Source organism: Trachinotus anak, unplaced genomic scaffold (genome assembly GCF_046630095.1).
Source record: "Trachinotus anak isolate AG129_WGS33_773 ecotype Australia unplaced genomic scaffold, CSIRO_AGI_Tana_v1 ptg000016l, whole genome shotgun sequence".
Classification (NCBI taxonomy): Eukaryota; Metazoa; Chordata; class Actinopteri; order Carangiformes; family Carangidae; genus Trachinotus; species Trachinotus anak.
This window is the reverse complement of record NW_027273867.1, coordinates 16344083-16488261: the sequence shown is the minus strand read 5'-3', so window position 1 is coordinate 16488261 and position 144179 is coordinate 16344083. Positions and strand designations below refer to the sequence as shown.

The following is a 144179-nucleotide window of genomic DNA, read 5'->3' as shown; positions in this document are numbered from 1 at the left end:
CATGTGTGTATGTGTGTGTCTGCTTTGGGAGAATGGACTTCATTGGGATCTAAATTGCGTCTGAAATAGCTTGATAAATGCAAGTAGAAAAAAAAATAAATTACACTTGTCAGTTGCAATTTATTCAAACGGTAAAACCTCTATTGTTCTATCATCCATGTCATCTCATGTCATCTATCTGCCATTACCACATCCTACTGATTCATAAATTACCCCCCTGCAGACTTTTTTTTTTTCACTTTTCTGCACTGATGTGTTTAAATGAAATATAGCAAATATTACAAACAAAATGTACATATATACAGATTTTGTATGTGTGGTAATACAAAAAACTCTTCTCTGTCCGATCCCTGCTGCCTGTCAGTAAAATTTGGACACTAACATGAAAGCTCTTGCGACCCCTTTGACCTTTGTGTGAGGAACAGCCTGCAGCCAGACTTAACTCTTTGTCTGTCTGTCTGGAACAAAGTCAAATTTAAACAGAAACAAACATGTTGCCCTATATTTGAAAGATACTAAAGTCACATAAAGTCATGTATAAACAGCTTAGGGCATAAAAAAGTTGCTGGAGGAAGATGAGATTTAGCAACACTGTAAGTTGTGAAAAAAAAAAAAAAAAGATTTCCTCTAAGAAATTGAAGAGAACAAGCCATAAGACTGTCTGCCCTCCCAAGAAAATCAACAGCATTAGTAATTTCAGCAAATATCCCAAAACATGTTCACGTTCAGATGACTAAGACCTCCAGAAGCTCTTGTGTGTCCTGAGCAAAGGAGGAAATATTGTGACGTCATAATAGAGTCACAAAATCCGCAGATGAAAAAGGTTGGGGCAGTTTGAAACATCACACAAGAGACTGTGTGTTTCCAGCCAACAATCAGCATTGGTTTCCTTTAACAAGAATTGTTCTCTAACCTTAACCAAGTAGTTATTTCTTCAACTAAGACAATATAGTCATAAACAGTGATTTGTAGCTATTTTGGAAAGCACATATGTCATAAAAAGGGGCATCAGAGGTAATCACAAATAAATTACTTTGTCATCTCATCTGGCCGACTTGTTAGTGGACCATGAGCTGTTGGACTGAACATAGGCTGAACAGAGACAAACAAAAGCACTGAACAAGGAAAGGCTGAGGCAACACAAACAGATGTGAAGACTTTTAGCCATGATGTGTAGCACACTGCAAAGCCTCAAGCCACTTAGAAAATGAGAGTTTCTCCCTTTTTAAAATAAATGTAAAGATTTTATTCATCAATGACCAGAAAGTGCACAGACAAGGGAAAAAAAACAGCGACACAAATGTTTACTTTAAATGAGTTTGTCTGTGCTCAGAGCAGTTTTACAAGTGTCTAAAAGACTCTGGTGCAATATGCAAGGGTATGAGGAGAGTAAAAGTAGGTCCGTAGTGCTGCAATGCCTCTTAAAAAAAAAAGAAAAGCTGACAGAGCAGAAAAGGCAGCAGTCTGATCCATATTCATATTTCCATTTATTTTACCATGAACTCTCCACAACTGTTGATTTACTTTGAAGAATCACTTGTTCGTTTTCAGGAGTGTGTGCAGCTGGTTTCTTTTGCATAATTACACAGTTACTTCACAGGGTTTTCCTGTGGCTGTGTGAGAGTGTGGTTGGTGGATAAGCACACACGCGCAGGTGAGGAGTGTATCTGTACCATACTACACACACATGCTCCATAGCCTCCTGCAGAAATTACACATTCAGTTTAAGGGCCCATTTTTCATTAACCTTTATTTGTCTGGGTTAAGATGGCTGAGCAAACGTGCTGTTTTTCATTTCTTTCTGTTCAAACACATTCACACCAGTGAGTCTCACTCAGAGAAAATCTCAGACATATTTATTTCAAGCAACAGTTCATTTATCTTCAGGTTTAATTTTAGAGCGTCTAAAACACACCAGATTAGCTGAGGATGAATTTTGTGTCTTGGCAGATGAATTACAGTTCTAGTTTTTATTTGAAAGTACTGAAAGGATCCGCCTCTAACTCAATTTAGTCCTTTAAATACTGGCATTTTTAAACATCCAAGCAAAATGTGAGGAGCTAAAACTCTAAAAGTAAAGCCAATTATTGAGGCAACCAGGGCGTTGGGGATTTTCCCCACTTTCTCCTGGCCCTAGTGTGTTCATATGTGCATTCCTTGAAAACTTTGCACAGGCATTCTTAATGTACCAAAATAATATGAAAAGGCTCCTGTCCTCCATAATTAAAGAACAGCTCACTGGGGTCTCCCTTAGTTACTGTTGCTACACCTGTCAAGATATGAAGTTTACAATGATAACAGCAGCAGTTTCAGTGCTTGAAATTCTTAGTAATCTCTGAAACAATGAGGTCATTGAGTTCGGACAGAGATAGACCAAAGCAGGCTTCTCATTTCAAGCTGATAACTGTCAGCTAGATATGAGAAACTGGCAGATTTAATCAGCTGTAGCGAGCTAATTAAGCTAACGTTAGCATCAGGGGGTTAAAAACACCATCTGTGGTTGACAACATTTTCCAGCTGAATAAGAATTTTATATGAGATGTCTTGAACATGCACTTTATGGCTACATATATGAGTTGGATATAAAGTTGGCATCCAGTTATTTCATGTTACATTAGGCCTACCTGCCTAATGGCCTAAAGCTAGTAAGTCAAGTGTGATTGAAGAAATGTTGAATTCGACTTTTTGTTCTTGCATAACCATGATTGGCTGCTTAGCGTACGGACAGGTATATTTTCAGTTTTACGCCACAAGAGAAAAGGCTTTTAGAGCCAGACAGAGCTGCTAATGTTAGTCTAAACTCTGGTAGCATCCAGGTCCCAGCTTCCATGAACAGTCATGACCTATGAAGGCTTTTTTTAAATGTAACAGAAAACCAGAAATGACATAACTTGTTCCTTTGCCTTATAAGTAAATAGGTCACTGCTGTAGATAGTAAGGTAGTTAACTGAACTCGCTATTGCAAGTGCACCTCATACTGGAGCAGATAAATACATTGTTTATTTTTTAAGGTTTTGCTATTGTGGTTTTGGTATAGGTAAGGATAAAAAAAAGACACCACGGTACAATTTTTTTAGATGCTGAGAGATTGCTATTACACACGCAAACCACTTCAACATGTGGAAAAATGCAAAGCTTGACAGACTGGTATGTAGGGAAATATGTGACTTGAGCATTTTAAATGGTGTAAATGTGGCAAATATATGCCAGAAATATGCGATTCATGTACATATTCTTTCCTGAAGCTTATAGCCAAATAAAGTCCTGCTGACTCATCATGAATCAAAATGCTGTCCTGGCCTCCAAAGGAAACAGCAGCAGCAGTAACCTCAGAGCTTTTTCCTCTGAGCAGATCAATATCATGGTAATAGATTGCACTCAAACACACACAGGCATTTTTCATTATTTCCGCTCTGTGTTGCTTTTTGAAGTGTAACAGAGTCTACCAGAGAGCTAATTTAGCTACACTGATGAGAGGAAACCCCAACAACAAACATTTGTAAAGGGTGATCTCTACTGATTTGAGTCTGGGGTTGTGCAAGGTGAAAAGGAAAGAGTAGAAGAGGCTGAGGTGTGTATGGGTGTGTGAGAGAAAGTGTCTGTCATGTGCACAGTCAGCAAAGTGTGTATGCGCAGGTGTGTTCTCACAGGTGTGTGTGTGTGTGTGTGTGTGTGTGTATGTGTCAGAGGAGGCTTGAGGGGATGGAACAGCAGTTTCCTGCTTCTCTCCGTTGCTCCCTGAGAAATCATTTCCAGCTCCTGCAGAGCTTTTCTCTTCTCTTCTTCTCTCTTCTCTTTCGCCCAGTTTTTCTCCCCCCTCTCCTCTCTCTCATTTTTCTTCTTTCATCTGCAATGCTCTTCACTATCTCTTTCCTGTATATGAAAGATAAAGCCATAACAGTTAACATAACACAACCATAGCAGAAAAATAATCAAACATTACATTACATTTTTTTTCTGACAAAAAAAGAGCATCAGTTAACGTTTTAGCTATTGATCCCAAAAGAAACAGAGCAACAGGAAGCAGTGATTATGTGTATTGAACATGGCACTGATCATATCCACGCCTCAGGAAAACTACATATCTGGATGCAGTAGTTTTCTTTTGAAGGCTAGAAACACAGACTTGGAAGGTTTTTACCAGTTTTTGCAAACTGGGGGCACAGATTTATGAACAGCCATTTCTATTCAGATTTTTGTCATTAACCAGCTTGGGCTGCTGAACTGCACATTCAGATTCGTCAACATCAGTCATAATAATCCATGTGTTTAAGCCAAAAATTTACAAGAAGAGTTCGAAAAGACTTGGCAGGCTGGGAAAAGACATTTAACACATTGCTATTCAGATTTATGTCATTACCTTGATCAGACAGCAGGATCACGTCCAAATTTTTCCAGATTTCAATCGCAAAAATTTCAAAATGTTTAAACCAAAAACGCAGTAGATGGGTTTCAAAAGATGTGGCAGACAGGGTAAAGACACTTTTGAATATTGGATTCATAGATTTGTCATTGACCAGTTCAGACCATCCGTATTTTTAGACAGTCTATTTAGAATAAGTCAACGTGGCCAAATTGAAATCACAATCAGTCTTTACATAGCCTTCAACCATTTAACAGACTTTGTTCATAGAAGACTATGATACTTAGATCAGACTTTGTGACTAATAACTACAAGCAGCTGAGTAGATGATGATGAATTCACACTTAAGAATTGCAATACTAAAATTACAAGTAGAAGGAGCCCATAATGAAAGCAGAAATTAAATAAGTGGCTAACAGAAGGCAATATAAAGAGGTTAGTAAAGATAATAGAGAGTAATAAAAGAAGGAATGAAAACCTAAACCTGAACTCTCCCTTTAACCTCGGGTCTGTGTAATGATTTTTCAGCACAACGCTGTCCCTAAGCTCGCTAACAAACTGTTCCCAAGCCAACTAAGAAACTGTAACTCTGGCTTAACAGGCACAAAACAGCTGACACGACGACACACGCACACACACACACAAGCACAGTGCTATATTACCAGTCCACCAGGGAACTAAACTGCTTACAGGACACACTGGTAGGAGTCCTTAATGACCCAAGGTGTGTGTGTGTGTGTGTGTGTGTGTGTGTGTGTGTGTGTGTGTGCGTGGACCTGTATCTGCATTTCCACGTCACACACAATGTGTGTGTGTGTGTGTCTGTACACTTTGTTGCATGCAGGTGTTGTGTTTCTGAGCATAAATACATACCTGTGTGTGTGTGTGTGTGTGTGTGTGTGTGTGTGTGTGTGTGTGTGTGTGTGTGTGTGTTTCTGTGTGCATATGTGTGCGTGTGTGTGTCTGTGTGTGGATCAATAAAGCTATAGCTGTAATAAGCTAGCTAGGCTGTTGTGACAGTATTGCAGCTCTCTCTGGAGAACAGATATGAGAAAGTGTTTTGTAATTTACCTCCACAGCAAAATTCAGAAGTGCTTAATTTCCTAACATCTCACACAAAGCACATTGTCAATGGGGTAATGGATAGAAGGAATAAGCACAACATAATTAAGTTGTAATTACATGAAATGTTTTAAAATCTTGAGGTAATGACACACTAACAGTTGAAGTTATATTGAAACAACTTACCTAAAAAAACATGAATACATAAATGGTAAAATTAAATGGTGAATGGACTGTACTTCTGCAATGCCTTTTTACAAAGTTGCAAAGTGCTTTACAAGTTCACCTCTCATTCACAAACACACACACACACACACACACACACACACACACACACACACACACAGAGCTGCCATGTAAGGCTCTGGCCTGAACATCGTGAGTAGCTTAAGGCTCAGTGTCTTGCCCAAGGACACTTTGACAACGCGGACAGGAGGAGCTGGTGTGGAACCACCAACCCCAGAGATCAGTGAACGACCCACTGTACCACCTGAGTCACAGCCACCCCGGAAAATCTCCATAACGAATTAAGTTTTGAATTTGCTTCAGTTATAAGATGTTTGTTCTGATGCAGGTTTGCACTCGTCTTTTCTGCTAATTCTGTCCCTGTTTGGTCATTTTTTATGTTTTCTTCATTTTTCTCAGCAGTCTAATATCAGATACAAGGTGTCACTGGACTTTTTACAAGCCAAGAGCAGCAGTGATTGTTGACCAGGCCCGAGGATATCTAAGAAGACAAGAACATTTCTCCAAAAAACCTCAGGGCCAGAGGAAGAAAACTGGGAGAAACCTCCATCCTGAGACACAGTTCTCACTCCTTGCTGCAGGGAGGAAAATGGCAGTTTTCACTTAGTAAAGTGATATCTCACATTTATTAGAGTTAGGACAATATGTAAACATGTCTTCAATTAGAAAAAAATGATGTCACTATTTCACGCTCACACATGAACATTAATAAATGTCACAATAAATGTCATGTCAATGTCCAATCCTTCATGAGCAAGTTAATTAATCTGAAGAACCTTCCAATGGATTATCAGAGCACTTACCATCTGGAAAATAAAGGGATTTTTCACACCATGATGAACCAAAACTGGTTGTTATTAACCTCTAATAGCTCTATATAGTATTAGCAAATGATTTCAGTACCATTACTACTTATTAAACTGTTATAAAGGGTTCTTATTACAAAGATTTGTACCAAAGACTTGTAAAAAAAACCAAAAAAAACAGGGTGGACCAGAAAGGGTCCACCCTGTTTTTTTAAAATACACTTTTGTACAGTTATAGTTATAGACTCTCTCTTAACCTCCCTACACTCGTATTTAAATCTAATTCATTTACCAAAAAAGAGATAAAACACACAATAAACAAAGTTGAAGATGAATTCAACTGATAGCATTATTATGAGATTATTAGATATCGCAATAATTGCGTTATGGTGAATTCTTTTGGCTACGATAATTAGGTAGTGAAAAACCTACATTGTGACAGCCCTAATGTGAATATAGTTTAAGGGCAAATATAAAACAGGAGATAATAATTATAAGTTACACTCAAACTCAACAGTTCTTATTTGATTATTCTGTTATCTCTGTGGGGTCTTAAGCAGCTAATTTGTTAAGCCCCAGGCCGACTCTGGTTAAATAACAGTATAATGAGTGAATGAGTCAGGCTCAGCCACATTATATTTGCCCCAGACACCACAAATGATCCTCAGATCAGATTTCAGTTTAATCAAGGTCTGACACAGGCAGAAATAACTTGGTTTTTAATAAGTATTTGTCGGTTAAGAGAACAGCCAGAGCAGAACTTTTAAGTGAGTTTGCTGGCAAATCCTCTTGAGACACTGAAATATTAAAAATCAAATTCAAAACATAAATCCTCGCATTTTTATTCCATCCACTTGAATTTACTGTACTTCATGCAAGGTCAGTCCTCCCCTGCAGTGTGTGTATGTGCGTGTGATTGTGGTTTTCTTTTGCTCTGTGCATAAGTACATCTTTACTCTTGTTTATCTAGGTTCAGGAGCACCTTGTAAAGTTTAATTCAGGGTTAAACTTAAGCATGAGAGCAGGAGACAGAGAGAGACCACACACAGATGATCCACACATTGAATCCAGCTAATTGTTTTCCATTTAAATAAATGTTTCTGGGCAGCTGTTTAGCCTACGGCCCCTAATCAAATGGTGTTATTCCTTTCGTCATGCACAGTTATCTCTCCTCTTCATTGATAATTAATAACATGAAAACCATTAGCCTGCAGACAACATCATAAAACTTACACTTGCGGTGTGTGTCTGAGAGGGAAGGAAAGAAAACAAACAAACAAACAAACAAAAAGATCAGACAAACATGACCATGTATGATCGTGTATGATTAAATGGTTTGCTGACAACCTTTCATTGTCACAGTGTAACTAAAATGAATGAAGCAGCTGTTTATACATTTACCTACTAGGTTAGCTAAATGTTATTATCATGAAATGAAAGTTTTTGCATATACAACTATTATTTCAAGTGGAGCAGTTGTGTTAACACACTAGTTTGATTACTGAGATCTGGGATGCAAGAACACGTGCTGTTTCATTAAACCATATTAATTAAACTTGGAAATGAAAATGAAGGAGAAAATTAAAGTTATTACTCAAAGTGTAATCATCTACTTGAATTAAATGTCCATGAAAATTTATTTTCTGGCTCAACTTCAACCTACCACACTTCCCATACTTTCCTTTCCTTTTTTCTCCCCCATTGTTTGGGATTTGACTTGTGCACTTTAAATTACATCTTCTCGTTTCACCCCTCCAATAGTTTAATTGCACCCGACTCCTAATATTTGCATAACAGTTCACATTTTCTTTTCACAATTTTCTGGTAAATGTGTCAAAATTTGCACTAAATTAGGACGCTTGGCAACAGACTCGTGTTCATGCCCGGGAGACACTGAGAAAAAAGAGGCAAAACAACTACAGTGCATCCAACAAATAAAACAACACAAATTAATTTTTCCTTCCTCTTTCCATCAGTTACATATACACACGCAGGCACAGATGAAAATGTCCATGTTCATGAGTGTCTGTAAACAGAGATAGCACATGTGCAACATCTGCAACAGATACAGCACAAGAGAAATAACAAAAAACCCACATTTTACATTTTCCGGGACAGGTGATGGTCGGAGGGACGGGGAGGAGAAGGAAGGTAAGTAGGAAATAATGATGGGGTGTTAGAGGAGAGAAAGAGGGGAGAGAGATGTTAAGGTCGTATCAGAAACAGGTGTGAGCACAAACTGACACCTGTGAGGGGGGAAAAAAAAAAAGAATAAAAATGCTCACACACAGGCACGGAGAAATAATACACTTACATGTCAGCAAAAGAATAACATAGAGGGGGAGAGAGAGAGAGAGAGAGAGAGAGAGTAATGCACCCACAGACAGGTCCCTGGACAGGAAAGATGAATGATGTAAGGATATGAAATTACAGCTCATGGTGTCTGATGGTCTTTCCCACCTCTCCTCTCCTCTCCTCTCCTCTCCTTTACCCTCCTCTCCTCTCCTCTCCTCTCCTCTCCTCTCCTCTCCTCTCCTCTCCTCTCCTTTACCCTCCTCTCCTTTACCCTCCTCTCCTCTCCTCTCCTCTCCTCTCCTCTCCTCTCCTCTCCTCTGTTTAATGTTGTGTTTATCCTCAGGCTAATCTTAGTCATGGCTGTCTGTTTGCGTGTGAAGGCGAATCATCCGAGAGCGGTACAGTGGTTTATTAAAGAAAAACCATTAGCTGTCTGTTTGACTCCATGCTCCTCTCTCTCTTTCTCTCTGTGTGTGTCTCTCTCTCTGTCTCTCTCTCACACACAGACACACACAGACACACACAGCCCCCTCAGCTGGCCTACTGTTGCTCCCCTCAGCTTTTATCTCTCATAGAATATACATGATGTTACCATTAGTGGAGAAGAGAAGAGAAGAGAAGAGAAGAGAAGAGAAGAGAAGAGAAGAGAAGAGAGGAGAAGAGAAGAGAAGAGAAGAGCAGAGAAGAGAAGAGAAGAGAAGAGAAGAGAAGAGAAGAGAAGAGAAGAGAGGAGAAGAGAAACGAGTCATTGCTTGATTCGCTCATTTCCTAGAGCATGTGTGTTGGATTATGTGTTTGTGTGTGTGTTTGGGGGGGGGTTGTTTAAAACCATTCTGTGATGCCTTTACATGCTTTAAAACCCACATAAAACACCAACATATTGAGCTGCATACAGGACCTTACTTGTCAGCTTATACTTAAAGGTGCAGACTCTTTGCATCACCTTTTTGTGGAAAGAAGACAAATGAGCTTTTCCAGCGAAACCAACATTATTGTTCAGAGCGTATTCAGTCTGGATCGAGGATCAGTGAGATTCAGCCTTCATTTTATCTTTTATTCTCCAGGATCACAAACACACTGTGACAGTACAAGTCTCCACTCAAGTAATAATATGCTATCAGAAATACAATGTAAAGCATGTGGCACAAGGGTGTCCTTCACAGCTATCCCCCTGAGATCTCTCACCTTCTCACCTTCCTGTCTGTAGAGCTAACACCTCTGTGTGCAGTGACTTCAGTGCCGGCGGAGGCAGAAACATGAATGTGTCATGGTCACACAACTGTTGAATTACTGTAAAAATGGTTTATATTGAGAATGAAATAGCTGTTTTTCTAAGCTACATTTAATTACTGAAGTTACCGAATTACTCCAGTTCCATCTTAGTTAAATTAAACAAAACAAAGCACGAGGGATTTTTATTCCCCAAGTCAGTCAGCCACAAGGCCTGTGGCAGTGCGCCATGCTCGTCTCTCTCCTTGAAAACACATTTTTCCAACAGTGAGAGCACCTTCAGTCCCAGCAGCGAGGGTCACTTCACTGGAGACTGGGACACCTGCACCGTCAGCCTGTGATTCTTCTGTGTTTATCTCTCACTTCTCTTCTCTCTCATTTGACAGGAAAAGCAAACAAAGCTTTTTACATGCTGAGACTGAGCCTTCAGCATTAACCAGTGAAGTCTGGGAATTCAACAACTAGTCATTTAGTGGAAGATCTAAAAGGTAATTACACCCTCAGATTCTGCTAGAAGCCTCCTTCCCAGCATATCTAAAAAACAGAGGAATGAGGGAGTTGACTGTAAGAGGCAGGTCAATATATGTAATAGACCAAACTTTCACATCCGTGCTGACAGATAAGCGCTTTTTTTTTTCTTTTAAGCTATTTTTACACATAAAGTTTCCCCTGTAGTTTCTCCCATCACATCACATTGTCCTCACTATGTTGCAAACTAGTTTTATATAAATGTAATTTCTAGGGGACAGGGTTGATTTTTGGGTTTATTACTGTGTTGTACTTCTTATGTGGACTTAATGTTTATTCTTTACTAGCAATATCTTTAATGTGACAGGTAGTCAGTTTTGAGAAACCACTGTCCTTGTTACCATGCTAATTCATTTTTACATTACCTTCACATTCTGACGTTTATGCCGTTGTTAAACTTGTTACTACTGATAGCACCTCATCAGATGGACAGTTCAAGCCAAGCCTGAATACTTGAGCCCGCAGCACACAGTGAGGAAACAATGTGACAGCGAATGTGACAGTTTATCTCATTATGATAGATTCAAATGCAGATGTAGGTTTACTTTTTAGGTTTTCAGTAGGCAGGGATGTGTAACACTGTAGTGTTGGAGGTCTTCATTGTCCTGGCTGCACACACACACACACACACACACAGACTGCACATACACATACTCAGTGCAGAGCACAAGAGACTGTTGCTGTTAAAAAATGCACATCCTGCTCTGTTGCACAAGCTGCTGCTGCTGCTGCATGGCAGACAAAGTGGGTCAGCACACATATTCATTCACACACACACACACACACACACACACATAGGTGCACACAAACACATGCTAACGCACACACACATATACACACACAGAGGGATTTAGGGACATTCACACACTTGCATTGATATGTTCTCTCTTAAGAAGTCTCTCTCTTTCTTTCACTCTCTAACAAACACACACGTACACACCCAGCAACACCCTGATGAGGGCATTGCTCTTGCATTTGGTAATATTTGCAGTTCCAGCACTTAGAGCCTGTAGTGATGAAGACTATATGAGAGAGGAGAGGAGAGGAGAGGAGAGGAGAGGAGAGGAAAGGAGAGGAGACCAAAATAAGGAAAGGAAAGGAAAGGAAAGAGTGAAGATGAGAGAGAAGAGGAGAGCACAGACAAGGAAAAGAATAAGGAAGAGAACAAGTGGTGAGGAAAGGAAAAAAGAAGGAGAAAGAGAAATGAATGGATTGGAGGGAGGAGGACAAGAAAAAGGAGGAAAGGACAGTAGACCAGATGAGAGAAAATAACAACAGAGGAAAAACAGGGAAGAATAAAATAGATTCTATTTCTGCAATCTTGCCTGTGTTCAAAGGCAAACACTGATGATTTGCCAAATGAGCCTCTTGATTAACTTACCGTTGTGAAACGAAAAGAGCTGATGGCAGTTTCAGCGCTATGTGTCCAGTATTTAATTAGATCACAAAGATGCCTTTTAAAGCTTTAGCACTATACTGTTTATTGGACCATAAAACCAGTGTTGCATCATCTCAGAAGAACTAAATACACACACACATACACACACACACACTCACACACACACAAACACTTTTGTATGGCGATCAAAGAGTGTGTGCTAGAAAAGTCACTGTATGTCTCTGAGGTCCAGGAGGAGAAAGCGAAACAACTAATACACCAGCCTCCATCCTGAAAGACATAACTGGGTGATGTAGAGGCAGGTGTGATGACACCACACACACCAGCACTCTGTACACACACCGTGTCTCACACACACACACACACACACACACACACACAAACGCACACAGGAACGTGTAAACAAACCAGACATGAACACACTTCATCCTGACACATTCAGTCGCACATCACATCATCACTCTCATATCCCTGTTGCTTTCTCTCTCTCACTGTTCACTTTCAAACACACACACGTGTGCACACGTCTACATACACACACACACACACACACACACACACACACACACACACACGGACAGGAAAGCAGCATGAAAGCCAAAAGTCCCTTGTCCTTCCAGAGCCACCTGTCAGCAAACACCAAAACAATCTGGTTTCATATCAATCACAAAATGGATGTACACAAGTGTTTCCACACCTAGCAGGGGACCTAAACACACACACAAACACACACACACACACACACACACACACACACACACACATACACACACTAGTATTTCCCCTGTAAACATTTCTTGGCAGCAGCATTTAGACCTGAATGGTAAACGCCCAATACGACTGTGATTCCCTAACTAAACAGAGAGAAAGTTTCCATTGAAAACAGCACTGATGAAACTCTTCGAAACTCTTTTATGTTTTATAACACGGGTGTTTAGCCTGTGTAATAAACCGTCTATCCACTGAAACCAACACTAATGAAACTCCGTGGGCTGAGGGGAAAGTGTACAGCTGCACGCAGAGAGTCACAGATGCAGTGTAATACACTCATTTATTATAGATTCAGTGTCAGAATTTTCAAAATGCTGATTATCCATATTCACTTCAATAATAAAGTGACAGAGTTTTATGGTCATGCAGTAAACGCTCCAGCAAACCAAAAAGTAGCAATAATGATAATCTTATCCATGTGGGTTTTCCTGTGTCACTCATTGTAAAAATAATTTGTTTTTATGTCAAAATCCCACCTTTGTCTCTACTTGTAAAATGCAGTTATTTAAAAATTGGTTATGCCCTGGGTTGATCCATTAGGAAAAATGCTTCCAATAAAATTTGATCATAGATTTAGATTTTGGGAGCAACTAAAGCAGCCCCTTCCAGCAGATTAAACAAAACAAAAAAACAAAAAAAAACAAAAAAACAAATTCAGATGTCAAATAAAGTCAGTTTGTTGTATGCAAAAATGCTGATTGGTCAGAGGCACTTATACTAAGGAACTGAGCATTTACATCGAACAGAAGAAGCTCTGCACTTTGATGGAGCTCTGACAGATTAGGTGCAGCCACAACACACTGTCCTGCTTGTTAAGCAAGAACAGGAATCAAAAGGGCACCACTGACAACAGACAGCAGATCAGGTGCTCATGCAACATATTAAACTGCAAATGTCACTTCTGTCCACTTAGACGCTGGTGTAGTCTTTACGCTTCAATAACCATGAACAAAATAGTTTGATTGATCGGGTCTAGGGGCTATATTAATGCTGTGAAAGTATCAAAGCACTCACACAGCCCGTACTTAGAAACTGTACATTAAAATGAGCCATCAGGACTTCTGTAACTTTGTGATGTCACAACAAAGCAGCCCGGCCCTTCGCCACGCACCAAGCCCAGCCACGGTTCGGCCTTGCAGGATTTGGTTTCTCTGAGCATTCACCTGAAATTTGCTATGTTCTTATTTGATCACTCAGAAAACTAGAAATCTAGAGATAAGGCTGAAAGAGGAAGTGTAAAATTACACTGAGATGGTTTTTGGAACTTAAAACCACAAACATATCTTCTTATGGATCTCAAAACACCAGAAAACAAGTACCTACAAAATGGCAGAGCCAAAGAATTATTATCACTCCAGTTACTGGAAATGTAATGTCACACTTATTTTCATCAACATGTAGATTTCATCTGTGGTGGAGCTACATCCTGCCTGTGAAATACCTCTAACTGTGGTCAGACTCTTTCAAAATGTGATGACAGTTTCTCATGTTTTCAGTCTTTCGTTGTCCAGTAGGAGCCTCAGCAGACATTTAAATAGGCGCGTCACCATGACACAAGCGGCTTGTCTCAGTCTGAGAGGATCTCATGCCTGTGAGAGACGGTTGACTTGACCAGTCTGCTGTTAAAAATTTCCCTCTTTCTCTTTCTTTTCATGTCTTCAGAAAAGATGGCAACGTGACGTCCTGTCCTGAGTCCGAGCAGAGAAAGACTGACATTCCCAATTAGAGGCCACCAGTCTCTTCTTTTATCGCCTCAATTTCTTTATCTCCCTCTTTCTTCATTCTGTCACCTCCACACGTATTCTTCACGCCTTTTTACTTCCTTTTTTTATTTTTCTAGTTCCTTCGTCTCACACTCTCTTGGTTTTCTCTGTCTCTCCCTACACCCTGCCTGTCTGTCTCTTTCACCCCCATCACCACCCCTTTGTCATCTGATCAGTAGAATTAATGGCTTTATTTCCATCGAATCGCCATTGGTGATGAATCATGTCATTAATCATCATATCGCCGGGGTGACAGATCAGGTCATTAATCAGGATTTTTTTTTCTTTTTTTTTTTTCTGGGCTAAAGCAGCACGATAAAGAAAGCAAAACCACATGTTAGTGATTAGCAATTAACACAACTGCACACACACATGCACACACATACACACATGCACACACACACACGCCGGAGGCACCCTGCAGAGTTGGATCATAGCCAGGCAGCAGAGTGACTTCATCGCTGTTGGCTTAATCAAACTGTCACTGCTAAGATCAGAGCATACACACATGCACATAAGTCCGTGCTAAACACACACACACACACACACACACACACACAAACACAAACACATACAAAATGCAGATAGAGAGACTGACAGCGAGACTGAAAAAGAGGGCCAAACAATATCTAAGAATTAAATGAAGAGCAGTAATAAAAAGAGACATGTTTCTTTACAGTAAACTCTGGAACTGTTTGGCTCTTATTCTGACGGGCTATAACAACATTTTACTTATCAACAATTTCATCACTGAGATCTGACGATGTGACGTCTGACGCTGGTAGACACATTAAGGCATATTGATTAAGGCGGCATTTCCCAACCTGGTGGTCAGGACCCCCACAAGAAGCTGTGAGAGGAATTAAACATGCCACCAGATGATTTCTGAGTTTAGGGTATAAGGAAAAAGTAATTTTGCTACATAAAGTTGTGTTTCTCTAATATTCTATCAGCTCTCATGACACACTGTATAGTTTTACTTTTTCATGGTTCTACAACTATTTTAAATCAAACTGTTTAAAAGTGGATCCATAGTTATGTCTTACAGTACAGCTACACGGGGAGAAATAACAGCAGATGTGCACCTCCACAGCAGTTACAGAGATACCATATGAACAACATGCTAACTTGTTTGTGTTTCTGATACTAGCGTAGATTGTGAAAACAACATTAAGTGAGATGTATACTTTTTTTTCAGCAGCACATTTATCAAAGACACATTCACTCGTCTCCTAGCTCTATTTTTAGTCTCCAACAATTCCTAAATTCCTGAATGCTTCATATGTTCACTGGGTTTTCTGAGCTTTTTCACAGAAACTGCTGCTGCTGGAGCATTTTTGGCCTTTATTTCTTAGTCAGTAGAGGGAGGATGAGGAGTTTAAGAGGTGGCGATGATACAATGAAGGTCCTTGACCCACGCAAATCAGACACAAAGAACAAGACATGGTTGATACATTAACTCCTAGGCCACCAGGGTGCCTCACTGAAAACAAAACATAAGCTTAAAGACAATACAAAGCTCTATACCTTCATTACTACATGCAACCCCCTTCTCATAAAAGTCCTCAAAAACATTTTTTAAATAAAAAATATTCATTATGGCCCCTTCAGAGATGAAAACTACGCCTGTATCTCACCACAAACGTCTCATGAAAGATCTTACAAGACTCATCTGACTCAGGACAAGTGCCCGCTAGACAATGGGGCACATGGGGCTAATGTGGGATGGCTTATTTGGTTGACAGAGATGAGTTTTTTTAATTCACCTGTCAGCAGAGTAATTATGGAGTGTTGTTGCCCTCCTGCTGTGAGGAGGTTGACACAGCCGCCTTTAATTGCCCCTGACCTCATGTGGGATGTCCCGGTTGTTTTAGGACATGTTTGATGTTTGATGTTTTCATCAGAGGCCTTCTTATGTGAGGAGATGAGCAAGCAGAATTGTCACTCTGATCAACTTCAACAAGGAAATTAGGTTGGACAATGTGTGAGGAAATTATGTCTCTTGGGCAGCTTGGACTTGAGAGGTTTTCTCAGGCAAAGTCACAAAAAAGATGCTGACCTGTGGTGAGTGTTGACTCCACTGAGAGATGTTCATGTTACAACAGAATCCTTTTTTTTCCCCAAATTAAAGAGGCAAAGTCATATCATACCTGCCAGCAGACTGTCTCCCACCTTTCATCGTCTTTATCTTCCGTATCCTTTAATCCCATACTTGCTCCGTCATCCTCTCCAGCTTCTCGTGTCTCAACCAGTCTGACTGTCTCCCAGAGCTCTTCTCTAAAGGTGGGAATGGATGGGAAAAACTGCTATCACATCTAAATTGCTGATTAAAATCAAAACAACAATCTGTCTCACACACACACACACACACACACATACACACACGTATGTTTGACAATCACACACATACACACACAGGCGTTCTTTCCCCCAGTGATCTCAGATGAATTTCATCTGAGATCATTGCTTCATTAGTGAAGCTCTAGTTGCTCAGATTGATTTAATTATCAAATCATCTATGCAGCCTGCGTGTGTGTGTGTGTGTATGTGTGTTATAGAGTGAGAGAGAAAGATTATGCAGTGATCTTGGCTGACATTGATCAGCCTAGTCTAATTGGGAGCATCTAGCCGTGTAATTGATTCTGCTACACTTCACAACTAGATGAGTTTAGCAACATCAACAACACTGATTCACACTGATGAACAGAACTACAATGAACCAAAATGAACCAAACCGAACTGAACCGAGCTGAACCGAGCTGAACTGAGTGACAGAAATAAACAGAGCAACAGTCAGATAATGATGCTTTTTGTGTTTTTTGTTTTTTGTTTTTTTAACCTGTGTGACCATCCCATGCTAGTACAAAAGTATTTCACTCATACAATCTTAAATAAAAGACTTAAGGTGGTAAATTAGCAGCCACATGTCACAATCATAACTTTGTGATCTGCCTGGAGCCGAAGCCCTGTCCCTCATTTTAATATGTTAACTTCTGAGTGCTTTATTTTCACAATTGCTGCATTGAAGTCCATATATCTAATATCCATATCATATCATTGCCCTAGATGCAGATTCTGATTGGTCAGGGAAAGTGCATTATTGTCAGGTAGCTGCACGGCTCTGACATGTTGTCCTTAATCCAAGTCATTACACATAAGTGAAAGACTTCTCGTTTCAGCTGCTGTAGTAAATATGTGTCTTTAGTACTACAGAAGATACATACTGTATAAAGGTTGCCAACAAATAAGTTTCAATTTAAAGACCATATTGACCCTAAAATAAGAAAAATCAATAATGGTGATTACTGACCACAGGCCATGTGTAAATAGGGCAATCTCCAACCCCTGTGGTTATGAAAAATAATGCACTCTCTGGAAGCAAATAGCCTTGATATCACATTAATTCTGTTCATTGTAGATTATTTAGGAGTGTAGGGAAATTTACAGGAGTGCAGTATCCTACATTTTTCTCATTGACAAAAAACTCCACAAAAAGGCAAAAATCAACAGTGCATTGATCCATCTCCTTCTACTTCCCAAGCCTGTTTCTTCCTCCTGAAAATATAAATCTTTAAGAACAGATCAGGAAGTCATAGTTGTGTTGATTAAGAAGTACAAATAATTTCCTACAGCAGCTGGGGACAGACATTTTTAGCAAATTTTACTCAAACATGAGTAAATTGTGTAAATAAATAGTAACAAGGCCTTACGGAGATATCGCTTTCACAAGGCCAAAAACACGTTCTGTGATTTCACCGTGACCTTGACCTGTGACATTTGACCACAAAAGTCTAATCAGTTTGTCCTTGAGTTCAAATGAATGTTTGTGGCAAATTTGAAGTAGATCCATCAAAGTGTTAGTGAAATATTGTGTCCACGGGAATACAGACGGATGGACAACTCAAAAACAACATGCCTCCAGCTCTGGCTGTTGCCGCCGTGGAACAAGCAGGTTGCTTGACCTGCTTGGCTTTACTGACTGAACCCATGATGCAGTAGCTGGAATGATCATTCTGAAATACTTAGGCACGTCCTCAGTGATGAACCTGGGTTAATCATTTGACCCTCTCACCAGGGTGACCCAGCCAGGAGTGGTCAGCCCCTGCCAGATCCCCCCTCCGGATCCACATTCATCAAGGCCTTTTCAGCAGCCCATGCTTTTGGTGGCTTCTCTACACTGCAGTCCCAAGTGTTCGCTGTAGTGAAGGACCAGCAAACCCACAGCACCCAACTCCAACTGCCTCACAGTGCACTCTCCAGTCTTTGCCCCAACAATCTGACACAAGGTCAGTGTATTTAGCCCTTTTCTGCTCGTTGGCGTCTTCTAACCAGAGTAAGTTACAGCAGGACCACTTGCTTTGTACAGTCCTAAGCGGTGGGAAGAAGCCTTCCAGAAGAGCTGGGCTGATGTTGCCCCTTTTCCCCAGCTCTAATGAAGGTGATGGATCGTTTTGGGGCATGCTGATTCTTGCTGTATTGAACAGCTGTACTGATTGTATCCACCAATGACTTTAGGCCCTGATCATGACGCCAGCAATATCACCCATCCTCCAACGCCTTCAGGCAGCAGCTGAGGATATGCTCCAGGGTGCACTTCTTCTGGCACAGTTGGCGAGCAGGAGTGGTCTCCTGGCCTTTTATTTTCCACTATAGACTTGAGGTTACTCATGAGACAATATATGTATTATATATATTTCCAATATTTCCTTTAAGGTTGCTGTCAACAACATCAACCAACTAGCAAAAAGCAAAACAATAACAAAGTGTTTTTTGGGGAATTTGATAACTGATTCCATAAAAACTCAAAACTGGAATTTTTCAGAGTGCCAGCGTTCACATCTGCTTCGCACATTTGGACAAAATGCTGGAACTGCATCGTGGGGATGGGCAGGGAGGAGTGAAACTGCCTTTTCAAGAGGCTGCCATCTTCATGCACCTGGTCAATTTGAATGAAAAATTACCTGGGCAGGAGCTAAGTACACTGGCAGGTCAGCACATCGCCAGGAAACTGGTGTTTATGTGAGTGCCAACTTCAGCGTTTGTGTGTGTGTGTGTGTGTGTGTGTGTGTGTATGTGTGTGAGTGTTTGTGTGTGTTAATCTGTGTGTGTGTGTCCTGAAGATTAGTTATGCTCTCCTGCCTCTGCAGCACTGCCTACTTCCTGCCTCACATACAAACACACACACACACACACACACACACACACACACACACACACACACACACACACACACACACACACACACCTGCATCCATCTGGTCAGTCCCCTCTGATAGCAGAGGTGTGAAACAGAGAAAATCAGTCGACTGAGGGAAAGAGAGGAACAGAGGGATCGTAGGGGAGAAAGAGGAGGAAGTGGGAAGAAAGAAGGGACATTGAAGAGAGAGGAGGATTAATGGGTGGGGAGGAGGAGGAAAGGGTGAGAGAGGAGGGAGTGAAAGAGTGGGAGAGTGATATTAAACACCAGGGAGCTAACTGAGCAAATTCACCTGCCCACTCTTTGTTTTCCATTGTCTATCTCTCTCCCATTTCCCCCATTTTACCCCCTCATCTGCCCTTCTTTCCATCCTTCTTTCTTTCTGTCTCCCTCTCACATCTGCTTCTTCGCTCACCTCCTACTCCTCTAATTAGCTCCAAATCCTCTTACATCTCTTGCTCTGTTCATCTTCCTCCTCCTCTTCCTCACTGTCTCTCCCCACTCCTGCCAAAAAAAAATCAGGTTGACCTTAATGAACAGATGAAGAGAGGAGGGGAGCGACTGCATCGAGGGAGCCCAGGAAAGGCTGGATCAGCGCTTTCTGGATCAGCGTTTGTTTACTTAGGACTCCCCCATGTGAAGCTGTCAGAATGGGGTTTTTGCCATTTTCCCGTTCTGAAGCAAAACTATTAGGCTTTATTAGGATATTTTTAATCTTCCTCTGCTTTATGTGGAAGAAAGAGTGGGAGGGGAGTCGTTATAGTTTATGGTGTTTCCTCAGTGTTTGACAGCGAGCAGGAACGATGATAGAAGGTGAAGTAGAGATGACACACACATATTACACTTGATTTCTCAGTATATATTAAGAACTGTGAATTAAATACATCCAGCTGCAAGCGCTACTGAGACACTTCAATATAAATCACATTACTGCAGCAAAACACCTAAGAGCTTTCACTTTTACAGAAAATATTCACACACCTGTGCCCTAAATAAAAAGTGCTAATTTGATAGCAGATATTTTTCAAGCTACAGTATCTATTTCCTGAAATACACATCAAGTAAAATTTTGTTTTTTGGGGTTTTTTTTGTTTTTTTTACCCATTTGGAGGCAGCAGAAGCTGTAACACAGCAATTGCATCACATTATAAGTAGATATAACTAATTTCAGGTGTATTTATACATCTAGCAGACACAGAGCAACATTAACATTTATTTGAAGTTGTGACTCTGGCCACCTGATGAATTAAAGTCCAGTGTGTTCTCTGTTCTTAAAGATGTATGTAAATATCTGGCTCTTTAGCTGCTAAATACCTGCTGACTTTTGTCGTTTGGTGCTGGAGAAGCAGCTTGATCAGATTGTAGTATAAAATAATGATTATAATAGCTTCAAGGTTACATATTGCTCTCAGGGATGGCAACTCTAGTGCTCTCACTTTTGTTACAATTGCAATCTTCCAGTTTTTTCACAGTGATCTGAGAGCCCGACACAGGATCAGTCACTGGAGATGTTAATAGAAACTTTTCCATCTATTTTTTGTGATTACCTAAAAACATCATTATCACCCTGCAAATGTTTCATCCTTTTACGAATTTCTTCCCCGGCATGTTCCCCAGTGAATTATGTATGTTTGTAACTTTAAAGAAATTCATGTTGTTAAAGTTAAAAATTGAAAGGCAACTTCACCAGTCTGATGTTTTCTTCTGTTGGAGATGACGTTTTGACAGTTGCTGTTTAAAAATCTGGCAATTAGCTTTGACTTCTTCCCAAAAATTGCATGCAGCATAATATACATTTGACATAAGAAGTTACTTAAGAATTCAGAAAACAATCTACTATTGAATGGTATAATAATGGACACAGAGGAAATCCACCAGTATATCACAAAAAAAAACCAAAACCTCTAGTTAGTGAGTAAATCTCGCATTTTTTTTGTCCATTTTGTTCCCTAGACGCCTCTTTTTCTGCTTTTTGTGGACAGCTGCCTAAAGCTCATTTGACACAACATGGTTTTAATGGTCAAAACATTTTTCTATTTCTACTGCATCATCAGTAAACATGAAGTTTGTATCAGCTCCTCAGAATCAGAGAACAAAGATTTCTCTCTGGATTCAAGACTGTCACCAACATTCACCAATTACAGGGAGAAATCTGTTGCAGAACCAGCAGAAATAACCACATTTTGCCTAAAATAGACAAAACTCCAGAGCACTGACAGCTCGTATCTTTGTGGATCTGTCATCTCTGTAACATGCGAGGAACAACACAATGTGACAGAATTTTTGTACAGTAATTTGGGCAACCTATCTCATCACTCTTACTTTTCTTCGCTCAAAACATAAAGCCTTTCATGGCTAATGGGAGCAGCAGTCACTCGTTCACCCTTCCCTTCGCTAACACATACACACACAGAAATCTGGTTTTGTTCTTTCAAGTCTTTGTGGAAAGTCACTGACAGAGGTGGAAGTGGATGAGGCATGTTGACACCAATACAGGAAAATAAGAGACAAAATAATCCCTTCAGTGCACAGACCAATGATACAATAATTAATACAAGTATCCCAGGGTGGGTTATACCTTTATTACACACATTATTCTTTAGTTCATTGACAGAATCAGGGGAATTTAATTTCTACCACTCTCTTTTCTACAGTGTTTGAACTTAATGGAAATCTAATTTAGTTTGATACTTCAGGGTAGACTTTATGAAAAAGAGCCTAAACTTTGAAGTTAATATTTCACCAGTAGTGGATTGTTGAAGCTGAATGGCAGCATTTATCAACCCCTTCGGCTATGGTGCTGTGTATGTTGGTGATGTGACCGTTGTTCCTCTCATCAATGCACATCTTCTGCTTGGCATATCCTGTCATGATGCTTGGGACTGTTCTGCTTGACATACAGTATTTTTACAACTAGTGCCTCACCAGCCTGGCCGATCTCGAACGAGTTGGTTGTATTATGTCCAACCTCAGGGAGAATATGCAGGAGTTTGTTTGACATCGCCTTTCAAAATGATCACGATGATAACAACCATGAATTGAAGTAAATGATTGACAGATGTAACAGGCTTATTCTTCTAAGACTGTACGTGATAAGAATAAGCCTGTTGTATCATGTCATTGACCAAAAAAATGATTCAAACAAATAAGGATAATAAAAATAGTGTCTTTGTTTGTTTGAGTTTTTTACAGTGTCAGTCTGTTTTCTCTCTTCCCTTGTTCCTCTGTGTTTTATGGTGTAATCGACATTATTGATTATGTCTCCAAGGCCGCGTAGTAGCTGTGCTGTGAATGAACCACACTTCAGTAAAGTCAGGCGTTTGTGCTCTTGGGTCTTTGATGGTCAAATCCTTCTCTCAGAAACTGACAACATCAGGTTGTGGCTGCTTTAACCAAGTGACACCATCAGTTGTAAATTACCTGCTGACAACACAGTTTAACAGGCTTGTTATGTCGTCCATGAATTGTTTATCATGAATATGCATGGGCTCAGTAATTAATAAGTGCATTATGCATTAGGAGAATGCATTAATTAATACATGACAAATCATAAACTCGTGTGACTGTGAGGTAATGGTTTACTTCATAGTGAGTTTGGTAGCAAAATTGCATGCAATGCAATGAACACTTTAATTAATTTCTTAATTAGTGATCCTTAAGGGCTAATTTTATTATTATTATTATTTTAGAGTAAATCATTTGAAATTATGAAGTAATAGTGATGTCTTTTATTAAACTTAATCTAAAAAAAATGTCAGTGATAATTTGAATTAAAATTAAAAAATGCATTTGAATTGAAATGTCAGATTTTGCAGTAGTCATACACTGTAGTAAAATGAAATGAAATGTAGGCAGTAGCATTACAGACAGAACAGCAGGGACCAACCAAGAGACAAAAAGAAAAAAACTCAGCCCCACACCTTGTCAACACCTAGAAATGCTCCCGGTTTCTACTCCAGCCCTTTTTCATGACATGTTTACATAATTTTGTCTTGTCTTTATGTCAGTTTTTAGGATTTTTTTAAAACTCTCCCTGTCTCCTCTGAGTCATTGTGTAGAGTGACTGTACATCCTCCACCCTCAGTCACTCTGCGGAGTGACCTCGCTGGAGCCTGGTCGGTGAGATAAGCTCACACCTTTCTCTCCTGTCCAGCTCTCCCGCTCTGCTCTTCCTTCCCTCGTTCTTACCTCCTCTTCTTTCCTTCAGCCCACAATTTTTCTTGCTCTGTCTCTCTCTCCTCTGCATTTTGTGTTCAATTTTTCTCTCTCTCTCCACCCATCTCTGTCTTTCTTCCATCGTCTATTTTCTGACATTTTATCTTTCTTGCTCCCTCGTTCTCTATTTGTCTTTTTACGAGTATCCGTAATGAAGTTAACATATAGGATCACCAAAGGCAAACACACCACCAGGAGCTGTTTTTCTTTCCAGGTGTGTGTGTGTGTGTGTGTGTGCGTGTGTGTCAGAGGGGGGATTTGTGCTGACTCGTAAGGGTAAAAGATTCATGACCCAACAAAGCTTGTAAAGCTTGTCAGGGCCACACTCACAGACACGCACACACATACATACACACATATACACATATACACAACACACACTCAATTTTGAGACCAGGTGAGTCGGCAGATTTTGCTCTTGGGGAGAGACAAATGGAGGAAGACGTTTAAGGAAAATATAAGAAGGAGAAAATGTGAAAGATTCGTGAGCAACAGACCTGGGTAAACAAAAAGGTAAGAGGAGGAAGAGGAGGAGGAAGAAGAAACACGCAAGAAAAGGAGGCAGCGCATGAAGCAGAAAGGTCTTTCAACCATTAAATACGTGAGGGATTTCTTGGCTGTGATGACACATCAGAAGAAATAAACAGAGGAGAAAACGGACGGAGGAAGCACAGCAGCAGAAAAAGACTGACTCACCCCTCTAATCACGACTCTGTGCTCTGCTTTCAGCTGGTCAAATCTGGGAAATCCCAGGTTAATTTCAGAGCGAGTCCTGGTGGACTGATAGACTATCTGCAGTATCAAGGTCGGAGCAGGCATGTCAGTAACTTTCAACAACCAACAGACAGCACCACAGTGATAGTTTTGACATCTACCAGCCATACAGTTGGCTTTTATATAATGTTTGTTCATTTCTCTTCTGGGTTTTACTTGAGTTTGTGTCAGAAAAATACGTTATAACACAGTGTCTAGTTTGTCATATTTCTTAGATCATTTGCTCTGGACATTTTGGTCGGGCCCAATCAGGATGAGTCTGGCATTTTATGAAGCTTAGTGATAAAACTCACAAGAAGAAGGCAAGGTCACAATGTAAGAATGTAATTAATTCATTAAAAAGTCAATCAATTTCTGCTTTCAGAAACCTTTGAGTCCACAATCTTGTTCTGCCCCTTACCACAAGAAAACAAAACAAGAAAATTGTCTCTCAGTCTCAGTTTTTAGGTCTTTTGGTTAAGGTAGTAAGTGTCTTTCAGTGTAACTGTTGAGGTATGTTCATATTGAATGCAAAGTGAAAATTAGACACTGCAAATCCATAAAAAAGTCAATGGAAAGATGCAAATAGATGGAATTTGACTCAGATTCACCCAGCGTAAAGTAAAATGAGGCAAAAACGCTATCTATTTGAGATGAAAATAATTTAACTTGAAAGAGAAATCTTTGCACTTGACTTCTCTTCATGAATATACAAAGAAAAAAGAAGTCAGGAAGTCTGGAGTGAAATACCACTGCAGATTGAAGAAAATTCAGCAGAATAAAATGTAATTCAGCGGGGGCCTCCACCAGCTTCTATCTTTCTACATATATTAAAGAGGACACGGCAAGAAACATACAGTAACTAATTGAGCATCAGTATCTCTGATAGATCATAGCAGTCATTTGGGTCTTTTGTTGCTGTTTTTTAATGAGAAAATATGACTCTCACGTCTCCAGTGTTTTATCTGCTGCAGTGTGATAGACATGCAACAATGGCCCTGGGTACATTGTGGTTACAGACACCACCTCATTTTTTTTTAATTTTTGGAAAGTTTGCCCACTTTCAAGAGCGGGGATACAGCCGGGGAATCTTCAAGGATGAAAGAGCCATGCTGTCCTTCACAGCTGGATCTCATGAGTCCGTGTTCAGTGTAAATAGCGTTTGGTTTTTACACCTCAGCCAAATGTGAAAACTTTTTTTGCAATATTTTTGTCTTTTTATTCAAATTTCATGCGCAAATTAAAAATGTGAATTACAATAGGTGGATGGATGTGTGTTTGTCTCAATCAGAAATAAGCATTTTTTTGTGGCCAGAACTCCAGCACACCAGTTGCATGTTGTTGTGTTGGTGAGTGTAAAAGGTTGTTTGCTCCCTTGTACACCTGTGACTGTGTGTGTATGTACTGTATTTGAGATGCACATCCAGCCCTCCTCTGGTTCACCCGACGACAGCAACAGAGAAGCTCGGCGTACCGTGAGAGAGCAAAGCATTATTTTATCTAAATACATTCAACTCCCTCTCTGTCTCTCTGCTCCAACAGAATCAATAGTCATTACACTCAGAGCGAATTGATCTCTCAGTGCTGTTTGCTGATTCCTGGGACTAAACTAACACCAAATGAATCCCGGGTCCTCTGCACGGGCTGATAGTATCAGGTGAATGACTGTCGAATGCGAGGTGGGCGCTAGGGGAAGTGGGAGAGGAGCGGAGGTCACATGTAATCGGATCTGCTTCCTTTCGGGCCACAGCATCAGTTTACTGAGATCTTTATGTGTTTAACAGGTAAACCAGCACGTTGGAATCAGGTTGTACTAAACGACTGCTGGTTCACTCAGTGCTGTGTGGTAGTGATGGAGGAGTGAGTGGTGGGTCAGATAGGAAGAGCGCGGATACAGATGAAAGGGAATGAGACAGAGAGTAGGTGTGAGCGAGTGGGAGAGTGAATACGTATAATTGAGGACTTCAAAAGAAATCCTAGCATGGCACTTGAAAATGATCATAATATTTTCAAAAGTGTAGATTCTTGCTAATGCACAGAAGCTTCGCTTTAATGTCTTTAATGTGTTAGCACTTATTACTGCCTGTGTCTGTCTGTGTTTCCTTTACTTAATTTGAATAAATAAACCAGTAAGGTCCTCCATGAAGAAAAAAAATTATTTTATAGCAAATGTCTGTCTTTTTAATGTTAATTTTTGTCAGTGAAAAACTACTTCACACCCTCTTTTCTCCAATAAACTCCAATAAAACCAATACCGTCTTAAAAGAATGCTTTTTGGACTTGTTTCCGAGAGTTAGATAAGATGATCAGTGATTAGCTTAGCTTAGCATAAAGCCTGGTGGCACAGGGAAAGAGTTGGCCTGGCACTCTCCAAAGTAAACAAAATACCCACAATAATATTTCTAACGCTCATTTGTTTAATCCACAAAAGAAATGTACAAATAGAATTTTGTTGTTTTATGTGCCATAACTATTTCTGGATGAACATCATTTTATCCTCTTCTGAATAACTCAGCTATGGCCAGATACTGTGTAGTGTAGATGGTGAGTGCCAGGTTTAGAATATGTCTTTAAATGGTCAAGACGGTACCAAACCTGTAAACTCTACTGCGCCCAAACCCTACATGTTGGTGAGCATCGGAGGGCTTGGTAGATCAGATATGTGCACGTGCACTTCCCTGGTAGATTAAATACTGTATTTCTACCGTTTACCTCATCACCATCGGGACAGAAGATACAATAATTGTTACTGTGATATAAAACTTGTTATAAAACTGCTGTGTAAGTGTTTTGGCGTTTGATAAGCTTCTAAACATACTGATCTGTCCCGGCCCATATTTTTTTAACCTGTTTGTTCACATTCTTGAAAATTACCTCCACCACATTTGTTGCAGTTTTCAATTCATATTTACCCATGGGTGTGCTGTACCTTGTTTTCCGTGCATCTGTCCCTTTCACCTCACACAGTATCTTCAGCTCATGCCTCCCTCTGCGCCTCCCCTTCACTGAAATAGTCTGAAATATGGCTGAAACTTTCACAAGTGGAAACAGCCCTAATGGAACCAAAAGTAGCAGAAATTATAACAACCAACTAAACAGCCCCACCAATAGCCCCTTGCATTGTTTCAACACAAAAGCATGATTATGGTCTGGTATGATTATTCCTATGGTGATTAATAATTGATTTTTTTTTTTGTATGTTAGTTTAACAGTGTAGATGAAAGAAAGAAAATGTGACGGAAAAGAAGAGAAATTTAGATATAGTGGATCCAACCGTGTCCATAGGAGGAGGAAGGAAATAGGGAATTAACTGTGTGTGTGTGTGTGTGTGTGTGTGTGTGTGTGTGTGTGTGTGTGTGTGTGTGTGTGTGTGTGTGTTCCTGAGTTTCTGGCTTCCATCACGAGGATATTTTGTCAGTTCTCATTTTCACACAGCCGTAAACAGAAACATTTACATTTATGTTGGAAGGCAACTTAAGCTGATAGTCAATTCCAACTCTGAGAGGATCTACAGTGGGAGGAGATTGAAACAGGATTTCAAGTAATGTCACGTCCAAAGTTGTGACAGTGTAATCAAACATCGGCATGCACACGCTCAGCCACACTTATTTATAACATAATCTGTGGTCATGGATATAGGCTTATGGCTTTGGCTCTCACACACACACACACACACACACACACACACACACACATGCACACACAGTCCTGCTAGCACAATGATAACAGTGACTTCTTTGCATGTGAAGGATAATTTGCATTTTTCCTCATGGTGACCCGCCTGCTGCCTGTAAAAAGACCAGTCCGTGATAGATCTTATCCCTGCCTCCTCCTCTCTCGAGGTGGTTTAATGTCCTTTTATCCTCCACCATCTCCTGTCTGTTTTGTTGACAGGACTGACACTGAAAACTGGAGCTTTAAATTGCTCTTTGCAGCATGATTTCTGTTCTGCCAGACCTGCTGGTGCAGATGGGGGAAAAAAAGGACAAGACTCAACACATCCTGGTGTCATGCACCTACATGGCCAGTGTAGCATAACTACTGAAGCAAGGAATTAGATTACTCTCTCACAAAACACATTATTTGTTTTGCAGTCAAGCTGAATGTGGTTTGTAAAGGAGTAAATGTGCTGAAACTGGAAGCATTGAAGCACCCAAAGGCTTTTCAGGGCCATGCATAAAGGACTACAACCCTTTGTCTGGTAACCAAGGCAAGTGAATAATTCTGAGCTCTCAGCCTTGACATTATCTCCTCTTCATGTGTCTTTTGATAGATTCATTTTTAGCCCCGTGTCCTAAAGTGCTCCACCATGGTCATCCATTTGATGTGTAATGGAGTGTGGGCCTCATTTTAAAAGTTTAGGAAGTAGATCACAGCTCTTGTCTTCGCACTAGCAGTAAAGCTGTAATTTGTTCACCTTTTCTAGGGCTGTTTCCATGCTAACTAAACAGGGCTGTCCTTAAAAAGAGACTAAATCACTCAGAGAGTTGCTGAAAGCCGGGGGGGGTGCTTCAGTCAAGAGTCACCGCAGCAGAGCCGCCTACATGTAAGTTTCAGGCCACAGCAACAGCGTCACTCTACACCTGCTGTTTTTGTTTTTTCTTCACGGTTTTACTGCCAAAAAATTATTACAAAGTAGACTCATTTACCACTTGTGGTATCTAGCTGTTATTTGCCCTGGACTTGTGGGCATGACTAATGAAATTTAATTTACTATAATTTCATTATATTTGGGAGCAAACGTTAAAATCAAGAAACCCTAAAGGAGGATTGATAACACTCATTCAGAACCTGCTCATTTTTTGTTAAAATTTGTGTCTGTCTTAACAATCATCTAAGCAAGTCAGGATGTCACCAACTTATCATCCAACTCTGTCTGCAGCCATGTACTCATTCACTCACTCACTCACGACATGTGTTACTTAGCAGTGGCTCATTAATCTTGGACGATATAAGTGTCAAGCATGGTAGGACTAGCTCAGTTTTTTTGTGTATGTTGAAATTTCTAAACGCAAATGCATCCAGTATTTACAAAAAGACTCAATACCAGCATCTCAGTCCAAAAGAAAAAAATTGTAGGCGTCATCTCTCCAGCCACAAAACCCCCCCTTCCCTTTTAAGTTTTTGGCAAGGTGAAGCCCAGTGAAGGCAGCCACTAAACACACAAGAAGCACAACTGAAAATTGTTACCCTGTGTACGCGAGAGCCAACAAAAAACAGTCACAACCACTGGCCCACGCTAGCATCGCTGAACAAATTTATAATATCGTTAACAGCAAGTTAGCTAAGATTACCATGCCAACTGCAGATGGTCACTAATGAAAACAGACATCTAACATTATATATAATATGCACATGCACTAAAATGCACGTGGGTCTGGACCGGTTACCAAAACAAAGAACAGAGAAGTTTGGATTACAACACATCTGGAGGCAGTGGGACGCAACAGACACATTCACCTATTGCAGGAGAGGTGCCCATCATTTTTTCCTTGTGGTCTGATATTTCAAGGTTTAAAAACAAATCTGTTCCATGTGCACAACAAAGATCAATTCATATACTGCAGTAACCCTTTTCTGAAACGAGACAAGGCTCAAGGAAGTTGAGTTAAATGGGTTAGTTTGGAGGGATATACTCCTCCACACTTTTCAAGGTGATCCTCAGGCTGAAAGAAGAAAGTGACAATCGAGTCCATTCTGAATGAAGTTAAACTGCTACTACACTACTGCACTGCTTTGCTCTGTACTCTATTTAGCACAAACCACACACACACACTCTTTCAGCATGACAGTTGCATTAGAATGAATGAGAATCTCCAAACCAATCACTTTATGGCTTTATGGATCATCTGTCAGCCCAACCATTAGACTGCCAACTTCTTGACATTTACCAACAAATTCATATTTCTCACGCACACCCACGCTTGTATGCACGCACTCACTCAAACACACACAGAAAAAGACGCACACTCAGTCACCGTGTTGGTCCTCACTGTGGTAGAAGTACACTCACAAACACCCGCGCCGACACACACTGAACGCTTGTTGACATTTGCCAGCTCTACACATTTTTCTGCCAGGCATTTTCAAATGAAGGACATGAGATAGATCCCTGTGACTTAAGACAGATTGATCCGTTCCCGCCATAAAACTTGTTTCACAGCCTCCGTAGATGTGCCTCTCTGCCGCGTGCACACGCTTGACACAGACAGATCCAATTCGAGCGTAAAATTTACTCGCCGTCTCTTGTTAGCCTCTTCTGTACAGAGTGTGTGTGTGTGTAAATTAGATTATGTGAGGTTGATATAATGGATGGGGCTGAGCGGGCCTGAACCACTGAGAGCTAGTCTGTGAGATTAACAAGACATCACGACTTAGTTATGACACATCTTAAATTAGTCAGTGGAGAAAGGGGAAGAAACCTTTAACTAAATGCCAAACTGTGAAATTGGTCAGCAAAGATCAGCTGCTGTGAAACACCGTGAAACCACTTGAAAAATAACTTTTACACAACAGCCATTTTGAACCCTGAGGACAGGGAAATACCCTTGAGAGCGAAGGGAAGTGTTTCCTCAACATTAGTGAGGATCAGATGTATATTTCACTGGTGAATCTGTGAAACTTTTATAAGATGTTCATCAAACATGTAGGCAATTAAGGCCATAAAAGATAAATGCTTACATATGAATATTTGTGTATGTACACATTCAGTATAGATTCAGTAGTTCGTGTCTTTATTAATTAATTAAAGTGTCCTCATGTCATTTGTGAGTACAGTGCTTTGAAAATGGGACCAGAAGCTTGACCATACATGGTTTCTCTAACATTTCCTGTCCTTCCCTTAATCAAGCAGTCGTCCCCGGCTCCTCCTGCCATTCAACAATCATCTGGTCATCCCAGATTGCATCGCCCCAATCAGCCACCTGATTATATACTCATGCAAATGCATACACACACATATATATATATATATATATATATATATATATATACACAGGTTTTACTGTTAGGCGACCTTTTGGGAGTCAGGTGATGTAGGTTGGGTGTGAATGGATGGCTCAACAAATCTTTCTCACAGGAGACCACCGTTGATTTCCTGTACGAAACCGACAGTTGTTTCTTTTATCCATCACTGTTCCAAATTTTAACCTTGTGTGTTTATTATTGTTACCATGATGACAAAGGTCCTCTAATCTTAACAAAGCACATATTTCAACCCAAACCAATTTGACTTAACTCTGCATTAAGTGAAGGACTGGTGCTTATCTCACCTCATTTTTGGTTTTTGCTTGTCTGCCTATTCCCTTTTTAGACCTGTTCACTGACGGACTTGAACTAAGACAAAAAAAAAAAAAACTACTAAAGGCAACCAAAAATGACAGCAAAGAAGATCTGAGTGTAAAGTAGAAGCACATTTTTTTCATTTGTGCACCTGGCCTATCACTAAAAGGTGAGCATCATTGTCAGATTGTTGGTGATGGAAAGATAAATAAAACTATAGGTTAAAATTGGGTGACACGAGCCCCATTATCAGACATATTGGAAGGATTCTCCACCACTTTCAGACTGTTAGTGAGGCACAGCTAGAGGAGCACGTAAAAGCCCTCAAACACAAAACTATCTCAACCTGGTCAAAGAGACACAAGACTTGTTGGGGCACTTCCTAATTCCTCTGGTGTCCATGGAAACAGAGGTGAGGTCAATAGAGGTTGGGACCAGCGGGAGGGCGGGACCAGGAGGATGAGAGGTCATGTGTAAAAGGCTCAGGAGGTCAGGCTCAAGTGTCCACACAGACATACACCAAACGCACGTACAGAGTAATGAGTGTGAGGTATTAATAGAGCTATATGGACCAGGTCTGGTTGAAGCTAATGAGGCCCAAGGGTTATCAGAGATTCATAGTAATATGACACTTTCTTTGCTGTGTAAGGAGGTGAAAGCAATAAGACGTGTTCAAGCTTAAATACAAAAATGTACATATAAAGTTTCACTGTAGAATCACACCTGCTGGATGCTTCTGATACCTTTAATCCTTCTTTATTTTAACTTTGGTCTTACTTTTGTACTTTTGGCTACTCACGATGTATCTATACAGTATTTTGGTATTTATATTGTGATACTTTCATCATTAGTGGATTTGCTTGAATTGAATGGTTTTCTTTCTTGATGAATTACATTTTCTATAAATTCGGTATTCTAATATCTCAACAGCTAGTGCATGGATTGACATGAAATTTGGTACAAAACGCCATGGTCCTGAGACGATGAATCTCCAAGACTTTGGTATGTCTTCATATTTAACAATCTACCACAGTATTATGATATTTATATTTTGCTAACTTGTCTGATCATTTGACTGTTTACGTTTCTTGTCCCATCAGACTTTGTTGTAGAGTAGGGATGCTTACCAATCCAACCTTGTATCAGCCAGATGTGACACTTACACAATGAATATGTAACCCACCTGGAAAGAGAGTGCACACTGGAGAGGTATAATGGAGGTTCATCAAAGGGGTAATGAACCTGAAGTGGATGCAATTAGTAAACAGACAACTAGTAAACAGCACACAGCAGTAAGTTTAAAGCCAAGTGTACCAACATAATTTTACAAACCTTACTGGTATTCAATAACATCCAACTTTAAAATGTCTTTTATACTGGGTGCACCCTGAATAAAATAAAGATGTCCTGTTTTCACCAATCACAATTACTTATTCCATTTCGAACCAATAAGCTCACTTGTTTACAAGTTTCCTTTGAATAAAAACACCTACAAAATTAGACTTCTGAGCTAAAATGAAAGAATACATTTAAAAATAAAATAAGGAATATGGTTATTAACTAAAGAAAATGAATTCTCAATGAGGGCTGAGTAAGTCAATGAGGGGAAGCAATTCTAAGTGTTCTAGTAATAAAAAAGTGTTTTCACTATCATGACAGGCTGACAATTCAGTTTTTGTCTCACAGCAATGTGTGGCCTCCTGTCAACTTAAATAAAAATGATTTAAATGAGTTCCACACCTTTAATTTTTTAAAAAAGTGAGCTTTGCTATCAGATTGGTACTTGATATTAGCAGAAACTTTAAGATGAGGTTCCAGAAACAGTTTCAGAAGAGAAAAAGTTGGATTGGTACCATCTCTGTAGAGCTTGGGTTTTATTTTGGTGAGAACAATGTTATCATAAACACTAGAAATGAAGGCCTAAACTGCAAATAATAAGAGACAAGTCAGTAAACTGCAAAGGAGAATTGGTTGGAGATCATGATGCCAAAACTTTCATTACTGTTGCAGATCCAATAATCATGCTATATAGAAAGATTTATAATTCACTTTCTCAACATCCTGTTTTCTTATTATGCAGCATCTAAAAGCACTGCTTCATACATCTCATTTTCAAAGTTGTTTCAAAGTAACATCAGAGGTCATTCCATTTGAAGCACAACGTCAGAGAAGGTAGGACCACACTTCTTCTGGTGGACCTACACAAAGCCTGTGTAGTCACTGCTGAATGTTCACACGCGCACACACAAACATCAACAGTACAAGGTTGGAGCTGTAAAGTCACATGAGCGTGCAGGAACATGCTGCACGTGTGTTGCCTGTAAAGCACTTTGGGACATGTTCTCTGATCCATGACAGAGTGAAGGGCTGAGTGCAAGAGAGGGGGTAGAGCACGAAAAAGAGGTGCAGACAAAGAGAGTGTGTGTGTTGTGTGCATGTGTGTGTGTGTGTGTCTGACTGTGGCACCACATGGGGAAATCCAGCCAAATAAGCTTTTGTGACTTCAGTGTAAATTAAATGTGATGCGGGTCTGAATGTTTGACTGTATCAGAGTGCTGCCACCATTCGATTTTTTTGATCTGGTAAATGAAGATAAAAAACGTTCTCACGGTCAAAGTGGAATATTTATTCACAATAAAAAACAACCTTTACAAAATACTTAAAGCTCCGATAATCAATATTTTTAGATTTACAATGGATCGAATGACTACCTGCAATGTGAAAGGTGTCATTCATAGTGACAGGCCCACAGGGAATCAGCTCTCTATGGAGCGTTTTAGTGCCTTTCAGTTCATTGTTTTGGTTTTACAGCTCACAACTTTACTGTTTCAGGGCTTGTCAGCATGCAGACAGTTGTTTTAGTGAAAAAGCTCTGATAAACCCACTACACGTTAACAGGAAGAGTCAGCAACTGGGTGATGAACATAGCTGAACATTTAGCAGCTAAAGAGCCAGGTGTTTTTCTCAGGAGTTGGTGGAGACCAAAAACAGAGCTCAAAAGAAGAGTGAATATTGGCTTTACATTCATCAGGTTACCAGGAACTTGATTCCAAATGAATATTTTCGCTAAATAGGCAACATGGTTAACACATTAACCATTAAAGGTTATGACAATGATGTGACAGACTTTTTACAGATTGTTTCACCTGTTTAACAATATACTGCAAAAGACACTAACAATATATATCCAAATTAAATTGGAACTTGGAAGATAAACTGACACAAACAAACATGAACGTGTTTGTTTTCACCACTTCCATGTTATTAAGTGCTGAGGTGGATATATTGGAGCTTTCCATTCATCATTACAACTTGGCTGTTGATGTGAACGCTTGTTACAAGTCATAAAGTGATAATTATGATAATTTCAATATGACACAAAAACTGCATTAGAATAAATTATCACAGATATGTGTTACCAACATCAGAATTTAATCTCCCTGCTCAAGCTCTCTTTCTTGTCTGTTTTTTTATCTGCATCTGAGATGTTTATGTGATAAATTTCCGTTCATCACAGTCTAGCTTAAGGACATACTGTGATCATCCCAAATGTCACTTTTCTCATGGTAATTACTATTGATTTTCATGCATTTTTAAAAACATTAACATGTCACCAATTAATTAAAGGCTTGGCACGGTTCCAGGGTTACAAACCAGAGGGACAAGATCAGCTCAATCAATTCAAAACACAAAGAAAACAGGCAACATGGAGCTTATTTTGTTTTGCAATCAAGTCCAATGAATGAATTAAAATCAAAAAGTCATTTTGTTACGGATCAGTAGTGAAAGTCGAGGTGCTGCTGCTCCTTTTATTGGTGGCACTGAGGCTGTGTGAGTGCATGCATGTGTGTCTGTTGTGTCACCAGGGGAAAAAAAAAAAACATCAGACAGACCCCTGGAGCAGCTGCTGTCCCCAGCATGCCCAGTGTTTCACGCACACAAATATGTAGTTTTATTCTGCTTACATCCACGCACACATACACACAGCACCTACTTCCTTTACCAACCTCCATTCTGTTCCTTTGAGTTTTTCAATTGTGTGCTCTAAGCTAAACACGCCTGCAGTTTACAGACACACACAAACACACACACACACACACAGTTGCCAGGCTTATGAAACCTCACAGAAAGCCAGAAGTAAAGCTTGCAAGAGGATCAGATGTAAAAGTCTTAAGTGTTGTTTAGTGTGAGCATCTACAATCAGACATGGAGGTTCAGAGAAAAGTGTGTAACAGTGTGAGACAGTGTGTGTGTGTGTGTGTGTGTGTGTGTGTTTAGGGATCTTGGTCATCATATAGTGTTGAAATTAGGGCCATAACACCTCCAGACGGCTTTGAGTATAAATTCAATCCATCCCTCTCCACATCTGCTCTCAACTCTGATCAGACCCAGGCTCAGCTCCACTCCAGCTCATTAGAAATCCTCAAGAGACTGCTTTTAAATACACGTTCACGAAGACCTCGGCTACCTCGAACACGTCCACCAGATGTCTTTTTCTACAGTATTAATCTTTCCTCTTTCTCATCCCTTGCTGCTCTTTAACCGTTGCCTTTCTGCCTCACCTCATGTCTCTGATTTGCTCTCTAACTCTAGTCGTCTCCCTGGGGGTCAGATGGACAGATGCGCAACCCTGTCCTTCATACACACACATACACACACATACACATTTCTGACCTCATTTCTCCAAGGAGGCCAGTTTAACAGCCTATGAAAAGACAACAGCTGTACAATACAAACACACCCACAAAGGAAAGGGGGCGGGGGATCCTACTTTCTTCTGTAAAACTGCACAAACATGCTAACAGCTGTTGGATTCTTCAGATCACTCTACATGCTGAGTTCTAGTTGAATATTGTTCTGTTATCCAAAGCATGGTAAGAGTTAAACTGAAAAGACTGGTTAAAAATTGTCACGATGATTAAAAAGGTAAAATAGAGTCATAAAAGTAATGGTAAGTGAACACTGGGTCATTTTCTTCTGTCAACTACTACGAATGAACTTACACTGTAGCCAGAAGTGTTTCTTTTGTCATTTATTCATGGTTCTACTTCATAGACAGAATAGGGCATCATCTATAGACAAAACACACATTTCAATACAACACGAGCAAGGTGCAAAGATCCTGATATGTTCAAAGATACAGTTTGTACCTCTTAGTAACCAGAAATGTGCACTGAAATGCCCTCAGAAATACACACATACCTACAGGCTTGAATTTGCACCTGCATCTGTAAAAAGCATTTGGTGTGATCGAGTCTTTTGGGAAATTTAGGACCTGAGGGGAGAACAGAGCATCATCAGAGGCTCAACACAAGCTCACTGGGAGTTCAACATCAGGCTCTTCATCACATCACAATGAATTCATAATTTGGCATGAAATCCAGGAATTTTCATGATTTGCAAAAAATATCGTTTTTTAATCTTTTAAATGAAACACATGGCATAAATTACACACACTTGCTTTGAGAGGTCAGCTTAAATAATTCCTGGAAGTTTCTAATATTGATTCAACAGCTGCTAATTTCAGTTTTAAAAAGATACACCTCTCATTTCATATTCAACATAAAAACTGATCAGATCTGATCAAATTGCTAAAATGTTTTGCAATGAATAATTGAAGGGATTTTGTTTGTTTTGGCTAATTAATTTAATAGAATCGTTAGAGGGTTGAGTACAAAATAGCTTCAAAAACTTTGCAGATGTGAATTGATATATAGTGAGACAAACCAGATAATAAAATGCTAAAAAAAATGAAAATATGTACGTTCTTTTTTACTATGATTACTTTCTCTAGAATAAAGTTTACACAGTGTGTTTCATTTGAATTTATGGCGTTGAAACTTGCAATAAATATTTTTGAGCCAGCTTTGGAAATGCAATCAACACCTGCAATAACATTTACATTTTGCACTGGTTTCACTCAAACTCATGCTTCAATCATTTTTCATCTAAGGCATCTGCCAGACTGAGACTGGTGCAGGTGTTGGTGTAGGTGTTTGAGTGTGAATGTGAGGGGGGAAAAAAACAAGGAGAAAGTGTCTTAAGCACGCCAAGAGCCAGCGGCAGGAATTAATCCTCATTAGGATCTGGCACCAACACCCCTCTTTCCCTGTATAAGCGTGTGTGTGTGTGTGTGTGTTTATGAGTAAGATTACATGGCACAGATACAACTACACAACAGCATCTAGATTTATGTTTGAAGATCACAGACCCTGGTCAAAGGGTTTTTCCCTGCACATTTATGAATTAGGCTGACAATCAAGTGTAAACAAAAACCATGCAAAATGCCTGCTAATGATAAAGCAGTTTATATGAATCACCTGTAACCAAGCAGCATAGATGCACAGCGGTGACAGAATTAACTTCACTGCAGAATGAGCCATTCGTGTAACAGAGCAGGGAACACATCAATGCCAACCATGCAACATAAAACAATAAATGTTCCCTTTGCAAAGTAATTTGTGTATTATTTTAAACCACTGGCACACCAACCAAACATTTAAAGGAGCACTTCAGTAGCAGGAAATATCGTCTTCAACGGTGGTATCAATCTTCTCATCCAATTCTCTGCAAGACAGCAAATATGTGCATTTCCCAGAAACTTATTCCTTTGACTTCTAGTCTGATTCTGAATGACTGACCAGATACTGTATATCACATGCAAAATCACCTTTAAAGCTAGAAATCCTCAGATTTCTGATAATTACAAACCACACGAATCTGTGTGCAATTATTTCAATTACACATTCATACATTCCAATTAATATTTACTCAGTAAATAAATAGCCAATCAGATTGTTGCTCTTGAAATAAATAGTTTGACTTTTGACAGTTAATAAAGAGGCACAGAGAGCACCAACATGATAAATAAACACAAACATAGAAGATGCCCAGAAAGCAAATAAAGAAAAAAAAGAGGCTTATGACTAAAGCTAACCGTTCCATTTCTCTCTCTCTCTCTCTCTCTCTCTCTCTCTCTCTCACACACACACACACACAGCATTTAATCACCGTGCACAAACACACAAATTATTTAATGTGGTGTACAGCTTGTTAGACTGTAGCAGAGGTCATTAACTGGATGTTGAATTCTTCACTTATTCACCAGCCAACTGGTTTACAGGCCGGCCGATCACCTGAGTTGCAGGCCATTGATTGATTTATTGACTGTCTAATGAAATGACTGACTGATTATCACCAATCAACTTCACACAAATCGACAGTCTCTCAAGTGCTCCTGACAGACTGACTGACAGGCTTGTTAACTACTCAGCTCTGCAATCCTCCGCAGATGTTGCTAAAAAACACACTTTTCTGGAGCTCTCTAGTCATAAAATGTATTTTCAGTTTACCTGAACTGCTAAAAAGTCTTGAGAATTCTCGTCTTTTTTTTCCCCGTTGTTTGCTGTTGATCTACTGCTCCTTCTGTATCCTGTAATTTTGTGCACAACAGACTATGTACCAGTTGAATTCATTTGCTGTGTAGCCACTAAAATCAACAGGGCAGACTGTACATCCAGCTGTGTGGAGACGTGACACAATTATATCTGATAACAGAGGAAGTGCAGGAAGGAGAGTGTGGTGGCCCCAGTGAACTTGTGTTAATAGATGCAGCAGTTTGGCTACATGCTAGTAAAAGCTGATAAATATTTCAGATCATAAGTCGACAACCAGAGCGTGCATTGCTGTTTGGAGAAACCCCTGTGCTCTGTAGATGTGTATGAACCTCAGGTGGAAACAGCCTGTATTATTAATATTCACTTTTCAGGTTATGAAACTCTGTGATTGCATTTGGTCAATCATTATCTACAGTGGCTGTAAGACGCATGGAGTTAACTTCTTCCACTAAGAAAAAAAAAGAAAAAAACAAACAAACACAATTCTGTCACATATGTTAAAAATCACTCACACTGTCCTCAAATTGTAGCTGTACAATAACTTTTAAGCACAGTGGTAAATCTTTGAAGAGAAATATGATGTTGAAGATGAACTGAGTCCATGTACTGTAGCTCTGTTGATGGCTGTTCAGGGTGGATGTTGGCGCAAACCTGCTAAATATTTTAAGAATCTAAAAGTACTGGTGTGTTCCCCATATTCTTTCAGCAGTAATGGCCCAGAAAGCTATAAAACCACTACAGCAAAATATAAAAATAACATTAAAAATATGAATTTAAATACCCCCTGCAAAAGGCCCGCTGCTTGTATTTGGTGCTGCAAGCTAACTGTGTGTGATGTTCCCATTTTTGGGCAAGAACCGCTTGTTTTGTGTGTCAAACACTGCTGTTAATGTAACTCACTGGCATGTGGAGTACAGCAACTAATAAAAGGCTCACAGGCAAAAATCTCTCCCTTCATCACTACCTCTTTCTCTCCCGCTCTCCGTCTTTGCTCATAACTGGAAGCTTTCAGCAGAAAACGCTGCTCTTTAATAATTTGCATTCATGTGTCATCGTGCTGGCGACCGGCACTATTGGCTCTCAGCCATGGCTGCTGATCAAACAAGCGCACAATAACACTTTCAATGGAAAACCAAAGAGTCAAGCGCGATAGTCTAAAAACAAGTGATCAGCAAAAACAGTCAGCTAACAGGAAACGCACAGAGACACACAGTGTAAAATGGTTCGACAATGGTGGTATGTGAGCAACAGCCTGAAAGAGCAAGATGTGTTAGTGTCTCACATGCATGGACGGATTATGGGACAATGGGCTCCTGGGAGTAACACTCCACCATGTGTCTCTCTGTGGTCATTTTGCATCTCTTTGAGGTTGTTTTGTGCCTCTGAGGTTATTTTGCATCTTTTATAGTCATTTAGTGTCTTTTGGTAGTTGTTTTGTTTCTTCTTGTAGTTGTCTGTTTCTTTTGGTAGTTGTAGTTGTTTGTGTCTTTAAGTTGTTTCTCTGCAGTTCTTTTGCATCCCTTTGTTGCAATTTTGTATCTCTTTTTGGTTGTTTTGCATCTCTGAGGTCTTTTTTGTGTCTTTTTGTGGTCTTTTTATGTCTTTTTGTGTTGTCTTATGGTCGCTTTGTGTCTCTCTGTACACATTTTGCATCACTTTGTGGTTGTTTTGCATCTCTTGGTAGTCATTTTGTGTTCTTTGGTAATGTTACTCCTTCTTTTGGTGGTTGTTGGAATGATTTTCCATCAAGAAATGTTAACAGTCACATCCAACAGAGGCTCTGGCCCTGGAGCCTGTTTACCACTTGGACTCCTGGGCCTATGCCCAAAAGGTCCATCATCACCCACGATGACATGTGGTATGAGGTCTGGCATACATGCTTGAAAACATGTAACACACATACACTCTCTCACACACATGCACGCAAGCACATCCTGAGGCTGACGAGTGGTTAACATATGTTCATTGTGGCTGAGTAGCAACAACCTGTTTGGCACCAAGATAACTGACCTCCTGCTTTTCTCTACCGTACCCTCTGAGCACAGGCCGAGCTTCGAGTCTTCAAAGTCTGTGTTTGTGTATGCATGTTTGTATATTGTTGATCCGTCACAAGAGCAGATGTGTGTCTGCTGTCACCTTGTGTCTGTGTGTGTGTGTGTAACAGTCTTTATCCCCACCGCCACGTCAGAACAGTTGTAGTAACACCTCAGGTCCCCAGTCCATGGCCGTCTGAGCGACAGCGAACACAGCCGCCCCGAGTGTTGCAGACAGCCCCCACACTGCCATCTTCACCATCCTGTTCCCCTTCCCCCACAACTGGCCGCGGTCCCGGGGCAAAGCTGCTTCCAGGCCTGAGTGTTGAGAGGCTACGAGCACACAACATGGAGGAGGGGTCAGACAGCGAGGACCAGAGACATGAAGGGGTCAAGAGGTTTCATAATGCTCAAAGCTCAACCAAAGGAGTAGCAAGCTGCATTTTGTTAGTGGGACTGAAAACCAAAAGGGGTTCAAGAATGTCAATACACTTGGAGAAGAGATGGGGGGGGGGTCAAAATATCACAATCAATTAGGTATACAACAACCAATCCTGCACCATGAACGTTGCTTAATAACAGCAGTACTCTCAGATTTATTAACTTAAAGGCCAATTGGGTAATACAGCTGTAATGTTCAGTTTTGGTTGAGAGTCATTTATATCAATGAAGGAGATTAAATATCAAACACACCTCTAAGTAGAAGCAAACACATGACTGAATGATCATACAGTTACATCAACACCTCTCTAAAACAGTTTAACCAACAACTGATCATTACAATCTTTATGGAAGTGGGATTAACTGCAGAGCTGCTGTATTAGACAACATTGGTTTAAGCCACATGGACAAATAAGTAATATAGTCCTCAAGTTTTCAGCCCTGCTTCATTTGGTGAAACCTAATAGGAAATTATGACAGTGAGTGCAGCAAACACGTCTTAAATTACTCTGTCAATAAATCATCAGAAGAAGAGCTTGTGTATTTGTTTACAGCCCAGCCAAACAAACCGCTGGCTGAGAGGCTTCATCAGGTCATGTTGCTTTAAAGAGGAACTTAATATCACTGCCCTCTACGGCTGAAAGCTTCAAGTGTTTCAAATTTCTGACAGAACAGCTAGAAGTGTTATAAGACGAATGCTATGTTGGACCTGGAGCCACACCTAACGGTGATGTCACAGTGTGCTGACACAGCTCAACGTCACTGCTGCAAGGTGATGGGTTAAACTAGTGGAGGTCAAAAAACTTTTTCAGCTGCTGCAGAGTTGCTCTTTAATAAAGTATTAAGTCTGCATCACTTAAGTATGTGCATGCGTCACTTTCTGTTAAACCGGTTTGAGAATGTGAAACAGTAAAGAACAACTCTCTGCCAGTAACAGGGAAATGTACTTTGACAAAACAGTCTTAAGTAAAGATTCATTTGTTTTCCAAATATTTGGACTGCATCTCAGAGCCATCAACAGCAAATTGTCAAACTATTATTCCCAAGCTCAATAATGAACTTTAACACTCAATAAATACTATTATACTACATTACACACATTCCCTGAACAGCTACTGCTGGAAAAATGCAAACCATCTGGAATGGGGTTTAATATAATGGAAATCTTAAGGATTATCTTTTTAAAGTCCACTAGTCAGTCAATATTTATCTCTGGTTTAAGATTTACACACCAGCTTATCTCTCAGGCTTGCTGACTCCAATCCATTGTCAGCTACAGTGAAATCAGGAGGTGCTATAGATCGGCCCTCTGTCTGTCCGCTATGAATTTTGTCTCGGATGCTGCTAATTGAATTTTGATGAAACTGCAGGGAATGGTGTGCATTCATTTTTATAATACACTGTTTGGCCTGAGGGGAATACTAGAACATATTTTTGATTGCCTGTACATCACAGACAATATGTCAGAGACCGATGATCAGACTTTCACAAAACCCACGGGAATAATGCATCTCTTTGTTCTGTTCTGGCACATTTAAATTTGCACTTGATTGGTCTGATGGGGGTGCTACAACATTTGTTTACCTGTTATTGATTGGCCCAAAGGGGGGCAGTGTTTGTGGGGGATGACATATTTACTGTTGCCTTATTTTGAAGAATTGCGCTCCCATGTAGAGCACAAAAAAAGAGCAAAGAAGTGTGGATCCATCAAACGATTCTGTTTGGGTAGAAACGTTTGTTCTTAAAATCTCACAGTCGATCAGTTCATCTTTTCCCAAACCTCAAAGAGCATCCAACACCATTTCTTCACTCATCTACAGAAGTGCCTGTACTGTCTGTATGTGTGGAGTCTTTCTTCAGAGCCAGTAATAAGATTACAGTTACTATTTTTACCATGTCTGGAGGTGGTGGAGCCCTGGGCCTTGGTGAGGCGTTGAAGAACAGAGTCTGGCCTCTGGTGGAGGGTGGAGAGCTGAAACGCCTGGAAGGTGCTGATGGACAGACTGGGGAAAGAAAAAAGGGGAAGAAAAACATGAATCATGAGTCAAGTCTGAGGTGAAGCATGATGGATGGATGGATGGATGGATGGATGGATGGATGGATGGATGGATGGAGACAGGGAGGCAGGTGAGAGTTATTGATGATTTGAGAAAACTGCTAACTCAGTAGTTCCTGTGTATAGGAAGCTGTGCATTATGGGACATCAGCATCTTTTAGTATCAGTCAGTCAAGGCCTCATGTCAATGATGTCACTTCCTGCCCTGAACAATGACTGTAGGTAATACTGAAGGTCACTGACAGGGAGAGAGAGACAGTGATGGACTATGGGTACACAGAGAGAGAGAAAGTAACTGTCTCTTCTGTTTCTTCCTCAGTAATAAAAAATGTGGAAAAATGCACATGGTCTCTCTCTCTCTCACACACATACACACACAAAATGAGTCTTCAAATGTTTTTCTAGCACCCCCTCTTGGTTACTGAGGAAATTTCATCATACAGTCAGACGTATTCTGATTAAATGATTGAGCACGAATAAGTGAAAGCTGACTGACAGAACACTAATAGATGACAATTTTTATAACTGATTAATCGTTTCAATTACCAAGCAAAAATGTCCTCCGCTTCCAGGTTCTCAAATGTAAATATTTGCTGCTATTCTCTGTTCATTATCTTTGTGAATTTAATATAATTGGATTTTTGATTGTTGGTCAGGCAAAACATCCGACTAGGGCTCTGAGATATTCTGGCATTTTGCAGACCAATTGGTTAATCGATTAGCCAACTGGCAGATTCATAGTCGTAGTTGCTGCCCTAGAGGTGCAGCAGTTGCTCAGCAAACTATGAAGGCAAAAATGCCATGCAGGTGGAAAAAATGCTGACACTACACTTTGTATTTTGTCCACTTGCTTGGGTGGTTTGATGTTAAGTCGAATGTAACATGTAAATTTTATTTATACAGCCAAAATCTTTACAGTCTGCTTAACACAAGTCACCTTCTATGTCAGTTTTCTCTGAGTTTGGAGAAGAAAAAAGTCTCACATAGTCTCACATTCCCATCTCATTCATCTCTTATGAATGCATACTGTGTCAGCAATAAGAAAAAAATAACATTGAAACTAAAGATACATGTTTGTGTTCAATTAACCCCCTTCAGTACAGTGTTTTTAAGCCTGGAGTCATTGCATGGTGCCCGATGCGTTTACTTAGCAGTATCACCATTATGATTCACCATTTTCACTTCACTTTTTGTCTCCTCACCTCTTGCGAGACTGCAGTGCTGCCTGCTTGGCCAGTAATGATGGAGGGTACTGGTTGAACAGGTCCTGGGACTGAGCGATCAGAAGTTCATATGGGAGGTCCTGAGGGATGCGGGAGAGGAGGTGGTGGACCATGGCCATGTCACACTCTGTCTGCTTCACATCCTTCTCTCTGTGCAGCACAATCTGAGGAGGAGAGGTGGAGGGGTAAGTTTATCACGGAGGTGAAATATCACTTAAGATTCTACATTTCAGTTCTACTTGTGAGGCAGAATGAGCACACAGCAGCGGAACAGGCAGATGAAGAGTTAACCCCCCCATGCTGTGCGTTGTACTCAGCCTTGGAGGAAACATGAACTACATTCTGCTTTGTTGTTTCACACACTTCAAACAGAGCTCTCCCTCTGCCCAGCCCTTACACACACACACACGCACACACACACACAATCACTAACTACAAACAGTCAAAATGTGCACAATTGTACAAAATAATAACTGTGCACAAAACCCTTCAGTTAAAAAAAGGCCTCTTAACATACAAATAAGCAACAAAAAAAAAAAAAAAACACACACAAAAAGATACATGTACGCACACAAAAAATGAATTGTTTCCACCAACACACATGCAAACATGCATGTTCCAGCAGGAAGCATTTGTGCCAAGCACTGATTGTGAAAGCAGTCAGAAGACTGAAGAGGCTACTCCACAGTGGAACAACTGCAAAAAGTCAGAAACATAAAAAATGCTTTCCCTTTGTAATCTGTCTCTCTCCCTCCTTCTCCGTCAAACATCAGTCAGCTTTCCTCATCATTCTGTATCCTGATACAGCCCTCATCCTTTATCTTCTCCTTCCCCTTTGTATCTCTCCCTCTGTCCCTCCTTTCTCTCCTTCTTTCACTCTCTCACCTCTGTTTATTCGGAGGTATCTAATTAACTAGTCCAGTGACTTCACAGTGCTCTGCCTCACTGTGTGAATGAGTGCCTGTACGTGCGTGTGTGTGAGTGTGTGTGTGTGTGTGAGCCTATATTCATGTGTGAGCATCCTGGATTACGGGCAAAACAAAGTCACAGCCTCCTGCTCATTTCCTGTCAGCTTCACCGTCCTCTCACCGTGGCAGCAAGGTAGATGGGCATCAGTGGGTGTGAAGCCAGGAAGAAGTCGTAGAGTCTGAGGGTGTATTTGAACTCTGACAGGACGTGACCGTACCATGTGATGAGCCAGGACAGCGCAAAGATGGTTCCCACCTCCGCTCTAAAAAAAAAAAAATATCAAGATCAATACAAACAAACTAAAGAACACATAGGCAACTAATGCTTAAAAGACAGTCAGTCAGTTTTTGCTTTATGTTGTTTATTTTATCCCACTATATTCTTTTAAAAACCTTTTTAAATATGGTCTTGTGTTTCTTTTATATCTTGCTTTCATTATTATCTAACCTTTATTTAAGGTTAGATAAAGCCTCAAGTCCCTTCTAAGTGTGCTGTGGCCTAGATAGACAGTGTTGGCACTGAGATAACATAAAACAGAAAGTAAATACATAAAGGTGGCAATAAAAACCATATAAAAATAAATGGGTGCACTAGACTGATTTCCCACCTTGCAGGCAGCCAGTGGTTTAACACTGGTATGAAATGACCTTGCAAAACCTAAAAACTTGCTTGAGACAGGTAACCCATCGGGGGGGAATTTGTCTGCAAACTGGATTTCATGCTGTAGTGAAGTTAGTAAAAACCAATAGTTGACTGGAAGGCAAAGGATTGTTCTTAAAACTAATCGTGCACTTGGAAAAGCAGCGAAATAAATTTATAGTCAGTTGGACAAAAAGTGAAAAACCATCAGCATGATCCTTAAACCTTTAACCAAATAACACACTATTGCTGTTTGTTTTTGTAACTAGAAGGAGGCAAAGTCATTGATCAGGAGGTGGTGGACAACCAGAGAAAGGTCAAAGAGGATATTCACATCCAATGCCACAGTCCATATCTCTGAACTGAGACAGGAGTTACAATCTCTCTCCATGTACCAAGCCTGGAAAAAGCCCAAAAAAGATGATTCTCACCCCCTTTAATAGTTTGGCTTAATCCCAGGGTGATGACACATTGGGGCGACAAGATTGTTTCATTAACCCTCCAACTTCTAAAGTACTTGGAAAAATACATTTCCTTTACCTTCACATACTGTTTCTAACCCTTCCTTCAGTTGGGTGCTTACATAAACAGGTAGTTATTTTAGACAGATTCTAAAGCAAATTGAAGACTGAGAGGTTGTTGATAAATATTAGATAAGAGCATTCAGGGAGGAAGAGGGGAAGGGAGGGACAAGTAAAAAGATGTCAGTGGGAGTGATGGACAGAGGGAGGGGTAAAGAGAAAGAGCAAAGGGCAAGGAGTGTGTGTGATGGGAGGGACGGAGCGATAAACTGCAGTGGAAGAGAGAGAAAACAAAGGAAAAGGCAGCAGGATAAGGGGAAAGAATAAAAGAGGCAGAGATAGGAAGGAAGGTAAGGGGAAGAGGAACTGTGCACTAAAAAGAGCGTCCCAGGCTTTGAAGTGCACTGTTGTTTATCCTGCCGTTTTTCTCCAAGTGCACTGTCTTGTTTTTTTGTGCTTTTTGTGTTTGTGCGGGCTCGTATGTGAGTCGACGGCTGGATTGCAAGTATGAAGGTTGCCAGCACAGCATCAATTATGAACAGGCAACAAGACAGCAAAGGTACTGTCGATGCAGGAGTACACACACTAGCACACACCAACACACAAGCACACATGTTAAAATAGCTTAAAGGACAATTCATTGATTTGCAACAGTTCCAAACTCCGTCCTCAGGACACACCCCAACATTAACCTACAGTAACTGGCTGTATCTTAAAATGCTTTTGTCTCTGTTGTTTCAATGCCCTGCAAATGGATCATGTATCATTTTTGGCTAATTACACTGCAGGACATCACAAATAAAGGTGATGGCGCACACCTTGGTGGGACTTTAAGGCCTCTGAAACAGTTGTTGGACCATCTGACACCAGAACTCCCCAATGAGACGGATGCGTTTTTCAATTTTTGCAAAAACAGTCAGCACTTTGTCTCGCTGAGAAGCGCTCAGGTGAAAGTCAACAATTTGGTGCCCTCTAGTGGAGGCTACTTACATTACAGCACCTTCATTTGGCACAGGTGCGTCAAAGTGACGTACAGTTAACTTGACAGGAACAAGAAGTAGTTGCCATGAAAAAAATGATAGTGCATCGCTCTTAAACAAACAACTAAAAGTGTGTTCAGTGCTACAGTAAAAGTGTTTGGGGTTTTTTGTTTTAACAAATGAGACATATTCAAGTGCTAGTATCCAAGTTGAGGGTGTGTGTTTACCTGATCATGAAGTCATGTAACTCTGTATCAACTTGCTCCAGTATGGGCATCAGGTAGTTTAAAATGTGTTTAGTGCTGTCCATGGTAGGATCCATGAAATCCCTGCAAACAGAGATTATATAAATATTACAGCTAAATAATTTGGAATAAGCTGATTAAAAGTACATTAACATTAAATTCTAGATCAGTGGATATATATATATATATATATATATATATATATATATATATATATATATATATATATATATATATATATATATATATATATATATATATATACACAACCTGAGGTGATAATTGGAGAGTTTGTCCAACATGGCGATGGCCATTCGCTCCCCCACTACCAGCAGCAGAGTGACGGCCACATCATGGTAGCCCTGGTAGTAATGGAGCTGAGGGTTGCGTTTCAAAATCTCCAGTATGATGTCAATGAGTTGCTCCTGCAGCACGGCTCTCTCTGTAGCTGGCATACCTGAGGGAGAGAGCAAAGGATCAGCACATTCAACCACACGCAAAGCTGTTAAACATGGAGACACCAGAGACTTTGATAAAGGCCTGAGCAGCATGGAAACACACTAAGTAACTGTGCCATTACAGTATTGTCCTATTCATGTTCTATTGATCCAATCTGGCTGCTTATAGCCAGGGTTTTTTACAGTTGTGGTATAAAACATGACTTCTTGTTTCAGCATGTCCATAAATATCCATCATAAATATATTCTGCATCTTCAGATTTGTTGAGGAGCTTAGTATACAGACAGATGTCAAAGAGTTGAGCTTTCCCTTGTTCCTTGCTTCCTCTTTTTTTAGTTAGTTTTTCTGAAAATGTTTAATTTGTTGCTTCCTCTGGGCAGAGAACTTTATGACTAGGATTAAATTTACTTCCTCTCAGTTAGATAACACCCTTTTGTGATTTTGCCTGACAGCGCAAAGACACAATAAGTTTTCCTTGGTGCAGCTTTTAGTTCATTAATTATTAAGCCGTGCCAGATATCTGCATATAGCTGTAAGTACATGGGTACAGTTTAATAAATGGCACTGTGAGCTATGCTGCTATCTTTAGAGATAATAAACACACACACACACACACACACACACACACACACACACACACACACACACACCTTTAGGAAACCGCTTCATGGACCTCCTGACATCCAGGAGTACCTGGTTATAGTCCTTGTGGTTCTCCCTCACATCTCGACCTGCAACAGAGAAAATGTTATTACAACTGTTATTGGTATCAGCAATGATAATAGTATTATACAGTATTCTTACAACAAGTAAATACTAATATCAATATACCACTAACCAGGTTTATATGGTAGATCATATACATTGATGTTCAGTAATTTGGGCCAGACTTTCCTCCTCAGTTCATCAGTGAGCAGTCCTCCTTTACTGGCTGCTGCTCTCCTCAGGGTCTCAATGTCCACCGGATCACTGTGCATAGAAAAGCCAGAATTGGACAATGTTCATTGCTTTAAAGTCTACCCAAACAGCAAAAAAACAAAACAAGTGAAAATCAGCTAGTGACTAAATAATATCAACTGTGTCTCTTACAAATGAACTTACTTCAGGAATAAAGAGCCATTTTCTTGATTCTAATCGTGATGACAATCTCATACGGGACATCATGTGAACACATAAATCTTGTTTAATTCTGCATTCCTGTGTCATTTAAAATCTGGTCCCAAATGCTCCCTGACAGCAAACTCCTCATGATCATCGTCAGACTATTCCTCTGGGCACATGTGAGTAACCTTCATGTGTGAAATTAGCTCAGCAAGGACTGATGAAGGTCAGTGTCTGTGGATAAATGCATGCCATCTAATTGCGGAACTACGTATTGGATGAGCAGAGGGAGAGGGAGAGGCATTCCCATGTGCCCTGGTGCTAATGGAAATATGAAAACTTTTCAGGATTTTAGAAACACGAGTTTTGGGGATGATTTTATGGGAAAAGTTATTGAGCGGTGAGAACATGGTATCAGCTGGGTAAATCTTAATATAGTGTCAAAGGAATCATTTCACCACTATAACACCATACTTAAAATTTATGGATCGGCACTTCAGTGTAACTAAATCATTCAATGTCAAAAATCAGAAAATCAATGTAGTTTTCAATGAGAAAAGTAATATGTCTTCCTAGACGCCACTGAGGGCAGAATAAAAAGCATGCGTAACAGGTAGACTGTAAATGATTATATAATTCTAACCTGATCAGGGCCTGATGGATCTCAGCCAACTTCTGTTTCCTCCCACAATCTGGATCTGTAAAGGAAGGATGGAGATGAGAGGATGACAGAATGAGTGAGAGTGAGTGAGAGATTGGAAGGATGGGTAAGAAAGAAAGAAAGAAAGAAAGAAACAATAGAGGGATGAAAGAAAGAGAGAAGACAGTGGGAGGGAGATGCAGAGGAGAAAAACAGGAAAGGATAAGGGTGGTGGAGAGGGACAGAAAGATGTGGGAAGAGAAGGATGAAAGAGATGAAAGACATTGGGAGGTCGTGATTATAGAGATTATGTGATTATGAAGAGCGGTTAAACACAGACACAGTGAAAAATAGGACTGCAACTAAGATCATTTTCACTGTCCATTCTTTCATTGATCCCTGAATGATTATATTTATTCTTTATTCATTGCAATGAATCACTGATCATATGGAGTTACAAATATGGCCATAGATTTTGGATGAAATTCAAAATGTGATCAATCTTAAGTGTCTGAATGGCTCGGATGGTTGAACAAAAATCCAGTGTTGAACAATGAGAATGAGAATAAATGGATCATTTCCATCTCCTCTCTGCCTGGCTGTCAGCGGCAAGTTTCCTCCCTGTCCGCTGTGGCTGACAGGCCGCCACGCAAGCACCACTTGTACATATGTCACCACAGTTTACCCCCACAGAAGCCGTGTAAACAAAAAGACAGAAGGCAGGTTAGACGTAGGTTAGAAAACGGCCTACAATTTGTCGCAGGTGTTTTACATCTTGTGTCAGCAGGCTGCGGTTACAGAGGTAAACTCTCTTACATATTTCAGAGGGATTCCTCGGCTGGTTCAGGGTCTGTCTGTTCGCACAGTTGTTCGTTATAAGGAAATACTGAACCGGGTTTAAACACAAGAACTGGGTTTGTGTGACTAGTGTGGATCTGTGTTTACTGTACGGTTATTTAACACTAGTTAGCTACTGTACCTGTGGTTGACTCACCTCTTGTGAGCGATCCATTCTCCCTAACTCCGGCGTTTTGTTTCTTCCTCTTGAGCCGTTTCATCCCCTTTAAAAGCTGACTACCGAATAACGAAGTGTGTGTTGTGCCATAGGGAAGCTAAAAAAATAAAAAAGCCTGTCACTAAACAGGTAAAAATGCTGATAATACCGGACACAACGACAACGTCTCTCACAACAGCTGTCGGGTTACAGTGACGCAACCTACCTTGAAATTCTCCTGCTGCGCTGCAATTGGTCAGAAATGACATGTGACACTGCGCAGGAATACTATTGGCTTTCCTTCGACTTGCACCGCAAACAGACTTTACTGTAGTTTTTTGTAGTTCTATGGGCAATGTTTGTTTTGCTTTGTATTAGAAATGGATACGCTCGGTTGAAATGTGGTTAGTGTCAAGGTTACTGTTATTATTTAAGTTTTCAGGCCCTTCATATTAAATGTAAGAGAAATTATAAGATTATTAGGCTATAATGGACAAGTCTGTGGCCTTTTAAGTGTGCACTAGTTTATTTATTTATTTACCACAATACTAGTTGAAATATAGAATATCAATATATATAAGGAATTTAAACATGCATTTAGTATTGCTGAATAAGTGGGTTCATTTTCATTAACTTAACTCAGATAAATCTATTTAAGTGTAGAGAGATCTGAAGGTGTAATTGTAATTGCATAAAAACTACATTAAAACCATATAAATAGAGCCACCGGTTTGCCTCTACTAACTGGTTCCCTGAGTGTTAGGTGAAGGTTCAGTTTAGGACACACGGTAGGCGAAACAAAAATCGCGTTGCCCTAAGTTTTGCCCCTCAGGCAAACAAATAGCTAATGGTGGTAAATCCAAAGCCCAGCTATGGCCCTGAGCCCAGCAAACACTCTTCTTCAGGCTGCAAAATGACCAAGACTTGACTGAGTGTTATCCTATAGGGAACACATATTGCAAAAGTATTTCTTAAGAGTAGGACAGGGTAGGCTTGCTGCCTGAAAGGCTAAATGCAGGGCAATTTACCATAATAACCCACTTCTCCAAATCTATATAATGCGAACTCTGTACATATGTGTATTAAAATTGTTACGTTGGTTAATGAATGATGTGATCGACAAATTATAATAATAAAAAAAGATAAATAAGATGAACAATTAGTATATAAATATACAATAGCTCAGGTATATTAACCCCCATTGTAGCCTGTTAAATGATTATAGGTGGTTGATCAAGGTTAATAAAATGATGTCTTTACCTTCTGTAGCTGTGTCATAACAAAAAGTTATGATTTTACCATCGTATCTATGCCAATTTAACTAGGAAATTGTCAGGAAACCCCAGTATTAGGTTACTAATCCGGAAATGGGTTGGTACTTCGGTTCGATAGGGGGATGTCAGCTGAAAACACCGACCTGGCAACCCTACTGTCAATGTACCTTGAGCCGTAGCGGCGCTTGCTCCAGTACCAGCGCTGACACCTCTCGGGACATTATTCATCCAGTGCTTATTTAAAGCCGCGGAGAGAAACGGAAAGAAGCCGGCGGTGTCAGCTTGACCGGCGATGGCAACCAGGTAAAAACGCTGCACGACTGAAGCCACTGAAATGAGCGACAGGGCCGAGATGAGAGGGCCCGTAACCCGCCGAAGGAGGACGACCATCTCCGGCGGTGGCGGAGCGGTCAGCGTGAAGCAAGCCAACGGCAGCAAGTGGCACGACGCAGGGGAGAAACCTCCACAGTATCCCGCTAAAGGCAGAGCAGAGGAGGAGGTGCACAGGCATGCAAGTAACAACGGGAAGGTGGGCAGAGAGACGGGGATGTCAGGGCGGCAGCAGCAGCAGCAGCACACAAACAATCCGAGGAAACAGAAGAGTGCAGTGGAAGATATCAATGAGAGACTCAGGTAACCAATGAATAAAATAATAATATTAATAGGCTAATAATACAACGCCGAGCTTATCTCCCAATGTGCCACAAATCTGAAAACAGTTTTCAAAACAGGCTTTAGCTTCTCTGGGTTAAGGTGGTGCAGACATAACAAGTCTAGGGGTGATGGTTTTTGAGCTAGACTAGTATGATGTGATCTAGATGTGGACCAAGCAGTAAAAGTCCCTGTTCTTTTCATAAATAGAGGAGAAATTTCACATGTGATTTTCCTTGGTAATCTAGTCCAGATTGGACACACCTTAGTATGGTGTGGGTTTTGATCTAGTCCTGATCTAATGTATGAACTGGATGGTGTTCTCACAGTAAAGGTTTGACAAGCTGAAACCATATTTGAGACTGTCTTTAGCTTCGGTGGGTTAATGTGGTCCAGATTTCATAAATCTTGGTACAGTGCATTCAGAAAGTGTTCAGACCCCTTCACTTTTCTTGTATTTTGTTATGTTGCAGCCTTATGGTAGAATAAAAAAAAACAACACTCAATACTCCATCATGACAAAACAAAAGCAGAATTTTACTTTCATCCCAAAGTCAAATCTGAAATATCACATTGATATAAGGATTGAGACCGTTTGCTCTGACACTGTGACACACTTGACATTTAGCTCAGGTGCCTCACATTTCTTCTCGATCACATTTTCCTCCATATATTTTATTTTACACCTTGATTAGAGTCCACCTGTAGTAAATTCAATTGAATGGACATGGTTTGAAAAGGCACACACCTGTCTATATGAGGTCTCACAGCTTACAATGCACATCAGAGCAAAAACAAAACCATGAGGCAGACAGAACCGCCTGTAGAGCTCAGAGACAGGGCTGTGTCGAGGCGCAGATGTGGGGAAGAGCACAGTGGGAGAAGGGTCTCGGTAAGGGAGATGACCAAGAACACACTGGTCGCTCTGGCTGAGCTCCAGAGATCCTGTGTCTGTGGAGATTTGCTGCCTTACTCACGTTTATATCATCTTAAATTGAATACATTTGGTTTTGGACCATTGTTTGGACCACAAACATACAACATAAGCAGTTAGAGGATGTCACCTTGGGCTGTAGGAAACTGATTGCTGGTTTTCACTGTTGCCTGACCTTTTAGAGACCAAACAATCAATCAGTTAATTAACAAAACAATCAACTGATTAATTGGTAATCCAAACATTCTACCTAATTTAGACTTAATTAGTTGAATCAAGAATTTGAGTACTTTAGCATACAGTTATATACAGAGTAAGACAGGTGTCATGTAGGAGCCTTTCTCGACAAGACACATTTTACTCACTGAGACACACTTTTGAAACACACATTTCTATAGGTTTGAGGCCTCCTCTCAAGAGCCTGACAGGGATTCCCACATCCCTTGACTTCAACTAAAAGAAGTAAAGAGCGACATCCTTAAAATGCTGAAATAAAGACACTGTAGTACTTTTGCTGGAGTCTTGCCAGCTAGATGAGGTGTGTGACGTACATGTGCAGTGTCACTTTGCTGTATTACAGCAGCTGAGGAACAACAATGGCATGTGCTTTTGCAATACTGTGCCTACCTCTCTGTCTGCACGTTCTTCTGCTGGTCTGGTCTTGCCACATTGAGGAACCTTTCAACTCTTTCCTCAAATGCTCCTTCCAACCCCACTTTTACTGACTTTCCCTTATTCCTTCATCTCCTGTCCTCTTCTTTTCAAATTCTCCCTCCTCCTTTCGATATCTTCCTTCTTCGTCATGTCCTCTCTGCTGACTCTCTGCCACATAGAGTTGTGTAAAAATTCTTGGTTAATGTAATGTAACCTTAGTTTTCACAACAATAACTTTTAGCCTAAATTTTCTCAACTTTTTCCTTGTCTGTTGCAGTTGTAGGAACAAAACACAATTCATTCATTCAAAAGAGAAAGTATGTTGTTTTGTTTTTTTTGTTTGTTTTTTTTAATCCTATCTTCCAGATCATAATCTGGATCTCACAAACATGTGGATTTGTCTGGTCTTGGCGGAGGTATGCTGAGTGCTATTGTAGTTGGAAAAGCTGCAAAATTACCACATGCTTGACAGTCAAGAAAGTAAAAGTAAATGAATCAAATAAAAAAAATCAGAAGTTTGAGTTAAAAGTTAAAAATAGTAGAAACACTTAAGTATTTTTACATAAGTGTTAATATGTGCAGGAGTGGTGGGCCCTCAACGCTGACATGTCTAATGTGTAAAATGTTTTTTTAAGGATTTTTACCATTTTGGGTTGACTTACTATGAGTCACCAGTTCTGTGTAAGATTTGAATCATGCAGCCTTCATCAAACCAAAAAAACATGAATACAGTGTTCAGTTCAGTGTGTCTTAACTGAGGCTTGAGAGTGACCAAGAGGTGCTTGCACAACAATTTAATCTCTGAGTTCATCATTATGCCAAAGGCAGGAAAGATGGCAAAGATCTTAACCAGACAAATTGTTGGCTCCATGTTTCTTGCAGCTGCCACGTCTTCCAAGAGTCTCTCTTGAGCTCAGACAGCGGTTACAGCAACTACAGAGGAATCCTCAACTGGTGTGTGGTTATGCTGGTGAGTAAAACACATGTGCATTTAGAAGTGAAAATATACTGAGCTGTGTTTTCCGAAACTGTGTACCATATACCACCATATTTGAATGTTTGTGAGTATAAAAATGACTCATAAAGTTTGAATGAAAACATGACAAGAGCACAAGCAGTGCTCAGACTTTGTCTCCTATTTCTTCACAGTGCCTCAAAGTGTTAGGCCAAAAAGGCCAAGTGTCTTTGGCCTTTTTGGTGTGTCAGCACATCTGTTGTTCTACAAACTGTCAGAAATTACAGTAACTGTTATATCTCCCTCTCTTTGTCTCTCACTCAATCTCACTCTCTCTCTGTCTCACACACGCAGTCTATTAGTGCTACAAACTTTTGACAATTGCTTTTAACAACAAAAGCAGAAGTGTCAGCCCACATCTGCATACTACACATCCTCCTGCCACTTGGACCTGTTACAGTAACTTTCTGTGACGCATAAAAATTGTTGTGTGTCTGTGGGTGTTGTCTGTGAGCAGTCTTGATAAGTTGCTTTTTTATGTTATCTCTGTTAACACCAGTAGATTAACCACACATATGCATGCAAATAGGGTCAACAGCCGGTTCATTTCCTGTGCCATTTCATCTCTACAACTTAGATTAAGGGGTTGATTTGTGAGTTTTAAAATTTTTCTTTGTAAGTTAAAAAGTTCCTCTCATGAGAGGATGACTGGATTTGAGTTGATTCTGATTCTGAAATTCTAAATCATTAAACATTAAACTCAAAGGCAAATCTTTCTGCGGGGGCAATTTTAATTATAACCCTGAAAAGCATGCTTCACTGCAGTTCATGCTCACAAATCTTTCTCTGCTAGTACAAGCTCAGAGGAATCACTTGAAAGCAGCATTGGATATGAGATAAGTACTCTAAATGACAAGAAAATAACCTAGCAGCTGAAAGGCTGTGCTACAGCGTGTGTGCACATACCACACACATACGCAGCCACTCTTTTGCACACTGCTGAAGACGCTGTGTGGAAAAAGGTCAGTTTCAGGATGGACTGTGGTTGCCATGATGCAAGATGTCAGAGATTCTGGCTGTGGCCGTTTAAAATCCTGACCCCTAACCAAATACCTACATGAACATCATAAAACATGAAAAGAGCTCGACTATATTGCCTTCCCAAACCTGCCTGGCAACACTGTCGTACAATAGATATTAGATTACTGAATTATTCATTTTGTGTTAGACACAGCACCGCACAGTCTCATTGCATTACTGATCAAAGTTGTGTCACAGTTAATTATGTCCCCCTGGGTTAAGGCCACTTAAGGACAACAAGGCCCTCTTCAGAGAAATGAACCTTCTGCCCCGTTCCAATGGCTGAATTTAAGTGTGTGTGCATGCGTGTGTGCGTGTGTGTGTGCGTGTGCGTGTGCGTGTGTGCGTGTGTGTGCGTGTGTGCGCGTGCATCTCTAGAGAGACCCTGCAGTACCCCTGGAGATCCAGTCAGTGTTAGTATTTTGATTTGGCATCCTAATGAAAATTAAATGGACCCACACTATAAACAGAGCATCGAACATGGGAGCAAGTGTGTATGCACATGTCCCTGCATTCATGTACCATATGTGTGAGCGCCTGTGGAGATTTGTGCACATAGGCTACTGTGTGTTAGCAGTGTATTTTTGTGGGTTTTTCTAAATCAGGCCTAATTTTGCAGCTCCCTGACAGAATTAATCCCAGCTTTGAAAGTTTATATTGCTGTGACGACCATGTCCTCCACTTTGTGGTCACCAGGGACAGCTGAGGCCTTTGGGCTTAGGCTGTAAGAGCGTGAGGTGGAACCACTGAGTCTTGTCTATGTGTCTGTGTGTGCGTGAACATTTAGCTTAGTTGTGTAATTCGTCCTCGATAAGGACAAAAATGTCACCCCCTTGGATTTCATGTTTCTCCAGATGAGAGATTAGATGTGTGATTTTTACCTCATCTTTAAACTCTGAATGCTGAAGCCAAGTGTTTACAGATATTACTTAGGTTTGCAATTAATATGCAACCCTAAAGTGTAGGTGGTGGACAAAATAACAGAAAGCCCTGCTTTGTGCCTCTGTGATGTTTCCAGCTGGGAATCCAAGAAAAGTGACTTAATCCTGATCTGATTTTAATGAATGATTGAACACTTTTTAAGCTGGTTTTGTAAAATGGCATCATATTTTCTGGTTGTAACATAATGAATTATTATCCTATGTAATGACTCTCAAGATATAGTTACCCATTCCAATATAGATCCATCAGATGGCAAACAGCTTCCAAGGTGTCCTTTGACCCCAAGCATTCCCAGTTCATTTTTAATGAAAGATTTAAAACTCTCACTAACAAGACATTCAGGCAACGTTGAGTAGATGCAGAATTAGTGCTACTACATCTGAGCTTGTGAACCAACAAAAAGATCAGTACTTCAAGATACTGTCCATTGCTCAGTTAGCCTATATAAGAAGATATTTGGTATAAGACACAGTGTTAATCCTTGACAAGCAAAAATCATCCCAGGATGTGGTGCAAGTAACTGATGCTTCAGCTGGTTCATATCATCGTTTGCTCTGATGTGCAGCCAACTAGACCATGTGAATAGCTGAAATGACCACAGGCTGACAAGGTCAGTGCGAAGCAAAGCACAACTTAATGCTGTCAGCTGCGAATCTGTGTCAGAGCATAAATCAAGACTGTTCAAACAGTGTGAAAACGAATGGTTAGTTTGTTTTATTGGTGTTTTTTGGATCATGAAAAGCAATGGCTGACTCATTATGCAGGTGGAGAAATGACTTATCATGACTGTTTTATATGATAATAAAGAGAATTAGACAAGAAAATGTGTTTAAATAAGATTATGAATATCCCAGTATTTGGACTCTTTAAGATGTGACTCAAATAATTTTTTTTTTTTTTAAACCCTGCATTCTTATTTTTGAAATAATTCATGGATGATGTGGACTAGAGATCTTGATGTTGAGATTTGACCCAAAACAACTTAAGCACGCAGGTCACAGTTGTCTCTGTGCATGTTAAGTTTATATCCGTGGAGACAAATGAAACTATGTAAACAGCTGTCCTGAGTTTAATGTATGTTACTGACTAACAGTCATGGAACAGGTTGCATGAAACCTTCTTAACTGCAATTACTGGTGTACCAAAAAAACAGAAAAGTTGTCTTAAGTGGGCAGCCTGGGTTCAGTTAACTTACCCCCTGCTGAAGTATCTTTGAGCAAGAAGCTAAATTCCTGCCAGCTCCCAGGGTATTGCTCTATTTTTAACTTTGAACATTGACCTTTGTGTGGACAGGGATGACAGAAAAGACACAATTGCACAGTAAAATATTGCAAAATCAGATTTTGCAATGCCCTCTCTACATGCTCTGAACAACCACCGTCCCATTTATTCTGTAGGTGATGGTGCTCTTTGCCCATGCTGAAGGTTAGTAAGGCAAAGGTCAGTGCTGTGGACAAAACGCATAGTTGAATCAAAACCACATTGCTCCAGGGTCGTGGCAGGCCAGTGGGCTGAGGTGCAACATGCCACATAATCTCTGTAGCTTGACCTTATCATGTATCAAACCCTGTCCACTGTCCTCATTATCTTAACTGTCTCTCTAACTCGCATACTGATCTTTAGTGCCATAAAAGTTATCTAAAAAGTGCATATATACTATACATATGCAGTGTTGCCTCTTTGTGTGTTGAGTGGGTGGTTAGATTTATGTCAGAGAAGCTCAGATAACTTATGACTGAGATAAACCTGAGCTCAGTCCTTGAACTTTAATACATAATATAATAATAAACAGGTGCGTATACCTGTTTAACCGTCATGAAGTCATGAGCATGAACATGAACAAGCACATTTCAATCTGCAGACTAATCATGAGCCAAGCTGTGCGCAAAGAAAATAATAAGCCAGATTTACAGCTAAGCATTTTCAGCTTATAAACAAAGATTTACTGATATAAAACAACCTCAAACTCTGGAGCGTCTTAAAATATTTCTTTTGGGTGATTCTTGTTGATTCTGTGAATGGTACTCATTATCATCTGTGGGCTCTTTCGTCCTCTCTGTCAGGTGTTGAGTAATGCACGTCTCTTCTTGGAGAACATCATAAAGTGAGTACGCACCTACACATACTGCACTAACTTACATTGACAGTGTGTAGTACAAGCAGGTGCTGTTGCAGCTCATTCCTGACCTCCTTCGCTCATCCCACACTTCACCACCACCCCCTTCTCCTGCAGGACAACTTGACACAAGTATGAAATGAGACATGCCAAAAGAGTGTTCTTTAAAAAAAAAAAAAAAAAAAAAAAAAAAGTCCAGATTTTATGTTACATTAAAAACTGTACCATCAACACAGTATAGACAGGTACTTTCTTTGCTGACAGTCCTGTGGTCTTTCTTCTCCAAGTTTTCCCTTTGTTATGTACAACACTGGAGTTAAAGGCCGAGACTTGGCCAACATTCTTATCATGGCCACACTAAACCTTTACCTGACTCCACCAATCTCTAGCCTCCAACCTGCACATAACAAATCCATTTCTGGCCATGTACTTTCATCTGAACCTCCCAAGGCTTAAAGTGCACCTAATCATAACCATTTTTAAATGATGCCGGGTGGGATCAATAATTTCACTTCTCTCTTTTCTCATCTAGGTATGGTATCTTGGTAGACCCTATCCAAGTGGTGTCTCTCTTCTTAAAGGACCCCTATAGCTGGCCAGCAGCTTGCCTTATTATTGGTATGGAGTCTTTATCTTACTGACTTCTAGCCCTTTGTCCACCTGTGACCTTAGGACTGACGTTCATGTTGAACTGAGCAAACAACTACCTGTATTACCTGTATTAACATCAGGTTCATCGGGTCACCATAGTCTCTGTAACAAGTGTTATTGTTGACTGCAATGAAACAGGATCTACAGTAGATTCAATAGGCCAGATGCTAAGATAGCTAACAGAGGCATAGTTGGTGTCAAGTTAACTTTCAACATTGTCTCTTTTCTGTCAACAACCAGATTCATCAAGGCAACAAAACAGTCAGAGTAAAATTATACTGTTCAGGTACAACTATTATTATACCTGAAACTTGCTCAGCAAAATCAACATAGAGTTAAACTGCTATGGTTCATGTCTACACTGCGTGTTGCTGTAGCTGATTCATCTTTTTCTCTGTTGTGTGTTTCAGTGTCTAATGTGTTCATCTTAGCAGCCTTGTACACAGAGAGACGTTTAGCTGTGGTGAGTTTTCACAATGATTTGCATACTTTTTCCTAGACAACAGAAATTTTCGTTTACATCTCGTGACTCTAATTTCAACTATGGCAGACACTGCAAATTTTTCTTCAACTCAGTTCAATTGATCTGCTTTTTGAGCTTTGCTGATAAATTGCTGAAACCTTTGATTCCACCTTCGTTGGGCTCCCAAACACCTCACGTTGACGTTATCAGAATGATTGCTGCACTATTAGATGATTTGTAAGTGTAGTGAGTGTATGTTTGCTTCTGAATTTATCATTCAGGTATCTCCCATCAAGGATGTTTGCTTGAGTTAGTTACTTCCTGAAGTCGGCACAGTAAATTAAACATCACAGCCGCTCCCTCTTTATACCTGCTCTCACCTCTGATAAGAACACTTCTGATCCAGATTAGACTATATATGATCCAAAACACTCCTGTTCATGTATATTTATTTGTAAAAGGCACATAAGTTCTTATGTTGCATTGTTTTTCACTTTAAGGAAAAAATAGTGACAGATGTTTCACAGTGACCAGACTCCTTTCTGTTTTTCTTTTCATCTATGTAGGGTACCATTTCCAGAACTACAGGACTGATTCTTCACATTCTTAACCTGACATCCATGTTGATTTTTCCTTCAGCCACAGTACTTACTGTGACCTCCATTACCCCAGGTACATGTAAATTCCTACAATGTACATGTAATAATAGCGTGACACATACACTTAAAGCATCATGAATGAGAAGAGTTCATTCATGTGTATATTTTGATGCTTTACACAAAAATATAAAGATAAAAAATATTTTATTGATCCCTATATTGAAATTCAAAGGATCATATGGATCAGTTGCTTCAGAAATTACAATAAAATGATGTCAATAATTATAATGTGAAAATGAGCCAATAAAATGTTTTTTTATGAGTTTATATATTTATGTACACACACACACACCAGCCCATTCATCTGTCATATTGCTCCTAGTCAATATCTGTGTGTGTGCGTGTGTGCGTGTGTGTGTGTGTCTGTGTCTGTCAGTGGGTGGTGTGCTCTCCCTAGGTGTCTACACAGTGCTGTTTCTCAAGCTGTACTCCTACCAAGATACCAACAGGTGGTGCAGAGAAATCAGACAAGCCAAAGCCAAAAGAATGACACGATCATACTCATGTAAGCGTGCACACACACACACACACGCACACAGAGAAACTGTTGAATCATCTCAGTCAAAGCCAACAAACTGCTCACAATTCTGTGAATGAATTAAATAATGGATTCACACACACAAATATCCCTGCACACTAAACAGGATTATGATTATAATTTATTGCTATACTGCTACTACCATCTAGTGGTGGCATAGTAAACTGAACACACACTTTCTCACACACAGACACACACACAACCGACATAGATCATAGTTATTTATCTTTTAGCATCTTTAGCACCGTGTGGTTTGGAGCTATTTTAATACTGAATTCTGACTATGATGATTTTCTTTCAGACCGACTGAGTAACACACTTAGTAATCCTTAATATTTAACAGGCTGATTGTTTTGCTTAGAAAAACAGGGGTTGAGGGTTGATAGAAAATAATCTTATGAGACTGAAGTTACCAATTACTCACACACACTCAACACATTCTATGTGTTTTTCAGGTCCGTCTGTGGCCCAGTCCAATGGTTCAGCAGTTCACACTCATGTGTCCTACCCAGGCAACCTCACCTACAGAGGTAACCATGATGCCTGTATAGAGATGAGCCACACTGTTTAAAATATAATATTCTAACCATGAATATTGTTGTGTTGTTTCTTTGTTTGTCTTTAGACATGTACTACTTTGTCTTTGCCCCCACTCTCTGCTACCAGCTCAACTTCCCACGGTCACCTCGAATTCGTAAAAGCTTCCTACTGAGAAGACTTTTTGAAATGGTGAGAGGGATTACACACACACACACACACACACACACACACAGTGTGAAAGTTAACAGTGTTATTTAGATGACACGGACGTGTCTTGTTTTAATCATAACTTGCCCTTTCTCGCAGCTTTTCTTCATGCAGCTGCTGGTGGGATTAATACAGCAGGTATGTAGAATATTTATATGACACACAACACAGACAAGCCTCCAGACACACACACACACACACACACACACATTAAAATATACGGTTCAACAGACTCATTTGTTGTAGAAATATTCAGGCTTTTCACTATTCAACTGCCACAAAATGAAGTAATTCAAATGTGTGTCTTTCAGTGGATGGTTCCCACTATACAGAACTCAATGAAACCATTCCAGGTGCGTATACTGTATATATACACACACACACACACACACACACACACACACACACACACACACACACACACTCTATGTGCTCTCTATATACCACAGCTTCACTAACAACTTCTGCTCTAAATTGAATTCATATAATCTTAAGGCAGTAGCATTAGTAGTATGTAATAGTAGTATGTCTACAGGAAATAAACACAGAAGGCTTTTTGGCAGAGCAAGTGGCAAGAAACTGTGGACTGTGGTGTTTTCCTAAAGATAAAACATAACAAAACCTTATCATTTTATTCCTTGTGTCTCTCACAGGAAATGGACTTTTCTAGGATGGTGGAGCGCCTGTTGAAACTAGCTGTGAGTATCATGACAGAGCTACGCAGGATGCACAACAATGACCTTTCATAACTTTGTTACAGCAAACAAATGTTGAAGTAAATAAAAATACTCCACTTTCACCACTTGACCTTTCATATTGAACCCTGAGGTTGTCTCCAGGTCTGATTACTGTCTCTCATGTGTATTAGGACATTGTATATTAGATAAAGAGTAACACCATGGAAAACATGGTGTAATCTTACCAACCCAGACACCTTTCCTCAACTCCTCCCTTGATCCTCTCCTCTCCTCTCCACTCCACTCCTCTCCTCTCCTCTCCTCTCCCAGGTCCCTAACCATCTGATATGGTTAATATTCTTTTACTGGTTTTTCCACTCCTCTCTGAACTTTGTGGCAGAGCTGCTGCAGTTTGGAGACAGAGAGTTCTACAGGGACTGGTGGTGAGTACAGAGATCATACAATAGAGGTATTAGTAGTACATTTAAAGACACTCTGACATGTACACACTTATACATGCTCAGTGTAGCCCATTTACCGTAATCTCCCTGGTAATTTGGTAGATTTTTCCGTCAAGCTAATATATCACATATTTTCAGCTGTTATGCATTTTACTAACACCATCATTTAGAGAACAGTGCTCTTGAGGTCAGACTCTCATCTGTGAAATTTTTGTTCATTTCAGGAACTCTGAGACTGTCACCTATTTCTGGGCCAACTGGAATATCCCAGTGCACAAGTGGTGCCTCAGGTGAGCACCAAAGTTTCTGTAATGAGCTCTGTCAGTTTTTCTTTTCAGCATTGACACTGTAGCTTCATATTCTCATTGTTCTCTGTATGAAATTAAATCTAAAGGAATAATAATAGAATATAATAGAAATCAAGGTGTGAACTCCCATATCTTTGGGGGTATTTTCAGCCAGATTTGAGAGATACAGATCAGTGTAATTTCAGTATCTGTGCCATTTATTCATGTGTCTTTGTGTGTTACAGACACTTCTACAAGCCAATGCTGAGGAGGGGGGTCAACAAGTTTCTGGCTCAGACTGCTGTCTTTCTGGTGTCTGCCTTCTTCCACGAGGTGAACCACCAGCATTCAGTCTTCCTCTGTAACATCAAAAAACACTACTACTGTCCACATATTTGATCATTCAACTTCAAAACGTATTGATTTTCTTATACTTAATATTCATTAAACATGCATGTTTGGGACAGGTGTTTTAGTCACACTTGACAACAACAACTGAAGGAGAAGGCATACTTATTGACTCCTCCAGCTTAAAAGGAAAACCACTAGTCTGCAGATTTTCTCCTCTTTGAATTTTCACATTTTTGAACACATTTGAAAAAAGAAAATCTGTGTCAAATTTATTGTTTTGCTGCCTCTTTCTTCTTCAGTACCTGGTGAGCGTCCCTCTGAAGATGTTCAGACTCTGGGCCTTTATGGGGATGATGGCTCAGGTGAGGCACATCGAACTGTCCATCTCTTTCCCTCTATCACAAATGACTGTCTCCCACGGCAGCTGTTTTTGATCCCCCTCTCCCTCGCGCCACACTTTCGTATAAACCTGTACACAAGCACATTTTGACTTTCAACTTTTACCTCTGCAGGTTCCTCTGGCTTGGTTTGTGGGTCGCTTCCTGAATGGAAACTACGGAAACGCTGCAGTGTGGATCTCGCTCATCATTGGCCAGCCTGTCGCTGTGTTGATGTATGTCCATGACTACTATGTCATCCATTACGGGAGCACCACATAGTACTAGACGAATGAACACATGCTCCTACACTACACTCGCATGCACACAGACACACACACCAGCCTGCAGTGTGAATGTAGAGGAAGTTAAGGCATCAATAATGGAAAACCCTGTTAATATGAAGCTGCCATCAAACCACAGCAACAGCAGGAAAGTTGTCTTGACTTTTTCTTTTTTGCACTTGAGAAATGGACCACAGTATGTCAGGAACTTATTCTAACAATGTGAGAAGTGCTTGATTCAAAGCAATGTTCCACTTTGGTATGACATACACCTTAGTGGTCTGCCATCAGTATTAGAAAACCTCGGGAGCCACCATCACTACCAGCTCTCATCATCTGTGTCTAGTGCAGGATGTTTAAACTGTAAACATTGATAGAGCTTAATAGCACTTGGATTTCTGTTATTGGAATTGATCCCTCACTTTGCTAGAAGTATGTTTTTTTTGTTTTTTTATTATCAAAAACAAAACAAATTTGTGGTGCTAGGGTTTCCCAGACTGGCTGATATTGGTGGTCAACGATCCATATAGAGGTTAGGTGCCCTGATTGAAACCGTCCTGCTTAAGCTTTACCAATTTCTTGAACTTCAAAAGCACTCCAATGCATTCAAAAGTGGAAACGCAGCTTCCAACCAAGCACTCCTCCCTGTGGATATTCGAAAATGCACACACCGTCCTGTGCAGCAAATACGAGCCACTGCCGAGTGAGCACAAGCCAGAGCAGGATCCTGCCTCCACAGAGCCAATATGAAAATGTTGTTTCTTTATCCGTGGCTAAGAAGTTGCTCTTTTCTTGAATTCAAAGGCAACAGAGAAATGTGTTTGTTTGTTTTTGCAAGCTAGGATTTAAAAATTCTAATAGCCCATTCAAGATGTCTCCAGGTCCTCAAATTGACCACAGTGACACTTTTTACATGTCTTCTGTGTTCCCGTTCAAGTGAATGGGGAAAGTGGTCTCAGACTTCTTCACCCCCTGTACATATCCTGTATTCCCCTCCCTTTAATGCAATGTAAATGTCAAGTATCACAGATGTTTATATTAAAGGATTTGTAAAAAATAAATAAATAAATAAACAAAAATAAGTGAAGAAAGGACCCCTCTCCAAAAACAGGAGAACAGGTGAAAGGATATTTTTGTGACTGCACAGTCGTGGACCTGCAGGCAGCCTCCTGTCTCCTGTTTCTCAACTACAAACATCAATGCAAGCTCTTAGTGTAACAGTACATGCTCCATGTGTGTTATTTGCCTTGGCTTTATCAGCTTTTTTTTGTGTTGCACTGGAGTTATCAGATGGTTTATTTGTATCATTTTATTTGTTAATATGACTGCAGTTATGTTGTGCCATCTTGAAGTTATTATTTATGTTGGATTTTATGTTCAATGAATGATTTAATGCAGAAGTTGATTTACTGATCTGAACCAATGAATGTTTTTTTGCACTTTAAAGAGATGCATGCTGTTAAAGCAATAGATTTCTATGAATGTATTCTTTAAGCTGTATCAATAGTGTGAGGAAAATGTGTTGTTGAAATAATTTCTATGTTCTGTAATTTCCTCATTGACATTTTCTTGTATTTGGTTTGCTCAATTTGAGTTTTTCTTCTAGAGTAAAACAGCAGATGCAGCAGGAATACTTGGAGTTTCAAACTGCCTTTTCATGCCAGGGGTTTTTTCAGTATTGAAATCATGAGGAGAGTCTTTTTCTTGATTTGATTTGAAGTTGTTAGAGCCCAACACTGTTGCCAATATGGATATTGCCATATAAAAGTTAATATAGGAAGATATTTTTTTATTTTACATTATGTTTTAATCTATTTTCTAAATACCCAATGAGAGCTGAGTGAACATGTTAAATTGGAGCCTGTTGATTTTTAAAAACGTGTCCCGTATTAGCTCCTCACTGATCACTTTTCAGGGAAAACACTGTTGTTAAGTAATAACATCAGTTATCAAAACCACTACGTGTTCACATTCCTTGTTGAAAGAAGTGCCTGCTGTAAAAATATGCTTAAACCTCCAAATGTAAAAAAAAAAAATAGTGAGGCCAAATACTTGCAAAGGAAAGACATTTCCTCAACCCTTTTCTCTGTAGCCATTAGATTCACTGTGTATTTATATTGTGGTGTGTTGGAAGTATTTTGGAACCTTCAGTAAAACTTTGGTTCGAATTCTTGTCCAAATGTAACCCAACTCTACGTTTTCTTTACAACAACAGCTGATGGAGAGTTTTATTTAAGAGCCATGCATAAATCTTATCACATTATTGGTATTTCAGCACACAAATGACAGCTTTAATAGCTATTAGTCTGGCCCTCTTTTATCAACGCATGGCCTGGTCTGTGAGCAACATGATATCTGATCAGTCCTTATTAACAACTCAATGCCGGGAGCTGCTGTCTGGGAAGCTTCTTTCTAAAATCAAAACTGAACGGTTCAGTGCATTATTGTTAGTTATGTGAAAAGACTAAAACATTAAACACTGAAGTCATTCAATGTCAAAAGAGGTTTGCAAATGACTGACAACTCCGAAATGGAACTTTACTTGAAATTTAACCAATAAGTTGACATTCATTGATAAATAGGATTCAATGAAATCAAACAGTGTGGACAGAAATTTAAAATAAATGATTATTTTTTTAAATTTGCATGACCTTCATATGAAAAATGTATTTCCCAAACCAAGTTCTTTACTTTAAATTTTTTTATTTTTTGTGTGAAAATTGCAAAGCATGAAGTGACAGGATGCTGACCTCTGAGTGTGAAATAAATGTCTTGAGATGGGGTTATCAAAAGTCTTCTGAGAATGTTTCATCTGCATTTTGCCTTTTTGTTATCTGTCTGAAACCCACCACTTCCTGTTTCTCCAGTAGTACTCCACCGAGTGTGCTTTTAAAAAAGTTTAGAATGCTGAAGATGCAGCTTTAAGTTGAACTGTCTTTCAAGGGTTGATTTTGCCATTAAATTATTGTATGATGCAACATGTAACATGCATATTGCTAATTTGTTGATACAAATGTAAACTGAAATCCAAAGTGAAACAGATATGTTTTGGGAATGAAAATAATTTTCATAGCCTTTCACTTGAAATGAATTGTGTTGTTTGATAAAGATTGTTTATATTTGAATGGTCTCATCTGTTTCTTTGTATTTTTAAAAACAAGCACTTGGTCTTCAGTCTAGTGGCAGGTAACAGTGGATTACCAGAGACTTTCTGGTTGTTCATCCACACACAGAATATGGAAGCTGTAGAATCTGTATTTATGTGGAACTCTTGTAAATTGCAGAAATATCATGTGACAGTCGATATGATCAGTCCTTATAAAACTTTATTGTGCAGAGAGCAACACAAGACGCCACTCAAGACTCAAAGTTCCAAAATTACAATATTACAAAGTTTTTAAAGTTCATATGTCTACACACAGAAAATCTTACAGCTAAATGTCACATCAGGTCGGGGGTAAAGGTGCAGGTTGAGAAGCTCTACTGCTGCAAGAGACAAACACAAGAACGACTGTTAAACAAATATTATCCATTGTCTGTGTAATTATTGTATTATATGTACTGTGTGATCAAGTCAATGCAGAATTGTCTGTGTGTGGAGGCGTATGTGTCACCTTGGCTTTCTGATTCTGTACGGGCAGATAGAGTTTAAACTCTGCTGGGAGCTCATCCTCAGAGTACAGTCTGTCTGAGAAATACACCCTCCTTATTCGACAGTTAGCGTGGATCTGAGGGAAAAACAGATTAGACTATCAAGCTTAGAGTCATACTTGTGGAAGAAGTGTCTCAAGACAGCTGGTTCTTAGTCTGTCTCTGTGCACTGACCTGTACGCGCAGAGTCTCAATATAATTAGTTCCATAGGCCCTCCTGGTGAAGTCCGACAGATTGAACTGAATCTGGTTCCATCCGTCATCCAGCCTCATTGGCATGGTGCAGATGAACGGCTTCACTCGTGTTGTGCTCTGATAGTTACTTGCCCGAAACCGTCGCCGAACATTTTTATCATCTAACACCTGAGTTGCAAAGATAGCATGAGTGACCATGAATCCCAACATTACAAGGAACAAAGCCCAACACAGAACATCATTCCTGAGTCTAAGCTCGTCAGGAGCATATATTAGACTATGTTGAGCCACTGAGACAAGACGCCAAGAGCAAGTGCCTTCCCCACCTGGACTTCAAAGGTGAAATACTTCTTTAGGTTCTTGATGATCATGACCAGAAAAGGAAGCTTGATGCCCAATGTCTTCTTGGGGTCTGCAGGACATGTTATATAGGTGGTGCTGTAAGAGTCAGGGGAAAGAAGGTGAGAAGGGTGAATAATGAGTGTGTTTGCACAAGTTGACCCAAGCTGAAGAATGAGTTAAACACACACAAACTCACCTGACATTTGTCCCCTCAACCTCCAACACCAATGAGTGGATGTCATTGTCTGTGATCCTCTTGATATGGCCATTCCTCACCTGTGAACACAGAATAATATTAAAGTTTCTTGTTTAATGGATAAATTACCTGTTTCTCTCTGGTAAAGAAACACAATCACCATCATTCAACTTAACAGATATTAGTTTGTTGCAAATACATTATTTGTATTTGTGTATATGAAAAAAACAAGAAGCTGCAGGACAGAAATGGCAGGGATTTGTTTGAGAGGTAATCAAGAAAGAGTGTCACAGTCAGATAGTTTTCAAGCCATATACACAGTACATATCTTTGTCTATAAAAACTATTAAATATGTAATTTATAGTAATGTCACAAAGAACCATCAGCTGATCATATTTTTAATCCCTTAAGTCTGAATTTAAGTATTAGCCTATGAAATCCTCCATCAGTTGTGCTATAATGCAGACGCTGATGTGCGAGTAGTCAGACCGGAGCTCACTGAATGCTGTCCAGACCTTTTACATCTTTAAAGTGTTGTAATTTAACCTCACACAGTCGTAAACACATGACATCGTCATTGTTTTTATTAAGAGCTGTTGCTTAGCTACGGGGCCTTCTGGCCCACCTTGTACCCTGCCAATCTCACATTTACTAATTAGTGAGAACAGGGGCCTTTTGAATTCAACATTTGATTCAAATAAACAACATCGTTAGGTCAGAATTCCTTAATATACTTACCCCACAAGTTCCCGCAATTCATACAGTCAACTGTGTTTAGTTTCAAAATGTCAACAACGGGAAATACCAAGTGGAGAGAAATCGGAATGCGTTATGTTGAAATAGTTCAATCAGGGAATTCATTCATACTTTTGTTCTTTAATGGAGCAGAATAGCCCCCACTTGAAAACGGCAGCCATTTTGAACTTTATAGCTTGTCGGCTGTCATTAGTCAGCTGTCTGACACTGGATCCAAAGCATTTTACACCAGAGATTAAAACTGACAATATTATCAAGCGTTAAGAGCAAGACACGCATCGCTAGTTAGCTTTAGCACGACTAGCTAAGGAAGTTCGGGGTAGGTTCAAGGCGTTCACTCTGAATCGCTGCTTACCTTTTTATCCCATATCTGAAGAGGTTTGCTGCCGATGCTGTATAAGATAGACAAAAATCCGCTCTGGAATGTGTTTTTAAACATCTTCCGCGTTTAGCTCGCTGTCGTTTCGCACATGCGTTTGGATTTACCACAACTGTTGCTAACAAGCGATACGTTTGTTTACAGATCTGGTTTCCGTTCCCAACGCTACCGCTTCCGTGGGGTACCAGATAATCCGTTCCGCCACTAAAAATTGAAAAAAAAAAAAATCCAGCACAGTAAATTTCAAAAAATGGTTTGAGTCTGTATTAAGATGCCCACACATTTCTCTTTTAGGGAGGCATAAAAAGAAAGGAGAGGAGCTCTCACCTTTTTATTATTTTGGTGTTGCTAAGGAACAGAATCGCGTGGCCTTGTTTACGCCGGCTCTTAAACGGTGACGCATGTTGGTCACCATGGCAACAGAATGCTGGAGTGTGGACAGTGGCCACTCGTGTTATTGCAGCGAAAAATCCCCCTGCGGCCCAAAAAGCATTCATCATTTAAATTAAATCTTTATAAAAAATAATTTTGATATATTTTTTCAAATTTTCAAATCAAATATCTGTGAAACAGAACAGTGAAAAGTAGAAAGAGCAATGACAGGACAGCACTGCACAGTTTTGGTTGTTTTTGTTTTTTAAAGAAGGCATGCCGTATAAATATGCTTCTCAATGAGAGAAAGTAAACGTAATAACTTTATCTGATGAGTTGTAGTTATCTGTCACATGCAGCATCAACAAAATCCATAAACCTAAGCAGAGAGTGAAGGAATGCTCAATGTTCATAAGCTGCAGCAGCAGGTGAAGGTAAACTGCAAGTAAAAGTCCAACTATGCTCAAAGTTGAAGTTAGTCATAAACAATATTCATAAAGGTACAGTTCATTCATTTGAAACATTTTGATTGAATAAATGTCTTAAATGTAACTTATATTATTCCTGTGCCTAAGGACAGTTAAGTCTGTATAATCCTAAAGCTAGAAATCACATACAGTGCATCCGGAAAGTATTCACAGCGCTTTGCTTTTTCCACATTTTGTTTTGTTACAGCCTTATTCCAGAATGGATGAAATTCATTTTTTACCTCAAAATTCTACACACAATGCCCCATAATGACAAAGTGAAAAGAGTTTGCTTGAAACTTTTGCAAATTTATTAGAAATAAGAAACAAAAATATAACATGTACATAAGTATTCACAGCCCTTGCTCAGTACTTTGTTGAAGCACCTTTGGCAGCAATTACAGCCTCAAGTCTTTTTGAGTATGATGCTACAAGCTCGGCACACCTATGTTTGGGCAGGTTCTCCCATTCTTCTCTGCAGAACCTCTCAAGCTCCATCAGGTTGGATGGGGAGCGTCGGTGCACAGCCACAGTCCACAGGTTCCATTTGAAAGTATTTCATCTTTTGCTTGCAGTCAGTCAGGTGTGAGTAGTTAGTTTACTGGTTATATTTCTACAGATTAAGAAAGCGTAGGCTACATACAGGAGATTAGATTAACTACTTAACAACAAAATAAACATGACTCCAGGAAACATAATGAACTGAACTACTCACTCGACACACTCAGGAACAAAGGTGAAATGATGGAGAGAAGCAGCTCAATTTAAGACAGAACACAGAGAATGAGCTCAGGACACAGAACAAAGAAAACTCAAGGCGAGCTGCCCAGTCACCTGCCCAGCACACCTGTGCTGCTCTTCGGCCCAGTGGTCATGTGACCTCACTTCCCACAGTGTGTGTCATTTAAGTAAAAGAATTTAAATTTAGTCCTTCTTGTGACTGGTGACCTGTCCAAGGTGTAGCCCCCCTCACCCAGTGTCAGTTGGGATTGGCTCTAGCCCCTCTGTGGCCCTAAAAGGATAAATGGTATAGCTAATGAATCATTTAATCCTGGTCATGCTTAATAAAATATTTACACATTCATACACGTTCAAAGACAAAAACATTTTGCTTAGAATCACAGTTTGTGTCAGATCTTATGTTTTCCCACCAAAAGGTTTTGTATAATTAATAATCTCATTAATTTAATAACTAACATTTAATAAAATACTGTGTCATAACTTGACAGAGGTGAGAAAGTTTGACTCGGAGCTGGAAAGTTAGTCAACTTTATTTCTAGAGCTCATTTAAACGCAGTCTGAGCTGAAACCAAAGTGCTGTACAAAGGACAATTAAAATATGAGGATAATGATTATTAAGGTAATTCACAGCCCGACCCCCAGGGGGCCCTGCGCCCAGCCATTGGGCTCGTTCAGCCTCGCGCGAGGCTTGACTTTCTCATACAGATTCATTTCTCAGGTTTACAAAGGTTGATTTACAACTACAAACGGTGGAATTATTTGTGAACATCACTTCACAAGTTCAAAATCATTTGGACCCTAATTTGAGCCTATATTGGTATGGGGTGGAGTCATGAATATGACTCACCATTTTAGCTGGTTGTGGAGGATGACAAGGTGTGGTATTGGCCCCAGTTGGATTCCGGCAACCCTATGAAAACATACAATGGTACTGTATTAAATAAAATGACTTTCCATTGCAGGGCAAAGTTGTAGATAAAGTGATATTTTACACCTTGTAGAGTCTTGGTCAGTAAAGTGATAAATCAAACAGAGTTGATACCCAGTAGTTCCTCATTAATTCATCATCATATCATCAAATAAGTTCCTTAACAACTAATCAGACACAGCAAGTTTCCAAACAAGTATATTAATTGTCATCACTAATTTATCAAAAAACCAACATGGATGTGATTACAAATATGAATACTTGTGTTGAAACTTGCTGTCTCTATTCGTTGTGAAGTCATTCATTGTGATATAATGACGAAGTAATGAGGAGCTACTCTGTAACAACTCTGTTTGATGCATCACCAAAGCTATGCAAGCTCTAAAAAAAAAAAAGAAAAAGAAAAAGTTCCCTTTAGTTTACAACATAGTTCTGTTCTAATGTGTTGTAAATTACCCTCTAAGAACATAATTCTAGTTTTGTCTAATTTGATACCAAGTACAGCTTGTTATGTCTTATTAGTGTACAGTGAAAAGTGCAAATAAGATTTGCATTTGTAAAAAGAAAAACTGAACTGAAAAATAAAAACTGAGCAACTGATATCAGTGGTGAGGTAACGCAAAGACACTGTGGAAGACGGTGCTTTTGCCAAATCTGTGAACAGATACAGAGCAACAACTTGATGCTCAAAATGCCTACACAGTGTACGGCCTTGAGGTTACAAGTACAATTTTGACTCCATCCTTACACTTTAAAAATGATTGGACAAAGACAAAGTCCAATCACAAAGCAGATTCCACTCAGAGGGCAGGTGGTTCTGTTGCCTTCATCTGTCGCAGATCCTGAACGGTGTAGTAGATATTAAAGCCAGCGCTGTCGTCCATCTTGAAAATCTACCACATCTTTCAGGATGTGCGACAGAGATGAAGATACCAGAACCTCTAATTGGACTCTGCTTTGTGATTGGACTGTCTTTGTCCAATCATTTTAAGGTGTAAGGATGGCGTCAAAAGTGTGCTTGTAAATTCAGTGTCACACACTGTGTAGGAACTTTGAACACCAAGTTTTATACAGTTGTCTGCTTTGTATCTATACACAGACATTGACAAAAGCTCGAGTGACAGGACTGAAGTATTGCTCTGTGTCTGAACGATGTTCAACACTCAGAGGAAGAAAACAAGAAAACAAGACAAGGTTCCTACTATTTAAACATGTGTTTTCTTGAAGACCATGTACTCGAATATTAAACCATAACAACCATATAATTTGAATAGGTTTGTTTGGTGTGTGTGTGTGTTTGGGGATTTTTGCTGCTAAAGCTGAGTAATCTTGCGCCAGAAACCTGCTAACTGCTGTTGATTTTCATACGATTTTTAAAAAATATTAAGATGAGTGAGATTTTTTTTCCACAGGTGACCCACAAACACAAACTCCAGACTAACTGAGCCTCCTTCAAAATAAAGAAAAGCCTCTGCAGCAAACTGAAAACAGCAGCTGTGGTCGTCCTGGATTTCAGTGGTGTCCAGTTTACAATTTGAACCTCATCTGACACGTTGCACCAATCAAGACTTGATTGTTTGGTCATAAAATCTGAGTGTGAAGTGAACACAACACAACTGCCAACATTTGAATCTCAAGTGAGTAACTAATCCAGCTCACCAAGGAGATGAGATGTTCAACAGGATAAACATGACTTGAGGAAATATAATGAAATAAACTCCTCACTCTACACACTCAGGAACAAAGGTGGAAAGACGGAGGGAAGCAGCTCAGCTGAAGGCCAATCAGAGAATGAGCTCAGGACACAGAACAAAGAAAACTCAAGACACCTGTTTGAGCTGCCCAGTCAGCACACCTGTCCTGCTCAGGCCAGCAGTCATGTGACCCCACATCCCACAGTACACACCATTTAATCAAAAAGAAAATGCAGCAATCCAATTAGCATTTTCATTTCCACACACTCATGTGGGCGTCCTATGACCATATAAAGTGAAAATTGAAAAGTGGCAATATTCAAATACAAAATGTACATTTACAAGTCACTACACTCTGTAGGGGTCAAAATGAAAATTCAGTCTGTCGGTCAGCTCATCAGTGAGGACGTCACTTCCTTGTCTCTCGTCACTTTGTCTGGGGCAGTGGCAGCAGCTTGTTTTACCCTGTGTCTTATATCAATACAACTCAATGGAAATGACCAGACATATGATTTAAAGAATTTAAATGTATCACAATAAGTGATTCGAAGCTGAGAGACAGGAGTCTGGTCATTATTCTGACCATTCTGTCAAGTAGGCTAATTAAGTTGATTTGAGGTTGAAGGTTAATTCTTGACCTTGGACACAGTGGTTTACGATAGAATCTAACCATGAGGTTCAATTAGTAGAGATTGTTTGAGAAAATCAATGACTGCATCACATCATTGCTGCTGATCGGCTGCACATTTATGATGTTAATCCTCCGTTCCTCCACATCCCAAAAGTGTCCTGTTGGAGTCAGATTTGGAGACTGAGGAGGCCACAGAAGTTCACTGACCTCAGTGTCATGTTTGTGAGACCAGTTAGAGATGAATTTTGCTTTGTTACATGATGCATTATATATAATGACCACACAGTATTAACTGACCACACAGTCTGCATCACTCTTCCTCATTTTAAAAAAGCCTCCCACTGTAATAACATTAGGAGGAAAAGAGACTTATGCTTTCCCAGCTGTTCTCACCTATAGGTTAGATGCAGCTTATTGAAAATCATGAAGAGTGAATTTCACTCTTCTGTCTGAAAATGTTAGGATTTGCTGAGTCAGGGTTTGGCTTAATGGAAGCTATGGATTTGATAGTTTATATGATCCAATCTTCATACTCAAATGTGAATCCAGGCTCCAGGCAATCATGTAGTGGCACACTTACATTCATAAATTCTTTGCAGGTTTATTGTTTATTTTCCCCATTTAGCATGTGCCATAAATTGCTACTGTTCCTGGCATGCACATGGTCAGCAACAACACTCAAACTGGCTGTGGCATTCAAACCATGACTGATTGAGGAGCCAAATGTTAAGTGTTCCAAGCAAATATTCCCCACACCATCACACCACCAGCAGCAGCATGGACTGTTGACACAAGGCAGGTTCGGTCCATGGATTCATGCTGCTATCCACGTGCTTTCCTGTTCTCTGCGCTGCCACTTTGCTGCTGTAACACTGTGAATTTCCCCACTGTGGGGACTAATAAAGGCGATCTTATCTTATCTTATCTTATTTTGTACACTCTGATGATTTTCTGATCACCACAGTTGTAAGGACTGGTTATCTGATGTACTATTAGCCTTTATGTCAGCCCCAACCAGTCTGCCATTTTTCTCTGTCCTCCCTCATCAACAAGCTATTTCTGTCTGCAGAACTGCCACTCCCTGTTTTTTTGTTGTTTTTTTCGCATCATGTTACGACTTTAGAAACTCCTCCACATCCACATATGAAATTACACAACTGATTCAGGCCCTGTAGCACTCCATGTGCACCATGAGTGGTCTCTAGAAATAGATTTCCCACACAGAACTATATCTCCGCACTTCTTTCACCCACTAAATCCCACCAAAGTGTCTAGTGGGACATCCTTCCTCTCCATCCCCTGCACTTTAAACAAACTGGGCCGGGATAGATCTGACAATGGTTTCAAATATTTGAACAAGCCGAGAAACATTTAATCAAACATTAGCCAGGCACTTTACACCATGACATCATTAATGGGGGAAATTAAATCAAAACTCCACTATTTGTTTAGTTCATAAGGACTGATACTGAATTGTTTGACATTTTAACATGTACTGTACATAGACACAAACACACAAATGCACCTGGACATACATTAAAACACACACACACATTGTTGAGTGGCGGCCCCCTCTCCAACTGTTTATGTTACAGTGGTTTACGAGGTGCTGCTTCTCTCTGAACGGTATATCTGTGTCTGAATGAATGTAAAAGACCTTTGCATTTTCCTCTCCACCAATGTGCTCTTTCTTTCTCTTTCAGTCCCTAGAAGTCTGTGTAAATTTAGTGTAACTGGTTCACAGGCTGGCAGCTTCGTAAAAACATCTACAGAAACAGTTTACACTTCTTTGTGTGTTTCTCGCTATTATCCCCCCTCCCTTCTCTAACTGAGCCAAGTATTAGAGCAGAAACCAACAGAGACCCTTGCAGTGCTGGACCACCCCAGAGACAGCTTTAAATAAACTTTATTAAAATCCTCTTGAGCAAAATAGTCCATTTTGGTATCTCTTTCTTTTGCCTCACAAAGATAGTCTTTTTGTGACATAGCATCATCCAGCTCTTCATTTTTGCACATTTTTCCTTTGTCTGTATTGTCTCCCAGTCACTTATCACATCTCATTTCAGATCCTGTTATTCCCAATTCAACTAGCAGGTGCCTTCAGTGGACAAATCCTATCCTGATATACCTGTTGATTTCCAAGTTCACACTTTCCCTCCATCTTTTCCAAATCCCTATTTTAGATATTTCAGAGGGAGACTGAGAAAGAACACAAGCTCAGGGGAAGGCCTGGATAATAAGGCAAAAAGGAAAGGGGAGTCAGAATGAGGGGAAGACAGATTAAGCAGAGGTGAGCGGGAGAGGAGAAAGAGTATGAGGACGAAAGGAATCAAAAGAGGAGAAATTATTTTCCAGATTTTTTTCTACAATATGTGACATGGGAGAGAAATGAGGAGGAGGTCCAGAGAGGAATCGTCCCGCCTCAGAGAGGTTCTCATCCAAATTCTCAACTCGTTCTCTCTTGTCTTTCCACTGCCCGACTGCAGAAAGAAGACACCAGAATAGAAGAAGAAATAAAAGGGGAAGACTTACAACAACTTTAATATACAGACAAACATCTCAACTTTAAGACACCGTGGGTGGATTTAGTGTACAAGGACTTTTTCACCTTTCCTTGTCTTCACCAGGTATGTTTCAGAAAGGTTTTAATTTAACTGTTGAGTTTCATTGTTTGTTGTGTTTTTTTGTGGGGGGGGGTTTTTTTGTGTTTTTGTGGGGGGGGGGGGGGGGGGGGGGGGGGGGGGTTCCTCATTTGAAAATCATGAAGAGTGAATTTCACTCTTCTGTCTGAAAATGTAAGGATTTCCTGAGTCAAGGTTTGGCTTAAGGGAAGCTATGGATTTGATAGTTTATATGATCCAATCTTCATACTCAAATGTGAATCCAGGCTCCAGGCAATCATGTAGTGGCACACTTACATTCATAAATTCTTTGCAGGTTTATTGTTTATTTTGCTGGATCCCCATTAGCATGTGCCATAAATTGCTACTGTTCCTGGAGTCCACACATTAAAAGATGTCCAAATAAAACATTATTACAATCATGAGGGCAAGGTCCAAGGTGTTGGGTAACAATAAGCTGCACAGAAAGACTGAAAGAGACCCACACACTGATATCTTGCTCTCAATTTTTTGGTTATTTCTACATGTGTATAAAATAATAAAGAATAAAAACATAATTGGTAAAGAGATAGCAGCGTGCAGGTATTTTTCTGTCCTTTAATCCAGGCCCCCAGCCATGTTTTATCCAACTGTCTGTACGATGATGAAGAGTGGAAAGACCTTCCTCGGCAGGACGTGTTAACAGATAGGAACTCATCCGTCTCTGGTCTTTATAAGGAAAGTAAAGACATTTTTGGCCATAACCAGTGGTTCTGTCAAGTAACTTTTAACAATAAGCTGTGAAATCCATTTGGTTTTCTGTCTTGGTTTTCAATGAGAAACAACTTTCCCAGTCTGGTTTAAGAATGTTGAAAAAAAAAAAAAAAAAAAAGGTTCACTCAGGTATCAAGCTTGTAAAAATTCATTTATACAACTTTGATGCAGTTACAAATTGTACAACATGGCTTTGCATCAGAACCTCAGATTTAATATAGTATTCATCTCCTAATGGGGAATTTTTTTTTATGTTTTCATAAGACAAATGATAGTCACATGCACACTTTATATGATGGAAACAATACAAAATATATTGTAAGACACACTCTCCTTTTGAAAACAGTAAAATATTATTTCAAAAGTCAAGAATGAACTTTAATGCTAAAAGCTCCAAAGAACTACTTGTTTTTAAATACTACATATTTTTCTAGAAATTCAATTTTCAAATAGCCAGGACCAAATAAGCAACATTTGATTTGACCGACAACAAGTAACAAAACAAAACAAGTAACAAAAAAAAAAAACTGTTAGGTTCTGATTTTAGTGTTCTTAAATCCTAAGTGGTACACTTCTCACCAGCGCAAAGAGCACAGAGAAAAACACAAATACAAACATCTTTAATTTGAAATAACTAAAACTTATTGAGAAAATAAAATTTCAGAGCCTTTAACTTCTAAAACAACACAGACATGACGTCCTAAAAGTGCTCTGGTTAAAATTTTGGCAGCCACAGCACTAGCATACCAACAGATTGATCTCCATAACAAGTAAGCTGTGATGGAGACTTGCTCCGGTCACTGATGAAGACCACATGATGAATTTGAGAGCTCCAGTAAGAACTGCTGTGTAATATGTTTGGGCATTGCATCTTAAAGGTTAAAGAACAAATTTGCCAACACATTGTGGCATGGGCTGTCAGGTTTTGTTTTAATAAGCCAAACCAGAGTTTCCCTAAATGTCTATACTTAGCATATTGTATGGTTATGTTTATCTGAGACCTGAGGATTTTAAGGCCTCCACTCCTTTATACAGGATGTGCCACATTCATCAAATTTATGTGACTCCTTCAAGACAAACGTATATCTTGTGCTCGACACAAAATGTGTCAACAGTGCGTTAAATTGCAGCACACACTGACATAGTTCATATTAATACCATACACTGTGTTTAAAGTAACATGCAAGGTCATGTACTTAACTTTGCTGAGAGTGTCACATCCTATTAGAAAGCATATGAAGATGGATTCAGTCATCTCCACGGTATGAGAGGACGTTGTTTATAAGAGGAGTCTCTCTCTGGATTAACTTCTGCAGATGTTGACCACTTTTCATCCCTTGAAGTCATTACTCTTTGACTTTTTAGTATGTGTGTGTGTGTCTTCGCTCTAAGCCTGGGCTATTGAGTTGTTTTAAACTAAATGGAGAACTCCCCATCACTTTGGATTGGAGCTGCAGGGTAAAAGGTTGAGGCATTTGTCTCCAGCAAACATTACGGGAGTCATTAGTCAAAATTCCTGCCGGGAGTGTGTACAACAGAAGCCAAAATATTATAGTATCATTTGAGCAAAAATGGTTCAAAGTAGTCAACAATAGCACAAATTTGGAAACAAACCTGGAAACACGCTTTTACCCTTTAAACTAAAACCACTGATTCAAAAGAAATTTTATTGCTTTAATGACTTCCATAGCTGCGTGACTAGAAAAGCTAATACTGACATTAATGACCACAACAGAACACATAATTGCCTTGTATGCAGATGTTATTGTTATTGTTATTGTTCTTACAGCAGACCCCCCGCCCCCCCAAAAAATAAATATATATGTATATACTCTGTACAGCCTTATGTTTCCACTGGTATCTAATTTTCCCATCATACACATGCGAAAGCACATGTCAGAACAAGTAATTAGTAATGTCCAATTCTGCACCAAGCGGGTTGAATTTTAAATATTTTTGCACAAAGAAAAAAAATAATAATAATGATGCTGCTTATTTCTCTTCTTACCTCTCGATTTCCACTCTGCCACCCAGACACCAGCCCACTATTCATTCATCCTTTTCAACCAATGGAGAGTCTTCCTGCAAACATCAGCTCCACTCCCTCCACTGAGCCCCTCCTGCCCCTCCTGACTCCAGATGCGACTAACTGCAGCACCTGGGACCAGCGGTGGGGGACACCGCACTTGCACAGGTTAGCCCACCTGGATGTGCAGCTGTACCAAGACTTCTACGCTGTGTGGGTCTCTCTTATGGTGAGATAAACATACCAGCCCATTTTGGTTATTTCCACTTAAACTATGTTAGATCAGTTGATTGGGATTGTTATTGTGGATAAAAGCTAGTTTTTAAAATATTTATGTCAGTGAACTTTGGTATATTGTTTATCAAGGGAAAAAAATGTAGCCCTCTCTAAGAATTGTTGTAACAAATGTCATGGCATTTATAAGTCCATTTTCTGCACTTACTGGTTATCGGATGATTCGACGGGGCAGAACAAATAAATACAAAAAGAAAGGTGAAATGAAGAAAAAAAAACAGTATCATGACTTAATAGTGGTTTGAAATCAAGAAACACTGGCAGGAATAAAACGTGCTCTGGAGACTTGCTCTCCAGACAAGGTAGAAAATCACAATCCTCCCCCTCACTGCCCCTTGAGCAAGGCACTAAACCTTCAGATACTCCATTCCTCCCTGCAGGTGTGTAACTGTCTGATGCTGGTGGTCGGTGTGGTCCTCAACAGTTTGGCCCTCTATGTCTTCTGCGGGGCCTCCACCCACTCCTCGGCCTCTGTAGTCTACACCATCAACCTGGCTGTCGCTGACCTGCTGGTGGCGCTGTCCCTGCCCGCTCGCATTGCCCTGTACCACAGTGGAGGGAGCTGTGTGGCCTGCTCCTACGTTCACACCTTCAGCTACTTTGTCAACATGTACTGCAGCATCCTGTTTCTGACCAGGTGGGCCGGGTCGTACCATCACTTAGCATTTAAGATGAATGAACACTGACAAAATGTTTTGCACCTCTTCTTTTCTCCGTGACTTTCCTTCTTCCCCTCCTCTCAGTATCTGTATAGATCGGTACCTTGCTGTCGTCCATGTGTCCAGCACTCTCCATCGATGGAGGACCACAGGGGCAGCCAGGTGTGTCAGCGCCACAGTGTGGTTCATTGCAGTTGTGGTCACCTACTCTTTCCAGGTGAGGATACGCTACATACACTACAAACTTTTCGAATTCCAGTGGACACCAACAGAAACAAATTAAAAACCAGAAATCAAAGTCTCGTGAAAACTCTATCAGAATAATGGAAGGTGAAACGAATCATCTCAGAAAGAAAAGTCATTATTTGGTTTAACTACTCACAACCTCCGTCCACATTAAGGATATAATCTGTGAGGGTCACAAGTAGACATTGCTTAATATTATGGGCTCACAAAAATGACAGAAAAGATTGAATCCCTGTATATGACCAATATTTTAGTCACAGACCTTAAAAACACCATGAACACCTGAAACAAATCTGAATGAGACAAATATATATTCAAATCGAAAGGCGTTGCAAGACAAAATGCTCAGGAACAACTTAAATCCTTGTTATGTTATGTTAGATGAATAATCAATTTAAAGGAGAAGAGGCACTTTAAGACTTGATGTGTTGGCATCTCTGTCTACCCTCTTTGTGTCCTTCTCTCTCCAGACCACAGCGTTGGAGTTCAGCTCATCCTGCGTGCTCCTCCCTGCCCTCTTCTACCTCACCATCCTGGAGTTCCTCCTCCCCCTCCTTGCTGTGGTGGGCTTCACGCTGCGCGTTGCCTGCTTTCTCTCCTCCAGCCACGGCCTGATGCCCCAGCAGAGCAGGGCGAGGAGGGCTCGTGCCATCAGGCTTTTGGCCACAGTCCTGGTAGTCTTCACTGTTTGTTTCACACCCTTCCACATCCGCCAGGTGCTGGTTTACTTCCGGGTCAAAGTCGGAGGGGAGGGGCTGGGCCAGGGGGCGGGGCACGTGCTCGCCTACCACATCACAGTGACCCTGAGCAGCCTCAACAGCTGCCTGGATCCAGTGGTTTACTGCTTTGTGACGGACAGCTTCAAGAGAGTGTGGAGGACGAGGAGGAGTGGAGGGAGGGAGGGGGACGGGGAGGCCGGGCATACGAGTGGGGGAGAAGGGGAGAGGAACTCCATGAATAAATGTTCAGGTACAGCGCTGGCAATAGTTCACAGTGTGGCCACTCTCACTCTCACCAGCACCCCCCTCACTGCAGCCAGCATGGACCAGTCCGCTTAGACAGGCGGCCTCCCCTCCACACCTGTGGATGGAACAGTCCAGAGAGAAACTGATGGCTATCTGGATGAACAGATACAGAGAAAAGATTGCAAATTTCTCTTCTAGATAAACAAAACTACACTTCAGTGGCTGCATCCATCCTCATCCCTTTATTACTCCATCTCTTTCCTTCCTTCTGACCTTGTTTGGATGTTGTCCTCAGACTGGTTTGAACAAACACTGAGCCGCAAAGGGATGGTTTCGATGTGAAAACGATGAACTGACACTAATGGAGATATCACGTGAGGGGCCCCTGTGCCTTAGGGGTTAAAACAGCGACCATGACCTGCAACATCCCAGGTTGGGGACCTTTGTTGCTTATCCTTCTCCACCTCTCTCTCTCCCTCATTTCCTGTCATTTCTAATTAAATAATTATGGCATGAAATGTCAAATAAATAAATAAATACAAATGTGAAAAAAAAACGAGACAGTGGTCAAAAGTATCAACAGATCTTGAATCCAATACAACTTTTCAGTATAATGCAGTCCTCCACTAACAATGACCTCAGTAATAAATGTATAGTTGATTGAACTCCTCTCAGAACAGCATCACACTTGAGTTGACTGCTGAAGTACAGTAGTTTTCAGGTCTTGTCTCATTTGAAGTACTGTAAAAGTCTTGGGCTTTTTAAAATAACTTAGAAGAAATTCACCTTAACCAAAGCTGCACCATGTCACCATAAAACTGAAACCATCCCCAGTTCAGTCTTCCCTGGGCTTCCTGTCTGTACCTTCACCGTCATCCATCTGATGAAGGTGAAAAAGTGTTTTCAATAATCTTGTGGCCAAACTATGATGCTTTAAATGGAAATACTCTGTTGTCTGCTCTCCTACCTTTTCTGCTACTGTATTCAACCAGCGTTGCTGTGTGAAACCAAAGTGGAAGTTAAAAACCTTTGGGAAAGATGACGTCAGCAACTTTAAAATGCCAAATGACATAAAGAAAGTTAGAGAGCATCACAATGGGACACAGTCTCGAGTCAACACATTAAATAAGCTGGAGGCAAAGCTCTCTTGAGAGGTATAAACACTTGTAACGGTGTCTCAAGTACATAGCGCTTTGTGTATTATTTTAAGTGTCTAAATGGACGAGTGTCGTCAGCATTGGATAGAAAACTTACATCAACAAGTTTAAAGGAAATCATGAAAAAAACCAAACCACAATTTTAGTTTCTAATAATGTGTTCTTTTTGATTTTTCCAACATTTTAGAGGAGATTATGTTTTATACCACATAACCATGAAACTCAAACATTCCCCAGTTCAGCTGTTTATGATGCTTCCTAAACATCATAAAACATCTGGGATACAGGGACATACAGTATACAGTTATGATATCTAAAGTGCTTCCTGGACTGCTTTCTCCTGCTTTCTGCTTTCCACGTGTTATTTTAGAAAGTTTAGGAATTATGCTCATTTGTTATTTTTTAATTCATAGGGAGTACTGAACTGAATCAAAAGACTGAAAAACAACACAATGACTACAGACAGTTTGGTTGATACTATACATGTATATGGGTTATTAAAGGTCAACTATATCCTCAACACTGCTTGTTTGTAGCTTAGCATTCCTTGATGATTTATTCTATTTTTTGTTTTTGTTTGAGTTGATGTTGTACTTGTACTGTTAAAAGTAAAAGTCTCTAAAAATCCATGTACATAAACATATTCTTATTCTTTGTAGTAGCAAAAGTGTTTCTGCAGCTGCTGTTGATGACCTATAAAACCATATTTCCTACACTTCAATTCAAAAACACACAATTACTTTAAATTATGGGATCAGTCACTTGTCAGATCAATGAAAACATGCATGCATGCAAAAAAAAAAAAGTCTTTCAGTCATCAGAGTCACTTTGGTTTGCTCCAGCAGAGGACAGTGTCTGACCACAGCAGCAGGCTGTGTTGACTGGAATACGCTGATTCACAATGAACAGCAGCAGGTTGGGTAATTGAAAACAGACAGCGATAACAAACCAGATGATAATTACATAATATCATCTGGCAGGCACGTAAATATTTTGTCTCTACTCTGTAAAACTTCAAAACTTTCAACCAAACCATCTCATCAAAATGTAATTCACAGTTTCAGCTGCAGTCCCTTAAAATAAAACGTGGTAAATCTGTTGAGATTTGCCACTCACTCTCAACATGGTTTTGTTTTTACAGAATACAATTTAGAGAAGAGCTGTTCAGATTGTCAGTGTCAGTTCCTGCAGGCATGTGAGTCAAATTCAGCAGAATTTCCATTTAATCCCTGCAGGGTTGCAGCAGGTCACTATAGTTCATATAACGTATATGTTCTGGGCCTTTAAGGTTACACACACACACACACACACACACACACACACACATAAATATATATATATATACTTACCATTAGCTGGTTATGCTGTCACATGATGAGACTAGATAACACACACACACACACACACACACACACACACGTACCAGTTTCAGGTTCCTCCTCTGGTTTCTCTGTATGGAAAGAGAGAGGGGCTGTGACCCCGTGTGTGAGACAGAAATCTGATTCTGCATTCTGATCTTCCTCTCCTCTCTCCACAGTCTGAACTCCAGCATCATGGGAAACCAGTCCGCTGGTCTGACGATGCTGAACTAAGTTGTTTTGTCCAGGAAAAAAAAAGGCAGTTTTGAAACTGCAGACCTACGGGCTATTTCATCAGCAGTCACGTAGATAATGACATGTCACACACTTTTTCTCCTTAGCTACGATCTGATGCGCTGTAAAGTTCACAGCAGATTATTGTTAATTTTACTTAACAAAAGTTTATCTTTTCTTATAAGGAGAGACAATATGAAAAAAAACCTGCCTACATGACGTATGTCACACAGAGTACTTACTGACTTTGTTTCGCAAATGAATGTGAACTACCATTAAAAAAAAGACCTTTTCTGATTATTATCATCTAGTTTCACAATGCAGCAATATATGTGGAGCTTGTGGTCACTTGATCTGAGTTTCCTATGTAAGACTTGTGATCTGTTGTCTGTAGAAGCAGAAATAACACTCTCCTTCCACCAACAGACAATATTTCAATAAATACCAAAAGGTTTTAATTTGGTCTGGTCTTTGCAGAGTTTTTGTTGTTATGGTGCAGTAAGACCCTTTCCATTTTGGATAATTCTCATATTGAAATATGTTAAATAATGAAATGAGACAATGTTGGTTAAGTTCTGAACAGATTTTAAAGGTGCGTTCCATACAGTGTTCATCCAGAGTCCTACATATGAAGGCTCAAGCATATTTACAGAACACAGAGATATATACAGTCTTTATATAGAAAACAAAACTACTAACAAAAATAATCATCTTTTTTATAGCAGCAAAAAAGAAGAAACTAAAAGAGAAATATGTATATTTACACTTTTTTCAAATATCAAGGCATGTCATATATAGTACACTGCACATACTTGCTTTCCCATTCTTTTAGCATTTTTCTTGATTTAATCTCTGTGAAGATCAAAGTATATAGGCATCTCTCTCCTCCGTCATTCACACAGTTTACTAGAGGCAGAGCCACACACACACAAAGTTCGGCCAGGTTGGACTAACTGCATGGCTGCCACGCTGCCACCACAGACAGCTGCTGGCTGGAAGTACGAAACGCCATCACCACATCGCCACATTCATACAGTCATCAGGATGGTGGAGCCAACATGGCTGCCACTGAAAAAGTGCAAAGGCCAAACTATTGTGTGTGGCCCTGCCTAAAAGTCAAAGAACAGATTAAAAAAAAAAAAGAGACATTTTCTAGTTGAGTTAAAAACACCAGAACAGAAACAAAAAGACTGGTAAATAGCCTCCGGTATTGCAGCCATCAACTCCAGAGTTAAGTGTAAACCAAGTGATTGCAAAGAACAGAGAACAAGAACCAAAATACAAACACTGAGATGACATTTTTTAACACACTCTTGCCTTTTGCTTAAAATGTGAGCAGCTGTGAGACGACTGCTCACAAACACACACACAGAATCTAGTCTGTTTCTGTAACATCTCCCACAAACAGAGCAAATAGAATAACTTTAATTTACTCTTTTGGAAACTAGGTGAAAAGTGTCATTTATAGACAAGAAAACTCAAAAAATAAATATCCACAGTTATTTTTTTTCTTCTGCAACACAGTTCTACTGTTTTTGTATTCTCTTTTTAACTTATCATGTGCAAGTTCTGTGCAATGTCAGACCCCAACCCCCACCCCCGGCTTGTCAACCAAAACAAAAATGATTTTGGCTGAAATCAACTCACATTCATCTACTTTTTTTCAAACATTTAAGTCACCAGATGGAATCAAAAGTAAGAACTCAATCTCCCAGCAGGCCGAGTGAGTGGCCGAGCTGTCTGAACATTCCAGAGTCAACGGTAAAAAGGCTTGGGACATTAAAAACAACACCCCCTCCTCCATCCAAAAAAAAAAAAAATCAAAGACTTTCCACTGCATTGGAACAGAAACACTCATGTTGCACTTCAAGTATTCACGGCTTGGAGTTTCACGCCTACACTTTTAACAAGGAGTGTTGCCCGGGACGACACACATCTGGTCTTTTTACACATTTCAACACCTTCCATCCACATGTGTTGTGTTGAAAAGCGACAAGATGAGCGCTGTCTGACACTTTACTCATTTAATGTGCAAAAATGTAAAAAGTCACATGCTTGTTAAGAGTGTACTGACCCAGAATGAGCACAATGCTTCAGCATAAAGAGTACATGTTTTTTTTTTTTAAACACATTTAAGTTTAAACAAAAAGACACAAACATCCAGCCATGCATTAGAAAATACATCCCTGACCTATTAGGACAATAAAGAAAAGAGCTTGAGTGATTTGTACAGAGTCATACTTTGGTGTTCCACACATGCGTTATTGCATGCAAACCTCCCAAACCCAAAGTTTTTTTTTAATCTTCATGTTTGTCCTTAAACTGAAGTTGTGTGTCCATTTTTTTATCCAGAATATTTTATTGCCCTAGTGGTTACAGAAGCCGTGCAAAACTCTGGCACCTGTACCTCCTCGTCTTTTGTCATCGTCCCGTCCCTGCTATTTTTTTGTTTTTGTCCCAGCACCACAGCCAGAGCAGGGTCAACCCAGGAAGCTAAATACTCCTCCTCCTCTCTGCTCTGCTCTGGGACTGACTGAATGTACCTGAAATTATGGAAGGAATCTAATTTGTTAAAAAAAAACAGGGTTAAACTCTGCAACGACACCCACCCAAGTGAAAAAAAAGAACAACCACAACATCAGTGAGTAAATTCTCCTCTAAAATCCAAAAAATTAAAATAAGCTTCTGCACTAAATTCTTTAATACACGCTCTTTCATTCATAAATGAACCCACTGCAATTTCCATTTCGATTCCTTTCAATTTGCATGTTTCAGCTGATTGAGCTGAAAGGAAAACTGACCTAAATCCACGGCCTTTCGCCCTGACAGACGGCAGGAAAAACACCTGGAACAAACAACCCTGCTCTGCCCGCACAAACCTCTCACAGTCCTCCCACCCAGCTGATTAACCAAGGCCGTTATTGCAACAAACAATCGAATTTGTCAGAAAACAAACAACAATAAAATCTTTGACTTTGCCCTTCTAACTTCAAGTTTGTTTTTACACGTCCAGCCAAGGAAACATTCCAAAGATTAAGATTATTTAAGTCCACACTCAATATCAATAAGTACTATTAAGAGATTAATTTTACATAATTTGCCTTTATCCCCTCTGTGTTTTTAATCAGATATATTTTCACCACTGTGTATGGATGTTAACAGTGTCGAAGTAAAGCTACACTCAGCAGTTTTACTTCCTCCTCCACCACCATGCCTTCATTAAACAGCAGATGAAGCCACTTTTGCAAAAGCCATTTTAACTGTTAAATTGGAGTTTTGGCTCCAAAATCAATCAGAACCCTCTTCAATAAATAAGGATTCTCTCATTAAGAGTAAATTTTGTAAATTATTCTTGGTATGAAAAATTAAGACATACATTTCCAAATTCAAATCTTGCTTAAGTTCGAACGTTTAAAGCAGAAGTTTTGTGTTTTGGGATATACACTCATTTTTTTTCTTGACCAGATAAGAGGACTGGAATCACTCTCACGTCTCATGACTACAATAAATATGTGACTACAATCAGCAGCTGACTAGTTTAGCTTGGCATAAAAACTGAAAACTGAGCCTGGCTCTGTCCAAAGGTGACAAAATCCACCTACCAGCACCTCCAACACCCATTAATTAACAGGTAATCATATTCTATTTAATCTGCACAAAAACAAAATAGGTGCTTGTATGCGGACTCTGTTACCTTTGATCAGAGGAAGCTAAGCTAACCAGCTGCTGACTGTAGCTTCATATTTACCGTAAAAAGACGAGAATGGTATCAATCTTCTCATCTAACTCAACAACAAAGCAAATATGAACATGTCATAAGATGTTGAACTTCTTTTTTTTTTTTTCTTCATGAAAACATTTCTCCAGTCCTCCTCTAATCTTGCTCCTATTCATGCCACACACACAAGTAATTAGCAGCTAAAATGCTATTTTCTGCTTCTCTCTACTGATTATATATTTGGCCCATTAGAGGGATTTATTTTGTTTTTCTCTCTTACATCACATGGGCCCCTGAAACCTTTTTTTTTTTTTCAGATTTACCAGGATCTGCTCTAATATGCCTGTGTCCCATTCCAGACACTGGTGATTACTGGTACAGTCACTGGATCCACAGGAATAAAAGAGTGCCAGGAAGCTCCGTCCTGCTGGTAACCTAAGACAAACAAATCCAACACCCCAAAAGCCTCAGAGAGGATTTCAAAACAACACTTTTCTAACTAAAAGCTGCATCACTCTTTTCAACAGTGGCTCAGCTAATGTGCAGTTAGTGACAAACATGGTGTTAACAGCATTTTCTAAAAAAAATAAACAGGCAAAAAAAGGAGAGAGAAAGAATAACTCTGCATCTCTCTTCTCTTCTCCTCTGCCGTTTGGTTTGTCTCTTCTCCACTCCTCTAACATGCAGCATGTAGGTTAGTCTTATTATTCAAAACAAACAACATCATCATCATCATCATCATTTTCTCTGGGTCCTCAATAAATCATGAAAATAGTATTTTGGATTGTAATGCCCTGTATGCTGCACATATTGCATCTTTGCTCTTTCTTTTCTGGAATTTCACTCGATAAACATCTGTCCTGTTTTTCACTCTCATTATTAACAGGCAACTTCACACTCATGCTCTATATTTCAGGGCAGAGCTTTTAAATATTGTCACCTTTGCCCTGGCGTGCAAGCTAAATCAAAGATTTCAGCACTTCTGCCATGTAACGGAAGGCAAAAACAAAACACTCACAACCAATTCAGGGGCCTTAAGATCAATCATATCCCCCAGGAACCAGGCTTCGGGCTCTTAGTTTCAGAAATGCCACTTCCAAAAGTCTCTAGAGTCTTAAAGCTACTGTCGCAGAGCGCTGCAAAAGTCCCGCAAAGCTCAGAGTGTTAATTTTGGTGAACACTGTGCCTCCAATGGAGACGCCAAGTCAGCAGACACACAGACACTCTCATCGATCAGCGTCCACATCACGGAGCAAAGATTGATCAAGCTGATTCCACAGCGAGGAAGAACGATTTTCAGCATTTTTTTTTTTTTTTTAAATGATTGCAGCTTTGAGGACTAATGTTCAACAGAGTTCATTATTCAGGTGTTCATTCGATTCAGATGAAGAGGTGTGTGTGCGTGTGTGGGTAAGGTTTTTTATGTATGAATGTGAATCCCCTGAAGTTTCCTGTCCAGGCAGCTTCTCAGTAGAACCTCCTAGAGGCCCTGAGAGACAGAGACGACCTCTCCTTAAAACCATGACCTGTGAATTACTCATTTCTGGACAACCCTGACGGATCAGTCAAATGTCCGTGAGGGTGAAGTGGAAGGAATTTCGGTGATGGCTGAAACAGCCCTGGGACCAGAATGATTTTTTGTAGGATAACTCGGCCTGGTATGACACTGGTCCCATATCAAATTAAGTTGTTTTCTGCAGCAAATCAAGATACACCGAATCAGAAAAAGCAAGAGCAGACTCAGAGAGTGCACCAGCTGCCCTCCTCTCTCTTCTTTACGTCTGTAAGCTCCAGCACGAAGAGGACGGTGGAACATCCTTAAGTCTTTTCCAACAGCATTGATGATAAAGGTGAATTTAGTTGTGTCTGCGGCAACATGGCTGTCAATTTAGCCAGCCAATCACAGTGCAGACTCATTCTCTGTGTGACAGGAAGTGGTGGTTGTGGTGGCCTTTCCCTCCTTGTTGAGTTTCAGGAAGCTGGGTTTCTCTATCACCACGGTTACAGCTGCTTCGTTGCTGTTGGGATTTTCCAGCGTCGTCAAGGCCCGTTTTTCCGAAGCTTTGGCTGATTCCCCCTCTCTGGAGATCACAAATAAAATCATAACTGTTAGGACTGGATTTGAGGCTTAAAGGAAAACTGGCTTTTGGCTGTAGTTTCATATTTCACAAACAAACCTGAGAGTGGTATCAATCTTCTCATCTGACTCTCAGCAACAAAGCAAATAAGCATATTTCCTAACATGTCAAACTATTCCTGTCATAACAGCAAGAGACTAAGACCAGGTGGTTTTCTCACCCGTTGTTTGGAGTCGGGTAAATGACTAAAAAGCAGGCAGTGAAGAATCCAAGGAGGGAGCCTCCAGAGGCCACCAGGGGAATGACACGGACACTGCCAACAGCTTCCACCACTGCTCCCAGAGCTGAGGCCACCAAGATCTGACTGATGTACACCTGCAATTAGGATTAGGATTGTATAATAACACAACCGGTTAGGGTACTACAACATACAGTGCATACAAGACTATGCCACATAGATTTTATAAAGACTACGTGAATACACACCTGGCACGATAAGATAGCACAGTCGATGCCAAAGCCTCTCCGGGAGTTACCAGGACTGTGCTGGATGTACTGCAGCAAACAGACAAAGTTACAGTAATGAGGGCAAAGCAAAGAAACAAGTCATTTACAAGGAGAACAAAGGTATAAAAAAAAGAATTTGTTTGAAGATCAGGTTTTAAATTATAAGTCTGTCATTATCCAATATTTTCTTTTCTGTCAGCAAACCCTAAGACCAAAACCAACAGTCTGTCACTTAACATGCATCACCTCTCACCTCTTGGTTTCAACTGAAGTCACAAATATATACTTTCATGTAAAAAATGATAACTATTTTCCTAAAAATGCAAAAGTACAATGACTGTGTCCAAGGGAATGTCTCCAACAATGTGACTTATTTACACATTCTGAAAAGTTTGTTAACAATGCAGGGTTTGCACTAAAATACAGTACAAAAGGCTTTGGCTATGAAGATAATACTGCTGGTTTCGATCTTTTAATGGGATTTGTTGACATATATAGAAAGATGACATCCATCCATCCATCCATCCATCCATCTATATATCTGGAACCATATGCATTAATTACATCTTTGTGATATAAAGCCAAAACAAAGTGCTCCCTGGTCAGGTCAAAACAAACAAGGGAAAGTCTGTACCTCTTTCATTTCATGATACTGTCCAAGCAGAGCATAAGGACAGTAGGAGATACTCATGGAGATGACGCCCATGCTGCTGATCATCACCATGGAGACATACACATTAGGGAAGATTGCCATGATGGCAGTTCCTGTGGAGGCAGAAAAAAAAGACAAGAGAAAAGATAAATTCTAAAGTTACTTATTAGCTGCTCACATGTATTTTGTTCTGTCCGATCCCTGCACTGTGGTTCATACCTATGGAGAATCCAAGTGTCCCCAGGATGTAGATGACCTTAATGCTCAGGTCAAAGTTGTCAAGGTATTTCTGAAGAACAGCTGCAAAAGGAAGATTAGTTTATTTTTTTAGTCCAGAGTTTAATGTCCAGACATGCACATTACAGGTTATAAACAGTATGGGACTTTGTTTTCTTGAAAACAGTTGCATGTGATGTTGATGTGAGAAGTGTGCTCGTGCGTGGTTACCTGAGCATGTAGCAGCAGTCATGGCATATATAACCAGTCCCCAACATCCCATCTGAACTCCTCTGTGATAATTATCCAGCAAAGTCGAGTTAACAGGAGCCTGTGAGAGAGAAAAACAAACAATGTTTCTATCTGAGCTGTGAGGTGGCCAAAACAAAGAGTCCGTCCTGCACACACACAATCTTTGAAGCCATTTTGTTGTTTTTCCAAAAGAATCACGAGACAAACGTCATCAGATGATTCTGGATTTATTCTAAGCAGACACACAAACACAGTCAGGCAGCTGATTAGGAATAAAATTCATCCAGAGATCAACATATGAGTTTATTCTCTCCCTGTTGTTTCTGATCTATGAAGTTTCTTTTTTTCCTGTGTTCCTCCAGTGTAGGAGAAGTGCAGTTATTTCTTCTTGTAGGCACAAATACATTTACAGATGCATACTGGATATTAAAATGTTAAATATGATGGCATGATATGATCTCTTACTGGCTTTTAAATAATTTGGTTATACTCATATTTTCAACTATTAAACCACTTTCCATTCATTTAAATGTTGAGGGATTACTGCAGAGTACATTCACACTACACTACTCTAGTCAAATAATACATGATCCCTCTATGTTATTTATTCATATTTGTCCCTCTCTGAAATGCCATCACTTTGGTAATGTTAGTTTTGATAAATGGTTGTGTGTGCAAGCTGCTACTGCTCGTACGGTGGGATCTCCGTGGTAGATGACTTGTCCCATGAAGTCGGTGAAAAAGACGGCCTCGGCGATGATGGAGAACCAGGTGAGCAGGTGACAGGCGCACAGGCGCAGCAGCTCCGGAGGCATCTTCAGCATGGAGAGCCACAGCAGACGCACGGTGGTCTCAACCTGAAGAGAGCAGGAGAGCAGAGTTACCACAACATTACACAATATATTACCAAAAAGAGACTCTTAACATAGTGGAGAGAAATGACAGGATGGTCTTGTTGCCATGGTTACAGATTCGCAGCAAAAAATAACCCTTGAAAATGACTCAGCTGCTTGGATTTGTATTTTCCCAGTGTCCCTTATGATCTGCGCTGCTTGCCTACCAGTGCATCAGACATAGCAGTAGTAGTATTAATAGTATCACAGCTATTTGACTTGTAAATTCCTCCGCCCACTCCTCACCTCGCCCTCCTCGCTCTCCGTATCTCCACTGGAAGAGTTGGTGTTTCCACTTCGGTGTCTGTTTCTCTGTCTGTTCCTCCTCCTGTGTCTGGCCTCCACTTCGTACAGGTCGTTCATGCTGCGTGACGGCTTGATGAGAAGAGCGGCGTTGGCCCGGCGGTAGCGGTAACGGTGGCTGCCCACTCGGCCGTAGTAGGAGAAGGTGCAGGACGGCTGGCGGTAGAAGGTGTGACGGTGACGTGACTGCCTCATGGGAGCTCCGGTACTGGCAGCTGGAATAAGAGACAGATTACTATGGTAACAGTTTATTCTTCTCCTATGTTTAGACACCACAAAGATAATAATAATCAGTTTCTTCATTTTATTTTTATGTTTTTATGTATTCTACAATTACAGAGGGTTTAATATGACATGAAGATACTGACCTTTGACCATTCCAGCACGGTGGGCCTGTCCTTTAGAGCTCAGTCTGTTACTGTTACCTCTATCGGCATTAGTTACACTGGCTAACAGCCGCCCGTTCAGTGTCCGCTGCTCATTGAGCTGGTTGTTAAGCAGCGCCTCCTGTCCGTCATCGTTTTCCATTTCTTGCAAGAAAGCAGAGAGGCGGGATATCCTGGGAGCGGGAGCATTTGCTTGGTGGGTGTTGTTTTGGGGGCGGAGCAGGTCTTGGCTGCCTGTGCTGCTGCTGCGTCTGATGTTGGCGAGCCGGGTAGGGGGAGTGCCGTGACTGGGGTTGAAGAGGGAAGAGGTGGTAGGTGGCGAGCTGTGATAGGGCGAGAGGCGGTCAGCGAAGATGGATGGCTCTATGTGGCACAAGAACAATGCATCATGCTCCAGGTGGTCGAGGGTGCTGTCTGCCATGGCAAGAACGCTGTCACTTTTACCTGAAGACAGACAAGGAGAGAGTTCATCAGTTTAGTGAGGAATTCAGCCTTCAGATTTTATGAGACATGGTTGGGAACCACAAATTTAGTTTTTCTATCATACCACTAATATTGTCTTGTTATTAGGGGCAGAGGGGAAACAGATACAAGATAAAGCTCTTATGTTTTTGCTTGATTAGGAAACTGATTAATCACCAAGGTCTCAAACTTAAATGACCTGTAAGTAGTGATTGTGAAAACACAGGACTACATATTCCCATCACACGGTTGATTTTCCCTCCCAAGTTTCTTTGTATTTGACGAGGAAAAGATGTCATTTGGATTAGACGTACTTCTCACAAGCTCCACCTCTAGAAAGTCCATGTCCATATCTCCACGCTCTGACTGGTCGTCCCCATAAGGGTCGTAGAGGTCATAGCTGTCCATTGTTTCATCCTCTCCAATCATTTCCAACTTGGGAGCGAGAAGTCCATTCCTACCATTGGCCGATGGTTGTGGGTTGGTGGGATCCGGACTCTCCTGGTGAGAAAACAATGAGAGGACGTGTAATGGAAAACTGAGCTATTTAGGGTTTTTGTTCCTTTTTATTAAAATTGATTTTACAGTCCAGGTCATACCTGGTCCAGCCTGTCATGTTGGGGCGAGTACTGCTGCTCCTCGATGCTGAAGAGATGTAACACCACAGAGACAGAGAAGAGGATGGCAGCAAAGAAGAACAGGATCTGCTCCTGAGACTTGAAGACTACTCCAAGGAAGGTGTGTGTCCAGTCTAAACCTCCGAGAGCGTAGCCGACTGCACCGCCAAGACCTGCACACACGCAATTTTTAAAAAAAAATCAGTCTCTACATGCCTGTGAAAGGTATGGTGTGTGTGTATGTGTTTAAGACATCAGCTGTACCTGCTGAGGCAGCATGGATGTTGAGCGCCATGTCTTGTTCCTCTGTGTCTGCCACATCTAGCAAGTACGCTCTGATTGGTCCCTCGGTGGCATCCGCACAAAAGTCCAACACCACGACTCCCAGCACAGTCAGAACGATGCCTATCGGTTGTCTCCCCTGCTCGTCACCTAGCGACAGACCTGATGGAGACAGATGGTATCAAACAAAGTCAGCTCCAAGAAATTCAATAACCTTATTCTTCACCAGGAGGACAATTGAATAGTGTAGGAAACAGAACACACAAGAACAAATAATACAATAAATAGAAATAAAAATAAACTACTAAAATCATATATTTATGAGATACTTTTTATAACATTACATTTTATATTGCATTTTTTTATTGCTTCATTGCCATTTCTCCATCTTATAATAGATGGAGAAATAGGAATTTTGCACAGTGAATTATTAAATTGATGGTAGAGTTAAACCTAAGGTGAAAACGTGGATTTAAAGTATGTTTAACTTAAGGCCCGTAAAAATCAAAAGAAAATAAATGACCAGTAACAACACAAAAAGTGTTTCTCGTGTTGTAATGCTACTGTAACTCTGGTCAGAGCTGCGCATATGATCAATAGCTGATTGTTGAGTTACAACTGCTGTCACACACAGGTCACTGCACATTTTCCATACTGCTTTACGCGATGTGTGTGACCTTGTGTGTCTCATTACATTTGTGACTCAGTCTTCCCCTCGAGCTGCTCAGTGTGTGTTTGTGTCTGCACGCCTGAGTAAATGTATCAGACTATGAGAACAACACAGAGTGACATGGGAAAGCTTTAGTAACCTGTATATAAAAAAAGTGTGTGTGTGTGTGAGAGAGAAAGAGAAATAGCAGAGGCAGCGTGACGCAGCATGACTTCACAAACTGAGATCCATTAATGTCGGGGAAACAAAAACGTTAATAGAAGGTAAAGTGTGTAAGTGTGTAAGTGTGTAAGTGTGTGTGTGTGTGTGTGTGTGTGTGTGTATGTGTGTGTATGTGTGGGACAATGGAGTCACACTACTCACTAGCCAGGCAGGCAGACAGGAAGTGAATTGTGATTGGTAGAAAGGGAGAAGCAAACAGGAAGCATTTCCCTGTGAACTGCCTGCTTCTGTGTTCCCATGTCAACACACATACACACACACACACACACACACACACAAACACACACACAAACGCTAATATACAGATTACTACAGTTTTCCCATGTCACCCTGTGTTGTTCACACACATTAATATATACACAACCATGGAAACGTACACTTTCTTTTATTCTCTCATACAGATACAGGTCAACGGTCTCTCTCTCTCACACACACACACACACACACACATACACACACAAACACACACACACACACCCTCCCTGGTGCCCTAAAGCGACCTGAGTGCCAACCTCTGGGCAGAAGAATGGAGGCAGAACAGAGCAGAATTGAATAGAACTGAATAGAGTCTGCTAACAGAAAACAGTTCACACAGCTCTAGTTCTGGTTATTTATAACTCCTTTGATGATTTATTTCACTTTGTTCTATTTAGAGACATTTAAAAGGTCTGCTATTGTTGTACTGTACATTTTTCACCCATCTGCTCCACATTTGAATATGAAGCATGTACACTCTATTATTTAATGTGGGCAACAGCTCAAAATCAGTGGAGATGCCCCAGTATGAAGTTGAAATTGAGGACAACAGTAATAAAATAATCAGTCAGGCCTGTAACTAACATCTCTTTTAATTATACATTAATCTGCCGATTACTCTTTCAATTAATTGATTAACTGTTTAGACCATGAACCCACAAGAGCTTACAGAGCTGAAGGTGACGCCTTATTAATTTGGTTTTAAATCATTTAGGACAAAGAAAAGCAGCAAAAGAGCCTGAAATCTGCAAATCTTTGGCATTACGTCACTATTTTTTCTTGAGAAATGACTGGAACGATTAATTGATTATATGATAAAACAGCTGCAGATTATTTTTCTGTCGATCATCTTATCAATTCATTGACTAATTGTTTCAGTTACTAATCACTGAAAAAAAATAACAGAGCAATCGTTGGACTTCTCTTTTTTTGTAACTTATTAAGGATCTTTGTTATAAATTTACCCCAACTTAAAGCTGGTTTGGGACTAATCTCGTCTCCATATTCTCTGTTGAATGTCCTTAAAGCCCAACAGGATTATTGTTTTATGTGAACCAAATTCACCACAAGTAACAAACAGGATCTTCAGAAATTATGATTAATGAATGAATTGAAGATTGTTGAAGACAGCATTCAGTATCTGATGGTTTAACTTCAGAGCTTTCTCACAAAATGACGCTTTGGAGGTTCAGGGTTTTCTCTCTCTTTTATGTCTTACAACTTGGTCTTATTGATCCAACATCACAAGCTATTTCTGTTAAATACAAATAGCTATCGCCAGAGTATGTGTACAGGAAGGCTGTGATGATACAAAGAGGAAAAACAGCTGGAGACTGTAACACCGCTTATCTTAAACGTTTGTTCTTCAGCATTAGTAAATTCAACAATCACTGATTACACAAACCTCACACCCCTGTCCCCTCTCAGTGTGTGTGCACGTTTACATGTGAGCAGCCACAATATATATTGGTTAACGACATTGAAACCAGAGCAATGCTGATATAGTTAGCCCGAGATCAATATCTGTGTGGTATGATTGACAGCTGATCAATTAGTTTGATTGGATTGGATGAATATGACCTTGTGATGACATTAGAGTGATGTAATAAGCGAAGGGCTCGACTGAGGACAACAGCACTACAGGGACATGACTCTCAGCCGGCGAAGCTTTCGGCAAGTGATGCCATGATGCAAGAGGTCCTGTTTTTCTTTTATTTCCTGCGGGACACGTGCATGCTGGGTATAGTGACAGCGCTGCTCTCATGGTCGGTTTTCCCACGGGGGGCCATGGTACTCTCAGGTGGTTTAGATAACAGCGTTGTTAGATAACAACATTCAGCAGATGGCGCAGAGTAAACTTGTGTAATTTCAGGCCAACATGTAACAACAGCATGTGCGGAATCAGCATCATGGCTTTCTATTTGTTATTTTATAAAAACCAACTGTTCTGTTCTGAGATGTGTTAACTGTAGCTGCAATAATTAGGCGGTTAGTCAATTATAAGAAAATGTAACTATTTCAATAATCAATCAAGTTATTTCTCAAGCAAAATATTTCCTCGTTCCGGCTTCTCAAATTTGAGGATTTGCTGTTAGTCTTTAGCCTTTGGGGGCTGGAAAGTTACAATGGATGTTTCTGCTTGACTCTTTGTCACATTTCATTGACTAAATTACTCATTTTGATGGTTCCACATTGCTTTTCTTTGTCATGCATTTTTGCAAAATGAAATTATTTTTGGGTTTGGGACAAAACAAAACAATTAATGATGTCGTCTTATGCTCTAGGATATTTGATGGGTAGTAGTTTCCTGAACTTTTTTAGATTAAACAATTAATTGATTAATTAAGAAAATGATCGTCAGATGAATCATTCATGAAAAAATGATAATTGCAAAAGTGGACACTGGAAAAAAGGAGCACTAATGTGAAAACTTAATGTGGTTTCACACTTAACCTGCAATTTCAATACGATATTCACCTACATAAAATGACTGTGCTGTTTGCAGCAATATATATATATATATATATATATATATATATATATATATATATATATATATTCATAAGATATAAACTTGTGCATTTTATAATACAACAAGTGCTTCTGTATGTCGAATGTGTGCAAATGAAGTGTATCGGTTATTGGATATTCATTTACTTTTCTCCCTGAAAACAGTAACTTTACTTGACAAGCAAAACTTTAGCAGCTGAGGGCAGAGAAAAACAGAAATGAGCCAGCATGAGAACAAATACAGGTTTATATCCGTTTTTTTTTTCAAAAGCACTGCTGGATTTTTTCCAACTTATTTTTACAAGAGTGATTTATTAAAGGCTGTGATTATTAAACTGTGATAAAGTGCAGCTGAGGTTTAACACTGTCCAGGGCATTGTGCAGCAACTAACAGGCAGAACAATCATCTATACAAAAACTGTGTGGCACTCACTCACCTATCAGCGATCCATTCAGAAACAGAGCCACTCCTATCAGCGTTCCTATACAAAGAGCCAGGATGAAGGGCCTCCTGCGGCCCCATCGCAGAGTGCAGCGGTCGCTGGCCGAGCCGATCAGAGGAGTGAACATGAGGCCGAGGACCGGACTGAGGAACCACGTCAGACTGTAGTACTGCTCTGGAAGACCTGGGGGCACACAGACCAAGGACAAATATGAGTTAAAGACAGATGCAGACAGGTAGAGAGAAGAGTGAAAAGCTTTTTAGGAGAGAGATGTCAAAAGATAAACAACTGAGACCATGAAGTTTTTCTGCCAACCACCAGGGGGTGCAAGTAACATCCTAACTGTAGGAGTGAGAGACATCATTTTTATTTTATTAGCTTGAATTAAACAGAATATTTTTCAACCAAAATCAGCCTTGAAGACAAGGATTAGGGTATGATGTAGATTTCTGCAATTAAGTAACTTTATTTTATTCTGCACCATATGTAAAAGACAAATTTGGCGATGGTGATATAAAGGAGGACACTACTTTGAAATATAACTTTATCTATAGGATAAGATAATTCATTATCCCCTTGGGCTCAGCATCACTGCATCAATGAGCACTGAACTCAATAGGATCCAATAAAATCAGGTAAACCACAGTATTGCATGAGTATTGTACCTTAATATTGCAGGTTCAACAATCAAATCAACAGCTAGAGTATTACACATACCAATGTAGACTACTACCTACTAGTGCTGTGTCACATTGCTGCTATTATACCTGCTTTAAATCTGCCTGGTAAACTGAAATAAAATGACTATGACTTGTCAGCATTTAACTGACTGGTGGAAACACACAGAAATGTTCATTATCATTAAAATTCAGTTCATAATATTGTAATGTTATAATGCTAATTAGTACATAGAGGATATTATAATGTGATAAAACATTTTTTTTTCCTAATGCATGTGGTACTAGTGTTGCTCCAGTCACAGGTGAAGCCATTGTGTTTGTGTTGCCACCTCCGTTACCTAAGAGTTGACCTGCAGCGGACCTTTTCAACACCTTCTGTTAAAACCAACACAAAGGGAAAAGGAGGAAAAGGCCATGGCAGCCGTACACGACAGGAGGATTTATCTCGGGTCTATTGAGTGGCTCTGTGTGAATGTTCGCCCCCGGATTATCACACAAAGGGCTGCAGCATCAACTCCTGTGTGCTGGTTAATGCAGAGAAAATAAGCAGGAGAGTGGAGACTTAGTGATCAAGTTTCTCAGGCTTTTGTGAGTAACACACGCACAACAGAAACACCACAAAGAGAATCTATCTTCCAGGAATATTGTAATTATGTGCGCATACATGGATGAAAGACGTACCTTTGTGTTTCTTCTGTTTAAAAGTACAAAAGCCAAAAAGTGTTGCCGTCATTATCCTGTCATTTTTGACGACTGGTAAATGAATAAACTTCAAATCAAATTCCAGAACCTGAAAGCAGGAGCTTATAAAAGAAATAAGAAATCACTGTAAGTGATGCAGGCTAATAGAAAAAACAGACTTTTCTCCTGATGCAAAGTCTTTCTTGCGTAGGTCATGTATATTAAAGTTTGAGAGAATATCCATTTTTAATGTGTCATTGTCACTTAAGCCATATCAAAATATTTTGTGCCTGATCTTTCCACTGCCGAAAACCAGGTGAGGATTACAAACACATGCTGCACGACAGGGTCTCAGATTAGCATCAGTCAATGGAAATAACTAATAACTAAACAGACACGCACACAGGATGCAGCAGCATAATGGAAACACGTACTGCACCCTGTACATTACACATCCTTTCACTACCTTTGAATAATACCGGACCACACCTTGTAAACTCATCACAAACACACACACACACACACACTTCATCACGAACAAAAGTGGATCTTAATTAACTCCTCCTAAAACTTCATAAAAGTGTCCGAACAAAGGGACACACCATTTCAATGGACATACTGTACATGGAGACCTGAGATTACATCTGAAGTTAACTGTACTATTTTTTTAAAGACTGTATTTGGTTTTTTAAAAAAAAGTGTTATATGGCCTCAAGAGAAAAAAAGAGGATTTAATACTTTGCATTAAGATTATCAGAAATAAAAACAGAGATGGAAGGTCGAGCACATATCAACAGAATCTACTAATATCAGGCAGCTTTGCCTAATTTTAATGTAAAAAGCAAGTGTTGTTGACCAGTCAGAGTCCAGTATTGTTGCTGTAACTGTAAGGAGTAACACCTGTTCCTTACACAAAGCAAGTGGTTGGATAAGAGGTGAATCATCATGCCGGTGAGTAAATTTACAGCACGAAACAAAGCTGGAAAACCTGGACCAAATGTAGCTGACAGGAGCTTTGGTTTAAACCGAAACCTGCTAAATCCTGATCCTTGGCGTGTGAGAGCAAAGTAAGTCAGTGGCATCAACTGAAGGGCATAATTCATGAACTTTCTGACAAGACTAATTGGCAAGGCTACGTTTTTGGCACATCAGCAGCATTAGACTAGGATCAGGGGGATCAGATAAGGATGTTAGTCTTTCAATCCATTAAACTCATTAAATGTTTAACTACTTTTATTTGTGAATCACCACAAAGACAATTATAATGAACCTGTTTTAAAACCGAGATTATGAAACGTCTCTCCCATTGAATTCATGATTAAATCATTACTCACAATCAAACATTTCTATGATTTGTTACTCAGAGTTGTCTAATCTCACTGCGTTGACAACTGAATCAAATCAATCACCACACAGTGAAGTCTGTTATCACTGAGTCCTCACACACCCAGGCATTATCAGTGCCACAAAACAAAACAACATCCGATCACACTCCTTAGACACAGACTGAGCTGCCGCGAGGAAGAGGAGGTGGATGAGGAGGAGGAGGAGGCAGACTTTCAACCAAGTGAAGTCAGTTGAATCACAAATAATTAAATCAGAACCTCACCATTATATCTCTGTCAAACTGTTACATAATCCAGCTCAGTGAAAATACATTAATTACCATTTGGCTGCCACACAGTCGTTTCAATAAGGAGACAGGAGACTGAGATGGGAGGCGAGACAGACACTAAAATGTCGACTCATGGCGTCTCCCCCACTCTTTTTAATGCCTCTGCTTGGAGTTTGACGGTGTGCCAGCCTAAGTTGGCTAAAATAATGACCAATGGCTCTTCTTAACGTTTGGGAAATACACCTCAGAAGCAGGCATACTTCAAAACACATGCATCTGAAACCAGGCACCTTTCAAATATCAGAATCTGGCAGGGGTGCAGCACTAATTCATTCATTTACCAGTTTTACTCTCAGAGAAGTAAGACTACATATTTCTTATTTTATTCAAGAAGAACAATGCAAAATGTATGTCTTGCACCAGACAGAGCTACAGGCCAGTCTGGGAGGAGGCCACCAGTAACATTGCCAGCTGAAGCAGTAAAAGATCTATTAGCTGTCCTCAACACTTCCTAACAGCATAAGATGTACCTCCTAACCATACTGTGTAGCTCTAAAGAATTCACGTGTATTTTATCTTTCAAAAGAATGTTGCTCTGCTAAACCTTATACTTTAGTGAAGGTATGTTTCTCTCTCTTTGATCATCTGAGAAACAGGAGTTCTTCAAAAAGCTGGCTAACCTTACTGCTCTGAAACTGGACACAAAAGGGTATTTATGAGGTTGTTTCCTTTGAAAGAAAGAAAAGCCAGAATCTCCTTTTACCATTTATTAAATCTACAGTGAGCTTAGAGGAAGAGAGACAGCAGAGATGTGGAAATGCTGTACATTAATTCAAGGATGATGACACAGATAATTTATTCCTCAGTGAACAAAAGAGACAGAGAGGGAAGAAACCTGCAGAGCTGGTGGCAACTAATTTAATAGAGAGGACATTAGGCTCTTATAAATCCAAAATACAATTTCACATTCCTCAAACAGACCTCTTTAATGACACCAACATCAATAACTGAGTGCTTGGATATCTAATTATAAAGAGCTTGTCTGAAATGTCCCCACCTCCTGCACACACCCATTAGACGCATTTTATATCTGCACAGTCACTGAGCACTCTGAGGTGTGACCCAGTCTGTCTGAATAATTTACCTGCTGACTGAAGCAGCACATCCAGTACAAGAATTTCACTGGTTCTTGGCCAACAGCACAGCAGACAGAAAGCTCATTTGGTTGGTAAATTCAGGGAAATCTTGCATTACTCAACAGAAGTCATGTGAGCATGTGAGATTTTCTGGAAGTTTGGAGGTTTGTAGGGGGAGTTGTTTGTTTGCAAAACGCTGCTGTCATCTGAAAACCTAGCTGCTGCAATCCTGTAATTTTCATGTTTTCACTGCTGTTGATGAAGTACATATTACTCTGCGGTAGGCATTATGGTCTGTAGTCCTCTCGTAGTCTGAGCCAGGAAGTCAATCATGATTTTTAATGACTATCATCATTAAAATGTCCCAAGTTAAAATACCTCAAGTGCTAGTTTAAGCTGAGTATTTTCACATCTGTCTAAATGATGTTTGTCACTGAAAACATGTATGGTTCAAACAAACCTACGAGAAACAGCTCTTCACACCTTTTGCCAAAACGTTCAAGTTTGGCTAAAAATCTGCAGGGATGTGGGTGTATGACGGGTTTTACAAGAGAAATGCACCAACCACAGGATAACATGGCTTTATAGGCTAAGCAGATCTGAAGCAGGTGTTGCAAACACATGGCACACCTTAAACCACTACAAGGATACCCAAGTTTTACCACAAGTTTACCACATTTTTGTCAGCAGACCAAGTAAACCACAGGTGGTTTTAGGAATAACCTAACAATCATCAGCATCGCTTAGTCACCAGTACCCACAAACAGGTTAGGTACAATTACAACCTCATGAGAGCTCAGGAAAAACCTGGTTAGCTTTGAGCATAATGAAATAGATATCCCTGCGACACTTGAATTGGGTGCACTGAATATTGCTGCTAAATTATGAAAATATGATGAGAATTAGTGTCAGTTCAATATAAATAAAGACAAAATGACTCATTCATCTTGCTAGTGAATGACGCAGTGAAATCAGCCAAAGTAAAGCAACAAAACATTCCATTTATTTACTCATTTCATTGTCCATTAATCTGCCAGTCATTTTCTTGATTGGTTGAATAATTGTTTTGTGTGTCAGACATGGAATAATAAAAATGCCAACCGCTATTTCCCAGAGGCCAAGGTAATGTCTTTGTTTTGTCTGACTAACACTGCAATACACCAAGATATTGAGTTTTCTATCACATAAGAGAAAGAAAAGCAGAAACCCTCACACCTAAAAACCTTCCAATTTTGTCAATTTTGTTTGAAAAATTACTAAAATACTTTATTAATCATCAAAATAGTTTCTGATTCAATTTCTGTCCAGTTGATTAATCTGCCAACACTTTTCTATTGATTGATTCTAGTGATTATTAAGAGCTCCCAAACGCCATCACACTGACCTTGAACTACACTGGGTCTTCGCTACATATTAACACTACACCTTCTCTTCAAACTTTACAGGCCGTGTTCCTGTTGACCTCTGTGTTTCTCATGAGATGGACATAAACAGGGCTTGACCCCTTGTCACCGTGGTGACCAGGTCTTGGGAACCCTGTCACCACGGAGACTCCATCACCTTCGCTTCCTGGCTCCTAATATGGCTGTGTCATTCACACAGGGCTTCCTGTTGTGGGGTTTGTTCGGACTAAGGAAAGCTTTGTTTCTCTCTTTGTCTCACATTTATTTCATTTTTTTCTGCCCCTCACATACACACAAACACAATTATACATAAACACACATGCACCTAAGTATCCATTTGTACTCAGAAAAACAAGACACTGAGCAGACAGAGCACACACACAAACACATACAAAGGCACATACACAATACCTGTTAAAACAGTGGCACAGTCATAAAGTAGGAGACAAAGCGGCAGATAGGAATCTGTCTGTCTGTAGGTTTGTCAACATCAAAACAGGAAAACAGTTTCTAGTAAACAGTTCCCTCACACACACACACACACATACACACACACAGTACAGTAAAACAGTCTCCACCTAGTAAATAAAGACGTCTCTGTTCCCACACACACACACACACACACACACACACACACACACACACACACACAGACACCTGTCAAAATAAAAAAATAAAAAAACTCACAAACACACACACACAGCTGAGTTCCCACACACCCGTAGTGCTGTATGTGCAAACACACACATACACAGGGAACAATACTGAGAGAATCAAGACGCAGGAAGTATTTTAGAAAGAGAGAAAAAGAAAGAGTGCAGCAAAAGGAAAACAGAGAGAGCGAAGGAGTGTGAGAAAGGATTGAGATCAAAGAAATTGAAAAGGAGAGGGCAGACAGAGAGAGAGAGAGAGGATAAGGTAAGAGAAGGAGAAGGAAATGTGGAGGACAGAGAGGGAGAGAGACGGCAGGACAGAGAGAGCGACAGAAGAGGTTCATATTCAGGCTGTCAGACGATTGTAGATTGATTGTGGGAAACAGTCCACTCAATCTATCATCAAAATGTTCATTTTTACTATGCACATTTCCTCCACACACACACACACACACACACACACATACACATACACATACCCACACACACACACACAAACATACTAAAAATGGAGCTCAATGTGTGACTGTTGGGAGCACAGACTGCCCATTCATCTCAACCTCTACGTAGACTGTGTGTCTCTCCACGTCGCCCCTGCACCGACAGTAAAACTTTCTGGCTCCAGTTGTTTGTCTGATTGTTTGAAATCGTCACTGGAGGAGAACGGTGCCTTGTAGAATCACATGACCCAGAATTTAATGTTGGACTCAAAAGGACAATTACTTTTCCCCCTTAACATTAACCGCTCTTCCGTATACCTACAGACTTTTATTCAAAAATACATATTTACTGCACGTTTGTCGGTTTGTCTGTTTTGCACTTTTATTATTTGTTTTGAAATTTTTTCCCACAGCTACATGAAGCTTGGGAAAAACAAAAACGTCACAACTGATAGAAAGTGTGACCCCTCCAATCACATAAAAACAAAAATAGGTAGGTACATAAATCAGCTGACTTGACAATGTACACACTATTGCCAGCTTTAATCAATACATTGAAAGACTGAAATTAAGTTTGAATAAAAACATATGGTGACTTATTAGTAACCTGCTGGAATTGATATTGTTTATCTAGGTGATGTCTGATTGATAATCAATGACAGATGTGCGACGTCTGTGCAGAGCTGATGATGACATCAGTTCTCAGTCTGCTGTGACGGACAAGAAGTCGGAACCGGTTTAACTGCTGAGATGTGCACTTACATTTCTTTTGGTTGAAAAATGCTCATACGGGAGGGAGACCATGATTCATGAAGTGTATCCAGGGTTAAAGGATCATGACATGAAGATGAAATGAGCAAAACAAAACATGACTCCAGTGTTTGAGCCTTTCTTACTTTCAATAATATCCCATGAAAAACTAAAATCAATAACTAATTGATCTTACTGACACATATTGTTTGTATATCCAAAGACTAATTTATCTGATTCCCCTGTGCCACAGAAGTCTATTGTTGTTTAAGAGCTATTAAAATATCATTAATGAGTCACACCATTGCAGTGGGTGACATGTCCATTTATTACCATGCACATTATACATTATGCACTATATTTATATTCCACCACTGAAAGTAGCTACCTTCAAAAGCTCGACTTACTCATGTTTGAGTGATGTTTGTTTGCGGAAATCTAGTGTCTACAGGTTCATGAAATCATTTCATTTAATTTTTTAAATAGAAATATACATTTGTGATCTTTTTTTTTTAAAATGTGCATCTTCAATAGGAATCAATGAGTGCAGGGCTAAGAGCCATAGAGAGGTGAGAGACAGACGAACGCACGGTTGGTTTCAGTCTTATCATTTCATTTTTCTGACCCTCCACCTCTTTGAATCTTTTACTTCACCTCTCACAGCGATGTTGTGTTTCTGCCGAATACACAAAACCCACCAGCGCCCGATCCTCACATCTACATCTTCCCTCTCTCCACCTTCCCCTTCTCCTCTCTCACGTAATGAACTGAACGTGAGCATCTCCTCCTCGACAAACAAAACCCCAATATCTCCTTCCAGCTCTCATAAACTGACTTTTTCCTGATGAACCAACAAACATCAGCTTCATCCTCTCCTTCTCTCCCTTCACCTCACCTCTCTTTCTCTCTCTCTCTGTTCCCATTCTCCCGTAAACACAAAACAATCCTTTCATATCCTGCGTTGGCGTGAGAAAACCACAAGAAAAATGACAAGCGTCCCCGAAAAGAGCCAGAGAAATGGTGCGAAAGTGAGAGTGGGGCAGAGGTCACGAAAGGAGAAAGTGGGCAGGAAGGAAGGAGGGTGAGAGCGAGAGAATGAGAGACAGAGAGCACGAGGAAAGGAAAGGAGGAAGCAGGTGTTTTTGAATAAACAAAACATATGAACTGAGTCAGGTGTATTATTCAGAGAGGAAGAAAGAAAGAAAGAAAAGGGAAAAACATGGGTTGTGACAGATGGTTCATGGGAGCAGATTTAAAATATTAACATCATTATTTCATTATTGATAAGCATCTAGTTGTAGGTTTTATGCCAACACTGAGGACTGCAGAGATTTTCTTAGCACACACAGGCCCATCTCTGTGTATCTGCAGCTAACTGCAGCACTTTTGCATTTTGCTGTATGTAAACATACAATCCACCATCTAAAACAAATGCAAACGAGCAGCTGTTGCAGCAACAAAAATTGATACCTCGGACAGGTGTTTGAGACAACAATTAAATCAAAGGTATCGATTTCTGATGCCGTTAAAGGTTTGGTTAAGTCAACAACATTTGTGTGTGTATCTGTAGGGAAAGCAAATGCTTACTTTTTTATATTCTTCAATTATCTAAGAGAGTGTATCTCAAAAAGATTACAGGTTGTATAGTTTTGTTCTAATTTATAGTCATGGTGGACTTACAGTATTTCTCCTAAGTCTGCTTGCCTACCTTGACTTCCGTCAGTGATTTACTTCATTTCCCAGAATCCTCTTCAACACCACTCCCTGTGCTTTGTACTAACGCAGAGTAGAAAACAAATTCTTTTCATAATTTGATCATTCGAACTGAGTTGCAGTCACTGACCATCACTACGCTAACGCATAACTGATCAGATTAATCTTTAGTTCAGATCAGTATAAAACTAGGCCTGTATAAGTTCTGTTCATAAGGTCATTGACTCAGCAGCTGCCTATTTGTGGTGTGATCAGATTATAACTGTTCCTAATGCTTTTCAGTGAGCTTTCAGCCAGGAAGAAACAAACCGTATCATCATAAACCCAATGTAAAAAGCTACTGACTGGGTCACTGAGTCAACATCTGAGCATCCCTGATAGAGACAGTGACAGCAACATCCCAACTGAGGACGCTGTGTCTCACAGGACACCAGTAAAAGCCCCAGAAGTTACAGTGACTGGAGCCACGGTGATACACCAATGACCTTACGAGATGTTTAAATGTAGCTGGCTACATTTTATAATCCTTTTATCTCATCTTGTGTGTGTGAAAAAAGCTAAGCCTTTCGTCCCATTGTTAGATGCAAAATTGTTACTTTAATATCAGAGCTTTTATTTATTCAGAGGTTTACATGTAAGACAATTAGTCAACTAATTAACTAGTGGAATGACTGAAAATTAATCTGCAACTATTTTAATCATTCAATTAATTTTTTTGTCTTTTTTTGTTACAATTAATAGTTAATTATGTGTTGCACCCTGCATTTTTGTGGTGAATTTCATTCAATTTGTACATTCATTTCTGGTTGTCTGTAAAATAAATCGTAATTAATCCACTGCGATTAATTAAGTTGTAAAACAAAAAGTGAAGTCGTAAAACAAAAGACATTAGTTCCAGTTCACAGCAGTTACATGCATTTTATAGGCACTGTAAATTGTGGAGCTAACAGCTTTCTCACCAACACAGAACATCCTGTAGATATTTGTGAAACCTAGTGACCCAAACACTGTTGAGATAATAGCAAATAAAAAGGTAGCAGCCTGTGCTACTTGCTAACTGCAGCCAACATTTATGTTTACAAGGATAATGAAGTGAGAGAAGAAAAGGACAGAGACAGAGGGAGACAGACAGTGGGAGACAAAAGAGTGAGTCATAATACTTCCCAGCAGCGAGAGATGGTGTGAACATCAATCACACAATGGGCGCACACACACAGTCTCCAGTGCCCAGACACACTCCAGCAAATGCAGACACAAGGTACACAAGCAGCACAACCAAGGTCATCATTAACAAAGTGCCTTGTTGAGTGATGTAAGGTCGTGTGAAGCGCAGATGATGACAAGAAGCTGCTAATCTCATCAACAACAGTTGCAAAACACCTCGAGAAAATAGTGAAAGCAAAAAGAGGATGAGTTCTGATTATTTTTGCATTTATATGGAAATTATTGCACTGAATAAGAACGAAGCCCAACCCCAGTGTGCGTGAATCCTCGTAGTCTGTTAATGTCATTTCTTAGAGGACACAGAGGATGGGCTTTAATTTGCACATGCACACATACTGCAAAGTCAGCATCAACACACACACACACACACACACACACAATCCTGTTTTACATTGAGCAGAAACTGGTTTTGCACCTATTTCCCACAAAACAAGAAGTGCAATATCCAGTAAATGTGTGAGCGTGTGTGTGCATAGGGGCAAAAAAAAAAAAAACACCCAGCAACCATTCCTCTCTACGCAAGAGGTGGCATTAAAATTGCATGAAGCCTGCATGTATCCATATGCATAGGCACACACACACACACACATACACACACACAGCTGCTTCTAGTCAGCAGAGTTATGTAACACCACTGCAGTAAACTGACCTCCTACTGGGAGAGAGAGAGAGGGAGAGAGAGAGAGAAAGAGAGAGAGAGGTAGATGGAGAGATTGCTACTGGGAAATCTGGCAAATGATCATCTGAATGTATCAATTGTGTAAATCTATTTATTTTAATGCCTCTACCATTGGCCATTCACATTAATATCCAACAATATCTAACTGACAGCAGGAAGGCGGGCCTCTGTCTGTGACTGACCTATCACACACAGGAAGCTCACACCAGCATCAGTGACTGCCCTTTCACTACCAAAGAAGTGATCAATAAAGCCAATCAGCAGTGATCAGTCAGTAATCTTACGTAGACACAAGCAATGTAGGTCATGGTGCATTCAGGTGACAATTCAAAACGTCACAACTAATTACGAATTTGGTTGGCCACAAGTTTATGAGTTAGGATGTTTCCCTTCAACAAATAATGGACACACTGACAAACATTTACTAAGTATATGAAACATATCAATACAACTTCCATTTCTCTATCCTGATGTCTTTTAAGCACACCTTCCCAGCAGCTACTTTAGGGTTTTCCATGAAATCTACCAGCAGATACTTGGAGACTTTTTTTTTCCATTCTCCTTCAACCACACTGATACAGATCGCTTGTGGTTCTTGTTCAGGGAGAACAAGGCAAGTGACACAACCAAATAAAGTATTAAACAGTGTGGGTGAAGATTAGGTCTGCAGCTAAGCCTAGCATTCACATTTATGTTCTTTTATTCATGTGAACAGTCTCTCAAGTCAACAAATAAAAGGATGACACATGGCTGAAAATTATTTGGCAGTAATAATAACTACCTCACAATGCATGTACTTTGCTAGGCTTCAGCTGACTCACTCTAGCAGTTGTTTATCTGTCATATATTTTCTTTTCGGTCGAAGATTCTAATTCAGCCAGAAGGACATACTTGACTTTACTTTTGAAAACTTTCTCAATTTGTTTTTATTTCAAGTCACGCATGCAAATGGAAACTATGATAATAAATTCCTGGAGTGTGGGTGAAGCATCATGAGGGACCTTCACCTTACTAGCTGGATATATGAGTCTACAGGATTAATCTGTCAGTATTCATCCATCCTCTCTCCCATTTATACACTGTCAAAGTCACAAGTGTCAGTGAGAGAGAGCAGATGTTTTTATACTCCCCCTTTTCAAATACACACACTCCTGCACACACACACACACACACACACACACACACACACACAAACGCACACATAAAATAACCCTGAGGCCAGCCATTACTGGCATGCTGGCTGGCTGCTATTAGGCCTGTGGTGTGTGTTTATGTGTGTGCGTTGTGCTGTTAGGTTTCATAGATTTTCTTTGACTGACTGACTTTGACTGTAGTGTTGGCTACTACAGTCCAACTCATTGTGTACTTTAGATTTTTTAAAAATAGTAATAAATGTCAAGTGGAAAAATAACACAGAAACAGTAGTAATTCATTTGGCAAGGGGGTAAGGGATAATTCTTCATGCTCACAAATATGGTTGTGCGCTCTATTTAAGATAATAATTAGCTAATTAATAATTAATATAAGATTTTTATCTTTGATGGAAATGTCTTTGCTCTCATTTGGCAGTCTCAGGATCAGAATGTGGTTTTGATTTATCAGTTCATAATGTGAGCTGTGTCAGAGAGCTTCACAGTGATTCAATCACCCTTATTTGATTCAGCAGCACTTTTATGTCCCATTAGCCTTGTGTTGAGATCACTGCTGAGCACGGAGGTTACTGGCTGTGATGTTCTGGACAAGCTGGAGGTGAAGTGTTAATGGAGTGTGGCTGTAGTGTTTATCACCATGTTGGGCCGACTGAAGGCCACATGAATCTAAACATCTGTGATGGGGGCTCAGTGACCCACATGAGCTACGTGGACCTGCACCCTTGCAGGTATCTACACAAACATCTAACTTATTACAACAACACATGGCAATGCTACCTGGCTGTTTGTAATGTAAAACAATTAACTCATGCATCATTTCACATTTGCTAAAATTCCTATTATTTGATGTTTATTTGAATATGCCAGATTTTGCACATGAAACATTCAATCACATATTGTGACCAAACATATTAAATCCAAAGTGAGTCTTTGGGCTCTACCTTAACAGTCCAAAGCGCATGGTGTAAAGGGTATGGCACAAGTGCATTCAGTTTGTGTCCATATCCACTGCGGTTGCTGCATCAGACATGTGGTCCAACAGGGTTGTACTTCGTCTCTTAATTATTCATGGGAGTGTTTTGTGTGAGGCTACAAGCGACAATTACAAGATAATGGTGAATTCCAAAATGTGATGTAACGGCAGAGCAGCATAAAGTTTGCTAACACTTGTAATGCAATTCACTGTGGCTGTGGTGACTTTTGAAGAGCATCATATTCTGACATTTAGAGACTCGACTACACCCTTTTCCATTTCTCTTCAGGATCTAAATGTCAAATATCTTATGCGCTTATAATCATCTCATAGTTTAAGTTATTTTTTATATTATATTATATTTTATGTTTTTAACTCATTTCACTTTGTGTTTATATGAGGTGTTCATGTGCTTTGTATTTGATCCTGTGTTCCAGTTTCACTGCTGCACAATTGATTGCCCTGTGGGGATAAATAAAGCTAAATTATTGATTTATCAAAACAATAGTATCAGGACACGAGTGAAAATAATTAGTTTTAGACCTCGCTAAAAGAATTAGCTTCCCCTGATGTTTCTTTGTCCCTTATCATCACCTGAGAGCGCTGGTGGTGGTTTGTTTTTGATGACTTCACCTCCCTGGGGAGGGGGGGGGGGGGGTTGTGCTGACAAACAAATACACACAGTCACACATTCAGTTCTGCATTCTTCACATATCTTACACTCACTAACAGCACTCACATACCTAGCTTATCGCCTGTTGTGTGGAAAAATATGCACACCCATATGAATGCACATAACATGTCTTTGTTTCAAAGACTTAAGTATTTGCTGACTCTGCATGTACTGAACTTCACAAACACAAACCAACACACAGGTTTTATTACCTGTACCACTCATGGTCCACAGACCACATTTTGGGAAGCACTGGCATCAATGACTGCATGCTAGTGTTGCTGTTTGTCTTGTCTTTCACTGCAGCAGTATAACACCCATAACTCTGCCCGTGTCGGTGATGTTAATGCAAATAACCCTCTCTGAAACCCTTTTGTGTCTCAGTGTGTGTACAGTGATAACATTAATAAATGAATAAAGTTACTGCAGCCCTTACATAAAGCGCTATAAATAGAAAGGCTTTAAATAACTGACTAGACTGTTGTGTTTGTCTCTCCCTCTGCCTGTCTCTCTCTCTGTACAGACACAGGCAGAAGAGTAAAAAGATAGTGAAGATTGTGGTTAAAAGGTGTCGCAGACTGGCAAGAATACAATTCACACTGTCATTGGCTTCTATTTCTCACTTGCTCTCCCTTTTTCTCTACATAGGCTTTTTGTCTTTCTCACATATTTCATCTGCTCCTTGAAAAATGCCCGTTTCTTCTACCTGCTGCAGCCATGCAACAATTTCAAAACACATTTCATCCATATATCCACCTGCTCTGTCCTCTATCTAGTCTGTCCCATGAATGACTGGGTCAGATTATGGTGATTAGTCACTGTGTGACATCAAGCCTGTCATTTATATAACCCTGTAGTACACTGTCTGCAAGGTCATCTGCTAGATTAGACCAGCTAACATGATGGGATCACTCAGTGGATTAGGTCACCTGGCATGCTGGCATAAACAATGGAAGATCAAGCTGGTTGCTGCACAATAAATAGCATGCTATTTAGCTTAGCATGCTAACAACAGCATTAGAAAATTGACTGTAAATATCAGTATGGTGCTAAGGAAAGTGATAAATGTAGCTAAAGCATCACAGTCGCACATAGAAAAACCAGATGGCATTTTGTATCAGACCAAATTTAAATAACAAGCTGTAGATTGAAAGCATAATATCCAAGAGTGGTACTTGTAAACCTCAGGCTACGTGTGAGCATCTACGAGCTAACATTCAGCTATCACGATGCATGTGATACCAGAGCTTTTCAGGTGGTCCACTTCATAAAAACAATCTGTAAGCGCTGCTTACAAATGAAGGCATGGTCACATTTCACAAATGATTTGGCAAATTACAGGCAAATTTGTGACATGCTCATGTGTGGGTCACAAAGAATGACAATGGTGCTCGTTTTGACTTGCCAATGGTTTTTAAATTAACATGTTCAGGTGTGGTATGCAAATATTAACACCGTGTGGTGTTTCAGAGCAGTGGGACGGTCGGTCAAGGAAATCAAATGAAGTATAGACACTAACACAGTGATGCGAGGCTTTCACAGAACCTGAATGAATAGAGGGACATTTCCTGTTGGATTGTAGTAATCTCCTTAAGTAAAGCCAAGAAGGCCTCCAAAGAAGGATAACGATGTTGCAGAGCTGCCAGCCCTTGACTGTTTTGGGTACCACATTGGTGGCACAGTTGCTGCTTCTGCATGTACAGCTACTGTAGTTAGTCAAGCAAGCCAATGAAAAGATTAAGAATAAACAAGTCTAATGGTGAAAAAGCAACCTTTGTGTCACCTTCAGATTATGTTGATCCAAATACCCAGACAGACTAATGTGGTTAGAAGCAAACCTTTGACAAATACATCGAATCAAATTCCAAACAGAGTCTTTGAATTCACTCTTAATATGACCTGATCTGCAAAAATCAGCATCTTATCAAGTCATTTTTGTCTGTTATTGAGGCCCGATGGTCTTTTCTTTAAACAAGTAGAATAATCTACCAGTCCCCTGTGATTATTTCAACCTGTTTCCAAAACAAAAATTAACTTGTAAATTAACAAACTGATGTACTAGAACAGAGGGAAGGGTGAAGATTTTTACAGTCTCAACATTAAATGGATGAAATTTAACAAACGCTTCACTCTACACTGGTAATAAATGATATCCTACTCTCAGAACTTCAAAGTAAAGTATGAGGATATTGGCTTAGTGTTGTAAGACAACCCTAATTTCTGCTACTGTAAAATTAAATATACACGTGTTAATTCATTTGACTCTGTAGTTCTGCTCAATCTCTGCAGGTATTCTTCAGTGTCTGACACCATCACTAATCTGAGACTCGTGAATGTCCTTTAAGAGACGTCCCTGCTGATCCTGTTGTTTAAATAGAGCTGATGCGACTTCAGTGGTAAATGAAGCAACAAGGTTTTGTTGACAGCTTTTTTTCCCTCTGATCTATCCTCAATCATTATCATGATACTTTTAACAGCTTTTTTCCTGTGTTACTTAAAGCTCACTTCTGAGAAAGCTTGTTATGTAATGTACCATGTCCCAAACCAAAAAGAACGACACAACACGCCATCTGCACTCATCACCTCCTCTCCTCGTCCTTTTTCCATTCACTCCTTTCAAAGGCTCTCCTTTCCCTCCCTTTCTCCCGCTCTATTCACTCATCTCTCTTAATCCCGTTCCTATCACTGACTCGATCTCTCTCGCACGCGCTTATCTCACTGTTAGCTGCATTAAGTCCTTAGTTGATGCTCTTACTGAGGGCGACTTTCAATAAAGGCAAACAGTATGACAGGCAGAATGAAACAAAGCCACTGCATGGGGAGTCAAATATTTACAAAATGACCCTGAGCAGCCCCTGAAAATGTATTATCTCAATCATTTTCTTATTTTGACTGATTGGTTCCTACTTCAAAACATTATATTCTGCCTGAGTTAGATCAGTTTTGATTATTCTTACCTGACAGATTTATACCAACCAGCACTTTTCTATTCAAGCTGCACTGAGGTGAGCCTCTGAAAGAGCTCAGGTATGTGGTGGTTTCTTTTATATTCATATGAAATACATTTCCATTTGTTTTTATCTGCATTTGGACCCCAAGTCCTGACAGGAATTAAGTCCACCAATAAACTTTCTTGACGCAAAGTACTGCACGACACCTTGTTGAGATTTGGGCAGTGTGCCAGTCAGCTTCTATGCAAGCCTGTGCGACCTATAGTTACCCATGAAACACTTCTCTCTGCAGGTCTGCAGAGATGTTTACACGTATCTTCGGAGAAGCATAATTCCAACTAATTAACACTTTGTGTCTCTCTTTTCTGTATCTATATCTGTACTAAAATTGAAATAAAAAAAAACAGCAACATGTCTGACTAACTGGAAGAATCTTCTTCACTCCACCAGTATGTTTCGCTGCTGGGCCTTCATCAGGGTGACTTAAACTGAATTAAAATCACTCCTGTGGAGGCCCCGCAGCTTCTTCCAGTTAGCCAGCTAACGTGGCTGATTTGTTTTTTTCTACATTTGGTCTTGCATTACTACAGTATTCTTTTAGTCTCACTGACAAAGCTCTGATTTGGAGATTTGTGCTCCAACCAAGGAAAATAGTCATCAGAAAGAACAACACCAGACCTATTTGAATTTCTGGACAAATCAGAATTGTGGCCAATTGTGGTCAAGACCCAGGCTAAAAGAGCAACTGAGAAAACAGTTGTCTTGCTAGTTTGTGTTACTAAGACAAGGAAAGAAATATAGGAATAATGCTAAATTTGGATGGGCAACGAGAAGCAAGAACTGTAAACTGTGAGGTACACTGTATGATTTTATCGCCCTACTGTCAACACCACCTGGCCCAGACTGTGACAGAGATAAAGTCTGTATCCTAATATGACTGACTACTGCCAGGAGCTCAGAGACTGAACAGAAAAGAGCTCTGCGTGCTCCCCACAGCAGACCTTGTAAGGCAGAAGTTTCTTATCCTTTCTCTGGGTTGTGTAAATATGGGCTCCTTGACCACACTGTGTCTGCTGAGCACACACACACACACAGACACATGCACTCCCTCTTTCTCTGACCTCAGTGTTGTGGGGTTGCACACACAATGGTTTCACTCAGGGCGAGCCAGCCAGCCAGCTTACCAGCTATCCAGCTAATTCCAGTAGCTACAGTCAGTCTCCAGCATGCATGGAGCATGGCAAAGAGTTGGGGGGGGGGGGGTTGAAGTTGGTCATGATTGGAGAAAAACATGGGGGTGGGGCAAACACACTCGGTTTGGCTTCTTATTTGAAAGCATACAACTTCAATTGTTGCTCACACAGCACATAAGCCATTTTTTTCTTCATAGTTTGTTTCCGCATTGCTTCCACCTTGTTTGTTCTGTCAACAGTTTTTCAACTCTGTTACAATGGTCCTGTCAGCACTTTTACAATGGTGTTTTATGGGGAAATGGATTGGGGCCACAAGGGATTTCTTTGTTGCCATACTGCAACTGGGACAAATTGGCAACACGGCCGTCTTGCCACGTCCAGCTCTCTTAATACGTCCATGGTGCTAACTAGCATACACAGAGAAGAGGAAATCTCTCCATTGTAAGTCAAATCATATGTGGTGTTCATTTCCACTTTGGACATTACTACCCCACCAATCATTCTAAAACATTCCACACTACATTTCAGTCAGGAGTATTTTAGCCTCTTGCAGCACATTGTTTTGGTTTTACAGACCACAATTTAACAATTCACTGTCAAAGTTAGCAACTTCGTGGAACATTTAGCTTTTAGCTTTTTCAATTTAGGAGCAAGTGCTCCTTGCAAAAAAAAAAAAAACTGTTGAGTAGATTTAAGTCACTGATGCTAAGTAAGATGATATTCATTGAAATGAGGGGTATTATGCACACGTGCCACACAGGTAGGTGGTGGTGGGGGGCCTGCACCTGCTACTGAAAAAAAAATCCGAGAATAAACACTGCAGGAGTTGGTTGGAGCTGGAGCTAAAAGGAGAGATATAATTGTACTTAAATTCCACAGGTGACCAGAAACACAACTTGAAATGAAGGCTAATGTGGCTGTGTCTGGTGGAGGTGTGAATAAGTAACTGTTTGCTAATACATTCAACAAATCAACCTAAAAGATGGTGATATGTCAGGGTTTTCTTGCTCCCAGCCTGAAGTGGTCAAAAAATAATTTATTGTTGCTTTAAAATCTGTTCCCACAACAAAAATGCTTAGCGCTGTTATATTCAACAAAGATACTTAACAATGGCTGTAATCTGAACAGATCTACTAAATCTAAATCTAAATCTATTTTCAGGTGCAGTCATGCTGCTTGACAAGTATATCGTGTTTAAGATCTGGGCAATACATCATAATTCATTTGTATGGAAGGCAATCCTCTCTCCCTATGACCAGTATGAAAGGTCAAAATGAAAGGCAGTCAATTAGCCTGACACAAAGAGACTGAAATGACAGGATTAACTCTCCACATTAGTGATGAATCTCAGCTCGACACCAAAGTCACCACTCTGTCTGCTTTGGTTTTATTTATTTCATCTGACTAATCTGTAGCAGTTGTACCTCCCAGCAGTTCCAAAATCTACTAAGAGGGGCTCAGACATATCCTGATGTAAAAACGAAATAGGTCAGCACAGCTAAATCAGGGCTAAAATTAGGAGAAAGAAGCACAGAGCAACCCCCCTGGTCTGATACCACAGGAGAAAAGCCTGATACATGGTTACAGTAATTATGGTTAAAAAGGAGAGATTTTTTCCATGAACCTCCCCATTATTTTTTAAGGATTATAATGGCTTTTGCTACTGCTGACTGCTGCTAACTTCTTAGATATTAAGTTCTGAATGAAGCTGAGATCTTTTAAAGCTCCAACGCTTGGCAGACCATTGCATCGTCCTTTTCAAGTAACAGAAAACAGGAAGCAAGTCTCTCAAAGCCTGATTCCCTGCGGTGGCTCATCCTGAGTCAGCGAGGAGTCACAGTGGTCACAGAGTGACCTGCCACTCATGTCACCTTGGTTACATAAGCTAGGAGATCACTACGAGATCACATGGCATCAGGGAGGTGGAAGGAGAGATTTGGAGAGAAAAGGAAGTGGGGGTGGTGACTTGAAATTGTAAATAAGATTATGACACCTTCAGACTTTTATCTCTCGTTCTCCCTCCCCTTTTCCCCATGTTCCCTTCTTCCTCTACTCCTTTTCACTCTTCACACCCTGTGTGCATTCCCTATGGGCTCCAGGGTGCTCCACACAAAATTGGATTTTATGGCGTTTTTTCAAAGGCTGTCAAAGATGACACTGGGTGCAAATGACAGTACACTCGGTATGACTGGAGGTCGGTCTGTGTGTGTGTGTGTGTGTGTGTGGGTTGTGTGTGTGCTGTGAGTCACAGTTCAAGCAAGTTAATCTCCTGGCATATCCTGTGGATGTCCATGTGAACAAGGTGAACGGGAGATGGGACACTCAGATATTTTAGCTGCCAAGGTGTCTTCTTAAATGCCAGAACAACATCAGGATAAACAACAAGACTCCCTGTTGTTGCTCACAAACTATATTATGTGTACAACTTCTTTTATTTCTATATATTTCTTCTTATTCCTGTTTATATGGATGCCATGGTCTTCCTCTGTACAAACAAATTCTCAGTTTGCAACTTCTCCACTGTGAGGATGTGCTGCTTTTCTCTTTTTTAATATATATTTTTATAAAAAAAATACCTTTAGCTTTTCAACTGTTGTTTGGATATTTATGTATATAGTTATTATTCAACAACAAAAATAATGATTAGTTGTAGCTCCTTTTAGCCACAAACCTTCAAGTAAAATATCTGAATAAAACAGATCTGATAGGAGTACAACTGTGCATTAATGTGTCTCTCAAATATTCACGTGCAACAACAAAACATTTAAAGGTTGTTAAAAATATTTCTCCTCACAGGTGATTTCAACAGTAAATAGCAAAGGAGTGAGCATTTTTAACCTTTACCATGTAGGGTGGACCTTTTCTTTCATATGGAACAAGTCAAAGAGATGCTGTTTTCAAACTGATGTCATATGTTGTATATGTTTGTTTTAATGTAATACAATTGAGTTTTTATCTGTGTTTGAGTTATTAATCTGTGTTTGTGGACTCTCCACTCACCTATCTGCAGCAGTACAGGCGTCACCAGTGCTGTCTCCATGGCGTAGCAGAACTCCCGGCCGAACATCACAGCCCCGTGCATCACCCATCTCTTCACAGAAATGCCCTCTATTGATCCTTCGCTCGCTGACTCCTCCCCACCCCGACCACCTCCTCCGCCTCCGCCTCCTCCCGATCCATCCGTCTCGCCTGCTGCTCCTCCTTTGTCCTCGTCCGAGCTGGAGTTTTTGTTGTTAACCCCGCCCACCAGAGATCCGACCTGCATAGCGTCAGCCTCCGTGTTCTGGGGAGGCATGGTGGAGGGCATGCACGCAACAAGAAAACAAACACACCCTTTTCTAATACACAAATAAATCTGATAACAATCACCTGTAGCTACCAAACAAAAAACAATAACACTTCCCTGCTTCCACAAACTACTCGTATCAAGTTACTTGTAGTTACTTTAAAAACTAGTAGTGACTTCCTAGAAGTAACTTAATTACAATCTTAACAAGCTACAAGTTACAACTATTACTGCTTTAGAAGAAAAATTACCTGTTAAAGGTGTTCAAGAAGTGATGGAGTGCTAATACCACTAGAATAAAAACAAAAAGACTATAATCGATAGTGTCCCAGCATGCGAGGTAATGTAATGTATCTAAAACTGGGTCCTGCTAAAATTAAAAAGGCTGTGGACACTAAATAAATGAGGAAACACTGATCTACTCTCTATAGATTTAGCATAAATCTCAATTTCCAGATCTGCTAAAGTAAAAACAAAAAAAGTCAATCAGCAATCATTTGTCCGCTAAACAAGTTGTCCTGACTTGTTGCAGCTTCAAACTCAACACAGTTTTAATCCACTTCTTGTCGCCTTGTCCCCCCCCCCCCCTCGAGAGTGGAAAAAAACAGAAAATCAGCTTTCCAAATGCTTGTAGAAAATCCCAAAAGTGAAGGAAGCAGTTGAATTTTCACAGGAAGATTGTGCGGTACATTCCAAGAGTGAGTTAGTGCGTTTTGCTTCTTTGTGTGTGTGTTTGTCAGGTGTGTGAGATCCTGCTGGAATACTCTGTCAGCTTTATTTGGTATGTCGATATGTCAGTGTTTACATGCCTGTTTGTGTCTGCAAGTGGTGTGTTTGTGTGTGTGTGTGTTTGTGTGTGTGTGTGTGTGTGTGTGTGTGTGGTGTGTGTGTTTATGGCTTTTTTGTCATTGAGGTTTCTCCCTCCTTTGTTTTACTGTCTATTATAAGCAGTAAAAATCCATATAGAAGACCATTCAGTGAGTTCCAGAGTCATTTTGTGTATGGAGGGCTGTATGGAGGGCTGGATGACGGAGTGGGTGGGGACACGGGGGGAGGGGGGAGGAGGAGGTGGAGGGCAGGCGGCGATGGTGGGCGGAGCTCCTCTGAAAATCCCCATCGATTGGCTTATCAATCTGGAGGAAAAACACCGGCAGGATGACGACCAGCAGGTGAGGAGGCAAACGCAGGCGTCCCATTGGTCAGGAGGAGAGATGAACGTCAAGTTGGGTGAGAAGACAAGGGGAGGAAAAACACAGAGAGAGACACCAGTGAGTCACAGCAGTTGAACTTTCAAACATGTATTTACCAGAGTGTGGGAGCTCCGTCTCATGTAAACAAAGAATTGCTGTATTGTATTTTTCCTGTCATACAAGTGTGTCAGGTGCCCCATCCAGCAAGTCAAGCGTGTCATAGGTTTTGTCAGGACTGTCTATGTGAATGTGTTAGGTGTGTCAGTGGAGGAAACAGGAAGTGGTTAAGATACAGGATGTGCTGATCCTGAACAAAAACTGCTGAAGAGCTGATACACATAAATGCTAGGAAAAAGGACAACTGACAACTGCTTTATCAATCAATCAAAGTCGTTTTGATTGGAAATACTATTTAACTGAAAAAAATAGTACCCCTGACAGTTAGGTTTGGGGATAATCAATAGAAATGGGGTCATTATCTCCAGAAACAGATGCTGCTTTATGAAATTCAAGGCTGTGAGTGCCACAGATAAAATTCCAGTCACCTTTTTTGTATTTGGCTTGAGGCAGAAATCTCAAAACCTGGACACAAAAAACCAAAACTATCTGCGTGACCAAACACCATGAGGGTAAGAGAGAAAATGCGTGTGGAAAATGTGAAGGATGAAAGCACGCAACGTGTTTTATGAGCTGAAACGTTTTCAAATTGAGCTACTGTTTCAAACAGAGGGCTCGTGTGTGTGGTGGGAAGAAATGAGAGATATGTGGACTGAAAAAAAAAAAAAGAGATAGAGACAGAGGAGCACAAGCAGTGAAGGCCTTCGGCTAATAACACGCCTTGTAGAGAGATAGGAAAACAGACTGCACGGATGTTCAATACCATTTCCCACAGAGTTAAATTCCAAAGTGTGTGTGTTTTTTTGTGTGCAGGGGGCCACTGGATTTATAACCCCTGGAGACGGCACATTTTGTCACACCCAGCACATACTAATGCTTGCCACGTGAACGACACACACACACACACACACACACACACACACACACACACACACACACACATCATAACAGTGCTAAGACCCTCATCAAGCCTCTTAGGGAGAGATTGAGAAAGAAAACAAAATAAGAGACGAAGGGAGGAGGGAGAGAAATGGGGAAAGGGGGGAGGTAAGGAAGGACAGATGGAAGGTATGAACAGGTAGAAAGTGGGAGGAATAAAAAAAATGGAGGGAGGGGAGAGTTTGGAGAGGAACAGGAGGAAGGATGACAAGAGACAGACAGACAGATGGATAAGAGCAGAGGTCAAAAACATCCGTCTCTGCCTGTTTTTACTCTCTCCCTCTCTCTGTTACTTCATCCCTTCATCTCTCCTCTCCATTTTCAGCACTCTCACATGTCTCCATTAACATTCATGATGCACTCAAGATATCCACACACACACACACACACACACACACAGCTCCCTCCTCACCTGACCTCACACACTGCAGCAGATTACATAACAGCCGCTCTCCTTTACAGGCTCACACTCAGTATGTACATAACAAATACAAACTATTTCTCTTCTCAATTCTGTTAAAATTAGAAGAAGAACACCACAACCTCCACTGCCATAGAAGGAACACGATGCATCACAACATGCTAACAACAAGAACAACAACAAAAGTTTGATGGGAGCATGAGTTAAAGTCAAGTTGGGAATGATGGGAACATCCAAGCAGGGTGGAGACGCTGAAATTATAGTCTTGGTTAACAACGCCTTTTCAAATGGTACACACATGTGAAACCGCATGCAGGGGGAAACACATAACATGTAAAATGATCAGTTGAGTGCACATGAGTGGCCATTAATGTGTGTAAATATGCTAGATCACCAAAATAATTCAATTCACAGCATACCACCAGCACCCCCCCCCCCCCCCCCCCCCCCCCCCCCCCCCCCCCCCCAGGGAGAAACTTGTCAGTGGAGGTTGTAGCACTGATGACTCAAATCCAGCTGGCCAATACTAACTTTAACCTAGCTTGAACTCATTTCAGACTCACAGCTGGTGATTATCAAACTAACTGAGTCTTTTCTCCCACATCAGCCCCTGATTCTGACTGACTGGGCTGTTTGTCGCTTGTTAAAAATCACAGACGTTTTTTTTTTCCTGAAGTTCTGCACAAGTTAATTACTGAGAAGCGAACTCACAATGTGATGGATCAATCAAACTCTTGCCGAGCTGAATCTGACAGATCCTGTTGCATCTCATTTCTTTAATAGTGTAGTTTGTTGAGGACTGTTTTTTTTTAACTCACTCATTAAATGTGTGGGTTTTACTGTTCCATATAGCACCACTGCTCATTTTCATAAGACTTAGCGAGTCTTACATGAAAGCTGATAAAAAAAAAAGTATGACGTTTGCAGAGGCACTCTTTCAGACGAGGCAGCGCGGCCCCACCATAAGTATCTGTGAGTGACCTCAGCAGACCATCAATACGCAAACTTGAAATTTGTGTAAAGGATTAACTTTTCTGTAAAGTGTTCGCAGATGATTCTCAAGTGTCAAAATCAATAGTTTCCTTCACATAACAGGTCCCAAACAATGGGCACAGCCTCAACAGTAAATTCCCTTATTTATTAAGGCTTTAAGAAAAGCTTGGGGAGTGTTTGCTTGTTGCCACTCTGATGGCTGCACCTTGTTTGTCCCGCTTCAGCTCCATTCTTTCCCCTTGTTGAACAAAGTTGATTTTCTCATGCCAGTAACTGCTAAGATTTTACCACGGATGTTGTGATACATCCTGTTCCCTGCACATCCCCATCCCACATTCCTGCAGCCTTATTTCTAAACTTCCAACTCATGGTATGTAAATTAATGGCCTATCTAACATAAAGCCATAAGTGTGGTCTTTCAAAACATTTCACTACATAACATAAAGCATTTTTTGCATCTGTAGGCAAATATGTTGTGCTCTGAACTTGGCCCATTTTTGTGAAACTGAAAATACCACAAGAGACTAAAGACAGGACACCTGCCAGACACAATGAGCCAGAAGACTTGATAAATCAAAGAGAAAGGAAAACAACACGAGTTGAAACTGAGATGAAACAAAAGTTAAATACTTTTGAATACTTTTGTAAACACGAGGAGCCATCAATCCATCTGTTGTGACAGTAAAATTAGAGGCTGTTTTGAGAGTTTGTAGGAGGCTTTAAATGTAACTCATCAACTCTGAGCGCTTGAGTTTCGATTTATTTTTGTGGGGTTAAAAGTTTGTGCGCTATGTGTCATGTAAATATGTGGATCTGTGCTTTAACTATGATTGAGTGCTTTTCAGACAGAAGAAAACAGGTCAAAGTAAACAAACAAGACTAAAAAAAAAAAATGAGGGTGCTGCCTCCATCCACCTCGTTCTCTCAGCTGACGGCACTATCTGGCCTGCATCTGTAATTCTCAGTCCTACACACACAGACACACACAAAGCCGTGAATGCTATCTGATTATAGGTCCGTACACATGTAGGCCCAGTCAGCTGTACTATTGTTTCGGTGTGTTTGTGCATGCGTGTGGGTCCGTAACATGAGCTCAGCTTATATAGAATTACACCTCAGCTTTTCTGGGAGCCAACATAAACAAAATACAGCCTCACGTGAGAGAGGAGAGCGAGAGAGGAGAGGTACAGTAACAAAAAGATGAAGAGAGGACGGGGCTGAAGCAGAGGTAAAGCAGGGGAAGGTAAGGGAAGAAGAATGAGGACAAAAAAAAGGAGGAGGTAGGATGGAGGTGGGCTAAGAGAAGACAAATATCTGACAAAAAAAAAAAAGCGCCACATTTTTATCTTCACATGGACAGAGACAATGAGAGAAAGAAGGAAACACAAAAGAGGACAACAAGAGCAGGAGGGAGGGAGAGGAGATGCCTTTAAAGTTCAAGGTCGGGGACAAATTAAGAGTCTGTCGTCTCCTGTGTCTCACAGAATAACACGCACACACTGGCTTTCTGAATCTGCGAACACACACACTAAACACACGTAACCCAGGTCTATTTTAGTGAGTGTTTATTCTTGTGCCACAGGCCAGATTACCTGCGATACCAGCAGGACATCACGGCAAGCTACCTGCCATCCACCTTCTCTGCTTCTTCTGTAGCGTGCTACCTAAAGAGCATGTGTCTCTGACATGCAGTCAACATTACAAAAGAGACAGTCTCATGTCTGCTGCGAGTCTGATCATGTATGGTATGGAACATAGTGCCAAAGTGCAAATAAGCAGTGACTTGAATTGTTAAATGCTTTGCATATTCTGGTTGCTCTTGTGAAACCTCTTTGCAATCTTACAGGTGCATCACTTATTTCTGCAGAGCAGGCTGACATAGCCTGTAGGGAAACATGGCCATAGCTAATGGAGAGCCGGTTTCTGCTCAACACCATCGTGTCAGTTATTGAAAGACAAGAGATCCCAGTTCGGGGAATGGGGTGGAGCTGGGGATTGATGAATTAGCGGTTAGTAATCCACTGAAAATATAACTTGATTGTTTTTTACCTTCCCAGAGGATAATGTTTTCACTCATGTCTGTTTATTTGTCAGCAGGATTATGCAGAAACAGATATGCACTGAACTTGGTGGAGGGATGGAGTCCAGGGAAAAACCCATCACATTTTAGGGGCAGAGCCTGATGATTTACTATGAATTTCTTTTTCTTTTTCTTTTTTTTTCCTGGTCTGGGGTGTGTTGTTGGACACCGGCCTTGTCAGAGGTCTGAACTCTCGGAGTGCCGTTCTAGTATTTCACGTTTCCCCAGAGCTTCGAAGCTCTGTTGGATGTTGAGTATTTAGGGATTTCTTGACAAAGCTACCATGTTTAAAAAATACTGATGATATGTTATTAGTGTAGTATTTTATGACATAGGAAAGACATGAAAAGTTTGTACGGGAGTTTTGATATGTTTTTTTCTTTTTTCTTGTTATTCTGTATCAATCCAATGTAACAGATGTGAAATCCAGCTGCCGTCCTGCATGAAGGAGAACACAGAGCCTTTCAAGTCCACAAGCTGTGTGTGTGTGTTTGGTACTCGAGAAATAGGAAGGCGCTACACCAATAACTGCTGACTTGTAAGTCAGCTGAGTGCTGCCCACTATCCTCTCGAAAAACAACAACAAAAAAAAACCTAGCAATGTTCATTTGCACAAACATCAACAACTATGTTCATGTAAGAAGTGGTGTGGCATTGCATAAGTGTATGAGTGTACACAGCTTTTCACATCAACATGTTGGTCAGTTCACCAACATTGTTTAGCTGTCTGAATGTAACCTCAGGGGGAGCACACCTGAAAACACTTTTTGATTTGTTTGTGGAAAGCTTGGACTGTGAATCATTTGGTAAACAGAAGTTGACAACTAATCAATAGACAATTAATTGATAACAATTTTGATCAAATCAAAATGCTTTGCTGCTGCCTTATCACTCTGTAAACAGAATATTTTGGGGTTTTGGACTGTTAGTCAGGAAAAAAAAAGCAATCTGAAGACGTCACCGTGGGCTGTGGAGAAATTTAACACATTTCATTTTACTTTCTGAAACTGTAGAGACCAAATGAAAATACTGCAGCCCTAGATGTGTGCATCTATTAATATACTCCAGCACTAGTCCATAAAGTTGTATCTGGACAGGAGTTTTGGTGTCACACATTAATGGCACACGTGAACACACTGCCAACATGACGCACAACATAGCAGTGACCCATATAGAGCTGGAGATAGATTACAAGGTTGGGGACCTTAGGATCAAGTTCACATACTGCTGTGGACCTGTGGATGTTTTTGTGCATTTATGTGTATGTGTGAAAAGGGGAGAAAGAGCAAGACACAGTGAAAGAAAATAAAGAGAGAAGTATTTTGTTACTGAGAGAGAGACACTAGGCTACAATTTTTCAGGCAAAAACAGACCCAATGACCTGATCTGATGCTTTATTTGGTTCGATTTAGGAGTATTTTCGGCTCGATCACCCGTGAAATCCAAAAAATTCCTTCAGGTAGAACAGATGGGTTGACTTCAGAAGCAGAAAAGAGGGGTAACAATGTAATGTGGTTTTATAAACTGCTGAGGGGAGTGATGAGAGGATCCTCATTTTGTGAAGCCGTCTCTTGATGATCAGACAGTTCGTTCCACTGCTCCCAGTGTAACAAGATACTTTTCATTCACTTTTGATCAAGTGCTTACATTAAAAAATAGTTATTGTTACTGCATGTAAATACACTTCATATCTGTGTGTGTATGTGAGTATATATACTGCAATATATATAATTGATATATAAATATGATTATTTTGTTTGTTGGTATCTTTCCATTATGTTCAGTTGCTACTGCTGTAAATTTTCACCACTTTTGTCTCCATCCCCAGTTTTTTGTTGTTTTTTTTTTACTTTCAATATGATATGTCTATTTAGTATTTTTATGTGAATTACTGCCTGCTGATTAGTGAGGGTAGGTTGTTGTCACATCTGTTTGATGTCTGTCATCTGATTTTATGATCTAGTGTAGATATCATGTGCAAAAGCTGACTAAAACTAACAAATATCTAAAATATGCAAATATGTTTGTGTCCAGGTGTGTGTGTGTGTGTGTGTGTGAGTGTGTGAGAGAGAGAGAGAGAGAGAGAGAGAGCGAGAGCGAGAGCGAGAGAGAGAGAGAGAGAGAGAGAGAGAGAGATGCCACTGACAGATGTTAAGGCTTCTATGTCTTTCTAGGTCTTCATCAGTCTCTCTCTCTCTCTCTCTCTCTCTCTCTCTCTCTCTCTCTCTCTCTCTCACACACTCACACACACACACACACACACAGAGAGACACACACAGAGTAGAGGACAGTTTTTGAATCTACACCCCCAGAGGAGAAACACACATGCTGCTTTGCAAAGCCACGTTTTTTCACAGAAAACATTTCAACACTCCCATGCAGTTGTTGGTATTCCCATGAAAAATAACCATATTCCCAGCTTTGGGAAGCAGATGGCAGAGATAAGAATCAGAGAGGGGTGGGGGGGTGGGGGGGGGTAAACAGGGACTGGATGTGTGCATTATGGTGCAGTGCTGCTGCAGTGCAGAGTACAGGGGGGCACATGTGAATCAACGTGCACCAGAATCAATGACAAATCCCTTACTCCTAACACAGGGCTTATATCACTATACTGGCTGGTATGAATATGACGTAACGTACCTGCTGTTCACATACATGCACTCTCTCAAGCACACATACATGTTACAACATTTATAAGAGCTTTCCACTGACTGGGTTTTACTAAGACACAACAACCATGACATCCAAACAGCTCTAAAAAATGTCCAGTCTTAGCCCCACCTGAACCTCACAGCCGCCTCCTCTCAAAATATGTGTTAAATGTCTGCACTCACTTTAACCTTTGGCCATCATCAAAATGAAATAACAAGAAGACACACACACATATACACACAAAAGACAATGTCTCTGAGTCCTATATCAATCCTAAGTGCAGTCAAAGTCAATCAGTCAAACTACTGACAGGCTGATCAAGTCAAGAGTCAATCTACCAAATCACAAGCTGGAGTGACTCAACATTTCTCAAATTACGCACAATGTAGTTCAATATAGCCACATACAGCACCATTATGGCAATTTAGCCATCTAATTTTCAAAGGGAATGAGATCATTGCGCTTCTTTGAGTGGACACAGTGAATTCACCACTTAGCTCCAATATACCAAAAATACTGTATTAAGGGGAGATTATCCAAATAATACATTAAATATTAATGTTATTATGCAGATTTAAATGATATTATAAGGACATTCACCTCATTTAGTAAACACAATAATTATGAGTGGTGGTAAAAGTGGGAAAATATATATAGTTATATCGTTGTATATTCAGTAATTTTTCATCAGCTACAATATCTTTAACTTAACAAATTGGACAACAAAAAAAAACCCAGTGGCAATACTAATTCTAGTTTTGCCTATTCACTTAATTAAAAGAGAGGTACACACTGTTTGTATCTGGTTTCACTTGTCAACAAACTGCTACAAATATGTAACGTAAAATTAGCTAATTTAAGCTATTTGCAGTACATAATGTGGCTGCAAGGTTACCAACACTGCTAACAACTTTGGAATAAAATGTATGCTCCAAAGTCGGAATAACAGAAGATTTTCCCATTATTTCCAGCATTGCGAGAATGTAGCATTAAATCAGTAGCTACCACTAACAACAAGCAATGCATTACATTTAGAATTGCACAGATGATGCGTGTAAAGCAAGATAGCTTATAACATGACGAAATGATAATGCTAGATACGACCGGCCTGTTGATGCCAGTTTTAGTTAGTCACTCCAAGAAGCTCTCCACTGGTTCACCTCACTAACTTCTCTTTTCACCACTGGCTGTTTTATTCATGACTGTTCCCTGGCCAATGGATGCACAGCAGGCTTATAAGGCTCAGGTTTATTTATGATTTTTTTTTTTTTTTTAAACTAGCATTTGTTAAACTTGACCTCGCTCCGCCACTCTCCTTTTTGTGACATCATATCCAGTTTCTCCATTTCTGAGGTTAAAAGCAGGATAAGAAGATTAGTCCAGATATCACTGTGGTATTATTTAAAAAATGTAGTTTCTACATGATTTTCCAAACACTCTAATACACCCTAATACTCTAAAAGAGACATTCTGAAAAATTCAGTTGCATTAAGTTGCTGGTAAAGTCACCTAAGGCCCTCTGTGGGCCATGACGCACAAAATAGGGCTCTGGTCTATTTTGAGGGGACTTCAAGAACATAGGTTCAGGGAATATACAGCCAATGTTAGCATAACATTAGCAAAGGTTATAGGAGGAGAGAAGAGTCTGCTGTGTGTTGTGTCAGCTAGCTTAACACCCAGTAATAGCCCAGTCATCCTTGTGTTTATTTTTAGCCTAGCTGGCTAAGAGGCTAGAGGCTAGTTAGCACTGTGACTGGCCCACATATACCCTTCAATCAGTTCACAACCAGAGCAGTTAGCACAACACAGCTAAGTGGCTTTCAAAGGGAGAGCCATCACTTCACTTTAGCTTCCTTCACTTCATTTTGCTTCTTTAGGTAAAAATATCTCTGTGCTAAAGTAGCTTAAAGTCTCTCTCCAGACAGGCCGAAGGTGACCAGAGCTTTATAAAAACACTGCAATATTTACAATGTGCAACACAGTATTATTGGTTTCTAGTGGAACTGACCACACACACAAAAATACACTCTGTTATTTTAATCTCCCCGGCCTGCTGATCTGAGCCTGTCTAGACAGTTGATGTCACACAGTGTCTAGTATCTCAGAAATATGACATCATTTTCATGTCATATACTGACCCAGAAAGTGTTTATCAGAACTAGCATGCTAACATATTATCATCAAAGTCCTTTAATGTAAAAAGTGGTGTTAAGTCTTGCAGGTCTGAATGTTTGAAGCTGGATACTGTGAGGTTTTGACAAGCTGCTGACAGCGGCCTTGGCCTACTTCTACACTGGAGTCACGTTGCTGGCTGTGTGTAACCCTCGCCACAAAACCACACACACACACACACAAGACTGTAATGCATCACCTCCCATATGTGCCCCCTCTGACTATAGTACCCCCTACCCAACATCACATTACAGCACCCCCCACCTGCATCCTGTCTTTCTGACCTCGGGGGGGCCTGCCCCCTTTTGGACAGATTGTGTGTGTGTGCATTTGTGCATTTATGTACGTGTGTGTGTGGGAGGGGAGGGGATGGGCCCCCTGAGGCCTTTACCCACAAGGGAGCTGCAAGCTAAACAGAAAAAAAAGCACGCAAAGATGTGATATAGATCTACTTTATGGATCTCCCTGGCCGTTTGTGTGTGTGTGTGTGTGTGTGTGTGTGTGTGTGTGTGTGTGCGTGTGCGTTCATGTGTTCTTCTTTCCAGCCATCAGTGTAACTGATGTCTGACACACTACAGTTTTGCTTCTCTGAATCCCTACAATCCCTAACCTGCCTTTCAGTCAGGTCTAACCTCATTAAGAACACCCTTCAGTTTACCACACAAGCCTACTCAAAATAGCAACACACTAATGAACCAATAAAAAGCTGTGTTGTTGTCCCTTAACTAACATCATTGTAATGCACGTTTGACAAAGAGCCAAAAGAATTAAAACTGCCTGCACAGACCTGTTCTGGATCGCACAAGACCTCAAGGTGGTAATTGTGAACCCCACCCACACATCTAATGGAATATTCCACTGCAAGGCTAACACACACGCACACACACACACTCCACCTCATACATACACACATGCTTGATGCTGATAAAGGCCAACTGAAATAAGCAGCACCAAACTGCTTGACCTGCACCTCCTTTCACACACACACACACACACACACACACACACACACACACACACACACACACACACATCATCATCATAACTTACCAAACAACAATGTGCAATACATGTTAAGTATCGTGCAAAAAGCTCACTCTGTAGCAGAGATGATGTGGTACAGAAATAAATCTACAGATTATTATAGAGCAATATGTTGATGAACTTTTTGGTGCAACATTGCTCTGGCTTGGTGTAATTTAATCATAGAGGAACATCTTGTTCTCTATAATTTCCTGTTGTCAAGATGGTGAGACACCCCCCTGGCAACAAGTTAAAAAAAAAAAGCTATTATATGAGATGCTGTTGACGGTGAGACAAGAGATGAAAGTCAAGTTTTCTTCCAGTTCTGTTCCTCTTCTTGCATGTTGTTGCTCTGTCAGATCGGGACAGCAATGAGAACTGGCCCATGGCACAAATTTAGTTTGGGTTGCATACAAACCAAACTGTGTCCAGCCTTCTCACCAAACCTGCAAATACTTCCTGCAAGCTGCAAACAAACACAACCTATTTGAAAACTAGCAACATGTCAGTAGATGTGTGCCAGCAGTCTCTATGCCATATCAATCAAACTCCAAAAATCAACATCAGCATCAACACTTAAAACTTTAATGGGATAAAAATAAGAGATGCTGTATGAATGACAAGCATTTCATGTATTAATAACAACAACAACATAAATGCAAAACTCCACATAAAAATGCAGTCTGACTTCCTGTAGTCATGGCAGATGGGCTGTGTCCAAAACGATTCACTATTCACTACAGTGTAAAGTTCACCATTTAACATTTTACCACTCACTGTTCCCCCAGTTAGACACAACCACTATGAAGAACTTTCACACACTGCTAGTACATGAGGTACTTGACTGTGAACTTATAACATGTGAACTGATAGAATCTTTTGGACCATTGTGGTCATTTTCAAAAAGAATATCATGCTGGAGAAAGACAGTACAGGTGAGCAATACCACAAAATCTGGTTTCACTCTCATGCAAGGTAATACCAGGGCCAGCATGAGGCTACTTCTGAATACATTACCATCAGTATTTCTTTTTACTGTTATGTGCCTGATATGTGATCTAATGTGAGTCAGATCCATTTTTTGGTATTTATTGCAATGATGCGACTGTTGCATTGATACTCAAAGCAAGACTTTGGGGTACAGGTACAGATCCACTCATCCCTAATGCACAGAAGACTGTAGAACTAAAATCTTAGAAATGATGGTATCTCTCCCTACATTCAATCCAGTCTCGCAGTCCAACAACGTGCAAATCCTTGAAACTGTGTGTGCACATTTATCAATCAAAAATAGCCAATTTATCTGTGTTTTAAAGGGTTAATATATCCACATTCTGAATTATTATACCCTAAAGTATATATAGAGCGGATTCAATTATCCTACAATGCAATGTAAACAAGCAAAGCACCAGTTACCTTCAAGCATTGTCCATCAATAAACTGTATATAATGTGATATACTTTTTGCACAACCAAGTCAGATCGAAGATGATTCACATCTTAAATGTAAATCATTTAAGATGTAGTCATGTCAATTTAATCAAACATAACAGGATGAGTTGTGACTGAAATCATAACACCCACAACTCAAACAGAAATGTCAGGCGAGACTACCAACCTACTTTCCCTCACCTCAGAGTCTATAACATTATTCCAACAATATTTTCATCTCTAGCATCGAGAACATGATGTTATGATCAAACGGGGCCCCATACAGGCTGCGGTGACTCATGCCTGACTTTACCAAACACTTCACCAAAGACTCAGGGAAACCAACTTTCCTCTGAGGACATTTCCACAAAGGACACAGTGTACAAAAACAATCCAAATATCAAGTATAAATCAATAACTGGGCCACACAAACACGCAGAGCTGATTAAATTATTTGGTGGAGCGTTTAATCCAAAGCGCTTCAAAGTACCATGAGTGAACACATTTTTATATTTGGTAGGCCACAGTAAAATCTGTCGCTCTGACTGTGCTTGACCCCACTGAGTGACACAGGATTAGAACAACCACATAATGTGAGAAACACAGACACAGAGAGAATGTAAAAGAGGAACAAATATTTCAAAGTACCTCCGGGGAAATGAAACTCTGACATTTCTGGTTAAGCGTGATGTTGTGGATCAGTGCACTGCTGGTGACACCAGAATGTTACACACAGCCTGTTTAACTCGCAAGTGGTATATGACAACTCTGTGAGTGTAGGTTATGATGGTGTGACTAAACCTGTGTGTGTGTGTGTGTGTGTGTGTGTGCCCATTACTCTGAGTGCAGCATTACAAACAGTGTTAATGACATTACTGGCACACACCCAGTTATTTTCTCTCTTTGGGCCTAACTACCTGGCTACAGCCTCTTTCAGATGGTGCAGTCTGTGACACTTGCATGTTCACATCCAGAGCTCACAATTAACTGGCAACTATGTTGATAATCAGTGAATTCAATGAAGTCATTCTTCACAAAATGCCAAGAATCACTGGTTCCAGCATCTGAAATGTGGAGATTAGCTGGTTTTCTTAGGTTTCTGTGACATTAAACTGAGCATATTGTTGGTTCGATGAGTTAGTTGGACAAAACAATCAATTTGAAGACACACACTTCAGGCTCTGGGAAACAGTGATAGATATTTCCTCTATCATTTTCGCTGTTATCTTACAAACCATACAAATACTTGATTAATCAAAAAATAATCAGCATATTAATCAACAATGAAAACAATCACTGGGTGTGGCACTATTCACATCAAATTTGAAAAGGCAATTTTGAAATGGTAATTTTTACATAACAGTTGGTGTGGAAATCCGTTTACCAAGCTCCAAATAACATTTCCATAAAATTGTCTACATGGCTCAAATAAATAGATCTAAATAAAAGCATTCATCTTGCAAGTAAAGGCACACAAGCAGCCATGACACAAACCAATTACAAGAAAATAGTAAAGCTTTAAAACTGTGACTTGACATTAGGGTTGGGTAATATGTTTGTTTGTTTCTTTATACCTTTAGGGCAACACTGAAGATCAATGATAAGGACTTTTCTGTGGTAATATTGTATTTTTGTATGATATTTTCTATCAATGTGATGAAAGATGCAGAAATTAGAGAACTGCCCTCCCTGCCCACCTCAGACAAGCAGCATGCTGTAGTAACGTAGTAAGTTGCCTTACACATTAGCTTCCTGTGCTGCCTACTCTCAGTGCCAGATGCCAAAAAAATCCCACAGGCATTGCAACTTTATTTGTAACACAACAAAGTGAACTTCACACTACTTTGTGTCTCCATTTGTTTCAGACACAGTAATAAAGGCTATAGTAAAATCAGAGGGTGTCAGCCTTTCACAACATCAACACAACAGTAAAACTGTGTTATCTGTACTGTATACACACTTAAACTCTAAATACTGGAGAGATAAGTGTGTGTGAACTGGATGTGCTGTGTGCTTCTCCAACGAAGACCTAAAGGCCACCAAGACGCAACACACAAAGTCAATCTGAGTGGTTGCCAGTCTTCTCTGGCATCTGTTCAGCTCTCTGGTAATCTAATTGGAAGGCAGGACATCAGTTTGCCCAGGGACATATTTTGCTCAGGATGACTCAGTAAAGATGGGAACAGTGATTGGAGGGAACCCAAAAAGATGCTTTAAGAGCGAAGTTTCATTACCTGATTTAAAACTGCAAGGATGAAATGACTTTGGAAAAAACTTTGGCAAGAGAAACTTAAATGTCGTGCTGAAAGTTCTGGCTCAAACTCCAGATGTTTCATGGCAGAACACAGCTCACTGATGGGAGTAGTAAAATTAACCACAAACAGCAGACGCCAAACAGCCCCAGAGTGTGGATAAGCCAAATTTGTTCAAGCTTTTCATGCTGCCTAAGCTGAGACTCGGTCAGCCCGGAAGGAAAATTCTGTCCTTCACCATAACGTTTGGTGCATTTTTCAGTTAAAAGACAGTTACGGGAAAGACCTACAGTGAGCAGCTATGCAGAAACATCGATATGAGAAATTGGACCTCTTACTGCACTAAAGCTTTTAACGATAATCAAAATTAGCATCCACCCAAGATAACAGAAGCAGCCTGCTGTTCCAAACTGGCAAATGGCTGGAAAAATACTGCTGTGCTCAATTAATAATTGATTAAGTCTAAAGGCCTCACCACTTGTGTGAATTGTGTTTTCAGAGGTCGGAATTTGATTCATGCTGTTGCTGGCTTTGCCGAGCTGGCTGCATTAGCACTTCGGAGGAGAACAGCACAACTCACGCTTGATTTTTAAAACAGATTTATAAACAGGATTTCACACCACCAAAACCTGCTGAGAAACGGTGGGTTAAATGTCAGCTCTTTGCTCTGTAGCAGTGACTACAAGTACCTCTGATTTGTTTTCTATATAAGGAACTGTGACCACTGGTGAACTTTAACAGTAACAAGGAAGTCGGGTTTATGGGTTTTTTTTTGTTTGTTTTTTAAAATTTATTTAACCTTAGAGTTATTATCACAATATTTTTTTAATTCACCCATGTAATAAAACACATTATTTGGTCAAAGTGGTCAAATTCATTCTTGACCTTGAGAACAGTAGGTGACAAAAAAATAACAACGCTGTCTGCTGAGGAGGATCATGAGATAGGACTGAAGGCTCCTTGCAGAGAGATTATTTTGTTTCCAAAGTCAAGAATAAACTTTTAGTCTGAGTGATTTCTTTTGATTATAAATGATGAGTTTAACCACATGGAACAAAATACAAGCTCAAGATGTGTAAAAATGGAAACCACAAAAAGGTCAGAAAAGAAGACAGAGGAGGAGAGATGACAAGCAAACAAAGTGGAAAGTCTTTCTTCTTAGAACACATTTGTATTATTGACAATCTCTGTCTGCGGAGTGTGTGTGTGTGTGTGTGTGTGTGTGTGTGTGTGTGTGTGTGTGTGTGTGTGTGTGTGTATGTCCTCTAACTCAAAGCCAGGGCTAAATACAGTACAGCCATCTGATATTGACTTTGATAACAGACCTCCACCACTAGAAAACAACCAGGCATGTATGCAGTGTAGCTGCATACATGCCACACACACACATCTTTGACACACAGACACAAACAAACACAACAGCCTGCAGACATAGATCTATTAGACTGAAGATGAACCAAACTGTAACATCTACTTTTCTGTTTTTCCTAGACATCAATGTCACTTTCTCCTGATCTCTGCTGTCTGAAGAAGAAGTTCAGAGAGGATAACTGTGCACAACCAAAAATAAAGTAAAAGAGTCATTTTTACCCACCAGACTTGTGAAAAGCCATGCCAGATCTTTACATGAATCACATTTCAATTTGCCTGTTGTGTCAAAAAACATAAAAAAAAACAAACTATATATATATATATATATTCAAACGGACTGGTTTGGTCCTTTTTTCCCTCATCTGCCGAATACTGTGACTCGAACAAGCTTCAACCAAGACAGCAACATTTATAGCTGCAACAAGTGTGTGTATGCGCGTGTGTGTAAGATCTGGTAGAGATAAGAGGGGCTATTGATGGCACTGATGTAACTGAGACGATAAACACACACAAGCATAAACACACAGTCTTGTGTTGTGATCAGAGATTGGAAAACACACTCGCTCGCTCTCTTTTTTCCTCTCTCTCTCTCTCTCTCTCTCTCTCTCTGTCTTTCAGGTTTGTATACAGAAACTTCACGTCAGTAGGAAATGGGTTATCTACACACAGGATCAAGGCTCAGGATACAAAGCCAGATCTACTGTTTGTGAGTGTGTATGTGTGTGTCCAATATACGGAGAAAGGCTAAGATGGTGAGGGAGGGGGAAAGGGACAATATGAGGCAGAAGATATTACTAACAAATGATGAGTTTTGACCAGTAACAAGAGCTGGATTACTACTACTTTGATTGCTACAGAATTTTAAAAAAAATTGCCTGGTACATGTGTGAATGATTATTGCTGCTGTAAAAACTTACCAACCTTGTAAACTCACTTGTCAGAGTGTTTTAAAATGCTAGGATAAGCCTTCAAACTCATGGATATTTTATTCAACCTGGCCTTGATGGATCTGATTTCACTGTCTCACAAGTGCCCACACCACTGTATTCCTCTAAAGAAAAAAACAGGAACAGTTTGACATTTTTGAGAATAAGCTTATCTGCTTTTTTGCCAAGACTTAGATGAGAAGATTGATACACTTAATAAATATGAAGCTATAACCAGCAGCTGGTTAGCTTAGCTTATCACAAGGATTGGAAATAGGGAACAACCTATTGCTTCAGATTGGAAAAAAACAAAAAACAAAAACAAAATACAACGACCTTCAGAAATCACTGCATAAGGCCAAGAAATACCCACCGTAAAACCACAATGTGTCATTTTTACACTTTAGCTTTAGAGGTGCTGGTAGGTGGATTTTGTTACCTGAAGACAAAGCCAGGCTAGCTCTTTACCCCTGTGTTCAATCTTTGTGCTAAGCTAAGCTAAGCTAACAGGCAATGAGATATAGTTTCATATGTAGTGTATTGGTTTTGATCTTCTCATCTAACTCTCGGCAAGAAAGCAAATAAGCATATTTCACAAAATGTCAAACTCTTCCTTAAAAGCCTTCTCTAGACTGGCTTCAGTACAACTCCTTGTTTACCTAATGTTGCCTAATGCTATCAAGGTTACGTGATGAGCATCTTAAACCACTTTGCAGCAGGACACCTTGTTGTTTTGAGGAACCTACAAGTTTTTACTGTACCCACTGAGACTCTCAAGATATGGAAAAACATTAAAAGTGCTAGAGGCAGAAGACAAGATGAGGACAAGAGTTAACGCTGTCGTTGCTTTCCATCGCTGGAGACAGCTCTCGGCAAATAAAGGAATGAAGTACACGATGTACACTCTAGTGTACTTTGTCCCCCCCCCCCAACCATTTTTCACATGAACAAATTGTTGGGGTGCAAGTTCTGTCAGAAAACTAGGTTGTTACTTGTCCTCGGGCATTTTAAGTGGTTGTACTGGAATTCTGGAGTTGTCTTACTGGGTATACCTGTGTATTACATAGACTACACCACTGCTGTTAAGTTAATAGCTCTTAATGCTAATGTTGGCTATGTAGCAATAGCAAAAAATACAAAAAGCTCCTTTAACCAAACAGATCTGAAGTCGCAGTGAGTGCACTGGTGCTGGCTCACACTGCAGTATTCAACAGTAGTCATACCAAGTCAGTTTGAAATATATAGTTATATAGTTTGACCGAATGTGTGCATTCTGTGTATGTAATGTGGGCCACAATTCAACCCTCAACAGCCATTCTTTAAGTGAAGATCCCCCACAAAAGTCTTCTACTTCAGTTCAAAACCTCAATCTTGTCCTCAGTCATCTTTGAATGTAGAGCATCTGTTAGAATAACATGTAAAGACCAGGACGTGTATGTAGGCTGACTGCTTGTGATCTGAACTAAGGTGTTATTGATGTGTTGTTTATGGAAATACCAACCAGTTCCTCATGCAAAGTAAGATTTGTATGTGAGCAGATGAACAAAAGCTTTTCTTTGTGTATGTATGTATAGGGGGGCGTTTGCTCTGTCAGCACACCATTTGTGCAAATTTACATTTATGTGCATGAGGGTGTGTGTGTGCGTGTGTGTGTTCATGTGACTGTCTGCGCGTGATCCCTTGTGTCTGGCAACATTTATGTGGTAGACTGTGTGTGTTTGTGTGCATGTGTGTGTGTGTGTGGATAATAACTCGATGCTGACTAAGCACCAGTTGATAGTCAGCAAACATTTCATCAAGAGGAAGTCGATTGCTTTCACTTCAGCTGAGCCCGGCGCAATGTGAAACCTAACCTGCATCACAACATGTCGAGAGCAAGAGTGTGGCACAAAAAGACAAAGGTTCCTTGGGAAGAAGTGTGTGTTTGTATATGTGTGTATTATTGCGATCCTGGGCAGTCCATCCAAACCAGGACTACCATCAGATCACACTGAAGCCATATACTGCACATTTATTCAGATCTATTCAGTATTGTCCTGCTCGTGTTGGTTGTGGTTTTCAGAAGAAGAGAAACACATCACACTTCAAAGACAACAGACGGGGCACATCTGTTGGCCATTTACATCTCGCTTTGGCACATTTGTTATGTTTTTGTGCTGATTTACAAGACACCAAACAGCAAAATAACACACACAACAAAGACTTTTAACAAGCAGCAATGAAGCAGAGAATGAATACAACAAAATGGGTGCTGCCTCCTTAGTGTGTGTGTGTGTGTGTGTGTGTGTGTGTGTGGATTTGTGACTCACCAAAAGGCCTTGAAAGCTTCATAAATGTCGTTGAGACGTTATTGTTTGGTCCAGGCTGCAATCTTAAGCCCTGAAGTCGGACCTGAAGACACAAAAGCACACACAAAACAAAGAGTTATGCCTCAGCAAATCAGCACAGTGCACACAGACAGAGACACACACAAGCAGTAGGTCATTGTATGTTCATTAAATCAATATTGCACATGCGCTCTAACAGTCTCATGCACACAAGTATAAAAATAAATCAGTAGTTGCCAACACATTAGAATGCGCACAAACCAGAAAAATGCTCGACACAAATTCTCTCCCGCGTCTCTCCTTTCACGAGCCTTTTGCATCAGTAATGTGATAGAGCTGCGGCTGTCAAACATGTATTTGGGCACACATTTGTTTGCTTAAATGCATAAATGTGTCTGGAATTGTGTGTAAGATTGTTAAAATCCATCTGATGAGAACTCTGAGTAGGAACGTAAAACCGAATACATGAAACTCAGTGTATCATTGTTTTCTGACAGAAAAAAGGTGGAGGAGCTCTGTTGTTTACCTGACATTGACATTTTTATTACTACACTAGGAGAGCAAGTAAAGATCTTTTACAAGATTGTTTTAATCCGCCAATTATTCTATGGATTCATTGATGAATTTCTTGATCTATAACACGTAAGAAACAATCTCCCAGTCCCAGGATGACGTCTTGGAATCACCAGCTTTGTCTGACCCAAAGACAATCGAAAATATTCACATTTCAAATGCTGGTATTCTTGTTTAAGAAGCAGCTTTAATAATTAACTGATTTATAAAATTTTCTTTCAGCTGGTTGGCTAACCTTTACAGCTGTAAGTGTTTTTTTTTATATTCAAGTCAAACTGCTGACTGGTGGAAAAACACCCACATCTGATGACATTTAAATGCACCAGAAGCCATTTCTAAAGGAAACACAGATGAATAGTTGATAACAAAGAAGAACACTTCTCATACTTTCTCTAATTTAACTGCCTAGCCCCGAAGCCCAGAATCCAAGTCACTCTTTTTTGTTTTTGTCCTTCCACAGTAACAGGTGTGTTATCCACTAGGGTACGGTAAACTGCTTCTTTCAGGATAATTACAAGATGCATGGGTGAAAGAAATGAAGAGAAGCTTGTTCTTCTTCTACTGCCCAAACTAAAACCCCGAGCCTCCTCTGTTTTTGAGCCCTCTTGACATAAACTGCATCACCATTCTAAAACCCTAATTATACACACTTTATAATTAGTGCAGCCTCATTATGCAACCTGACCTGTCCCAGGCTGTGTGCACCCCCCAGCCTCTCTTCTCTTTTTGTTTTTGACACAGGCCTACAGAAACTACTGTAAATGCCCCCCCCCCCCCCCCCCCCTCCTCCTCCTCCTCCTCCTCTCTGCAGCGAGCAACCTGAGATGCTGTGTATCTCAGGCTGCCTGCCGGAGCCGCGACTAACAGCGGCTACAAAATGTTTAATATCCGTCACCTCTAGTCACCGGTGCTTTTACCGGACACCCCGCTCACCTCGCCGGGTTGTGTCAGCCGCAGGCTCCGTGTTTTTGTCCGCTGAGCGCTCAGGCAGTCGCTCGGCTCTGCGGCGGCTTTTGTTGCATAGGTCCTCCGCTGCTCCTGCAACTGAAGCCAGGGCTTTAAATGCGCCTTTAAAGGAATATCTGTCGGAAGAAGAGACGTAGCGCTGGCTTCCGCCGACGTCACACCTGCTTTGCATAAAGAGGCGGGGCCGCGGCGGTGGTATACAAAGAAGCGGAGAAGCAGACTTTTTAAAGGGCAATACCGTAAGTTTTCTGTCATTGATAGATGTTTACTCAAGGACAAATCCTTTACTTTGATATTTCCGTTTAGGCTTCTTTATACTTCTATTCCACTACATTTCAAGGGGAAATAACAAACTTTTTATCCCACACAATTTATCTGACAGCTACATTGTGGGTTCAGATAAAGCTACTACCCAAGGCAGGCAATGGCCCAGGGGCCCCAGGCATCCACGGGCCCCAAAAAATGTCCATCATTTTTCACTGATGGTCAAGTTGACTTGTTCACGTTTGTTTTATCTAACCATCAGTCAAATACACAAATGTGATGAGAGGAAACTAGCAAATATTCAAATGTGAGGTGGGCTACCAGTTTTTTGTGCCATTTTTGCTTAAAAATGACTTAAAATTATGAATCATTTCAGCCCTAAAGTTCACATCAAATCTATATTTGAACAGTCCCTCTGTGGCTTTAGGTTGTCTCTGTATC

The 144179-nt window shown here is 40.2% G+C and overlaps 5 protein-coding genes across 6 annotated transcripts; 2 read left to right on the top strand and 3 right to left on the bottom strand.

The window, feature by feature from the left end:
• Positions 1-41252: 41252 nt before the first annotated feature.
• Positions 41253-53186, bottom strand: LOC139633536 (TBC1 domain family member 20). The gene is made up of 11 exons (XM_071499249.1): positions 53049-53186; positions 51608-51725; positions 50617-50671; positions 49711-49841; positions 49523-49603; positions 48684-48870; positions 48396-48497; positions 46149-46290; positions 45039-45223; positions 43674-43783; positions 41253-41672 (listed from the first exon to the last, which is right to left on the bottom strand). The coding sequence occupies exons 1-11, from the start codon at positions 53100-53102 to the stop codon at positions 41491-41493; spliced, it is 1347 nt and encodes a 448-aa protein (XP_071355350.1). The 5' UTR covers positions 53103-53186; the 3' UTR covers positions 41253-41490.
• Positions 53187-53215: 29 nt separating this feature from the next.
• On the top strand, positions 53216-66769 carry dgat1a (diacylglycerol O-acyltransferase 1a). The gene is made up of 17 exons (XM_071499248.1): positions 53216-53514; positions 56003-56090; positions 60161-60201; positions 60746-60831; positions 61275-61327; positions 61894-61999; positions 62363-62491; positions 62980-63054; positions 63150-63253; positions 63371-63409; positions 63583-63624; positions 63925-63969; positions 64279-64391; positions 64634-64699; positions 64942-65029; positions 65347-65409; positions 65560-66769. Exons 1-17 carry the CDS (start codon positions 53216-53218, stop codon positions 65704-65706), a joined length of 1584 nt encoding a protein of 527 aa, XP_071355349.1. The 3' UTR covers positions 65707-66769.
• Positions 66770-69016: 2247 nt separating this feature from the next.
• cfap20 (cilia and flagella associated protein 20) lies at positions 69017-71423 on the bottom strand. Of its 2 annotated transcripts, none has more exons than XM_071499250.1 (6): positions 71205-71423; positions 70093-70172; positions 69881-69992; positions 69534-69722; positions 69323-69436; positions 69017-69194 (listed from the first exon to the last, which is right to left on the bottom strand). In XM_071499250.1, the coding sequence occupies exons 1-6, from the start codon at positions 71286-71288 to the stop codon at positions 69189-69191; spliced, it is 585 nt and encodes a 194-aa protein (XP_071355351.1). In that variant the 5' UTR covers positions 71289-71423; the 3' UTR covers positions 69017-69188. The 2 variants fall into 2 exon arrangements, with proteins under 2 accessions (XP_071355351.1, XP_071355352.1); XM_071499251.1 differs by having other exon boundaries at positions 69017-69191.
• Positions 71424-81384: 9961 nt separating this feature from the next.
• LOC139634610 (G-protein coupled receptor 20) lies at positions 81385-84173 on the top strand. The gene is made up of 4 exons (XM_071501182.1): positions 81385-81690; positions 82136-82392; positions 82499-82631; positions 83131-84173. Exons 1-4 carry the CDS (start codon positions 81418-81420, stop codon positions 83716-83718), a joined length of 1251 nt encoding a protein of 416 aa, XP_071357283.1. The 5' UTR covers positions 81385-81417; the 3' UTR covers positions 83719-84173.
• Positions 84174-90206: 6033 nt separating this feature from the next.
• LOC139633693 (solute carrier family 45 member 4) lies at positions 90207-143575 on the bottom strand. Its single transcript, XM_071499537.1, has 16 exons — positions 143442-143575; positions 141918-141999; positions 121757-123175; positions 100836-101024; positions 96723-96902; positions 96441-96631; positions 96156-96342; positions 95362-95823; positions 94937-95208; positions 94493-94654; positions 93777-93876; positions 93549-93629; positions 93312-93442; positions 92657-92725; positions 92391-92545; positions 90207-92173 (listed from the first exon to the last, which is right to left on the bottom strand). The coding sequence occupies exons 3-16, from the start codon at positions 122061-122063 to the stop codon at positions 91993-91995; spliced, it is 2667 nt and encodes an 888-aa protein (XP_071355638.1). The 5' UTR covers positions 122064-123175; positions 141918-141999; positions 143442-143575; the 3' UTR covers positions 90207-91992.
• Positions 143576-144179: the final 604 nt, after the last annotated feature.

Coding starts and splice junctions, on each gene's coding strand:
- LOC139633536 (XM_071499249.1), bottom strand. CDS start 53,102: ATGTCCCGAGAGGTGTCAGCGCTGGTACTGGAGCAAGCGCCGCTACGG. Junction 49,604..49,710: donor TGATCTACCATATAAACCTG/GTTAGTGGTATA, acceptor TCTCTGTTGCAG/GTCGAGATGTGAGGGAGAAC. Junction 48,498..48,683: donor CTCTCCAATTATCACCTCAG/GTTGTGTATATA, acceptor CTCTGTTTGCAG/GGATTTCATGGATCCTACCA.
- LOC139633693 (XM_071499537.1), bottom strand. CDS start 122,063: ATGCCCTCCACCATGCCTCCCCAGAACACGGAGGCTGACGCTATGCAG. Junction 96,343..96,440: donor AACATGACAGGCTGGACCAG/GTATGACCTGGA, acceptor TTTTCTCACCAG/GAGAGTCCGGATCCCACCAA. Junction 94,655..94,936: donor CGGAGAGCGAGGAGGGCGAG/GTGAGGAGTGGG, acceptor TGCTCTCTTCAG/GTTGAGACCACCGTGCGTCT.
- dgat1a (XM_071499248.1), top strand. CDS start 53,216: ATGAGCGACAGGGCCGAGATGAGAGGGCCCGTAACCCGCCGAAGGAGG. Junction 53,515..56,002: donor GATATCAATGAGAGACTCAG/GTAACCAATGAA, acceptor TGTTTCTTGCAG/CTGCCACGTCTTCCAAGAGT. Junction 65,030..65,346: donor TGTCTGCCTTCTTCCACGAG/GTGAACCACCAG, acceptor TTTCTTCTTCAG/TACCTGGTGAGCGTCCCTCT.
- cfap20 (XM_071499250.1), bottom strand. CDS start 71,288: ATGTTTAAAAACACATTCCAGAGCGGATTTTTGTCTATCTTATACAGC. Junction 69,723..69,880: donor ATTTCACCTTTGAAGTCCAG/GTGGGGAAGGCA, acceptor TTTGCAACTCAG/GTGTTAGATGATAAAAATGT. Junction 69,437..69,533: donor TTGAGACTCTGCGCGTACAG/GTCAGTGCACAG, acceptor TTTTTCCCTCAG/ATCCACGCTAACTGTCGAAT.
- LOC139634610 (XM_071501182.1), top strand. CDS start 81,418: ATGATGCTGCTTATTTCTCTTCTTACCTCTCGATTTCCACTCTGCCAC. Junction 81,691..82,135: donor CTGTGTGGGTCTCTCTTATG/GTGAGATAAACA, acceptor TCCTCCCTGCAG/GTGTGTAACTGTCTGATGCT. Junction 82,632..83,130: donor TGGTCACCTACTCTTTCCAG/GTGAGGATACGC, acceptor TTCTCTCTCCAG/ACCACAGCGTTGGAGTTCAG.